At 39.1% G+C, this 144,179-nt stretch overlaps 1 protein-coding gene across 1 annotated transcript; it reads right to left on the reverse strand.

The window, feature by feature from the left end:
* Positions 1-26,857: 26,857 nt before the first annotated feature.
* Positions 26,858-96,318, reverse strand: DCUN1D1 (defective in cullin neddylation 1 domain containing 1). The gene is made up of 7 exons (XM_053710176.1): positions 96,045-96,318; positions 93,609-93,825; positions 82,857-83,025; positions 59,239-59,369; positions 34,228-34,310; positions 33,940-34,036; positions 26,858-31,293 (listed from the first exon to the last, which is right to left on the reverse strand). The coding sequence occupies exons 1-7, from the start codon at positions 96,045-96,047 to the stop codon at positions 31,214-31,216; spliced, it is 780 nt and encodes a 259-aa protein (XP_053566151.1). The 5' UTR covers positions 96,048-96,318; the 3' UTR covers positions 26,858-31,213.
* Positions 96,319-144,179: the final 47,861 nt, after the last annotated feature.

Genomic DNA, 144,179 nt, shown 5'->3' on the forward strand with positions numbered 1-144,179 from the left:
AGAATTGCCTGGTATTTCGGGGCTGGACTGACCATGTCGGCGGGATCAGACTGATATACTACAGGAAAGTTTTCCTCTGTGAAAAGCACAATTGGGCAGAAAGAAGCTACTACCAGGTGGCAACCGGGCCATAGAACAAACTATTGATGCTGCTGTTCGTTCCTGGCAGACTGCTTCTCATTCTGTTTTGCATATGTAAATATGACCCTGGGGATAGTCTCCCTATGAGTGATGGGGGAAACCAGACGTGGACTCCTTGCCCAATGTGCTTAGAGGTATATGGCTGCACCTCACTGACGAGGCCCAAAGGAGGCCGAAACGATCGTCTGGGGTTGTCATGTTCCTTGTTCAGAGGAGAATTGCCTGGTATTTCGGGGCTGGACTGACCATGTCGGCGGGATCAGACTGATATACTACAGGAAAGTTTTCCTCTGTGAAAAGCACAATTGGGCAGAAAGAAGCTACTACCAGGTGGCAACCGGGCCATAGAACAAGCTATTGATGCTGCTGTTCGTTCCTGGCAGACTGCTTCTCATTCTGTTTTGCATATGTAAATATGACCCTGGGGATAGTCTCCCTATGGGTGATGGGGGAAACCAGACGTGGACTCCTTGCCCAATGTGCTTAGAGGGATGTGACTGCACCTCACTGACGAGGCCCAAAGGAGGCCGAAACGATCGTCTGGGGTTGTCATGTTCCTTGTTCAGAGGAGAATTGCCTGGTATTTCGGGGCTGGACTGACCATGTCGGCGGGATCAGACTGATATACTACAGGAAAGTTTTCCTCTGTGAAAAGCACAATTGGGCAGAAAGAAGCTACTACCAGGTGGCAACCGGGCCATAGAACAAGCTATTGATGCTGCTGTTCGTTCCTGGCAGACTGCTTCTCATTCTGTTTTGCATATGTAAATATGACCCTGGGGATAGTCTCCCTATGGGTGATGGGGGAAACAAGACGTGGACTCCTTGCCCAATGTGCTTAGAGGGATATGGCTGCACCTCACTGACGAGGCCCAAAGGAGGCCGAAACGATCGTCTGGGGTTGTCATGTTCCTTGTTCAGAGGAGAATTGCCTGGTATTTCGTGGCTGGACTGACCATGTCGGCGGGATCAGACTGATATACTACAGGAAAGTTTTCCTCTGTGAAAAGCACAATTGGGCAGAAAGAAGCTACTACCAGGTGGCAACCGGGCCATAGAACAAGCTATTGATGCTGCTGTTCGTTCCTGGCAGACTGCTTCTCATTCTGTTTTGCATATGTAAATATGACCCTGGGGATAGTCTCCCTATGGGTGATGGGGGAAACCAGACGTGGACTCCTTGCCCAATGTGCTTAGAGGGATATGGCTGCACCTCACTGACGAGGCCCAAAGGAGGCCGAAACGATCGTCTGGGGTTGTCATGTTCCTTGTTCAGAGGAGAATTGCCTGGTATTTCGGGGCTGGACTGACCATGTCGGCGGGATCAGACTGATATACTACAGGAAAGTTTTCCTCTGTGAAAAGCACAATTGGGCAGAAAGAAGCTACTACCAGGTGGCAACCGGGCCATAGAAAAAGCTATTGATGCTGCTGTTCGTTCCTGGCAGACTGCTTCTCATTCTGTTTTGCATATGTAAATATGACCCTGGGGATAGTCTCCCTATGGGTGATGGGGGAAACCAGACGTGGACTCCTTGCCCAATGTGCTTAGAGGGATATGGCTGCACCTCACTGACGAGGCTCAAAGGAGGCCGAAACGATCGTCTGGGGTTGTCATGTTCCTTGTTCAGAGGAGAATTGCCTGGTATTTCGGGGCTGGACTGACCATGTCGGCGGGATCAGACTGATATACTACAGGAAAGTTTTCCTTTGTGAAAAGCACAATTGGGCAGAAAGAAGCTACTACCAGGTGGCAACCGGGCCATAGAACAAGCTATTGATGCTGCTGTTCGTTCCTGGCAGACTGCTTCTCATTCTGTTTTGCATATGTAAATATGACCCTGGGGATAGTCTCCCTATGGGTGATGGGGGAAACCAGACGTGGACTCCTTGCCCAATGTGCTTAGAGGGATATGGCTGCACCTCACTGACGAGGCCCAAAGGAGGCCGAAACGATCGTCTGGGGTTGTCATGTTCCTTGTTCAGAGGAGAATTGCCTGGTATTTCGGGGCTGGACTGACCATGTCGGCGGGATCAGACTGATATACTACAGGAAAGTTTTCCTCTGTGAAAAGCACAATTGGGCAGAAAGAAGCTACTACCAGGTGGCAACCGGGCCATAGAACAAGCTATTGATGCTGCTGTTCGTTCCTGGCAGACTGCTTCTCATTCTGTTTTGCATATGTAAATATGACCCTGGGGATAGTCTCCCTATGGGTGATGGGGGAAACCAGACGTGGACTCCTTGCCCAATGTGCTTAGAGGGATATAGCTGCACCTCAGTGACGAGGCCCAAAGGAGGCCGAAACGATCGTCTGGGGTTGTCATGTTCCTTGTTCAGAGGAGAATTGCCTGGTATTTCGGGGCTGGACTGACCATGTCGGCGGGATCAGACTGATATACTACAGGAAAGTTTTCCTCTGTGAAAAGCACAATTGGGCAGAAAGAAGCTACTACCAGGTGGCAACCGGGCCATAGAACAAGCTATTGATGCTGCTGTTCGTTCCTGGCAGACTGCTTCTCATTCTGTTTTGCATTACTCAAATTATATACAGATAGTAGACAACCATGTCTTTTTTTTGTTAGATGGACAAACAGAACGTCAATGTTTTCAATTCCCATCAATTTAATACTATAATTATGGTAGGTAGATTATTGATCCTCAAATATTGGAAGTCAAATAAGGTACCAAATTTTACAGAATTTCTAATGAAACTTAAAAACCAGATCATTATGGAACAAATGGACACCTCAATAAACTTAGAAACCCAAATTAAACGCTTCTTTTATAAATGGAAGAATGCAATATCAAGTTATTCTAAAGAGATTCAATTACAGCTTATTGCACCTTTCAGAGGTACTATGTACCTAGAGCTTGCTATAGTAAATAACGAATATTAGGGTTCCTGGAGTGGAGGAGGAAGGGGAGAGGGGTGGCCCCCCTCCTTTTTTTCCCTCTTCTTTTTCTTTTTTGTTTTGATTTGATTGTTTTATTTTACTTTAAAAAAAAAAAACAGCAGTGTAATAAGGGATCATATGATTCACATATTTGTATTGTGGTCCAAGGAGGACCAGGACCAGGCAGATACACATTGCATCTATATTTCGCTATGATTATGTTTCTTTCATGTAATTAGCAAGAGTCCATGAGCTAGTGACGTATGGGATATACATTCCTACCAGGAGGGGCAAAGTTTCCCAAACCTTAAAATGCCTATAAATACACCCCTCACCACACCCACAATTCAGTTTTACAAACTTTGCCTCCGATGGAGGTGGTGAAGTAAGTTTGTGCTAGATTCTACGTTGATATGCGCTCCGCAGCAAGTTGGAGCCCGGTTTTCCTCTCAGCGTGCAGTGAATGTCAGAGGGATGTGAGGAGAGTATTGCCTATTTGAATGCAGTGATCTCCTTCTACGGGGTCTATTTCATAGGTTCTCTGTTATCGGTCGTAGAGATTCATCTCTTACCTCCCTTTTCAGATCGACGATATACTCTTATATATACCATTACCTCTGCTGATTCTCGTTTCAGTACTGGTTTGGCTTTCTACAAACATGTAGATGAGTGTCCTGGGGTAAGTAAATCTTATTTTCTGTGACACTCTAAGCTATGGTTGGGCACTTTATTTATAAAGTTCTAAATATATGTATTCAAACATTTATTTGCCTTGACTCAGAATGTTCAACATTCCTTATTTTTCAGACAGTCAGTTTCATATTTGGGATAAATGCATTTGTTTCAATCATTTTTTCTTACCTTAAAAAATTTGACTTTTTCCCTGTGGGCTGTTAGGCTCGCGGGGGCAGAAAATGCTTCATTTTATTGCGTCATTCTTGGCGCAGACTTTTTTGGCGCAAAAATTTTTTTCTGTTTCCGGCGTCATACGTGTCGCCGGAAGTTGCGTCATTTTTTGACGTTTTTTTGCGTCAAAAATGTCGGCGTTCCGGATGTGGCGCCAAAAGCATTTAGGCGCCAAATAATGTGGGCGTCTTTTTTGGCGCTAAAAAATATGGGCGTCATTTTTGTCTCCACATTATTTAAGTCTCATTATTTATTGCTTCTGGTTGCATAGAAGCTTGTTCACTGGCATTTTTTTCCCATTCCTGAAACTGTCATTTAAGGAATTTGATCAATTTTGCTTTATATGTTGTTTTTTTCTTTTACATATTGCAAGATGTTCCACGTTGCAACTGAGTCAGAAGATACTTCAGGAAAATCACTGCACAGTGCTGGAGCTACCAAGCTAAGTGTATCTGCTATAAACTTTTGGTATCTGTTTCTCCAGCTGTTATTTGTATTGCATGTCATGTCAAACTTATTAATGCAGATAAAATTTCCTTTAGTACTGTTACATTATCTGTTGCTGTTCCGTCAACATCTAATTTTCAGAGTGTTCCTGATAACATAAGAGATTTTATTTTTTAAATCCATTAAGAAGGCTATGTCTGTTATTTCTCCTTCTAGTATACATAAAGGTCTTTTAAAACTTCTCTTTTTTCAGATGAATTTTTAAATGAACATCATCATTCTGATACTGATAATGGTTCTTCTGGTTCAGAGGTTTCTGTCTCAGAGGTTGATGCTGATAAATCTTTGTATATGTTCAAGATGGAATTTATTCGTTCTTTACTTAAAGGAGTGTTATTTGCATTAGAAATAGAGGATTCTGGTCCTCTTGATACTAAATGTAAACATTTAAATAAGGTTTTTAAATCTCCTGTAGTTATTCCAGAAGTGTTTTATCTCCCTGATGCTATTTCTGAAGTAATTTCCAGGGAATGGAATAATTTGGGTAATTTATTTACTCCTTCTAGACGTTTAAGCAAATTATATCCTGTGCCATCTGACAGATTAGAGTTTTTTGGGACAAAAATCCCTAAGGTTATGGGGCTGTCTCTACTCCTGCTAATGTACTACTATTCCTACGGCAGATAGTACTTCATTTAAGGATCCTTTAGATAGGAAAATTGAATCCTTTCTAAGAAAAGCTTACTTATGTTCAGGTAATCTTCTTAGACCTGCTATATTTTTAGCGGATGTTGCTGCAGCTTCAACTTTTTGGTTAGAAGCTTTAGCGCAACAAGTAACAGATCATAATTTTATAGCATTATTATTATTCTATAACATGCTAATAATTTTATTGGTGATACCATCTTTTGATATCATTAGAGTTGATGTCAGGTATATGTCTCTAGCTATTTTAGCTAGAAAAGCTTTATGGATTAAACTTGGAATGCTGACATGTCTTCTAAGTCAACTTTGCTTTCCCTTTCTTTCCAGGGTAAATAATCATTTTCGTTCCTTTCCTCACAACAAGGAACAAAAGCCTGATCCTTCATCCTCAGGAGCGGTATCAGTTTGGAAACTATTTCCAGTTTGGAATATATCCAAGCCTTATAGAAACCTATAGCCAGCTCCTAAGTACCTATGAAGGTGCAGCCCTTATTCCAGCTCAGCTGGTATGGGGCAGATTACGTTTTCTTCAAAGAAATTTGGATCAATTCCGTTCTTAATCTCTGGTTTCAGAAACATTGTTTCAGAAAGGTACAGAATTGGCTTCAAGTTAAGGCCTCCTGCTAAGAGATTCTTTTCTTTCCCGTGTCCCAGTTAACACAGCAAGGCTCAGCATTTCTGAAATGTGTTTCAGATCTAGAGTTGGCTGGAGTATTTATGCCAGTTCCAGTTCTGGAACAGGGGCTGGGGTTTTATTTTATCTCTTCATTGTACCAAAGAAGGTCAATTCCTTCAGACCAGTTCCGGATCTATCATTATTGAATCGTTATGTTAGGATACCAACATTCAAGATGGTTACTGTAGGACTATCCTGCCTTTTGTTTAGCAAGGGCATTATATGTCTACAATAGATTTACAGGATGTGTATCTGCATATTCCGATTCATCCAGATCACTTTTAGTGTCTGAGATTCTCTTTTTAGACAAGCATTACCAGTTTTGTGGCTCTACCGTTTGGCCTAGCCTCAGTTCCAAGAATTTTTTTCAAAGGTTCTCGGTGCCCTTCTTTCTGTAATCAGAGAATAGGGTTTTGGTATTTCCTTATTTGGACGATATCTTGGTACTTGCTCAGTCTTCTCATTTTCGAAGAATCTCATACGAATCGACTTGTGTTGTTTCTTCAAGTTCATGGTTGGAGGATCAATTTACCAATCAGTTCATTGATTCCTCAGACAAGGGTAACCTTTTTAGGTTTCTAGATAAATTCAGTGTCTATGACTCTGTCCTTGTCAGACAAGAGAAGTTTAACATTGTGACTGAAGGTTTTGACAAGCTGATATCAATCATTCCCTTTGGTAGCCTTATGCATGGAAATGTTGGGTCTTAGGACTGCCGCATCAGATGCGATCTCCTTTGCTCGTTTTCACATGCGACCTCTTCAGCTCTGTATGCTGAACCAATGGTGCAGGGATTACTCAAAGATATCTCAATTAATATCTTTAAACCGATTTTACGACACTCTCTGACATGGTGGACAGATCACCATCGTTTAGTTCAGGGGGCTTCTTTGTTCTTCCGACCTGGACTATAATCTCAACAGATGCAAGTCTTACAGGTTGGGGAGCTGTGTGGGGGTATCTGACGGCACAAGGGGTTTGGGAATCTCAGGAGGTGAGATTTCCGATCAATATTTTGGAACTCCGTGCAATTTTCAGAGCTCTTCAGTCTTGGCCTCTTCTGAAGAGAGAGTTGTTCATTTGTTTTCAGATAGACAATGTCACAACTGTGGCATACATCAATCATCAAGGAGGGACTCACAGTCCTCTGGCTATGAAAGAAGTATCTCGAATTTTGGTTTGGGCGGAATCCAGCTCCTGTCTAATCTCTGCGGTTCATATCCCAGGTATGGACAATTGGAAAGCGGATTATCTCAGTCGCCAAACGTTGCATCCGGGCGAATGGTCTCTTCACCCAGAGGTATTTCTTCAGATTGTTCAAATGTGGGAACTTCCAGAAATAGATCTGATGGCTTCTCATCTAAACAAGAAACTTCCCAGGTATCTGTCCAGATCCCGGGATCCTCAGGCGGAGGCAGTGGATGCATTATCACTTCCTTGGAAGTATCATCCTGCCTATATCTTTCCGCCTCTAGTTCTTCTTCCAAGAGTAATCTCCAAGATTCTGAAGGAATGCTCGTTTGTTCTGCTGGTAGCTCCGGCATGGCCTCACAGGTTTTGGTATGCGGATCTTGTCCGGATGGCCTCTTGCCAACCGTGGACTCTTCCGTTAAGACCAGACCTTTTGTCTCAAGGTCCTTTTTTCCATCAGGATTTGAAATCCTTAAATTTAAAGGTATGGAGATTGAACGCTTGATTCTTGGTCAAAGAGGTTTCTCTGAATCTGTGATTAATACTATGTTACAGGCTCGTAAATCTGTATCCAGAGAGATATATTATAGAGTCTGGAAGACTTATATTTCTTGGTGTCTTTCTCATCATTTTTCTTGGCATTCTTTTAGAATACCGAGAATATTACAGTTTCTTCAGGATGGTTTAGATAAGGGTTTGTCCGCAAGTTCCTTGAAAGGTCAAATCTCTGCTCTTTCTGTTCTTTTTCACAGAAAGATTGCTATTCTTCCTGATATTCATTGTTTTGTACAAGCTTTGGTTCGTATAAAGCCTGTCATTAAGTCAATCTCTCCTCCTTGGAGTTTGAATTTGGTTCTGGGGGCTCTTCAAGCTCCTCCATTTGAACCTATGCATTTCATTGGATATTAAATTACTTTCTTGGAAAGTTTTGTTCCTTTTGGCCATCTCTTCTGCCAGAAGAGTTTCTGAATTATCTGCTCTTTCTTGTGAGTCTCCTTTTCTGATTTTTCATCAGGATAAGGCGGTGTTGCGAACTTCTTTTGAATTTTTACCTAAGTTGTGAATTCCAACAACATTAGTAGAGACATTGTGGTTCCTTCATTATGTCTTAATCCTAAGAATTCTAAGGAGAAATCGTTGCATTCTTTGGATGTTATTAGAGCTTTGAAATATTATGTTGCAGCTACTAAGTCTTTCCGAAAGACTTCTAGTTTATTTGTTATCTTTTCCGGTTTTAGAAAGGCCAGAAAACTTCTGCCATTTCTTTGGCATCTTGGTTGAAATCTTTAATTCATCTTGCCTATGTTGAGTCGGGTAAGACTCCGCCTCATAGGATCACAGCTCATTCTACTAGGTCAGTTTCTACTTCCTGGGCGTTTAGGAATGAAGCTTCGGTTGATCCGATTTGCAAAGCGGCAACTTGGTCCTCTTTGCATACTTTTACCAAATTCTACCATTTTGTTGTATTTTCTTCTTCTGAAGCAGTTTTTGGTAGAAAAGTACTTCAGGCAGCGATTTCAGTTTGAATCTTCTGCTTATGTTTTTCATTAAACTTTATTTTGGGTGTGGATTATTTTCAGCAGGAATTGGCTGTCTTTATTTTATCCCTCCCTCTCTAGTGACTCTTGTGTGGAAAGATCCACATCTTGGGTAGTCATTATCCCATACGTCACTAGCTCATGGACTCTTGCTAATTACATGAAAGAAAACATAATTTATGTAAGAACTTACCTGATAAATTCATTTCTTTCATATTAGCAAGAGTCCATGAGGCCCGCCCTTTTTTGTGGTGGTTATGATTTTTTTGTATAAAGCACAATTATTCCAATTCCTTATTTTATATGCTTTCGCACTTTTTTCTTATCACCCCACTTCTTGGCTATTCGTTAAACTGAATTGTGGGTGTGGTGAGGGGTGTATTTATAGGCATTTTAAGGTTTGGGAAACTTTGCCCCTCCTGGTAGGAATGTATATCCCATACGTCACTAGCTCATGGACTCTTGCTAATATGAAAGAAATGAATTTATCAGGTAAGTTCTTACATAAATTATTTTTTTTTTTATGTGTCCTGATTTATTTGAAAGACACCCTGCGTGGTGCAATGGAAATGTAAATATGAGCTGTTTATCTTATTTACGCTGATGGATCAAAAATAAAGAAATATATAACATTGCACAAGAAAATCCTTGTGCTCTTATTTGTCAATCACTCTGAACGAATTGGGGTATTTAAACTCTGCCACCTCAGAAGTTAAGAACTGGTGGTCTGGTGACGGGTTTCTTAATTTGTGGCAAGCACGCTCACATAAGAGAACTGCTGCTTAGAGAACTAGAGCTCAACACGATCACTAGTGACTTTTGTTTGCACAAGGCTTTGAAAATAATAGAATTTTTATTCTGACCAACAGAAGCATCATTTTGCAAAAAGGATATACATAGTCTTGTGAAGATTGGCCCTGACAGAAACGTATGTTAAAGGGATATTAAACACATTTAGATACATAGTATTGAGGTTATTCCCTGCCTCCCTCTAGTCATGGGTGCCGTCTTGATGAATTTTTCACTACATTCCGGTATTGATGTGTTTGCACATAGCAGTAACTCTCCTTCAGTAACCTGTAGTGTAACCTAGGTTCCATAATGGCACCCATGATTAGAGGGAGAGCATGAAATGTATTTAGTGTGTAGCATCCCTTTAAAGTAATCTCAATGGAAAAGGGACAAAAACCTTTTATCCCCAAGGAAGTTTAACAATTTCTCTATAAAAGATTTGCTCAAATATACAGTGCATTCAGAAAGTATCCAGGCCCCTTAATTTTGTTATGTTGCAGCCTTATACTCACATGGTTCCAATTATTTTATTTAAAAAAAAATTTAATTTTCAGACCCTTAATACTCAAAGCACCTTTTTCAGCGATTACATCCTCAAGTCTTTTTGGGTATGATGCAAGAAGCTTTGCACAACTGGATTTTCTGTTTTACACAAATGTAATGGTTAGAGGCGCTAAGAACTTTTCCCTATTGCCTATTTCTAGAAATACTACTCCTCCTCAGTAGTATCTAATAGACAGAAATATCAAATGTGGTGATGAACAGGCGCTAAGATAAGCTAGGGTTTATTTAAAAAAAATTATACCAATGTTATCTATATATATTTCAACAATATCACAACATACACAATGTGGTAAAATAATTAAATATTCCTATTCAAATAATACTGATCAACCTATAAAACACATGTACAGCCCATATGTTGTTATACTAAAAGTCTGATGGAGAACGTCTCCCTTATTGGCATTAAAAACAAAATTTATGCTTAACTGATACATTTCTTTCCTGGCATGGAGAGTCCATGATTCAGTGGGATATTCAACTCCTGGCCAGCAAGAAAAGGCAAAGAACACCCCAGCAGAGCTGTTAAGTGTCACTCCCATTATGCGTAATCCCCAGTCATTTGGTGAAGTAAAATGGAAAAAGAAGAGGACACAAAGGTATAGAGATGCCTGAGGTTTATACAAAGAAAGCCATCCTAACTCAAATTAAGGGCGGGTCGTTGACTCTCTATGCCAGGAAAGAATGAAATTTATCAGGTTAGCATACATTTTGTTTTCTTTCCAATGGCATGAAGAGTCTACAAGTCCATTCCAATTACTAGTGGGAACCAATACCCAAGCTAGAGGACACAGAATGGAAGGGAGGGAAAACAAGATAGGCTGACCTAAACAGAAGGCACCACCACTTGAAAAACACTTCCCCCAAAGGAAGCCTCAGTGGAGGCAAAAGAATCGAATTTGTAGAATTTGGAAAAGGTATGCAATGAGGACTATGTGGCTGCCTTGTAAATTTGCTCCACAGAAGCTTAATTTTTTGAAAGCCCAGGAAGAAGAGACAGTCCAAGTAGAATGAGCCGTAATTCTCTCAGGAGGCTGTAGCCCAGCTGTCCCATAAGCTAACTGGATAATACTTCTCAACCAGAGAGAAGGAGTAGAAAAAGTGGCATTCTGACCCTTACGCTTACCAGAGAAAACAAGGCACAAGCAGATGAATGCCGAAAATCTTTAGTTGCTTGAAGGAAAAGTTTTAGAGCATGAACAATATCCAGGTTAGGCAACAGGCGATAAGGATGAGAAGGATTAGGAACAACAATTTCCTGACTGATATTGCAATCCGATACTACCTTGTGAAGAAATCCCAACTTAGTACGAGAACATCCTCATCCACGTGAAAAATAAGGAAAGGGGAATCACACTGCAGAGTCGAAAGCTTGAAAACTAAGCTTGCAGAAGAATAGCAAGGAGAAACAAAACTTTCCAAGATAACCTTAATATCAACTGCATGCATTGGCTCAAACAGAGCTTGCTGCAGAACTTTAAGAACAAGATTAAGGCTCCAAGAGGGAGCAACAGGATTAAACACAGGCCTGATTCTGACCAAGGTCTGATCAAAAGATTTAACATCTGGTAAATCTGCCACACATTAGAGCAAAAGAAAGGATAGTGCAGAAATCTGACCCTTCAGACAGCTGACTGAAAAACCTTTCCACGGGCCATCCTAAAGAAAAGACAAAATTTGTGGTACCCTCACAATACTCCAAGAGAAAACCTTTCGATTCACACCAAAAAAGGAATTTACGCCATACCTTATGTTAAATTAGCAAGTAACAGGTTTATGAGCCTACTCAGAAAAACCACACCCAGCTAGAACTAGGTGTTCAATCTCTAAGCAGTCAGCTTCAGAGAACCTAGATATGGGTGGAGGAAGGAACCTGAAGTAGAAAGTCCTTCTTCAAAGGCAACCTCCAAGGGAAAGAGAAGACATCCTCACCAGATACGCGAACCAGATCCTGCGAGGTCAAGCAGGAGCTATTAGAATCACAGACAACCTCTCCTGATTGATACTAGCAATAATTTGAGGAAGGAGAGTAAACGGAGGAAAAGGGAACCCAAAACCAAAGTCAGAGTGTCGATCAGAGCGGCTTATAGATCTCTTGATCTAGAAACGTACTTTTGAAGCTTGGCGATTAGGCACAACGGCCTCATAACCAATTCCGGAACCCCCCACCTGAGGGTTATCCTTGAGAACACATTCGGGCTGAGAGCCCACTCCCCAGAATGAAAGGTCTGCTTGTTCAGAAAATCCACTTCCCAGAGGACCACTCCTGGGATGAGGATGGCAGAGAGGAGACAATTGTGAGACTGCCCACAGAGAATACGAGTCACCTCCTTCATAGCCAAGTTCCTCCCTAGAGGTTGACATACGACACTGATGATAAAGTCTGACTGGAACCTGATAAACTGATATGTTAGAGCATTTAAGATTGCTCTCAAAACTAGGAAATTTATGGGGAGAGAAAACTCCTCTCGAGTCCAAAGACCCTGAGCCTTTAAAGAACCCCAGACTGCTCCCCAGCTCGACATGCTGGCATTTGTGGTCACAATTTCCCAAGAAGGTCTCAGAAAGTATGTGCCCTGAGACAGATGGTCCTGGGAAATCTACCAGGATAGAGAGTCTCTCGTTAAAAGAGTCCATAACTATCCTATGAGAGAGGTCCAAGAGGACTCTGTACCATTGTCTGAGTAAGCAAAACTGTAGAGGTCTCAAATGGAAATTAACAAAAGGAAAAATGTCCATGGAAGCAACCATTAGACCAAATACCTCCATACACTAAACCACTGATGAAAGAATAGAGGACTGAAGTGAGAAACAAGAAGCCAGAAGTTTGGCCTTTCTGAGGTCCATCAGAAAAATCATGGATAGGAAGTCAATGACCATTCCCCAAAAAGCATAACCTGGTGATTTGGTACCAGGGAACTCTATTCCAGATTTACCTTCCACCCGTGGAAACATAAAAAGAAAAAGAGTTCAGATTGGGATTTGCTAAATGAAAAGATGGCACCTGAACCAAGGTGTCGCCGCGGAATGGCGCCACCACAATTCCCTGAGATCTGACCACCGCCAAAATAGCCCCTAGAATCCTTGTAAAGATCTGAAGAGCCGTGGCAAGGCTTAAAGTGTCAGTAAACCTAAAAAATAATGTTATATAATTCTGCACATAGTGCAGAATTATATAACATTATATTAGTGTTATCGTTATAAAACCTTATATTCCCTTTGAATTTTTTTAAAATATGACAGTTTTTCAGACCCGCTCTCTGTGCTCTTCTGAGCAGGTCTGTTTTTATTACACAGCGCATCGGGCCATCCGCGCCATAACACTAAGTGCAGCTCGCTCCTGTGACTATACAGCTGGCCCGATGCGCTGTGTAATAAAAACAGACCCGCTCAGAAGAGCACAGAGAGCGGGTCTGAAAAACTGTCATATTTTAAAAAAATTCAAAGGGAATATAAGGTTTTATAACGATAACACTAATATAATGTTATATAATTCTGCACTATGTGCAGAATTATATAACATTATTTTTTAGGTTTACTGTCCCTTTAAAGAAAAGGGCAACAAAAAGGAAATGTTTTTTCTGAAAGGCAAACCATAGAAATTGGAGATGATGCCTGAGAATAGGAACATAAAAAAGGCGTCCTTCAGGTCTATGGTAGTCAAAAAATTACCCTCCTGAACCAAGGGTATAATGGAACTTATAGTTTCTAGCTTAAAGGAAAAACTTGAGAAATTTATTGAGACACTTGAGGTCCAAAAAGGAATGAAAGTTCCCTCTGTCTTGGGGACCACAAAAAAAGTTTGAAAGATTCCTTGACCCTGTTCCGCTAGAGAAACTGGGACAAACACATCCAGAGGAGATAGTACCTTTACATAGTTTAAGAAGGCCTCACTCTTCACTTTGCAAATAACATTGAAAGGAGAAATCTGTTCTAAAGGGGACCAGACTTGAACCCTATCCTAAATCCCAGAGATACTACTTCCACAGCCTAAGCGATCCAAGCCTGTAGAAAGAAGGACAGCCTGCCCCCTACGTGATCCAAAACTGGATCGGGGGCAGCCCATTCTTACTGACTTAGAATCAAAGGAATTTCCCATTATTCTAAGGTTAACTAGGCCTCCATTAAGTCTAGGTTTGCTCCGTCTTGGAAAAGGAGGGAAGACTTTGTTCCCTGAAGTTGTGAGAGGAACGAAAATTAGAATTCTGGAGACCCTTAGATCTACCTTTTTGTCCTGAGGTAGGAAAGCTCCCTTTCCACCAGCAACTGCTGAGATGATCTCGGCCAGACCAGGACAAAAAAAGTTTTGCCCATATAAAAATAGAGTTTGGACTTGGATGATACATCCGCAGACAAAGAAATAGCCACAGAGCTCAGCGAGCTAGAATGGCAAAGATAGATACTTTGGCTCCCAGCCTAACAACGTACAGGTAGACTGGCATCACAGATAAAAATAATAGCCAGTTTAAGAGCCTATCTCCTATCTTGAATCTCCTCTATAGTAGTCTCCTCTGAGTTGTACCAATAAGAGGCTGCACTAGCAACGGAAAAACAGCTTGCGAGCAAACACTCAAGGTGCAAGTAGCTGCAGCAGTTTCAAACTGCAAACCTTCCGCTAGCTAGGCAGCTAAGCTAACCATCAGGCTACTACAGCTGGATTCGCACTAATGGCCCCTGGTAACCATTGTAAATCCTGATGTGGAAACATTTTTCTTTAGCATCCATTTCCTATCCGAAGGATCATTGAAAAAGAAACTATCCTCTAAGGAGATAGTGGATCTCTTGGCTAGGGTGGATATAGCGCCCTTTTTACCTTAGGCAAGTTGCGCCACCAGCCACGCAGAAACAAGAAACATCTGAATCCCTAAACAAAAAGGACTATTAACATGTCCCAGACATGAGGAAAACTCAGCTCATAACAGAGAGAGTAATGTAATAAAAGCTCCTAAAACATAGGGAAACATACATGTCGAGACAGATCAAAAGTATTCACTTCAAAATGAGTGAAGGAAAATACAGAGTTCCTACTAGAAAATTAGGAAAACATATTAATAAATATTGCATAATGCAAAATATTTACATGGAAGCTCCTCTACAATTATAAATACACCAGTATTAATAAGAATGAAAATGGAATTTATTATATATTGACAGCTGTTGTGCTGCTGCTAGGATTATATTCCTAATAGTCATTTTGAATATACTATAAACTGCCACCAGATGGCGGCAAATACCAAGGTAACACACTGATTTGCATAAAAAAAATCTCTAGAAAATTAACAGTGTAAGCACAACAGAGATTGTCACAGCAGTCTCTAAAACACATAACTCAATATGTAGCTGTCATGTTGTCATGAGTAAAATAGAGCCAAATCTGATATAAAAGCCCCGATAGGTGCGGTACACATATCAGGCTGTCTTGAACCGTACTTTGACAAGCTGATGTGAAAAATTGTTTGGTAGAGCCTGACTCGCCTATCAGCACTATAATATCCGCCCACAATGGCGTTTCTTATTTGCCGACAGTGAATTACACAACCCAATTCTTAAAGTGAAGGTCAAGTCCGGGGTCTCGCTCATGCCGTTGTATAGGGAATTAAAAATGAGCTTAAGTTTCATTTATCATTTTTTCTACCTAACGCTAAATATTGCTGTTGTTTTTTTTTTTGTTTTTTTTTAAAAAAACTTTATTTATAATCCAGACTCATCACAACATGGAAAACACAAGTACAAGAATAAGGTTTACACATTTGTAAAGGCATAGAAAATGCGACATCGTTCCCACCCTATGGGCGGGCAAATGCCGCCATATGTAAATATTGCTGTTTTTTACCTTACAAACAGCCTCTGGTACACTTCTTTCGTGCGACCGATATTTTCTCTAAGTGATTGAAAGGCTAGTCCTATTCAATACACCAATGGCCGTTTCCCCCCTGGGGAGTTCAGCCCCTTTCTCGCAACGTCATAAGATTGTTTAGCGCATGCGTTAAAGCTTGAATTGCGCTGTTTCTTCCTCATGCTCATTCGTGAGACGAGCATGCGTACTCTGCATCCTGTCAATCAATTGGAAACAAAACAAATAAAAGACCGAAAACTGTCAATAAGCAAGATATGCACACAAATTACTTAAACTATTTTCACAGACAACTCAATAGAAAGATTTTAGGTTTATTATGTGAGTTACCTATTCCGAATCCAAATATAGAATGTTGTGATTGCATAGTTTGACGCATGCGCGGTTTGAGTGAACATACGCATGAACAGTTTCTTTGGACTGGGGGGCTATACAGCCTGGGCAATCACATACAGCCTGGGCTATCAGTAGAATTGCCCAGCAAGAAAGCGGCAAAATCCCTGACCCTGGCAGAAATCCAGATAACTGCTCGGCCACAATATATCCCTAAACAGCTGTTATATAAAGAAAATACAAACCCATTCTGAGGGTAGCAGGTCCCACTAGGTCTCTGAATAATATTTCAGTCCTTTCTCAGATAAATACTCCTGTCTTTATGAAGTAAAAAAAAAAAAAAAAAAAAAGACAACCTCACAGCAGCTCCAGGTCTGTGAGCCTCATCCAACCGCTAACAGAGACCTAAAGATACAAGAAAAGTAGCCAACCCTGGTTTTCTATATAAGGAGTAGCATACATTGTTGGAGTTAAAGGACTACCTCACCGACCTCCAACTGCTAATAGCCACCATTACTCTTACTAAAGAGATTTACATGGACAAAGCATAGCCCCCAATCCTTGCTTGCAGGAAAAGTACCCATTAAAGGATTAAATTCTTCAGACACCATCTTCGCACATCCTCCCAATGTATGAGGCAAAGAATGACTGGGGATTATGGGTAATTGGAGTGACAATTAACAGCTCTGCTGGGGTGTTCTTTGCCTCTTCCTGCTAGCCAGGAGTTTAATTCTCAATAGTAATTGGAATGGAATCGTGGACTCTCCATGCCATTGGAAAGAAAAAATGCAGTAATTTAACAACAAGAATAGTAAGGTACCTTACTTCTTTACTCGTTTCCAACCTAGTTTTAAGCGTCCCTGTTGAGGATATGTTAAAACATACACATAAGCCAACACAGCTCTTGCCTGATTGGTTGGCATGTTTCCCCTGTCACTGGTTACCTCCTGAGTGATGTAGGTGGTAGCTGTTGCAGTATGATATACAGGGGTGATGCAAATTGTATCCAAATGTAGCAGGTTTATTGGAGGATTCTTCCTCGCTTGGTTAACTGTTCACACAGCCTAACATCAGCAGTCTCAGTGTGTGAGAGTTATCCTCCGTATCCTGCTCTTAATGGGAATAATAATCCTTGTGCATCTCAGGTCCCCATCCTAGCTCTGCTGCAGTGTCCCTTGCGGTGTTATTACCGGGTCTCTTATCCCAAGAGAACTCTGGAGTCCAATCACAGCAGGTGATCCGCTTATCCGTTAGAAGGTATTACCCTTCTAGTCTCGTGGAGTATTTTCTATGCGTTTCTCCCTTTATTATATATATATATATATATATATATATATATATATAATGTATAGGTCGGTCTATTAGATATTTAGAAACTTATTACATCCTTCAAAATATTTACAAATAGAAAGCTAAGAGCATACCTTATTTTGCAAAATAAAACTAAGTGGACTCCCTAATTCAAATGCTTATATGTGCTGGATTTTCTGCCATTCTTCTCTGCAGATTCTCTTAAGCCCTGTCAGGTTAGATGGGGACCATTGGTGGACAGACATTTCAAGTCTCTCCAGACATGTTCGATTTGGTTTAAGTCTGGCTGAGCCACTCAAGGACATTCAAAGAGTTGTCCCTAATACTCTCTTGCATTGTCTTGGCTGTGTGCATAGGGTTATTGTCCTGTTGGAAGGTTAACCTTCGGCCCAGTCTGAGGTCCTGATCACGCTAGACCAGGTTTTCATTAAGGATATCTCTATTTTGCTGCCTTCAGTTTTCCCTCAACCCTGACCAGTCCCTGCCACCGAAAAACACCCCCACAGCATGATGCTACCACCACCAATGCTTCACCTTTGGGATGTTATTGCATACGTGTTTCTTCCAGACATAATGCTTGAAACTGAGGCCAAACAGTTCAATCTTTGTTTCATAAGACCAGAGAATATTGTGTTTTTTACAGCCTGAGAGTCCTTTAGGAGCTTTTTTGCAAAGTCCAAGTAGGATTACATGTCTTGCACTGAGGAGAGGCTTCTGTCTGGCCACTCTACCATGAAGCACAGATTGGTGGAGTGGTGTGGGTGATGGATGTCCTTCTGCACGTTTCTCCCATCTCCACACATGATCTCTGGAACTCAACCAGAGTGACCAACAAGTTTCCTGGTTACCTCTCTTACAAAGGCCCTTCTTTGCGATTGCTCAGTTTGGCCAGGCAGCCAGTTCTAGGAAGAGTCCTGGTTATTCCACACTTCTTCCACTTAAAGGGACAGTATACACTCATTTTCATATAACTGCATGTAATAAACACTACTATAAAGAATAAGATGCACAGATACGGATATAAAAATCCAGTACAAAACTGTTTAAAAACTTACTTAGAAGCTCTCAGTTGAAAAGGTAGCTGGAAAGTCCACTGCAAGTGGGAAATAAGTCCCTCCCCCTTCTTTTGCATATGAACAGACCCTTTACACAAGCTGGAGAATGTAGCTGACGATATTCTCATAAAACTTTGGGGCTTGGTTAGGATTCTGAAAATCAGAGCAATGTTATTTAAAAATAAGCAAAACTATACATTTAAAAAAAACAAAACTTTATGGGCTATATATATATAGATCATCTACAAAACATTTATGCAAAGAATAAAATGAGTGTATAATGTCCTTTTATGAAATATGGAGGGCGCTGTGCTCTTGGGAACCTTCAATGCAGCCAAAACATATGTGTAGCCTTCCCCAGATCTGTGCCTTGACACAATCCTGTCTCTGAGCTCTGCAGGCAGTGTGCCTTTTCAAATAATGTCCAATCAATTGAATTATCCACAGATGGACTCCAATCCAAATGTAGAAACATCTCAAAGATTATCCAGAGAAATGGGATACAGCTGAGCTAAACTTCAAGTGTCATAGCAAAGGGTCTCAATGCTTATGTCAATGTGATATTTTAATTTTTGTCTGTTTAATAAATTTGCAAGGTTATCAAAAAATCTAATTTTTGCTGTCATTATAGGGTATTCAGTGTAAAAAAAGTGTTGACGTGAAAACAAATAATTTAATGAGCTGTTGTTCATTCATTGTAGACTGCTTCTCTTTCTGTAAGTATTTGTGTATTATGACCCTGGGTGTAGCCACCAATCTGCAAGCGCTGCCTAGGGTCTGTACCAAATATGGGTTGGCTCCTAAGCTTACATTCCTGAAAGAGAACAAAGATAAATAAATAGGAGTAAATTAGAAAGTTGATTAAAATAGCATGCACTATCTGAATCATGAAAGAAAAAAATGTGGGTTTCATATCACTTTAAGGGTAATGGGGAAACCAGACGTGGACTCTTTGTCCAATGTGTTAAGAGGGATATGGCTACACCTCACTGATGAGGCCCAAAGGAGGCTGAAACAGACAATTGCATGGTATTTTGGGGCTGGACTAGGGTTGCTACCTCAGCCATGTGTTCCTGGACACTTATGAGTTACACATGCTGCAGGGTGTGCAGGGATGAACATGAATAATGCTGTCCAGGGTCACTATTTTTTTGCTGTCCAGCAGCACAATGCATGTTTCCCTCTGCACACCCCGCAGCATGTGTAACTCATAAGTGTCCAGGAAAACATGGCCGAGGTGGCAACCCTAGGCTGGACTGATCTTGTTAGGAGGATAAGACTAATATACTTCAGGAAAGTTCTTCTCTGTGCAGAATTGGACTAAAAGAAGCAGACTGCTTCTCTTTCTGTATAAAAAAATAATGTAATTCATTCAAAAATGAAGGGGTCCTTTATGAATGCACTGTATATGTGGTTCAATCCAAGGCAGAAACTGCAGAGCAGAAAAACATTGAAATGAAGGAACCTCTTATCTCAATGTAGAAAATAAAAAAGTATTTCACATTGTAAAAAAAACCATGCACTTTAGTGTCCCCCAAAATGTGATGTGTGTTTGTGTTAGACTTCATCAGAGAGGACTAGTTTGTAGGGAGCATTAATCACTGCTAACAGCAGCAATAATCTTATTACACCACACATGGGAGAAAACAGATGGTGTAGCACAGATAATGATTCCTTAAAGGGACATGAAACACAACATTTTTATTTCAGGATTCAGATAGAGCATGCGATTTCAGACAACTTTATCATTTACTTTAGTTCTCAAATTTTCTTTGTTTCTTTTGTATCGTTTGTTGAAAAAAAGGTTTAGGAGTCTGCATGTGTCTGGAGTACTATATGGCAGCGGTTTTGCAAGAATGTGACATCCATTTGCAATAGCACTAGAGGGCAGCACTATTTACTGCCATGTAGTGCTCCTGATACCTACCTAGGTATCTCTTCAACAAAGAATACCATGAGAACAAAGCAAATTTGATAAGCAATAAATAATAAGATAATATTATTATAAGAAGTAAACTGGATTTTTTTTACTTTGTGGGCTCTATCTGATTCATAAAAGAACATGTTTGTGTTTTATTTCCCTTTAATAGTGATGGCCAGGTGCAGGTTAACAGAGTTCTAGTTGCTGCACAAATACTGGGCACTTATGACAGCAATATAGAGCAACCAATCAAAACCCTGCTAGCTCAGAACTGAAATGGGCATAATGACTGCTTATGAGAAGTGTGTACAGGATACCAAATACTGAGCCTGAAGACAGGGGCATCAGTGACACGGGTCAAGTTCAGTAAAGGTAAGAAAGTACACACGACATTGGCATAAAGCTCCATAGAAAGGGGCATCCAGTAGCGCCAACTGCAAACAATTTAGTGCTCACACCCACTCCACAGACCGAGACTGTAGCAACGAAGACCTTCACTCTAGGAGAAAAAGGTATCACAGCCCCTCATGCGATTTCACATGCACATGGTAGTCCATAACCATGTCTGTCCTACCCTGCAAGAACTACAAACCAGTGCAAGTGTTGCTAATAAAAATGAGTTTCAAATTCTATTACCATTTATTTCAGACAGATCATTTACTTTTTTTGTCCCTTTTTATATTCATTCTCACAGCTAGCTTGCCAACAAAATATGAATGAATTAAAGAAAATGGCTTATCACCAAGACTTAGATCAGAATCTAGGCAAGTCAACACTAACACACAAGGTAAGACATAAATAACACATTACAACAAAGGAATGCACTAGATTGAAGACTGACAAAAGAAGATTGACTTCCTTCCAGGCCATCTACACCTCTCTCACCACCAAGTACTGTTCCAAGTCTACTCATAAGCTGTTACCGTCTCACTCTTCATTCTCTAACCTTGTGCGTCCTCTGCCACAGACAGGCTCCCTCCCACTAGCCAAGCCTTAAAGAGACAGTCTAGTCAAAATTAAACTTTCATGACTCAGATAAGGCATGCAATTTTAAATCTATCAAATTTGCTTTGTTCTCTTGTTATTCTTAGTTGAAAGCTAAATCTAGGTAGGCTCATATGCTAATTTCTAAGCCCTTAAAGGGACATTTGTGTCAAAATATAAATGTATGTAGACGAATTACATCTTTGAATAGAAACATATTTGTAATATACATGTATTGACAAAAATGCTTCTAGTAAAATGTATCACTGTTTTAGTGTTAACATTTTTCTGTGCACGTGCATGTAAAGCACAGCTAGATATCTCAGTGCACACACATTTTAAATACTGCATCTGCTCAGAGCGCCAGTGGGGCTTTTATCATGTCAAAAATTAACAAATTAAGTCATTATCAGCTTGTGTAAGCACCTTAGGCTCTCTGAGCAAGTGTTGTGTTTAAAATGCTGGTGCACAGTGCATAAATACACATTTGAAACAACTATAGCTTTTATTAGAAGTATTTTTGCTAATACATGTATACTACAAAAATGCTTCTATTTAAAAGTGAAATGCATCCATGCAGATTCCAATTTTGACCAGAATGTCCCTTTAAAGGATGCCTCTTATTTGAATGCATTTGAAAGTTGTTCACAGCTAGAGGGCATTAGTTCATCTGTACCATATAGATAACATTGTGCTCACGCCTGTGGAATTACCTAAGAGTCAGCACTGATTGGCTAAAATGCAGAGATACAAGGTAATCACAGAGATAAAAAGTATCTATCATTTTCAACAATAAAAATTCTGGAGAAGTCTGTCCCTTTAATATGAAGTTTAACCACTATCACTTTTCTGCTTGGACTAAGTGATAATATTGTCAATATGTTAAAGGGACACTAAAATAAAACAAAAAATAAACTTTTATAATTCAGACACAGCATACAAAAAAAACCTAATGTACTTCCATTATAAAATGTGCACACTTTTTATATTCACACATTCTGAGGTACCAGCATCTATTGAGCGTGTGCAAGAATTCACAGTGTATACGTATATACATTTTGTAATTGGCTGAGGGCTGCCACATGGTACAGGGGGAGGAGAAAATGAAAGCAACTTTAAAAATTTGTCTGTGCTATTGCGTTGTCTTTCTATTATGCATTTATTGATTATGCAATTCTACTGTATTTTATGCTTCTTTAAAGTTATATACTTGTTTTGCAAAGGCTTTTGCTACAGTGCCACATGGTAGATTAGTGTATAATGTCAGGTGATTTACCTTGTTCCTGCACACCTCTTATGTAAAATAATTAGATTAAAGGGACAGTATACACTCATTTTCATATAACTGCATGTAATAGACACTACTATAAAGAAGAATATGCACAGATACGGATATAAAAATCCAGTATAAAACCATTTAAAAACTTACTTAGAAGCTTCCAAGTTTAGCTCTATTTAAAAGGTTACTGGAACACCCACTGCAAGTGGGAAATATCAGACACTCCCCCCTCCCCCGCATATGAAAAGAAGCAAGCTGGAGTAGGTATATGTCGGTATTCTCCTAAAACTTTGGGGCCTGGTTAGGAGTCTGAAAATCAGAGCAATGTTATTTAAAAATAAGCAAAACTATACATTTAAAAAAAAAAAACTTTATGGGCTATATAAATAGGATTATCTACAAAACATTTATGCAAAGAAAAAATGAGTGTTTCTTTCTTAAAGGGACAATTCACCCAAAAACTTTCTCCCCTTTAAATTATTCCCAATGATCCTTTTTATCTGCTAGAGTGTATTAAATTGGTTGCAAGTAGCTCCTTTACTCATATTTCAGCATTTGAAATAGCTGATTTAGCTTGTGGTCTCCCAACCTATACTGAAAGTTTTGATACTGGCGTATACGCTATTGAATAGCCTAAGTAAACACAGCCAGCAGAATAGATTACACCCTCAGTGGGGGGGCATGATAGTTGAGTAATAAAATGATAATTTTCCATTGTTCTCTCTATGTATTGAGCTTTGGTGTTCCAGACAAATATAAGATAAGGAAGCAAGTTTGTGTACATAAAAGTGATAACATAATAGGCTGTGGTTTCAAAGCACAAAACCAGCTACTTCAGATACACAAATAAACCCGAAAATGCAATTTCTCAGATATTTTATACTCTGCAGTTGGTATAACAAGTCATTTAAAATACATTTATGGAAAAACAATGTTACAGTGTACTGTCCCTTTAAGACACAGTGAGTCCACGGAATCAGCAATTACGGTTGGGGGATATCACTCCTGACCAGCAGGAGGAGGCAAAGAGCACCACAGCAAAGCTGTTAAGTATCACTTCCCTTCCCACATCCCCCAGTCATTATCTTTGCTTTCAGTGCAAGGAGGAGGTGAAGTTTAGAGGAGGATACTTCCGTAGCCTCTGAGGCACATAGACCTGAAGGATGTGTACCTGCACGTTCCCATTCACAGGGATCATCACAAAATTTCTGAGATTTGCTTATCTGGAAAAACACTTTCAATTTGTAGCGCTTCCATTTGGCCTCACCACAGCTCCCAGAATTTTCTCTAAGGTCCTGGGAGCTCTATTGGCAGTAATTCCTATCTGGACGACATTCTGGTTCAGGCACTATCTTTGCAACTAGCAGAATCTCATACAAAGATCTTGTTGTCTTTTTTTCGTTCCCACGGTTGGAAGGTCAATTTGGAGAAACGTTCTCTTGCTCTGGCTACAAGAGTGATCTTCTTAGGAACCATTATAGATTTCCTATCAATGAAAATATTTCTGATGGAGCACAGAAGAGCCAAGATTCTTTCCGCTTACCTGTCCCTACAGTCTGCGGTACGGCCATCAGTGGCCCAATGTATGGAAGTAATTGGTTTGATGGTGGCTTCCATGAACATAGTTCCCTTTGCTCTGTTCCATTTGAGAACTCTACAGCTATGCATGCTCGCTCAGTGGAATGGGGATTATGCAGATCCATCTCAGAGGATAGTTCTGGATCTACCGTGGTGGCTGTCTCAAGAACATCTGTCCCAGGGGACATGCTTTCAGAGACCCTCTTGGGTAATTGTGACCACGGACGCCAGCCTGATGGGTTGTGGAGCAGTCTAGGACTTGCTGAAGGGACTTTGGTCTCAGGAGGAAAATGCTCTCCCCATAAACATATTGGAGTTGAAAGCGATCTTCAATGCCTTGATGGCTTGGCCTCAACTGGCTCTAGCTCGGTTTATCAGGTTCCAGTCGGACAATATTACCTCAGTGGCTTACATCAACCACCAGGGGGGAACTCAGAGTTACTTAGCCATGAAGGAGGTTGCAAGAATCATTCAGTGGCCAGAGGCTCACAATTGCTGTCTATCTGCCATCCACATCCTAGGAGTGGACAATTGGGAAGCAGATTTCCTGAGCAGACAGACTTTCCATCCCAGGGAGTGGGAACTCCACCCGGAAGTGTTCTCCAGGTTAACAATCAAATGGGGGTTTCCAGAATTGGATCTGATGGTGTCTCGTCAGAACACCAAGCTCCGAAAGTACAGTTTGAGGTCGAGAGATCCTCAGGCCTTTCCGATAGATGCTCTGGCAGTTCCTTGGAACTTCAGGCTGGCATATCTCTTTCCTCCGTTTGCTCTCCTTCCACAATTCATCGCTCGGATCAAGCAGGATAAAGTGTCAGTGATTCTAATAGCTCCTGCGTGGCCTTGCAGGATCTGGTATGCAGCTCTAGTAGAAATGTTGTCTCTACCTCCGTGGAGACTCCCTCTGAGGAAAGACCTTTTACTTCAGGGGCCCTTCATCCAAATTTCGTTTCTCTGAAGCTGACTGCTTGGAGATTGAACGCTTGATTTTAGCTAAGCGTGGATTTTACAAATCGGTCATTGAGACCATGATTCAGGCTTGTAAGCCTGTCACTAGAAAGATTTACCACAAGATTGGTGGATGTGCTGGATGTACAATCCTTTTGTCAGGCCCTGCTCAGAATCAGGCCTGTGTTTAAATCTGTTGCTTCACCTTGGAGTCTTAACCTTGTTCTTAAAGTTTTGCAACAGGCTTCGTTTGAGCCTATGCTCTCCATAGATATTAAGTTATGATCTTGGAAGGTTTTGTTTCTTACTGCTATTTCTTCTGCTTGGAGGGTTTGTGAACTCTCAGCTTTGCAGTGTGACACTCCTTAGCTCATATTTCATGCATATAAGGCAGTTCTTCATACCAAGTTTTGTCTTCTTCTTAAAGTTGTTTCGGACAGAAATATTAATCAGGAAATTGTTGTTCCTTCTCTCTGTCCTAATCCTCCTCCTCTTAAGGAAGGTTTGTTGCACAACTTAGATGTTGTGCGGGCTTTTAAATTTTATTTGCAGGCTACTAAGGATTTCTGTCAGTCTTCTGCATTGTTTGCTTGCTTTTCTGGAAAACGTAAAGGTCAGAAAGCTACTGCCACTTCTCTTTCTCTCTGGTTGAGAAGTATTATTCGTTTAGCATATGAGACTAGACAGCAGCCTCCTGAGAGAATTACAGCTCATTCCACTAGGGCTGTTTCTCCTTCTTGGGCTTTCAAGAATGAGGCTTCTGTAGAACAGATTTGTAAGGCTGCGACTTGGTCTTCGTTGGACACTTTTTCTAAATTCTATAAATTTGATACTTTTGCCTCGGCTGAGGCTTCTTTTGGGAGAAAGGTTCTTTAAGCGGTGGTGCCTTCTGTTTAGGGTACCTGTCTTGTCCCTCCCTAATCATCTGTGTCCTCTAGCTTGGGTATTGATTCCCAACAGTAATTGCTGATTCCATGGACTCACCGTGTCTTAAGAAAACAAAATTTATGCTTACCTGATAAATTTATTTATTTCTTGACACGGCCCTCCCTTGTTTCAGACAGGTTTTTTTTTATATAAACCTCAGGCACCTCTACACCTCATGTTATTTCCTTTCTCTCCTTTTCCTTCGGTTGAATGACTGGGGGTTGTGGGAAGGGAAGTGATACTTAACAGCTTTGCTGTGGTGCTCTTTGCCTCCTCCTGCTGGTCAGGAGTGATATTCCCAACAGTAATTGCTGATTCCATGGACTCACTGTGTCAAGAAATAAATAAATTTATCAGGTAAGCATAAATTTTGTTATGTCCCTTTAAGATTGCATGCTCCATTTAAACTATGAAAGTTTCATTTTGATTTCATGTATTTTTTTCACTATAGTAGCATAAAATCATTACAGGTAACTATAAGGACATTCCAGAGTTTAATGTCTTTAAAAGACCAAATTATTTGATCTGGTATATGAGGGCAATAACCTTGTGCAATGGAAAAAGGTTAAATAGGTATTGTCTCTTCAATCAGAACAGAGAATAAATATGTAAGATCTCACTCATAGATTAAACATTTCTTTCTTTAAATTACCAATATTTATTGATGTTTGGAAAAAAAAAATTAAAATAAAAAAGATGTACCTTTATGTGGGAAAATGAAGATTTTTTTGAGTGGAAGAATGATGTACTGAAACTGAACACAATTAGTTGAGGATTAAGACAAGCAATTGAAAAAAACACACACAACTGAGCACTTTCAATATAAAACATTTTCTTGAAATACAATATACCATCTGTAAAATACACTGCACAGTGTTGGGTTCTGAGCGTTTGCTTTTCATCTTTTTTTTTCTGTCACTCACTGAAGAAGTAATACTATGTAAAGACCATCGCATTCTATATATTCCACATAATATATTGTAATTACACAGTAATTGTAATGTATATCAATAGATGGCAACACGCAAGTTCTCATCTTCAAAGATGTATTTAGAATATTAAATATATAATAGACATGTCTCACACCAAAGGGCAAAAATAACCTCTGACTTTAAATAAAATTCTCTTTTTGATAGGCACCAAGCACATGGAATTTGTTTTCTATATTAATATGTAGTTCATAGTAAAGACATATATGAACTAAATAACAAATATGTAATTCAAATGAGTATTTACTTCCTATGTGGTTTTAAAATAGTTTTTAAGCTCCAGGGAGTATATTTTATCCTTCACAGGGAATCAGTTGATTTAATAAAGCACACACTAGCCTTTGGCAAACAAATGCAGTGCAAGTAAAAAGTATTTATATATATATATATATATATATATATATATATACACATACATACATACACACACAAATACACACACACACAGGGATGGGAAAATGATCTCTGCAATTTCTTACTAGTTTGGGACTAGAGCAAATGTTAGACCATATATATATATATATATATATATATATATTAGACACTGTATAATGTACAAAACAAAAATAGAACAGAAATATGAGCGTATTGCATCAGAATTCCATTATTTAATAAACAAAATGCACTCACAATGTCAAACCTTCCATATTAAAGATCAGTCTAGTCCTGTAATGGTGCTCAAGAACACGCTCCCAAACAAGCCAGTCTCTTCACCAGAGCTGCAAAGGTCTTTGGTCCAGAAATAATATCAAGATACAACTACAGCATGGGTTCTCTAAGGCTTAGGATGATTACATTTATAAGACAGCCCCCCCCCCATAATAAATGTTACTTTATTTCTTCTGTTTTAAGGAAATTTTAATATTTATTTTTAGTTTTAAGTTTAATTTGAGGAATTCATATTTGATCCAGGGTTCACACACAGTTCTCAAGAACGGATTCTGCTCAACCAAAAGAGAGCTTCACTCATGTTTCAATTAGCAATTTGTTATTCCTCCTGTGCAACACAGTCGCTGAGCGATTTTGACCTCCGTGCCTTTCTTCCACCTACATTTTGCCCTTTGCCTTATTCCACCACAACATAGCAAGTGTCACTGTCGGTTTTTTGCCAGTCAACTGTTGCTTGTGATTTCCAATAGGATAGAGCGGTGTCACTGTTCCGCGCCTCCCCTTATATGCTCTGGTGCCCCCCTGGGGAGGCCTGCACTACAGCATGCAAGCTCTTTCTGGTTATAGACCCAGCAGTCTCAGTTAGAGATGTAAGTAAAACTGCTACAAATGCTTTTTAAAAACCAAACAGCTCTGACTAGTTCTGCAAAAAGTACACTGGGTGCATTAACATTACCTTAGCAGTATCTCAGTACAAAGTCTGGTGAAGAAACTGGCATGCTGGAGATCCACTAGCTCCTGAACTCCATTACAGGACTAGACTGCTGAATGATCATACATGTGAGCTTTACTGAGGTTTGTGAGTGCATTTCAAATTATTGTTAGGAAGTGATTTCTAATATACTACAGAGTTCCTCTTTGCGCTCTTGTTCTTTGCTTAATATATATAGGAGAGGGGGAGAGAGAGAGAGGGGGGGGGGAGAGAGAGAGAGTTATAGTGTGTGTGTGTGTGTGTGTATGTACTGTATATTTGTATGTATATATATATATAATAATTTTTAAAAAAAATGTAATCCAATCATCTCAACAATCTGACAAATGCCATCATTAAACATCTCTTGCTATTGTGTAAAAACCTGGTGCATGTCCCACGCTCCATAGAGAGGCCAAAGAGCAAATTCTGTAAGCTGCATAAACCATCTATTTGAAAACCTGCAATACATAATTTGCTTTCTGGCCTCTCTAAGGAGCATGAGAAAAGCATTTTCTATATTTTAGAGGTTTCTGGAACCTCTGAATAAGGAAGGTGGTGGGGCCCTTAGTGCCACTCGGATACTTTCGTTGTTGAATAAATTCTTGTGCAACAGGAAGATGCTAGAATCTGTGCAAATACAGACTTTAGCGTGTTGCTGTCGCAAAAGAATGAATTCGGGCAACAAATAAATATATATATGTTTTTATTATTAATGAGATTATGATAACCAAACTAAAATGTTTTATTAACAGAAGGGCCTTTGGAATCAGAATTATTCAGTTTACTTTCCCAGAATATCAATTTAACATATTTTTGCACTTTAGATAAGTCTTGCAATTTACTGGAAATAAATATTCAATATATCATTTGGTAATGTATATTATTTGTATGGCAGTAATAATACAAATATGATATTAATTAAATAGATGTAATAAATAATTTGCTTACCCAAAACACTGTTTGGTGAGTGGTTGCAACAAACCATCACGCAATCACACAATGGCAATATGCCAAAAATGAAAATATTGAAACTGTTACATTAACAGGGCACGATCACTGGAAAATTTCCACATTCCCAAAAAATCCTTTCAATCTAGATTCTGTTTAAAATTTATATTTCATGATAGCCGCACAAAACCCTCCAAAAACCCTACTGTTCACACTTCCAGAGAAATCAAACACACATTTCCTTAAAAATGCTGCTTTAGATGTTGTAACGTGTTGTTCATGGGTTCCTGTTCAAATTCACTTTTAAAGACAAATCACTAACAAAAAGTAAATACATTCAACTAACTAACTGTTTTGTAGACATTAAAATAATAATAAAAAAGAAAACAGATCACTACTACAGTGTTCGTTTTTGTTGTTTTCTTTTTTTAAAAGAACTAAACCTTAATTGGGAATATTCTGGTTTACAATGATTTATTGTAATTTGGATTGTTTAGCATAATCAACTTTGAGTGATTTTGTAAAGTGGGTGAGATTGACCTAAGTGGAATAATCCAGCTTCTGCATCAAACAAATAAAAAATACAGGACTTCTTCTAATGGAAGAGGATAAAGAAAAGGGCACATATACAAACAGTGAAGACTCATTAATAAAATAAAGAGTTGATATTCTGCATGTCTCAGTAAAACAACCACACCTATGTAAAGCTCTGTTGGTTAGAGATGTTGCACGGGGTTCAGCAGCTACAAGTGAGAGGCAAACATTAACCAATTCCATTATTTCAAAAATATCAAAGATCCTACACCATTGTCCTTCCTGATTCAGAAAACACTTGATGGCATTTATAAAGCAAATGTTAGTAAATCCATTAGCATATTCTATACCACTGTCCTTCATATTCCTATGCTTTTAAGCAATGACGTGATATTAAGTATGTTCGCTAACTAGTGCTTTCCATGTAATCCAGTTTTATGCTCTATTCAGTCTGTGAAAAAGGGAATAACAAATGGGGCATAAGGTAAATTATGTATTTGTTCATTCATCAACATAAACGTGTACATTTGGTTTTCTTGAATAATGATCTTTTTAAAACTTGGATGACCTGCAAAAGAAATTAAACGAGCAAGGTCCTTCTGCAAAACTAAAAATTGCAACATATATTGCCCTCATGATGGTGTAGTAAAAAAAAAAAGTTTTCTAAACCAGTATGCTCCTAGTTTTGTTATTTCTATACAGCAGGATATTTTCAGGGGGGTAGTACAATTACATTACACTCTGCTTGTAATTGGAATGCAATCATCATTAGTTTTGTGAACTTTGGACAAGGTCCAACACACACCACCCATTCACCAAAAATACTTCCTTTGGTAGCTACAAGAATTTATCTTTTTTTTTTCTGTTCAGTTTTAATATGGTATTCAAAAGAATTATGTACACTCTTCTTACTCTCCCTCCTAAATGATAGGAGAACCAGAAAATATTCTTTTATGGTGTACGTTGTCTCTTCAGTTTCTTTTAAAAAAAAAAGTTTTCACGTGCCCATGATGCAATTAGTGGACGAAGGCAGCATTGTGCTTTGTGAATATGAAAACAGCAAGGAATGTATCTACTGTTTATGGCAAAATTAATATGCTCCAGCGATTATGTGATGAAATCCACAATTTGGAATTGCTAGTTTTGCTTACACTTGCAAAGAGGCCCAAACCACCAAAGAATGAAATAGGATATGGTCTTAAATGTCTGTTTTACCCCCAGGAATTGCTGCGAGGGCTGACCTTCAGTTCAGTCCAGCAGGAGGAAATTGACTGTGCAATTTTCTGTTGTGTTACTTTGTACAGTCTATGTACATTATACAAGGTTCTTAAGGGCTACACTGTTGTACTTCTTGTCCCTGCAACTTGAGGACGTGCAAATTCAACAAAATCATCGATAAGAACTGGCCATGCCCCTAGGAAAGAAAAAAAGTAAAGTAAAGCATTTTTTACATTAAAAAATAAAGGTTTAATTATTCCTAATTTTATAATGGTACAAAGCAGACTTGTGCATTCGGCATAAGTAGGCAGTGACGTTTGTATCTTTTCAGAGCCAAATTTCTTCTTGTGAAAGTGAAGCACACTAAAACCTGGATTTGCACACATTTTAGTATACTTCACTTTCACAAGAAGAAATTTGGCTCCAAAAAAATCAGAGAAAAGTCTGCCTACTTCCGTATTTGGCATTGAACGCTTATGAAGTCTCTTACAGGGGTAAAAATAGGAAAATATGTCACTATAATGTTTTGCAATGCTGAGACAACAAGGACATCTACAAAGAATGGATTCTGTTGCATTAGGCACTACACACACAAACCTCTACCTGCACTCACATATGTATCCCTGTACACTCAGAAAGAAACAAAGGGTTGCTATGCCCTTCTACTTAAATGATTCTCTAAGCTATATCACCAGCATCTACCTATCCGTACTATACAAACCTCAGACCCAAATTAGCAATGCACTTAATAAATAAAATATTTGGAGAGCAAAGGAGAGAGAAGGCATCATTCCATTTAAGTAACCAACAAAATGTGATACGCTGCTAAAGCACCATACCGGTCACATATCCATAGAGGAGTAGACAGAGGGGGGAGAACCTTTTCTAAAAAGTGAGTACACTGTGCTGACATGAATGCAAGGCACAAATAAAATACTAGAGCTAGAAAGTTAAAAGAAAATCTGCAGCAGGATTATTATTAATGTACATTTTAAGACTATTCCTGATTAGCAAAATCCCAGCCTATTTTATATTATATGTTTCTTTATAGGAATAGTAAAAGAGGTTAAGTAACATAAAGTCCCAACTCTGCATTATGTATTTTCAAACCTACTAGCACATCTGCTTAAATTAAAGGGAAAGTAAAGTCAAAATTAAACAAACTGATTGGATAGAGCATTACATTTGAAACAACTTTCCAATTTACTTCTATAATTATTATTTTTTAGTTCTCTTGGCATCCTTTGTTAAAGAGTTTTCCTAGGTGAGTTCAGGAGCATGCATGTGTGTCTAACCATCTGGCAGAAGTGTTTGCACAGTTGTTTATAGCAATGTGATAAATAGTTACAAACACTAGACTGCTATAGACAAGTGCACCTATCAGCCTACCTAGCAAAGGATACCAAAACAAAGGATACCAAAAGAACAAAGCAAATTTTATAATACAATTAACCCCTTCACACAATCCGACGTATATATACGTTGTGCGGTACTTTGGCTATCGTACCGCACCACGGGTATATGTTGTTGCTTCAGGAGGCTCCAGCAATCTCGGCTGTTAAGTTACAGCTGAGAGCTGGAGCTCCTGAAGCTTCAGACATCTGCCTCATATGGAGCAGGAGCGCAATCGGTGCTCCGGTTCCATATGAGGCCAGATGCCTGATTGTTACAGATGGTGACACTGTGTGTGTCACCGTCTGTAACGATCTTCTGCTGGAGCTGGTGGGAGGTGTGGACGGAAGTCGGGTGGCCAGCCCAACAGGGGAGGCGGGAGGGGCCCTACGCTATAGAACAGAAAAAAAACAAAGGGTCAGGGAGGGATGGGGCAGCTACGCTACAGAAAAGGGAATCTGGGGCCCCCCCTAACTAAAGATTGTGGGTGGGGAAAGTGGGGGCATACACTGCCTTATATTTATAAAAAAAAAAATTGATAAAAAAAACAAAGAAAATAAAAAAAACGGACAGCTGCCAGTACCTAAGATGCCGCCTAACAGTCAGAGGGGGCAGGTCAGGGAAGTTGGGGGATCATACACTGGAGAAATATAAAAAAAAAAAAAAGACTGCCAGTACCTTAGATGGGGGTTACCAGTGGGGTGGGGGAGGATAGAGAGCTGCTATGGAGGGATCAGGGGGTGGGGAGCGTCAGATAGGAGGCTAATATCTACACTAAAGCTAACATTAACCTTTTAACCTACCTAATTAATCCCTTCACTGCCGGGAATAATATAAGTGGTGCGCAGCTGCAATTAGCGGCCTTCTAATTACCAAAAAGCAATGGCAAAGACATATATCTGCTATAGCTATCTGCTATAACAAAGGGGATCCCAGAGAAACTTTTACAAACATTTATGCCATGATTGGGACAAGCAGTAAGTAAATAATTTCTGTGAGAAACCAAAAGTTTGTGAAAAAAGTACCACATTTTTTTTTATTTGATAGCATTTGGCAGTGAAATGGTGCCAGGAAATATATCAAAATTGGCTTAGATCTACTTAAAAATATATATAGATTTGAGAGGTAAATAAAAAAACAAGGCTCTATTTCTGTTTAAATGGAGTGATAGCAAAAATGCTAAAAATGCTCTGGTATTTTGGGCAAGTTTTTGTCTGGAAGTCCCGGTAGTGAAAGGGTTAAATTGGAAAGTTGTTTAAAATTGCATGCTCTATCTGAACCATGGCAGTTTAATTTTGGTCCCTTTTATAACCTAACAATCTAATAATGTCATAAGATGATATCATATACAAATGATATCATGAACATGATTACAATGCAACTGTAGCATCAATTTAGCCTTTAGCAGTAAAAGGTTTTATTTTTGTTTTTAAAAAGAGAATGGAGATACCTTCTTCATCATAGTTTGACAGGTCATCAGCTATCATTGTACTGAAATCTAGGAGGAGGTTCCATGTATCCTTAGGGATTGATCGTTTATGATGTTCCTAGTTTAAAAAAAAACATTTTAAGAACAAATATGATGCAATCTGATAATTAGTATGGATGCAGTTTTTTCACAAGCATGTTTATCATCATTTCTAGAATGTCAGAAAACACACTGTTGACATTCGTAATGAGAAAATAAACTTAAGATAAAACATAAAACTACATTTCTAAATACAATATATTCACTTACCAACAAAAACTTGTTCCACAAATCTAGGAATTTAAATCTTCCACTAAGTACTAAATTCCAGTAGGCGATGGCCATTTCTAAATCTGAAAAGTGACACATTTAAAAAAGTTATTTAAAGCTCTTTCACAAAACATATATGACCAGATAAGTTAAAAAAAAAGAAAAACAGAATTTATGCTTACCTGATAAATTACTTTCTCCAACGGTGTGTCCGGTCCACGGCGTCATCCTTACTTGTGGGAATATCTCTTCCCCAACAGGAAATGGCAAAGAGTCCCAGCAAAGCTGGCCATATAGTCCCTCCTACGCTCCGCCCACCCCAGTCATTCGACCGACGGACAGGAGGAAAATATAGGAGAAACCATATGGTACCGTGGTGACTGTAGTTAGAGAAAATAATTCATCAGACCTGATTAAAAAACCAGGGCGGGCCGTGGACCGGACACACCGTTGGAGAAAGTAATTTATCAGGTAAGCATAAATTCTGTTTTCTCCAACATTGGTGTGTCCGGTCCACGGCGTCATCCTTACTTGTGGGAACCAATACCAAAGCTTTAGGACACGGATGAAGGGAGGGAGCAAAGCAGGTTAACTAAACGGAAGGCACCACGGCTTGCAAAACCTTTCTCCCAAAAATAGCCTCCGAAGAAGCAAAAGTATCAAATTTGTAAAATTTGGCAATAGTGTGCAGTGAAGACCAAGTCGCTGCCTTACATATCTGATCAACAGAAGCCTCGTTCTTGAAGGCCCATGTGGAAGCCACAGCCCTAGTGGAGTGAGCTGTGATTCTTTCAGGAGGCTGCCATCCGGCAGTCTTGTAAGCCAATCGGATGATGCTTTTAAACCAAAAGGAAAGAGAGGTAGAAGTCGCTTTTTGACCTCTCCTTTTACCAGAATAGACGACAAACAGAGAAGATGTTTGTCTGAAATCTTTTGTAGCTTCTAAATAGAATTTTAGAGCACGGACTACGTCCAAATTGTGTAACAAACGTTCCTTCTTTGAAACTGGATTCGGACACAAAGAAGGTACAACTATCTCCTGGTTAATATTTTTGTTAGAAACAACCTTTGGAAGAAAACCAGGCTTAGTACGCAAAACCACCTTATCTGCATGGAACACCAGATAGGGCGGAGAACACTGCAGAGCAGATAACTCTGAAACTCTTCTAGCAGAAGAAATAGCAACCAAAAACAAAACTTTCCAAGATAACAACTTAATATCTATGGAATGTAGAGGTTCAAACGGAACCCCTTGAAGAACTGAAAGAACTAGATTTAAACTCCAGGGAGGAGTCAAAGGTCTGTAAACAGGCTTGATCCTAAACAGAGCCTTAACAAATGCTTGAACATCTGGCATAGCTGCCAGTCGTTTGTGTAGTAAGACAGATAAAGCAGAAATCTGTCCTTTTAGAGAACTCGCAGATAATCCTTTATCCAAACCTTCTTGCAGAAAGGAAAGAATCTTAGGAATTTTTACCTTATTCCAAGGGAATCCCTTGGATTCACACCAGCAGATATATCTTTTCCATATTTTATGGTAAATCTTTCTAGTTACCGGTTTTCTGGCCTGAACCAGAGTATCAATCACCGAATCTGAAAACCCACGCTTTGATAGAATCAAGCGTTCAATCTCCAAGCCGTCAGCTGGAGGGAGACCAGATTTGGATGTTCGAATGGACCCTGAACAAGAAGGTCCTGTCTCAAAGGTAGCTTCCATGGTGGAGCCGATGACATATTCACCAGGTCTGCATACCAAGTCCTGCGTGGCCACGCAGGAGCTATCAAGATCACCGAGACCCTCTCCTGTTTGATTCTGGCTACCAGCCTGGGAATGAGAGGAAACGGTGGGAACACATAAGCTAGGTTGAAGGTCCAAGGCGCTACTAGTGCATCCACTAGAGTCGCCTTGGGATCCCTGGATCTGGACCCGTAGCAAGGAACCTTGAAGTTCTGACGAGACGCCATCAGATCCATGTCTGGAATGCCCCATAATTGAGTCAACTGGGCAAAAATCTCCGGGTGGAGTTCCCCCTCCCCCGGATGGAGTGTCTGACGACTCAGATAATCCGCTTCCCAGTTTTCCACACCTGGGATGTGGATCGCAGATAGATGGCAGGAGTGATTCTCCGCCCATTGTATTATTTTGGTTACTTCTTTCATCGCCAGGGAACTCCTTGTTCCCCCCTGATGATTGATATACGCAACAGTCGTCATGTTGTCTGATTGGAATCTTATGAATCTGGCCTTTGCAAGCTGAGGCCAAGCCCTGAGAGCTCTTAGTTCCAGAATGTTTATCGGGAGAATAGACTCTTCCCGAGACCATAGTCCCTGAGCTTTCAGGGATTCCCAGACCGCACCCCAGCCCACTAGACTGGCGTCGGTCGTGACAATGACCCACTCTGGTCTGCGGAAGCTCATTCCCTGGGATAGGTGGTCCAGGGATATCCACCAACGGAGTGAATCTCTGGTCTTCTGATCTACTTGAATCACTGGAGACAAGTCTGTATAGTCCCCATTCCACTGTTTCAGCATGCACAGTTGTAATGGTCTTAGATGAATTCGCGCAAAAGGAACTATTTCCATTGCTGCAACCATCAACCCTACTACTTCCATGCACTGAGCTATGGAAGGACGTGGAACAGAATGAAGAACTTGACAAGGGCTTAGAAGTTTTGACTTTCTGACATCTGTCAGAAAGATCCTCATTTCTAAGGAATCTATTATTGTTCCCAGGAAGGGAACTCTTGTTGACGGAGACAGAGAACTTTTTTCTATGTTCACCTTCCATCCGTGAGATCTGAGAAAGGCCAGAACGATGTCTGTATGAGCCTTTGCTTTTGAAAGGGACGACGCTTGTATTAGAATGTCATCCAAGTATGGTACTACTGCAATGCCCCTCGGTCTTAGAACCGCTAGAAGGGACCCGAGTACCTTTGTGAAAATCCTTGGAGCAGTGGCTAATCCGAATGGGAGGGCCACAAACTGGTAATGTTTGTCCAGAAAGGCGAACCTTAGGAACTGATGATGTTCTTTGTGGATAGGAATATGTAGGTACGCATCCTTTAGATCCACGGTAGGCATAAATTGACCTTCCTGGATATTGGGTAGAATCGTTCGACTGGTTTCCATTTTGAACGATGGTACCCTGAGAAAATTGTTTAGGATCTTTAAATCCAGAATTGGTCTGAAGGTTCCCTCTTTTTTGGGAACTACGAACAGATTTGAGTAAAATCCCATTCCTTGTTCCGTCATTGGAACTGGGTGTATCACTCCCATCTTTAGCAGGTCTTCTACACAATGTAAGAACGCCTGTCTCTTTATTTGGTTTGAGGATAAGTGAGACATGTGGAACCTTTCCCTTGAGGGTAGTTCCTTGAATTCCAGAAGATAACCCTGAGAAACTATTTATAGCGTCCAGGGATCCTGAACATCTCTTGCCCAAGCCTGAGCAAAGAGAGAGAGTCTGCCCCCCACTAGATCCGGTCCCGGATCGGGGGCTACTCCTTCATGCTGTTTTGTTAGCGGTAGCAGGCTTCTTGGTCTGCTTACCCTTGTTCCAGCCTTGCATCGGTTTCCAGGCTGGTTTGGACTGTGAGGCATTACCCTCTTGCTTAGAGGATGCAGAATTAGAGGCCGGTCCGTTCCTGAAATTACGAAAGGAACGAAAATTAGACTTATTCTTGGCCTTGAAAGGCCTATCTTGTGGGAGGGCGTGGCCCTTTCCCCCAGTGATGTCTGAGATAATCTCTTTCAATTCTGGTCCAAAGAGAGTTTTACCCTTGAAGGGGATGTTAAGCAATTTTGTCTTGGATGATACATCCGCTGACCAAGACTTTAGCCAAAGCGCTCTGCGCGCCACAATTGCAAACCCTGAATTTTTCGCCGCTAATCTAGCTAATTGCAAAGCGGCATCTAAAACAAAAGAGTTAGCCAACTTAAGTGCGTGAACTCTGTCCATAACCTCCTCATATGGAGTCTCTCTACTGAGCGACTTTTCTAGTTTCTTGAACCAGAACCACGCTGCTGTAGTGACAGGAACAATGCACGAAATGGGTTGTAGAAGGTAACCTTGCTGTACAAAAATCTTTTTAAGCAAACCTTTTTATCCATAGGATCTTTGAAAGCACAACTATCTTCGATAGGAATAGTAGTGCGCTTGTTTAGAGTAGAAACTGCCCCCTCGACCTTAGGAACTGTCTGCCATAAGTCCTTTCTGGGGTCGACCATAGGAAATAATTTCTTAAATATAGGAGGGGGTACAAAAGGTATGCCGGGCTTCTCCCACTCCTTATTCACTATGTCCGCCACCCGCTTGGGTATAGGAAAAGAGTCGGGGTGCACCGGAACCTCTAGGAACTTGTCCATCTTGCATAATTTTTCTGGAATGACCAAGTTGTCACAATCATCCAGAGTAGATAACACCTCCTTAAGCAGTGCGCGGAGATGTTCTAGAAGTACTAGGGGCCTCCTGCGTGGGCAAAACTGGCGTAGACACAAAAGGAGATGATGTAGAACCATGTCTACTCCCTTCATCTGAGGAATCATCTTGGGCAATTTCATTATTTGTGGCAGTACTGTCCTTACTTTGTTTGGACGCTATGGCACAATTATCACACAATTTTGAAGGGGGAGACACATTGGCTTTCATACATATAGAACATAGCTTATCTGAAGGCACAGACATGTTAAACAGGCTTAAACTTGTCAATAAAGCACAAAAACCGTTTTAAAACAAAACCGTTACTGTCTCTTTAAATTTTAAACAGAGCACACTTTATTACTGAATATGTGAAAATATATGAAGGAATTGTTCAAAATTTACCAAAATTTCACCAGTGTCTTAAAGCATTAAAAGTATTAAACACCAATTTTCAGAGCTTTAACCCTTAAAATAACGAAACCGGAGCCGGTTACAGATTTAACCCCTATACAGTCCCAGACCAAATGATGCCTTCTAGGAACTTTTCCAACTACTTTCAGGTCCTCACACATGCATCTGCATGTCTTGCACTCAAAAACAACTGCACAGTAATGGCGCGAAAATGAGGCTCAGCCTACAACTGGGAAGGCCCTTCCTGACTGGAAAAGGTTTCTAACATAGTGCCTGACGTTAAAAAACGTTCCCCTAGTTTATAAGTGTGAATTATCAGCATAAACATGTATAAAATGTCCAAATAAAGCAATCGATTTAGCCCATGAAAGTGTCTACCAGTTTTATAGCCCATATTAAGCCCTTTATTCTGTTTGAGACTAAGAAAATGGCTTACCGGTCCCCATGAGGGGAAATGACAGCCTTCCAGCATTACACAGTCTTGTTAGAAATATGGCTAGTCATACCTTAAGCAGAAAAGTCTGCTAACTGTTTCCCCCAACTGAAGTTACTTCATCTCAACAGTCCTATGTGGAAACAGCAATCGATTTTAGTTACTGTCTGCTAAAATCATCTTCCTCTCACAAACAGAAATCTTCATCTTTTTCTGTTTCAGAGTAAATAGTACATACCAGCACTATTTTAAAATAACAAACTCTTGATAGTAGAATAAAAAAACTACAACTAAACACCACATACTCTTAACCATCTCCGTGGAGATGTTGCCTGTGCAACGGCAAAGAGAATGACTGGGGTGGGCGGAGCCTAGGAGGGACTATATGGCCAGCTTTGCTGGGACTCTTTGCCATTTCCTGTTGGGGAAGAGATATTCCCACAAGTAAGGATGACGCCGTGGACCGGACACACCAATGTTGGAGAAAACAAACACAAACACACAAATTCAAGACGTCATAAGAACTTGCATATAGGGAAACTGAATTATCAGAGAAACGTGGAAGTGTTAACAAACCTTAAAGGGACAGTTCACCCAAAAAAATGTCTCCCTTTTAAATTGTTCCAATTATTCATGTTACCTGCTGAAGTGTTTTTTAAATTATTGACAAGTAGCTCCTTTACCCCTATTTTGGCATTTGAAATAGCCGATTTAGCCTGTGGTATCCCAACCTATACTGAAAGTTTCTATACTGGAGTATATTCTATTGAATAGCCTAAGTAAACACAGCCAGCAGAAGAGATTACACTCTCAGTGGGGGGCATGATAGTTAAGTAATAAAATTATAATTTTCCATTGTTCTCTCTAAGTATTGAGCTTTGGTTTTCTAGACAAATATAAGATAAGAAAGTAAGTCTGTGTACATAAAAGTGATAAAACAATTTTACAGTGTACTGTCCCTTTAACTTAACCTTTGTGGAAAAACTCCCACTTCCCTGGAAGTACCTAAAAAGGCTGTCAGATCATCTCAGCAGTCACCTCTGATGAATTCAAGGATCAGGTGTATTGATAAGCCCACAAAACTGATCAAATTAGCCAAACAATGTAGCAACAGGAATCCAGACAATAGCAATGATGATAAAGATTAACCACTGTTAAAACTGTAAGATCTCCAGCACCTACATTTACACAAATGTTGCACACACCATCAGATGAATACGGTTATAGAATACGGTATACAAAATACCAGATGCCACATTCATTGTGCCATCCCAGTGCATGATAACATTTGTTACCGAGGCTGGCAAGGACCTGACGGTGTGGGACACTTTATAAGTGTGTATATATATTTTTTGTATCAGAGTCCACTTATGAGAACATTGTAATCACTAAGTTGGCCATGACTGAGAAAAATATCATTTTAACCCCCATTTTTAAAATAATTTTATTTAAGGCTTGTTTTATTTCTCTCCTCTGTCAGAGTGTATTATACAATAGCTAAGTCAGGGAATTGTAGAAATATACTTAAAAAAATATCAGCACTTTATTCACAAGAAACAATGGTTTATAAACTTTACAATAGTTCTGTAATTTAAAAAAAATCAAATAAAGCATTAAATATACTATTTAATGTATGTATAGAAATATGTAATAAATGGTTTACTATACACGAAATCTATTCCATCAGGTTTTTTTATATACATATATTTAAAAAGGCGCTCTCTACTCCAGTATTAATTAAAAATCACGTTCACAAATTAAAGTTATGCTTAATTAAAGGGACAGTCTACACTAAAATTATTATTGTTTAAAAAGATAGATAACGCCTTTACTACCCATTCCCCAGCTTTGCACAACCAACATTGTTAGATTAATATACTTTATAACATTTAAACCTCTACATTTCTGCCTGTTTCTAAGCCACTACAGACAGCCTCTTAATCACATGCTTTTTTTTTTTTATTAGCTTTTCACAATAGGAGACCAGTGTTCCCTCTAAGGCCAATTTTGTGAGCGGCACAGCAGTGAAACAGTTAATAAGGGAACTATTGGGAAGGAGAAATGCTGGTGCAATGATAAATGCCGACAGCGTATGTTGTCTGCATTTATCGATGTGCAGCGGACATGATACGCTACATCGCACTATGATAAATCTAGCCCATAGAGTATATGGTCAGTTGTGAGACAGCAAGGTAACAGGGAACTATCTTTTACATAGGCTACTGAAAGTGGAACTATGGAGTGTTAGCAGTGAGTGCAACTGTGGAAGCCAAGCAGTCTTTGAAGATGAAAGTGGAGTTCGTGGCAGCAGATTCTGTGAGGACCTTAGGTTAGCGGCACAGAGAGAGAAACCCCTGAGCAGTCCTAAAAATCAGAGACTCATTGCCACAAAATCTTGGAGGGCTGGCCCATCAATGAGCCCCACAAGATATTGGTTTAGTATTAATATTTACTGTACTGTATTAGTATTTTCTTACAGAAGTATAGCATTTAAAGCATCATATTAGCTGGTTTGTTTATGTAATAAAAGTTGTACATATTGTTTTGTACTTTTATTAGGTTTTTCTTTCTACCAGTGTTTTATTTTTGTTCACAAAAACAGAATTTATGTTTACCTGATAAATTACTTTCTCCAACGGTGTGTCCGGTCCACGGCGTCATCCTTACTTGTGGGATATTCTCTTCCCCAACAGGAAATGGCAAAGAGCCCAGCAAAGCTGGTCACATGATCCCTCCTAGGCTCCGCCTTCCCCAGTCATTCGACCGACGTAAAGGAGGAATATTTGCATAGGAGAAATCATATGATACCGTGGTGACTGTAGTTAAAGAAAAGAAATCATCAGACCTGATTAAAAAACCAGGGCGGGCCGTGGACCGGACACACCGTTGGAGAAAGTAATTTATCAGGTAAACATAAATTCTGTTTTCTCCAACATAGGTGTGTCCGGTCCACGGCGTCATCCTTACTTGTGGGAACCAATACCAAAGCTTTAGGACACGGATGATGGGAGGGAGCAAATCAGGTCACCTAGATGGAAGGCACCACGGTTTGCAAAACCTTTCTCCCAAAAATAGCCTCAGAAGAAGCAAAAGTATCAAATTTGTAAAATTTGGTAAAAGTGTGCAGTGAAGACCAAGTCGCTGCCTTACATATCTGATCAACAGAAGCCTCGTTCTTAAAGGCCCATGTGGAAGCCACGGCCCTAGTGGAATGAGCTGTGATTCTTTCAGGAGGCTGCCGTCCGGCAGTCTCATAAGCCAATCTTATGATGCTTTTAAGCCAAAAAGAGCACGGACAACGTCCAAATTGTGTAACAAACGTTCCTTCTATGAAACTGAATTCGGACACAAAGAAGGTACAACTATCTCCTGGTTAATATTTTTGTTGAAAACAACCTTCGGAAGAAAACCAGGCTCAGTACGTAAAAACCACCTTATCTGCATGGACCAGATAGGGCGGAGAACACTGCAGAGCAGATAACTCAGAAACTCTTCTAGCGGAAGAAATTGCAACCTAAAACAAAACTTTCCAAGATAATAACTTAATATCTATGGAATGTAAGGGTTCAAACGGAACCCCTTGAAGAACTGAAAGAACTAGATTAAGACTCCAGGGAAGAGTCAAAGGTCTGTAAACAGGCTTGATTCTAACCAGAGCCTGAACAAACACTTAAACGTCTGGCACAGCTGCCAGCCTTTTGTGAAGTAAAACAGATAAAGCAGAGATCTGTCCCTTCAGAGAACTCGCAGAAAATCCTTTCTCCAAACCTTCTTGTAGAAAGGAAAGAATCTTAGGAATTTTTATCTTGTTCCATGGGAATCCTTTAGATTCACACCAACAGATATATTTGTTCCATATATTATGGTAAATTTTTCTAGTTACAGGCTTTCTAGCCTGAATAAGAGTATCTATTACAGAATCTGAAAACCCACGCTTTGATAAAATCAAGCGTTCAAACTCCAAGCAGTCAGTTGGAGGAAAACCAGATTCGGATGTTCGAATGGACCCTGAATAAGAAGGTCCTGTCTCAAAGGTAGCTTCCATGGTGGAGCCGATGACACATTCACCAGGTCTGCATACCAAGTCCTGCGTGGCCACACAGGAACTATCAAGGTCACCGAAGCCCTCTCCAGATTGATCCTGGCTACCAGCCTGGGAATGAGAGGAAACGGTGGGAATACATAAGCTAGGTTGAAGATCCAAGGTGCTACTATTGTATCCAATAGAGTCGCCTTGGGATCCCTGGATTTGGACCCGTAACAAGGGACCATGAAGTTCTGACGAGAGGCCATCAGAACTAAGTCTGGAATGCCCCATAATTGAGTTATTTGGGCAAAGATTTCCAGATGGAGTTCCCACTCCCCCGGATGCTCCTCCATCGCCAGGGAACTCCTTGTTACCCCCTGATGATTGATATATGTAACAGTCGTCATGATGACTGATTGAAACCTTATGAATTTGGCCTTTGCTAGTCGAGGCCAAGCCTTGAGAGCATTGACTATCGCTCTCAGTTCCATTATGTTTATCGGGAGAAGAGAGTCTTCCCGAAACCATAGACCCTGAGTTTTCAGGGGTTCCCAGACCGCGCCCCAGCCCACCAGACTGGCGTCGGTCGTGACAATGACCTATTCTGGTCTGCGGAAGCTCATTCCCTGTGACAGGTTGTCCAGGGTCAGCCACCAACGGAGTGAATCTCTGGTTATTTGATCTACTTGTATCGTCGGAGACAAGTCTGTATAATCCCCATTCCACTGTCTGAGCATGCCCAGGTGCAATGGTCTTAGATGAATTCGTGCAAAAGGAACTATGTCCATTGCCGCAACCATCAACCCTATTACTTCCATGGACTGCGCTATGGAAGGAAGAAGAACAGAATGAAGTACCTGACAAGAGCCTAGAAGTTTTGATTTTCTGGCCTCTGTCAGAAAAAACCTTCATTTCTAAGGAAACTATTATTGTTCCCAAGAAGGGAACTCTTGTTGACGGGGGACAGAGAACTTTTTTCTATGTTCACTTTCCACCTGTGAGATCTGAGAAAGGCTAGGACAATGTCCGTATGAGCCCTTGCTTTTGACAGAGACGACACTTGAATCAGGATGTCGTCCAAGTAAGGTACTACTGTAATGCCCCTTGGTCTTAGCACCGCTAGAAGGGACCCTAGTACCCTTGTGAAAATCCTTGGAGCAGTGGCTAATCCGAATGGAAGTGCCACAGGTAATGCTTGTCCAGAAAGGCGAACCTTAGGAACCGAAAATGTTCCTTGTGGATAGGAATACGTAGGTACGCATCCTTTAAGTCCACCGTGGTCATGAATTGACCTTCCTGGATGGTAGGAAGGATCGTTCGAATGGTTTCCATTTTGAATGATGAAACCCTTAGAAACTTGTTTAGAATCTTGAGATCTAAAATAGGTCTGAATGTTCCCTCTTTTTTGGGAATTATGAACAGGTTGGAGTAAAAACCCATCCCCTGTTCTCCTAATGGAACAGGATGAATCACTCCCATGCTTAACAGGTCTTCTACACAGTGTAAGAATGCCTGTTCGAAGATAATTGAGACCCGTGGAACCTTCCCCTTGGGGGTAGTTCCCTGAATTCCAGGAGATAACCTTGAGAAACTATTTCTAGCGCCCAAGGGTCCTGAACATCTCTTGCCCCTGAGCAAAGAGAGAAAGTCTGCCCCCCACCAGATCCTTCCCAGATCAGGGGCCAACACTTCATGCTGTTTTGGTAGCAGTGGCAGGTGACTTGGCCTGCTTACCCTTGTTCCAGCCTTGCATCGGCCTCCAGGCTGGCTTGGTTTGAGAAGTATTACCCTCTTGCTTAGAGGGTGTAGAGGCTAGTCCGTTTCTGCGAAAGGGACGAAAATTTGGCTTCTTTTTAGCCTTAAAAGACCTATCCAGAGGAAGGGCGTGGCCCTTTCCCCCAGTGATGTCTGAAATAATCTCTTTCAAGTCAGGGCCAAACAGTGTTTTACCCTTGAAAGGGATGTTAAGCAAAAGCGCTCTGCGCGCCACGATAGCAAACCCTGAATTATTCGCCGCTAATCTAGCTAATTGCAAAGCGGCATCTAAAATAAAAAAGAGTTAGCCAATTTAAGAGCTTGAACTCTGTCCAAAACCTCCTCGTACGAGGATTCTTTATTGAGCGACTTTTCTAGTTCTTCGAACCAGAAACACGCAGCTGTAGTGACAGGAACAATGCATGAAATTGGTTGTAGAAGGTAACCTTGCTGAACAAACCTCTTTTTAAGCAAACCCTCTAACCTTTAATCCATAGGATCTTGAAAGCACAACTATCTTCTATAGGAATAGAAGTGCGTTTGTTTAGAGTAGAAACCGCCCCCTCGACCTTGGGGACTGTATGCTATAAGTCCTTTCTGGGGTCGACTATAGGAACTAATTTCTTAAATATAGGGGGAGGACAAAAGGTATGCCGGGCCTTTCCCACTCCTTATTTACTATGTCCGCCACCCGCTTGGGTATAGGAAAAACATCGGGGGGCACCGGAACCTCTAGGAACTTGTCCATCTTACCTAATTTCTCTGGAATGACCAAATTGTCACAATCATCCAGAGTAGATAATACCTCCTTAAGTAGTGCGTGGAGATGTTGAAATTTAAATTTAAAAGTTACAATATCAGGTTCTGCTTGTTGAGAAATTTTCCCTGAATCTGAAATTTCTCCCTCAGACAAAACCTCCCTCCTGGCCCCTTCAGATAGGTGTGAGGGTATGTCAGAACAGATATCATCAGCGTCCTCTTGCTCTTCAGTGTTTAAAACAGAGCAATCACGCTTTCTCTGATAAGTAGGCATTTTGGAAAAAAACATAATTTATGCTTACCTGATAAATTCCTTTCTTCTGTAGTGTGATCAGTCCACGGGTCATCATTACTTCTGGGATATTACTCCTCCCCAACAGGAAGTGCAAGAGGATTCACCCAGCAGAGCTGCATATAGCTCCTCCCCTCTACGTCACTCCCAGTCATTCGACCAAGGACCAACGAGAAAGGAAAAGCCAAGGGTGAAGTGGTGACTGGAGTATAAATTAAAAAATATTTACCTGCCTTAAAAACAGGGCGGGCCGTGGACTGATCACACTACAGAAGAAAGGAATTTATCAGGTAAGCATAAATTATGTTTTCTTCTGTTAAGTGTGATCAGTCCACGGGTCATCATTACTTCTGGGATACCAATACCAAAGCAAAAGTACACGGATGACGGGAGGGATAGGCAGGCTCTTTATACAGAAGGAACCACTGCCTGAAGAACCTTTCTCCCAAAAATAGCCTCCGATGAAGCAAAAGTGTCAAATTTGGAAAATTTGGAAAAAGTATGAAGCGAAGACCAAGTTGCAGCCTTGCAAATCTGTTCAACAGAGGCCTCATTCTTGAAGGCCCAAGTGGAAGCCACAGCTCTAGTAGAATGAGCTGTAATTCTTTCAGGAGGCTGCTGTCCAGCAGTCTCATAAGCTAAACGAATTATGCTACGAAGCCAAAAAGAAAGAGAGGTAGCGGAAGCTTTTTGACCTCTCCTCTGCCCAGAGTAAATGACAAACAGAGAAGACGTTTGTCGAAATTCCTTAGTTGCCTGTAAGTAAAATTTTAGAGCACGGACTACATCCAGGTTGTGCAGTAGACGTTCCTTCTTTGAAGAAGGATTTGGGCATAAAGAAGGAACAACAATCTCTTGATTGATATTCCTGTTAGTAACTACCTTAGGTAAGAACCCAGGTTTAGTACGCAGGACTACCTTATCCGAATGAAAAATCAAATAAGGAGAATCACAATGTAAGGCTGATAATTCAGAGACTCTTCGAGCCGAGGAAATAGCCATTAAAAATAGAACTTTCCAAGATAACAACTTTATATCAATGGAATGAAGGGGTTCAAACGGAACGCCCTGTAAAACATTAAGAACAAGGTTTAAACTCCATGGTGGAGCAACAGTTTTAAACACAGGCTTAATCCTGGTCAAAGCCTGACAAAAAGCCTGGACGTCAGGAACTTCTGACAGACGTTTGTGTAACAGAATGCCTTTAATGAACTAGCAGATAAACCCTTTTCTAAACCTTCTTGTAGAAAAGACAATATCCTAGGAATCCTAACCTTACTCCAAGAGTAACCTTTGGATTCACACCAATATAGGTATTTACGCCATATCTTATGGTAAATCTTTCTGGTAACAGGTTTCCTAGCCTGTATTAAGGTATCAATAACTGACTCAGAAAACCCACGTCTTGATAAAATCAAGCGTTCAATTTCCAAGCAGTCAGCTTCAGAGAAGTTAGATTTTGATGTTTGAAGGGACCCTGTATCAGAAGGTCCTGTTTCAGAGGTAGAGACCAAGGTGGACAGGATGACATGTCCACCAGGTCTGCATACCAAGTCCTGCGTGGCCACGCAGGTGCTATTAGAATCACTGATGCTCTCTCTTGTTTGATTCTGGCAATCAATCGAGGAAGCAACGGGAAGGGTGGAAACACGTAAGCCATCCTGAAGTCCCAAGGTGCTGTCAGAGCATCTATCAGGACTGCTCCTGGATCCCTGGATCTGGACCCGTAACGAGGAAGCTTGGCGTTCTGTCGAGACGCCATGAGATCTATCTCTGGTTTGCCCCAACGTCGCAGTATTTGGGCAAAGACCTCCGGATGAAGTTCCCACTCCCCCGGATGAAAAGTCTGACGACTTAAGAAATCCGCCTCCCAGTTCTCCACTCCCGGGATGTGGATTGCTGACAGGTGGCAAGAGTGAGACTCTGCCCAGAGAATTATCTTTGATACTTCCATCATAGCTAGGGAGCTTCTTGTCCCTCCCTGATGGTTGATGTAAGCTACAGTCGTGATGTTGTCCGACTGAAACCTGATGAACCCCCGAGTTGTCAACTGGGGCCAAGCCAGGAGGGCATTGAGAACTGCTCTCAATTCCAGAATGTTTATTGGCAGGAGACTCTCCTCCTGACTCCATTGTCCCTGAGCCTTCAGAGAATTCCAGACGGCACCCCAACCTAGAAGGCTGGCGTCTGTTGTTACAATTGTCCAGTCTGGTCTGCTGAATGGCATCCCCCTGGACAGATGTGGCCAAGAAAGCCACCATAGAAGAGAATTTCTGGTCTCTTGATCCAGATTCAGAGAAGGGGATAAGTCTGAGTAATCCCCATTCCACTGACTTAGCATGCACAGTTGCAGTGGTCTGAGGTGTAAGCGTGCAAAGGGTACTATGTCCATTGCCGCTACCATTAAGCCGATTACCTCCATGCATTGAGCCACTGACGGGTGTTGAATGGAATGTAGGGTGCGGCAAGCACTTTGAAGTCTTGTTAGCCTGTCCTCTGTCAGGTAAATCTTCATTTCTACAGAATCTATAAGAGTCCCCAGGAAAGGAACTCTTGTGAGTGGAACGAGTGAACTTTTCTTTTCGTTCACCTTCCATCCATGTGACCTTAGAAATGCCAGCACTAACTCTGTATGAGACTTGGCAGTTTGAAAGCTTGAAGCTTGTATCAGAATGTCGTCTAGGTATGGAGCTACCGAGATTCCCCGCGGTCTTAGTACCGCCAGAAGAGCACCCAGAACCTTTGTGAAGATTCTTGGAGCTGTAGCCAATCCGAATGGAAGAGCCACAAACTGGTAATGCCTGTCTAGGAAGGCAAACCTTAGGTACCGATAATGATCTTTGTGAATCGGTATGTGAAGGTAAGCATCTTTTAAATCTACAGTGGTCATGTACTGACCCTCTTGGATCATAGGTAAAATTGTCCGAATAGTCTCCATCTTGAACGATGGAACTCTTAGGAATTTGTTTAGGATCTTTAAGTCCAGGATTGGTCTGAAAGTTCCCTCTTTTTTGGGAACCACAAACAGATTTGAGTAAAACCCCTGTCCCTGTTCCGATCGTGGAACTGGATGGATTACTCCCATTAACAAGAGCTCTTGTCCGCAGCGTAGAAACGCCTCTTTCTTTGTCTGGATTGTTGACAATCTTGACAGATGAAATCTCTCTCTTGGAGGAGAGTATTTGAAGTCCAGAAGGTATCCCTGAGATATTATCTCTAGCGCCCAGGGATCCTGGACATCTCTTGCCCAAGCCTGGGCGAAGAGAGAAAGTCTGCCCCCCACTAGATCCGATCCCGGATCGGGGGCCCTCAATTCATGCTGTTTTAGGGGCAGCAGCAGGTTTCCTGGCCTGCTTGCCCTTGTTCCAGGACTGGTTAGGTTTCCAGCCTTGTCTGTAGCGAGCAACAGCTCCTTCCTGTTTTGGTGCAGAGGAAGTTGATGCTGCTCCTGCTTTGAAATTACGAAAGGAACGAAAATTAGACTGTCTAGCCTTAACTTTGGCTTTGTCCTGAGGCAGGGCATGGCCTTTACCTCCTGTAATGTCAGCGATAATCTCTTTCAACCCGGGCCCGAATAAGGTCTGCCCTTTGAAAGGTATATTAAGCAATTTAGACTTAGAAGTAACATCAGCTGACCAGGATTTTAGCCACAGCGCCCTGCGTGCCTGAATGGCGAATCCTGAATTCTTCGCCGTAAGTTTAGTAAGATGTACTACGGCCTCCGAAACGAATGAATTAGCTAGTTTAAGGACTCTAAGCCTGTCCGTAATGTCGTCCAGAGTAGCTGAACCAATGTTCTCTTCCAGAGACTCAATCCAGAATGCCGCTGCAGCCGTGATCGGCGCAATGCATGCAAGGGGTTGCAATATAAAACCTTGTTGAACAAACATTTTCTTAAGGTAACCCTCTAACTTTTTATCCATTGGATCTGAAAAAGCACAGCTATCCTCCACCGGGATAGTGGTACGCTTAGCTAAGGTAGAAACTGCTCCCTCCACCTTAGGGACCGTTTGCCATAAGTCCCTTGTGGTGGCGTCTATTGGAAACATTTTTCTAAATATCGGAGGGGGTGAGAACGGCACACCGGGTCTATCCCACTCCTTAGTAACAATTTCAGTAAGTCTCTTAGGTATAGGAAAAACCTCAGTACTCGTCGGTACCGCAAAATATTTATCCAACCTACACATTTTCTCTGGTATTGCAACTGTGTTACAATCATTCAGAGCCGCTAACACCTCCCCTAGTAATACACGGAGGTTTTCCAGTTTAAATTTAAAATTTGAAATATCTGAATCCAGTCTGTTTGGATCAGAACCGTCACCCACAGAATGAAGTTCTCCGTCCTCATGTTCTGCCACCTGTGACGCAGTGTCTGACATGGCCCTAATATTATCAGCGCACTCTGTTCTCACCCCAGAGTGATCACGCTTACCTCTTAGTTCTGGTAATTTAGCCAAAACCTCAGTCATAACAGTAGCCATATCCTGTAATGTGATTTGTAATGGCCGCCCAGATGTACTCGGCGCTACAATATCACGCACCTCCCTCTGAGCGGGAGATGTAGGTACTGACACGTGAGGCGAGTTAGTCGGCATAACTCTCCCCTCGTTGTTTGGTGAAATTTGTTCAATTTGTACAGATTGACTTTTATTTAAAGTAGCATCAATACAGTTAGTACATAAATTTCTATTGGGCTCCACTTTGGCATTGCAACAAATGACACAGGTATCATCCTCTGAATCAGACATGTTTAACACACTAGCAAATAAACTTGCAACTTGGAAATACAATTCAATTAGAATAATATTAAAACGTACTGTGCCTTTAAGAAGCACAGAAGATCTATGACAGTTGAAAATTAATAAATTGAAACAGTTATAGCCTCAATCCTTGTAAACAACACAACTTTAGCAAAGGTTTAATCCCATTAGCAAAGATAACAAATTCTGAAAGCAGGAAACAAATTACAGAATAAACGTTTTTTATCTCAGTCAAACTACAATTCTCACAGCTCTGCTGAGAGAAATTACCTCCCTCAAAATAAGTTTTGAAGACCCCTGAGCTCTGTAGAGATGAACCGGATCATGCAGGGAATACAATGAGTTGCTGACTGAAATATTTGATGCGTAGTAAAAGCGCCAAAAAACGGCCCCTCCCCCTCACACACAGCAGTGAGGGAGAACAGAAACTGTCAGAAAACAGATTAAGCAACTGCCAAGTGGAAAAATAGTGCCCAAACATTTATTCACTCAGTACCTCAGTAAATGAAAACGATTTTACATTCCAGCAAAAACGTTAAACATAATCTCTAGTTATTAAACAGCTTTATGTATTTCTTACAGTGTAATTCTAGTGAAGTACCATTCCCCAGAATACTGAAGTGTAAAGTATACATACATGACATTATATCGGTATGGCAGGATTTTCTCATCAATTCCATTATCAGAAAATAAAAACTGCTACATACCTCTATGCAGATTCATCTGCCCGCTGTCCCCTGATCTGAAGTTTACCTCTCCTCAGATGGCCGAGAAACAGCAATATGATCTTAACTACTCCGGCTAAAATCATAACAAAAACTCTGGTAGATTCTTCTTCAAACTCTGCCAGAGAGATAATAACACACTCCGGTGCTATTTTAAAATAACAAACTCTTGATTGAAGATAAAAACTAAGTATAATCACCATAGTCCTCTCACACATCCTATCTAGTCGTTGGGTGCAAGAGAATGACTGGGAGTGACGTAGAGGGGAGGAGCTATATGCAGCTCTGCTGGGTGAATCCTCTTGCACTTCCTGTTGGGGAGGAGTAATATCCCAGAAGTAATGATGACCCGTGGACTGATCACACTTAACAGAAGAAAATGCATGCAATAGAATTATCCATTACAGCCATTAATTGTTGTATGGTAATAAGTATTGGCGCACTAGATGTACTAGGGGCCTCTTGTGTGGGCAAAAACTGGTGTAGACACAGAAGGGGATGATGCAGTACCATGCTTACTCCCCTCATTAGAGGAATCATCTTGGGCAATATCATATCTATGGCATTATTATCCCTACTTTGTTTGGACATTATGACACAAATATATCACATATATTTAAATGGGGAGACACATTGGCTTTCATACATATAGAACATCGTTATCTGATGGTTCAGACATGTTAAACAGGCTTAAACTTGTCAACAAAACACAAAAAACGTTTTACAATAAAACCGTTACTGTCCCTTTAAATTTCAAACTGAACACACTTTATTACTGAATATGTGAAAAAGTATGAAGGAATTGTTCAAATTTCACCAAAATTTCACCACAGTAACTTAAAGCCTTAAAAGTATTGCACACCAAATTTGAAAGCTTTAACCCTTAAAATAACGGAACCGGAGCCGTTTTTACATTTAACCCCTATACAGTCCCAGGTATCTGCTTTGCTGAGACCCAACCAAGCCCAGAGGGGAATACGATACCAAATTATGCCTTCTATAAGCTTTTTCAGTGGTTCTTAGCTCCTCACACATGCATCTGCATGCCATGCTTTCCAAAAACAACTGCGCATTAGAGGCGCGAAAATGAGGCTCTGTCTATGACTAGAAAAGGCCCCCAGTGAAAAAGGTGTCCAATACAGTGCCTGCCGTTTTTATTAAAACAATCCCCAAGATTTAACAACTATTAAAAGTAAAAATCTGCCAAATATACTTAGTAAAGTAATCGTTTTAGCCCAGAAAAATGTCTACCAGTTTTTTAAGCCCTAATGAAGCCCTTTATTCTTTTACTTAAACTAAGAAAATGGCTTACCGGTTCCCATAGGGAAAATGACAGCTTCCAGCATTACCGAGTCTTGTTAGAAATGTGTCATACCTCAAGCAGCAAAAGTCTGCTCACTGTTTCCCCCAACTGAAGTTAATTCCTCTCAACAGTCCTGTGTGGAAACAGCCATCGATTTTAGTAACGGTTGCTAAAATCATTTTCCTCTTACAAACAGAAATCTTCATCTCTTTCCTGTTTCAGAGTAAATAGTACATACCAGCACTATTTTAAAATAACAAACTCTTGATTGAAGAATAAAAACTACATTTAAACACCAAAAAACTCTAAGCCATCTCCGTGGAGATGTTACCTGTACAACGGCAAAGAGAATGACTGGGGAAGGCGGAGCCTAGGAGGGATCATGTGACCAGCTTTGCTGGGCTCTTTGCCATTTCCTGTTGGGGAAGAGAATATCCCACAAGTAAGGATGACGCCGTGGACCGGACACACCTATGTTGGAGAAATAATACCTTTAAATAATTACTTATGTGTGTGTGTGTCTTGATTTTGTCACCTATTCCTAAAAGAGTGTTGCATATATTATATTTTTTTCCCCTTGAGATTTTATATGTTCTGTTCATTAATCTTCTAAATATCACTTTTTTTACACATACAGTTGATATGTTGCCTAATATAGGGCTCAAATCCTTACAGCAGAGCTTTCCAAACTTTTCATGTTGGGGACACACTTTTTAGACCTACATAATTTTGCGACACAGTAATTCAGTTGTACTGGCCAACAGGAGGTTAAACTAACTTGTTTTAAGAGATACGGACACATATATAAATTATATAATAACAAAATGTATTTACAAGTAACAGTATGTATGTGCAAGAATAAAAAAAACGTTTAACACCACCAATAGCTACTTACTATTTTAATGGGATGTATTAGGTTGATGGGATGAACACAATATCTGAATATTTGGTGGAATATTAGATAAAAACACTCGCATTTAATCATCAAGCATTTTTAAGCTTCCCCTTTCTATCCATATATCAAGAGCAGGAGCAGAAATTCACTACTGGGAGCTAGTTGCAAAAAAACCCCCACTGACTTCAGCTCAGCGTTTAAGCTGCCGCCCTCAGAGCTCTGCGAGTCCGATTGACTACTGCCTGTGCTGCAAACACACTGCTGTCCCACTCACAGACTACACATGCAGTCAAGAGCCAATTAAGGAGACTATACGTGCAGTCAGGAGCCAATGTGCCGCCAAAGCCGTCAATGGGAATAGTTTCAGTTCCCACTGAGCTGCGCCAATAGGTTAAGATGATCTGTGACCCCCTAGGTATCAATCACGTGTCAACCATGTGATATGCGTAGCAGCCAGGCGGAAAGTCAGAAACCAAAAAAATAATGTTTAAAAAAATGTAATTTAAAAAATTAGTGCTGAAGCAGGGACACACCTACACACTGCTGCCGACACACTAGTGTGTCCCGACACACAGTTTGGAAAGCACTGCCTTACAGGATAACAAATTTACATCAAACCATGAAGCCAGCAAATTGTGCTTATTTAGAAGATACATGTAAAATAATCCAAAAAGAGACATCTGATTTAAAATATGGGATCAAATGTAAACAACCACCACAAAAGCCAATTATTTATTTTATTAGTGTGTTGTACCTTTAAAAATAAAAAATCAAAAACAGGTTAATATAATAACATTTGCATTTATCTGTTATTAATTGTGTACATCTTCAGGATAAAGTGGGATTCCTAATACCTCTCCTAGCCACCCATAGTTTCCTATTGGCCCTTGCAGTTTGACTTTGCAAACAACCTAGGGTTGTTACTCAACTTAAATTGACAGTTAAAGGGACATAATACTCATATGCTAAATCACTTGAAACTGATGCAGTATAACTGTAAAAAGCAGACAGGAAAATATCACCGGAGAATCTCTATGTAAAAAAGGAAAATATTTTACCACACAACTTCCTCAGCTCACCAGAGTAAGTTCTGTGTAAAAAGTTATACTTCAGCTGCTGTCCAGTTGCAGGTAAAAAGAATAGAACAATGAAGAAATGAACTGAAGCCAATCAGCATCATCAGTGCTGAGGTCATTAACTATTTTACTGTGATCTCATGAGATTTGACTTAACTCTCATGAGATTTCATAGTAAACTTCCTTAAACTGAATAGGGAAATAAGATGAGTGTGCATGATGCACGCTCCCTTGCAGGTCCCGGGATAAGCATACTGATTTGATGCTTAAATTCCTTTGATTCCTTTGCAATGGGGTGTGAATTCTTAGGACATTTTGAGGTAAAATATTTTTTATGTTCAGGTGATATTTTCTAGTCAGCTTTTTACAGCTATGCTGCATCACTTTCAAGTGTTTCAACACTTGGGTATCATGGCCCTTTAAGTCATAATAATTAGACATTCATGATTCAGATAGGGGATACAAGCTGTCTGCCAGTACCTATAAACCATTTTTTCGATCATTAGTTAGGGCACCCCAAACCCCACAAAACCCTTTTCTGTAGTGTAGCTGCCCCATTCCTCCCTGTCCCTTCATTTTTTTTTCTGTAGCGTAGGGCCCTCCCACTTCCTCCTGCTCCCTCCCCCCTCTACTGCTGGGCCGCCCACCCGCCCACACCTCCCGCCGGCATCAACAGAAGATCGTTACAGACGGTGACACACAGTGTCACCTTCTTTAACGATCACGCATCTGCCCACATATGGAACCAGAGCACTGATCGCGCTCCAGTTCCATATGCGGCAGATACCTGGAGCCTCAGGAACTCCAGCTCTCATCTGTAATTTAACAGCTGAGACTGCTGGAGCTTCCTGAAGCGAAGCCAATTGGCTTTTTTTGTTATGTTTTTTAACTTACAGCAGCTAACGTATAGCTGTTTTTAAGAGCACTAACTCTAGTGAGCTGACGAAACAAACATTTGCAGACAATGTAGACAAAGTGGAGGCTCCTCCATAGGGGCAGCTTCCATCCAGTTTTTTTGGGCAAAAAATAAAATAAGATAAACAAATAAAAAATAATATTGAAATAAAATGACAATGTGAGGTGGGAATTTAAGGTTATTAGTTGCTTTTAGTTATTTTTTTCAGGAGGGGAGAGGGGCAGGGGTTTAGTTTAAAATAATAATAAAAAAACAAAAACATGGGAGGGCAGGGATACACATTCAGAAAAGATGTAATGTGAAAACCCACATGGTCTGCCCTGCACACATCCCCTTCTCTTATCCCCTTGCTTGAATTATGCCTTTTTCCCCTCATGGTTAGCTTTTCGGCTCACTTGCTTTCAATTGCATAACCCAGCCCTCTTCCTGGTGCAAGTAATCAGAAAGAAATATGTAGCAGTGTCACAGAAGAACAAGCAGACAGAGGTGCAGAACAAATAATCTCATGCATACAGGCAAATACAGGAGGCTGATGTGCATTGCCTTCTATGTAGAGCGCACATTACCTACTATGTAGAGAGTGGATGAGACCGCTCTCTACGTCACTACACTACAGAAAATTAAATGGAAGGGTGAAGAGAATATCACACAACGGTAATAGAATAAAAGTAATATATATATATATATATATATATATATATATAATATTTACAAAGTCAGCCATTTAAAATTTATTATAGCAGTTTACATGGGAATGCCACATGGGTTCTATGGTTATAAACAAAATAATTTACCATCACTTTAACCAACCTTGTTTACCTATTAAGATGAAAGGTCTAATAGCCAATTGCCTTATCATGGCTAACAATTGCACTTGAACAGTTCGAACATCAAACATCCTTGGGCTTTGATTAAGAACCATACTGGGGAGAGTTTGAGTCTTTGGATAATTCCTACTAAAGAATTAAAGTCCTCAAAGAAAATGCCCCCATATACTTTGTATCCTAAGGAAGAAAAGCATTTTCCCACCAATATACTTAATTATTGAATCACTGATATCTTTCAACTCAGAAAGACCAACCAAATGAAGCTAGTTTTGTTAGATGAACTGACCACAAACCTAAGTACATTAGAGATTGGCTACAAGCAACATTATTAAAACCCTATTAATGGTTCCCGACTAATAATGCTTACCCAAGCAGCACTAGCTCATCTATAGAAAGAACCCGACTTCAAATGTTTTATTCAAAATAGTCCCAGCCCACCTATCCACAGAAGGCATTTTTTAGCTAGAATAAAAATGCACTAGGAAAGTCTGTAAATAAACAATTCAACCAGTGCAAAAGAGAAAAGGGCAAAGAGGAATAACAACTCCTAAACAAGATATGGATTTTCCACTGACCATTCCATAATAAAATCACTTAAAGGTTCAATCCCCGGCGAGGTCCACTCAGCCTTTCATCCTTCCGAGGTCGATAAAATGAGCAGCGCCTTGAGACCCTTACGGGTGATTAGTCGCGCTTTACAAGTACCCAATACATACATACATAAAGAATAAAATATACCCAAATCCATTTAAAAACTTAACCCAAAAACACATCAATATAGCTAAGGTTAATAACCACTTCCCCAAGGTAAAGAACCTGAAGGACATCATAAGCAAACTCTTTAACTAAACGGAGATACAATATAAAACATAACTCAAACTTCCACATAATATAAACCAAATGCTTCCAAAATAGTAAAACACAAAGGTTTGTGTATATACTCTAACAAAATAAAGGCATGAAAAAAAGCATGGACATAAATGCACATTGGGATTACAAAGAAAATAAATTACATATACCAGGAAAATGTATTAGTGACGTTTAGAAAATACAAATATTAAAGTAATTAACCCATTTAGAAAATGTTCCTAGGCAACTTAGGAACAGAGAATCCTTGAGAAACGTATCCTCAACCAGGTGAAAGATGAGAGTAAACTACAACTCAAGCAACAGAATCACAAAATGAACCATGCATCTCTGTCAACAATGTTTTCCTAAAGAAAACTCCAGTACTTTCCCTAGGAATATTGCAGATCTTTTCCTCCTCCCCAATGCAATTCATAATTTTAGGACCTATGCTCTTCGTACACACCAAGTAAAACAACTACTACAAAATAAAAAACACTAGAAATGCAATCACCTTACTTCCAATGAAGGGAAGTAAATGTAGCAGGGGAAGTGGCAAAGCCAAATTCAGCATAATAATGCCATGTTCTAATATAGGAAAGTAGCAGGAAATAGTTATGGCACAAAAGTCACATGCAATAAATTGTGGTGTGAAAATGTCACACATTTAAAACATCACTAGTGATATGACATAAAAATGTGTCCAAAACAGCACAGCCAATTGTCCAAAATCAGTGGTTAAGCACATGGGTATATAGAGGTAACCAAAAACTCACAAGCCAAAAATGGTAAGAATACAGGGGGTAGCTAAACCACTGCAACAGGGAGCTTACTGAATGGAGAGGGATAAAAGTTCTTATTACATCTCTGCAAAATAAACCCTTTAACTGAGCGAAGATGCATACTGCAAATTATTACTCCAAAGAGGTATGCAGAGAAGTGAAACCAGTAGAAACAACTAATATGTAGGAGAGGGATGGCATGGATATTTTTGAGAGGGTTTACAGGTTAGATACAAAATATACTAATGTTGTATAACACCTAAGATGATGTTTAATCCTACATCAAATTGTTAATTATGAAAAATACAACATATCAATATATTTTCAATTACTTACTTTGCCTAATTTTTCCGTCAAATCTGAAAATTGGCCCTTAATTTTTTTGTAGAGAAGCTTGAGTGCATACAACACACAGATATACTACAGTTTGCCTGATCCTGCCATATGCTACACATTAAAAGGGACATTCAAGACCTCTTTGTTTTGTATCAAATATAGTTAAAAGGAGTTGAAGCTAAAACATTATTTAAAAAAAGCTTATTTTATTATCCAAATAACACCAACATAACGTTTCAGGCCTCAGCCTTTAATCATGTCATACAAACAATTACATCAAGACAAAAATTTTAGAGAGGACAGAACCAATTCCTACCACTATATTTAGGCAAATTCACACCTAAGGAGTGCAGCTGGTAATATAATTAACCCTTTCATTTTTTAAGCTATGCAAATTTAGTAATCAAAACAGAGTCTGTTATATTAAAAAATAATATAAATATCATACCTAGACCTTTCTGCCCTGGATTCTTTGCAAAGTTGAATGTAAATTGATAAAAATCCTTAAATCGCCCTGTCTCTTTTAGTTCTTGTTCCATTTTCGGAAGCTGTGCCTTTAATTTTTCTATGCTGTCACACCTGCATTGAAACAAAAATAAAAGGAGTTTCAATTTACATAGACACATAAAAAATAGGAGGCACTTTGTCTAAGAGCAATATTTTTTCAACATTCAACGGCCTTAATTCAACCTTTTCAACTGTAGCAAGTGTTCAGGAATAATTAGACATTTGCTACAGAGGTCACCTGTGCTGAGTCCCAGAGTAGGTCATTTTTTCAGTAGGAAATCCACACACAGTTTTGTTTCAGCAGAACCAACAGATTCAAACTTTAACATTTTATGTATATATCATGACATGAAGTTTATTAATAAAGTTAAAGGACCAGTCAAGACAGTAGATTTGCATAATCAACAAATGCAAGATAACAAGACAATGCAATAGCACTTAGTCTGAACTTCAAATGAGTAGTAGATTTTTTTTCTGACATTTTTAAAAGTTATGTCTTTTTCCACTCCCCCTGTACCATGTGACAGCCATCAGCCAATCACAAATGCATACACACTTATCTTGCACATGCTCAGTAGGAGCTGGTGACTCAAAAAGTTTAAATATAAAAAGACTGTGCACATTTAGTTAATGGGAGTAAATTGGAAAGTTGTTTAAAATGGCATGCTCTATCTGAATAATGAAAGTTTAATTTTGATTGAGTGTTCCTTTAACCCCTTAATGACAGCTGACGTACCAGGTACGTCATGCATTAACAAGCAGTTAATGACAATGGACGTACCTGGTACGTCAGTTGTCTAACAGAGTGCTGGAAGTGATCACAATCACTTCCAGCAGCTCTGAGGGTATTGCATTGATGCCTCGATATGGAGGCATCCTGCAATACCACTTTACAAGACTCCGATGCAGAGAGAGCCACTCTGTGGCCCTCTCTGCACCGGTAGTGATGGTGCCGATGGTGCCTTTGTCCGGTGGGAGGAGGGAGCGTGTGCGTGCGCGTGCACGATGCGCGGGCGCGTGAACGGGGCGCGCGTGCACGTGCACGGGGGTGTGTGCACATGTGCACGTGCACATGCGCACATTAGCCACACTGACACCAATGAAAAAGGAAGGGGAAAATTTTTTGGTTTTTTACATTTAAAAGGATCTGGGAGGGGGAGGGGGTGGGGGTATTGTGGGGGGGGCTGCTACACTACAGAAATAATTAAACATACAAATAAAAGTTAAATATAAAATTAAAATAGTTTGGTTTGTGGGGCCAAACTGGGTACTGGCAGACAGCTGCCAGTACCCAAGATGGCGGTAATTTGGTAGGGGAGAGGGTTAGAGAGCTGGAGGGGGGATCAGGGAGGTTGGTGCTAAGGCAGGGGTCCATCACAACTAAAATATTTTAGAATTTTTATTTAAAAAAAAAAAAAAAACTTTTATTTAGTACTGGCAGACTTTCTGCCAGTACTTAAGATGGCGGTAACAATTGTGGGGTGGGGGAGGGAAGAGAGCTGTTTGGGAGGGATCAGGGGGTGGGATGTGTCAGGTGGGAGGCTGATCTCTAAAATTAACCCTGCAAGCTCCCTACAAGCTACCTAATTTAACCCCTTCACTGCTGGGCATAATTCACGTGTGGTGCGCAGCAGCATTTAGCGGCCTTCTAATTACCAAAAAGCAACGTCAAAGCCATATAAATCTGCTATTTCTGAACAAAGGGGATCCCAGAGAAGCTTTTACAACAATTTCTGCCATAATAGCACAAGCTGTTTGTAAATAATTTCAGTGAGAAACCTAAAATTGTGAACAATGTTAAGTTTTTTTTTTTATTTGCTCGCATTTGGCGGTGAAATGGTGGCATAAAATATACCAAAATGGGCCTAGATCAATACTTGGGGTTGTCTACTACACTACACTAAAGCTAAAATTAACCCTACAAGCTCCCTAATTAACCCCTTCACTCCTGGGCATAAAACATGTGTGGTGCGCAGCGGCATTTAGCGGCCTTCTAATTACCAAAAAGCAACCACAAAGCCATATAAGTCTGTTATTTCTGAAAAAGGGGATCCCAGAGAAGCATTTACAACCATTTGTGCCATAATTGCAGAAGCTGTTTGTAAATAATTTCAGTGGGAAACCTAAAGTTTGTGACAAAATTTGTGAAAAAGTGAACTTTTTTTTTTTTTTATCGCATTTGGCGGTGAAATGGTGGCATGAAATATACCAAAATGGGCCTAGATCAATACTTTGGGATGTCTTCTAAAACAAAATATATACATGTCAAGGGATATTCAGGTATTCCTGACAGATATCAGGGTTCCAAAGTAACTAGCGCTAATTTTGAAAAAAAGTGGTTTGGAAATAGCAAAGTGCTACTTGTATTTATTGCCCCATAAATTGCAAAAAAAGCAAAGAACATGTAAACATTGGGCATTTCTAAACTCAGAACAAAATTTATAAGCTATTTAGCATGGGTGTTTTTTGGTGATTGTAGATGTGTAACAGATTTTGGGGGTCAAAGTTAGAAAAAGTGTATTTTTTTCCATTTTTTCCTCATATTTTATCTTTTTTTTTTTTAGTAAATTATAAGATATGATGAAAATAATGATATCTTTAGAAAGTCCATTTAATGACGAGAAAAACGGTATATAATATGTGTGGGTACAGTAAACGAGTAAGAGGAAAATTACAGCTAAACGCAAACACTGCAGAAATTTAAAAATAGCCATTGTCATTAAGGGTAATAAAATTGAAAAATGGTCCGGTCATTAAGGGGTTAAAGATGTGGACATAAAAAAAAACAACTTTACATTAGGGCTTGACGAATCCAGGCCACGGAGCCACTGTCAACTAAAAAGGAAATTTATGTTTACCTGATAAATTTATTTCTTTTACGATATGATGAGTCCACGGATTTCATCCTTACTTGTGGGATTAAACCTCCTGCCAGCAGGAAGTGGCAAAGAGCACCACAGCAGAGCTGTATATATAGCTCCTCCCTTCCCCTCCTCCCCCAGTCATTCGATCGAAGTTAGGAAGAGAAAGGAAAAGCCAAAGGTGCAGAGGTGACTGAAGTTTAAAAAATAAGTACATACCTGTCTAGAAATGACAGGGTGGGCTGTGGACTCGTCATATCGTAAAATAAATAAATTTATCAGGTAAGCATAAATTTCCTTTTCTTTTACAAGATATGACGAGTCCACGGATTTCATCCTTACTTGTGGGATACAATACCAAAGCTACAGGATACGGATGAAAGGGAGGGACAAGACAGGAACCTAAACAGAAGGCACCACTGCTTGAAGAACATTTCTCCCAAAAATAGCCTCAGAAGAAGCAAAAGTATCAAATTTGGAAAAAGTGTGAAGAGACTCAGTTACAGCCTTGCAAATCTGTTCAACAGAAGCATCATTTTTAAATGCCCATGAGGAAGCCACAGCCCTAGTAGAATGATCCGTAATTCTTTCAGGAGGCTGCTGACCAGCAGTCTCATATGCCAGACGGATGATACTCTTCAGCCAAAAAGAAAGGGAGGTAGACGTAGCTTTCTGACCCCTATGCTTTCCAGAAAACACAACAAATAATGAAGATGATTGACAAAATTCTTTAGTCGCCTGCAAGTAAAACTTCAAGGCACGGACCACGTCCAAGTTATGTAACAGACGCTACTTCTTAGAAGGAGGATTAGGACATAAGGAACAACAATTTCCTGATTAATATTCTTATTTGACACAACCTTAGGAAGGAACCCAAGTTTGGTACGTAAAACCACTTTATCAGAATGGAAGATAAGGTAAGGCGAGTCACATTGTAACGCTGAAAGCTCAGAAACTCTACGAGCAGAAGAAATAGCAACCAAAAATAAAACTTTCCAAGATAACAACTTAATATCTATGGAATGCATGGGTTCAAATGGAACCCCATGTAGAACATTAAGAACTAAATTCAAACTACAGGGTGGAGCAATTGGTCTAAACACAGGATTGATTCTGGTCAGAGCCTGACAAAAAGACTGAACGTCTGGAACATCTGCCAAACGTTTGTGTAGTAAAAACAGAATTTATGTTTACCTGATAAATTACTTTCTCCAACGGTGTGTCCGGTCCACGGCGTCATCCTTACTTGTGGGATATTCTCTTCCCCAACAGGAAATGGCAAAGAGCCCAGCAAAGCTGGTCACATGATCCCTCCTAGGCTCCGCCTTCCCCAGTCATTCGACCGACGTAAAGGAGGAATATTTGCATAGGAGAAATCATATGATACCGTGGTGACTGTAGTTAAAGAAAATAAATTATCAGACCTGATTAAAAAACCAGGGCGGGCCGTGGACCGGACACACCGTTGGAGAAAGTAATTTATCAGGTAAACATAAATTCTGTTTTCTCCAACATAGGTGTGTCCGGTCCACGGCGTCATCCTTACTTGTGGGAACCAATACCAAAGCTTTAGGATACGGATGAAGGGAGGGAGCAAATCAGGTCACCTAGATGGAAGGCACCACGGCTTGCAAAACCTTTCTCCCAAAAATAGCCTCAGAAGAAGCAAAAGTATCAAATTTGTAAAATTTAGTAAAAGTGTGCAGTGAAGACCAAGTCGCTGCCTTACATATCTGATCAACAGAAGCCTCGTCCTTGAAGGCCCATGTGGAAGCCACAGCCCTAGTGGAATGAGCTGTGATTCTTTCAGGAGGCTGCCGTCCGGCAGTCTCGTAAGCCAATCTGATGATGCTTTTAAGCCAAAAAGAGAGAGAGGTAGAAGTTGCTTTTTGACCTCTCCTTTTACCAGAATAAACAACAAACAAGGAAGATGTTTGTCTAAAATCCTTTGTAGCATCTAAATAGAATTTTAGAGCACGAACTACATCCAAATTGTGCAACAAACGTTCCTTCTTTGAAACTGGATTCGGACACAAAGAAGGCACGACTATCTCCTGGTTAATGTTTTTGTTAGAAACAACTTTCGGAAGAAAACCAGGTTTAGTGCGCAAAACCACCTTATCTGCATGGAACATCAGATAAGGAGGAGAACACTGCAGAGCAGATAATTCTGAAACTCTTCTAGCAGAAGAAATTGCAACCAAAAACAAAACTTTCCAAGATAATAAGGAGGAGTCAAAGGTTTGTAAACAGGCTTGATTCTAACCAGAGCCTGAACAAAGGCTTGAACATCTGGCACAGCTGCCAGCTTTTTGTGAAGTAACACAGACAAGGCAGAAATCTGTCCCTTCAAAGAACTTGCAGATAATCCTTTCTCCAAACCTTCTTGAAGAAAGGATAGAATCTTAGGAATTTTTATCTTGTCCCAATGGAATCCTTTAGATTCACACCAACAGATATATTTTTTCCATATTTTATGGTAGATTTTTCTAGTTACAGGCTTTCTGGCCTGAACAAGAGTATCAATGACAGAATCTGAGAACCCTCGCTTTGATAAGATCAAGCGTTCAATCTCCAAGCAGTCAGTTGGAGTGAGACCAGATTCGGATGTTCAAACGGACCTTGAACAAGAAGGTCCCGTCTCAAAGGTAGCCTCCATGGTGGAGCCGATGACATATTCACCAGGTCTGCATACCAAGTCCTGCGTGGCCACGCAGGAGCTATCAAGATCACCGATGCCCTGTCCTGATTGATCCTGGCTACCAGCCTGGGGATGAGAGGAAACGGCGGGAATACATAAGCTAGTTTGAAGGTCCAAGGTGCTACTAGTGCATCTACTAGAGTCGCCTTGGGATCCCTGGATCTGGACCCGTAGCAAGGAACCTTGAAGTTCTGACGAGAGGCCATCAGATCCATGTCTGGAATGCCCCACAACTGAGTAATTTGGGCAAAGATTTCCGGATGGAGTTCCCACTCCCCCGGATGAAATGTCTGACGACTCAGAAAATCCGCTTCCCAATTTTCCACTCCTGGGATGTGGATTGCAGACAAGTGGCAGGAGTGAGTCTCCGCCCATTGAATGATTTTGGTCACTTCTTCCATCGCCAGGGAACTCCTTGTTCCCCCCTGATGGTTGATGTACGCAACAGTCGTCATGTTGTCTGATTGAAACCGTATGAATTTGGCCTTTGCTAGCTGAGGCCAAGCCTTGAGAGCATTGAATATCGCTCTCAGTTCCAGAATATTTATGGGGAGAAGAGATTCTTCCCGAGACCAAAGACCCTGAGCTTTCAGGGGTCCCCAGACCGCGCCCCAGCCCACCAGACTGGCGTCGGTCGTGACAATGACCCACTCTGGTCTGCGGAAGCTCATCCCCTGTGACAGGTTGTCCAGGGACAGCCACCAACGGAGTGAATCTCTGGTCCTCTGATCTACTTGTATCGTCGGAGACAAGTCTGTATAATCCCCATTCCACTGACTGAGCATGCACAGTTGTAATGGTCTTAGATGAATTCGCGCAAAAGGAACTATGTCCATTGCCGCTACCATCAAACCTATTACTTCCATGCACTGCACTATGGAAGGAAGAGGAACAGAATGAAGTATTTGACAAGAGTTTAGAAGTTTTGATTTTCTGGCCTCTGTCAGAAAAATCCTCATTTCTAAGGAGTCTATTATTGTTCCCAAGAAGGGAACCCTTGTTGACGGAGATAGAGAACTTTTTTCTACGTTCACTTTCCACCCGTGAGATCTGAGAAAGGCCAGGACAATGTCCGTGTGAGCCTTTGCTTGTGGAAGGGACGACGCTTGAATCAGAATGTCGTCCAAGTAAGGTACTACTGCAATGCCCCTTGGTCTTAGCACCGCTAGAAGGGACCCTAGTACCTTTGTGAAAATTCTTGGAGCAGTGGCTAATCCGAACGGAAGTGCCACAAACTGGTAATGCTTGTCCAGAAATGCGAACCTTAGGAACCGATGATGTTCCTTGTGGATAGGAATATGTAGATACGCATCCTTTAAATCCACCGTGGTCATGAATTGACCTTCCTGGATGGAAGGAAGAATTGTTCGAATGGTTTCCATTTTGAACGATGGAACCTTGAGAAACTTGTTTAGGATCTTGAGATCTAAGATTGGTCTGAATGTTCCCTCTTTTTTGGGAACTACGAACAGATTGGAGTAGAACCCCATCCCTTGTTCTCCTAATGGAACAGGATGAATCACTCCCATTTTCAACAGGTCTTCTACACAATGTAAGAATGCCTGTTTTTTTATGTGGTCTGAAGACAATTGAGACCTGTGGAACCTCCCCCTTGGGGGAAGCCCCTTGAATTCCAGAAGATAACCTTGGGAGACTATTTCCAGCGCCCAAGGATCCAGAACATCTCTTGCCCAAGCCTGAGCGAAGAGAGAAAGTCTGCCCCCCACCAGATCCGGTCCCGGATCGGGGGCCAACATCTCATGCTGTCTTGGTAGCAGTGGCAGGTTTCTTGGCCTGCTTACCTTTGTTCCAGCCTTGCATTGGCCTCCAGGCTGGCTTGGCTTGAGAAGTATTACCCTCTTGCTTAGAGGACGTAGCACTTGGGGCTGGTCCGTTTCTGCGAAAGGGACGAAAATTAGGTTTATTTTTGGCCTTGAAAGACCTATCCTGAGGAAGGGCGTGGCCCTTGCCCCCAGTGATATCAGAAATAATCTCTTTCAAGTCAGGGCCAAACAGCGTTTTCCCCTTGAAAGGAATGTTAAGCAATTTGTTCTTGGAAGACGCATCCGCTGACCAAGATTTTAGCCAAAGCGCTCTGCGCGCCACAATAGCAAACCCAGAATTTTTCGCCGCTAATCTAGCCAATTGCAAAGTGGCGTCTAGGGTGAAAGAGTTAGCCAATTTGAGAGCATGAATTCTGTCCAAAATCTCCTCATAAGAAGAATCTTTATTGAGCGCCTTTTCTAGTTCATCGAACCAGAAACACGCTGCTGTAGTGACAGGAACAATGCATGAAATTGGTTGTAGAAGGTAACCTTGCTGAACAAACATCTTTTTAAGCAAACCCTCTAATTTTTTATCCATAGGATCTTTGAAAGCACAACTATCTTCTATGGGTATAGTGGTGCGTTTGTTTAGAGTAGAAACCGCCCCCTCGACCTTGGGGACTGTCTGCCATAAGTCCTTTCTGGGGTCGACCATAGGAAACAATTTCTTAAATATAGGGGGAGGGACGAAAGGTATGCCGGGCCTTTCCCATTCTTTGTTTACAATGTCCGCCACCCGCTTGGGTATAGGAAAAGCTTCGGGGGGCCCCGGGACCTCTAGGAACTTGTCCATTTTACATAATTTCTCTGGAATGACCAAATTCTCACAATCATCCAGAGTAGATAACACCTCCTTAAGCAGGGCGCGGAGATGTTCCAATTTAAATTTGAATGTAATCACATCAGGTTCAGCTTGTTGAGAAATTTTCCCTGAATCTGAAATTTCTCCCTCAGACAAAACCTCCCTGGCCCCCTCAGACTGGTGTAGGGGCACTTCAGAACCAATATCATCAGCGTCCTCATGCTCTTCAGTATTGTCTAAAACAGAGCAGTCGCGCTTTCGCTGATAAGTGGGCATTTTGGCTAAAATGTTTTTGATAGAATTATCCATTACAGCCGTTAATTGTTGCATAGTAAGGAGTATTGGCGCACTAGATGTACTAGGGGCCTCCTGTGTGGGCAAGACTGGTGTAGACGAAGGAGGGGATGATGCAGTACCATGCTTACTCCCCTCACTTGAGGAATCATCTTGGGCATCATTTTCTCTAAATTTTGTGTCACATAAATCACATCTATTTAAATGAGAAGGAACCTTGGCTTCCCCACATACAGAACACAGTCTATCTGGTAGTTCAGACATGTTAAACAGGCATAAACTTGATAACAAAGTACAAAAAACGTTTTAAAATAAAACCGTTACTGTCACTTTAAATTTTAAACTGAACACACTTTATTACTGCAAATGTGAAAAAGTATGAAGGAATTGTTCAAAATTCACCAAAATTTCACCACAGTGTCTTAAAGCCTTAAAAGTATTGCACACCAAATTTGAAAGCTTTAACTCTTAAAATAACGGAACCGGAGCCGTTTTTATATTTAACCCCTTTACAGTCCCTGGTATCTGCTTTGCTGCGACCCAACCAAGCCCAAAGGGGAATACGATACCAAATGACGCCTTCAGAAAGTCTTTTCTATGTATCAGAGCTCCTCACACATGCATCTGCATGTCATGCTTCCCAAAAACAAGTGCGCAATAGAGGCGCGAAAATGAGGCTCTGCCTATGATTAGGGAAAGCCCCTAGAGAATAAGGTGTCCAATACAGTGCCTGCCGGTTATTTTACATAATTCCCAAGAATAAAATAATTCCTCAAAGCTATGAAGTATTAAAATATGCTTATATATCAATCGTTTTAGCCCAGAAAATGTCTACAGTCTTAAAAGCCCTTGTGAAGCCCTTTTTTTCTTATGTAATAAAAATGGCTTACCGGATCCCATAGGGAAAATGACAGCTTCCAGCATTACATCGTCTTGTTAGAAATGTGTCATACCTCAAGCAGCAAAAGTCTGCTCACTGTTTCCCCCAACTGAAGTTAATTCCTCTCAACAGTCCTGTGTGGAAACAGCCATCGATTTTAGTAACGGTTGCTAAAATCATTTTCCTCTTACAAACAGAAATCTTCATCTCTTTTCTGTTTCAGAGTAAATAGTACATACCAGCACTATTTTAAAATAACAAACTCTTGATTGAATAATAAAAACTACAGTTAAACACCAAAAAACTCTAAGCCATCTCCGTGGAGATGTTGCCTGTACAACGGCAAAGAGAATGACTGGGGAAGGCGGAGCCTAGGAGGGATCATGTGACCAGCTTTGCTGGGCTCTTTGCCATTTCCTGTTGGGGAAGAGAATATCCCACAAGTAAGGATGACGCCGTGGACCGGACACACCTATGTTGGAGAAATTGACAAAGCAGAGATTTGTCCCTTTAAGGAAGTTGCGTATAACCCTTTCTCCAATCCTTCTTGGAGAAAAGACAGAATCCTGGGAAACCTAACTCTACTCCACGAGTAACTTTTGGATTCGCACCAATGAAGATATTTACGCCATATCTTATGGTAGATCTTTCTAGTAACAGGCTTACGTGCCTGAATCAAAATATCAATGACCAAATCAGAGAACCCCCGCTTAGATAAAATCAAGCGTTCAATCTCCAAGCAGTCAGCTGCTGAGAAACTAGATTCGGATGATGGAAGGGTCCCTGAATGAGAAGGTCCTGCCTCAATGGAAGCTTCCACGGCGGCAGAGAGGACATGTCCACTAGATCGGCATACCAAGTCCTGCGAGGCCACGCAGGCATGATTAGAATTACTGAAGCCCTCTCCTGTTTGATCCGAGCAATCAGCTGGGGAAGGAGAGCAAACGGTGGAAACACATAAGCTAGGTTGAACGACCAAGGCACTGCCAAGGCATCTATCAGTTCGGCCTGAGGATCCCTCGACCTGGATCCGTATCTTGGAAGCTTGGCATTCTGACGAGACGCCATCAGATCCAATTCCGGCCTGCCCCACCTGAGGATCAGGTTGGCAAGGACCTCCGGATGGAGTTCCCATTCCCCCGGATGAAACGTCTGTCTGCTCAAAAAATCCGCCTCCCAGTTGTCCACTCCTGGGATGTAGATTGCTGACAGATAACAAGAGTGAGCTTCCGCCCACTGAATTATCTTGGATACTTCTGTCATCGCTAAGGAACTCCTTGTTCCTCTCTGATGATTGATGTAAGCCACAGTCGTGATGTTGTCCGACTGGAATCTTATTAATTTGACCGAAGCCAACTGGGGCCACGTCTGAAGTGCATTGAATATTGCTTTCAATTCCAGAATATTCATTGGAAGTAGAGACTCCACCTGAGTCCACACACCCTGAGCCTTCAGGGAATTCCAAACTGCACCCCAGCCTAGTAGACTGACGTCCGTGGTCACTATCACCCACGAGGGTCTGCGGAAACACGTCCCTTGGGACAGATGATCCGGCGACAACCACCAAAGAAGAGAGTCTCTGGTCTCCTGGTCCAGATTTATCTGAGGAGATAAATTTGTATAATCCCCATTCCACTGTCTGAGCATGCACAGTTGCAGTGGTCTGAGATAAAATCGAGCAAACGGAATGATGTCCATTGCCGCCATCATGAATCCTATGACCTCCATGCATTGAGCCACTGATGGCCGAGGATTGGACTGAAGGGCTTGGTATGTATTTAGAATCTTTGACTTTCTGACCTCCGACAGAAAAATCTTCATGGAGATAGAATCTATCAGAGTTCCCAAGAAGGGAACCTTTGTCTGTAGAATTAGTGAACTTTGCTCTAGATTCACCTTCCATCCGTGAGTTCTCAGAAAGGAAAACACCATGTCTGTATGAGATTTTGACAGATGATAAGTCGATGCCTGGATCAGAATATCGTCCAGATAAGGCACCACTGCAATGTCTCGCGGCCTGAGAACCGCCAGAAGGGACCCTAGAACCTTCATGAAGATTCTGGGTGCTGTTGCCAACCCAAAGGGAAGAGCCACAAACTGAAAATGTTTGTCCAGGAAGGCAAACCTTAGGTACTGATGATGATCCTTGTGAATAGGAATATGAAGGTATGCATCCTTCAAGTCCACTGTAGTCATATATTGACCCTCCTGGATCATTGGTAAAATTGTTAGAATAGTCTCCATCTTGAAAGATGGGACTCTGAGAAACTTGTTTAGACTTTTGAGATCTAAAATGGGTCTGAACGTTCCCTCTTTTTTGGGAACCACAAAAAGATTTGAGTAAAACCCCTGTCACTGTTTCAGTCTTGGAACGGGACGAATTACTCCCATAGTAGAGAGGTCTTTTACACAACATAAGAACGCCTCTCTTTTTATCTGGTCTACAGATAATCGTGAAAGAAGAAATCTCCCCCTTGGGAGAAATTTTTTTAATTCCAGTTGATACCCGTGGGTCACGATTTCCAGTGCCCAGGGGTCCTGAACATCTCTTACCCAAGCCTGGGCAAAGAGAGAAAGTCTGCCCCCTACTAGATACAGTCCCGGATCGGGGTCCGCCCCTTCATGCTGTCTTGGTAGCAGCAGCAGGCTTCTTATGTTGATTACCCTTGTTCCAGGCCTGGTTGGGTCTCCAGACGGACTTGGACTGAGCAAAATCCCCTTCCTGTTTCGCGGAAGAAGAGGAAGAAGAGGGGACTCCTTTAAAGTTTCAAAAGGAACGAAAATTATTTTGTTTACACCTCAATTTAGCAGTCTTATCCTGAGGTAGGAGATGACCCTTACCTCCAGTAATGTCAGAAATGATTTCCTTCAAGTCAGGCCCGAATAGTGTTTTTGCCCTTGAAAGGAATAGCCAAAAGCTTTGACTTAGATGACACATCAGCAGACCAAGATTTTAACCATAACGCTCTACGCGCTAAAACGGCAAATCCGGCATTCTTAGCCGCCAACTTAGCAATTTGAAAGGCGGCATCTGTGATAAAAGAATTAGCCAGCTTGAGAGCCTTAATTCTATCTAAAATATCCTCTAAAGGAGTCTCAGTCTTACGAGACTCTTCTAAGGCATAAAACCAAAAAGCAGCCGCAGTGGTAACTGGTACAATGCAGGCTGTCGGTTGTAAAAGGAAACCCTGATGAATAAATAACTTTTTTAGAAAGCCCTCCAATTTCTTATCCATAGGATCTTTGAAAGCACAGCTGTCCTCAATAGGAATAGAGCTCACGCTTAGCCAGGGTAGATATAGCTCCCTCCACCTTAGGGACCGTCTGCCAAGAGTCCTGAATAGTGTCAGATATAGGGTACATTTTCTTAAAATTAGGAGAAGGTGAGAACGGTATACCCGGTCTGTCCCATTCCCTCTTGATAATCTCTGAAATTCTCTTAGGAACCGGAAAAACATCAGTGTAAGCAAGTACCTCTAAGTATTTGTCCATTTTACACAATTTCTCTGGTGGTACCACAATAGAGTCACAGTCATCCAGAGTCGCTAAAACCTCCCGAAGTAACAGGCGGAGGTGTTCAAACTTAAATCTAAAGGACATGACGTCCGAGTCCTTCTGAAGTAACACACTTCCCGAATCGGAAAGTTCCCCCTCAGACAGAAGTTCCCTGACCCCCAAATCAGATCCCTGTGAGGGTACATCGGAAATAGCCAATAAAGCATTAGAGAACTCAGTATTCACATTGACTTCTGTCCTACTGCGTTTGCCCTGTAACACTGGCAACATGGATAAAACCTCTGTAAGGGTAGTTGACATAACTGCAGCCATATCCTGCAGGGTAAATTAATAAGACGCGGTTGAAGGACCCGGCGTCGCTTGGGTGGGTGTTAAAGGTTGTGACGTTTGGGGAGAATTTGGCGGCATACCCTGATTCTCCTCAGACTGAGAATCATCCTTGGACACACTTTCCTTAAATAAAATCTGCTCTTTACATTTTAAGGCCCTTTCAGTACATGAGGGACAAAAAGTAAGAGGGGGTTCCACAGAGGCATATAAACACATAGAACAAGTAGTTTCCTCAATGTCAGACATGTTAAACAGACTAGCAATAGCAATAATAGTCGTTCTTTACTTGATATATTGAACTTTTGGAGTCAAAAAATACAATAAAACAATGAAACAAAAAACATGTACTGCGCCATTAAATAATAAAAGCGCAAAAATTTTTCGGTTGTTAGCCAAAACATGATTTCAGCAATAAAAAGTGCCCCTATGTGTCCCAATTAGCTTAAATATATTGCACCACTTGTTAGGATATGTAAAATATCAAAGTAAATCAGGTTTATCAAATATATCTATGTATTATAAAAATTTTCAACCTGAAAAATTGTATAAATTAAATCATGATGCAGCTATAATAGCTTTAGATGCTAAAAAGCTTTTGATGCCGTGCAATGGGATCATCTTTTTATGTCTCTGTCTAAATTTGGTTTCTCGGGGCCATTCACAAATTTTATTAAAGCAATTTATAATAACCCGGTATCTTCAATCTCTGTGAATGGTGTGGAATCTGCAGAAATAACATTGGAAAGAGGTACCAGACAAGGCTGTCCATTATCGCCCTTTCTATTCAACTTATCTATTGAGCCTCTAGAGATTAAAATTCGTCAGGTTCTGCAAGGGGTCCTATGTAAAAATATAGAAGAAAAAGTTTTACTATATGCGGATGATGTATTGATCTTCTTAAGAAATAGTAAGCAAAATATCCCAAAACTAATGGAAATAATAGAAACATATAGTTCATTTTCGGGATATAAAGTTAATGTTAATAAATCAGAGCTGTTATGGTTAAAAAAGGACTTGAACATAAGTGCGTTCAAAGTTGTAGATCAAATTACTTATTTAGGCATTAATCTAAGTAAAAATCCAAATTTATGGTATGAATTTAATTTAAAGCCAATTCTACAAAAAATATATGATCAGCTCAATGCCTGGAAACATTTACCATTAGCGTTATCAGGAAAGATTGGATTAATTAAAATGATTATTTTCCCAAAGATACTCTATAAATTACAGAATTTACCTCTTTTATTAAAGAAAGTAGATATTAAATCATTTAATAAAAATATAACGGAATTTCTCTGGGGAAAGAAAAGGAGGAAAATCTCATTTAAAATATTATCATATTCAAAAGAATATGGGGGTCTTGCACTACCGGATATTGGGAAATATAACTTAGCATGCCTGGTTAAAATAGCGGCTGAATGGTTGATAGATAAAGAATACTATACAGATAAATCACTAGAAGAAGAGATAGTAAAACCCTATATATTAAAAGCGTTACTACATACGCAAATTAAAGATATCCCAAAGAAGATTAAAAGCTTCAGCTCAATTATGTGTATTATAAAAGCATGACAACAATATTGTAAGAAACTTAAAGTTAATTACACAGTGTCTAATTTTTTAACAATAATTGGTTATCCCCCGTTTCCCCAAGCACTAAAACCTGCAGTTTTCCATAGATGGAAAAGAAAGGGTCTGACATGTGTTAGTCAAATGATCAATTTCACTCCAGACATAGCCCAGGTCAAAACATTTGAAGATTTAATACGTGAATTCGACCTGCCTAGTAAAGACTTCTTTGCATATCTACAATTAAGAAATCTGGTTAATAAACTATTACAAATTCAAAATAAAGACTGGGGCTGGTCCCCACTTATGCACAATTTAGAACTATGCAAGATGGAAGATTTCTCTATAAAAAAAATGGTATAAGGAGTCATTACGGCAGGAGGGTCATTTAAATCTACAATTGATCGTTAAAAAATGGCATATGAAGGGAGTAACGGAATGCAATGAAGAATATATCCAGAACAGTATTAACAGAATAAATAAGATCTATATTTCCACTAACTACAGGGAAGCGCACATTAATATATTAAATCAAACATATCTTACCCCTTCTGCTATGGCAAGATGGAATAGTAAAACTCAAGATAAATGTGTCAAATTTGGTAGCAGAGGGGCTGACATTGTGCATTACTTTTGGGGCTGCACATTAGTCAGACAATATTGGAATAAAATAAGCTTCTGGTTATCTAGGATATTAAAAGCAGAGATAAAAATTTATCGGGATCTAGTATTTTTTTTTTATTCCCCTCAACAACAAAAAAAGGTTAAAAACAAGGAATTTACTGAATTGGGTATTGGTGTGGCTAGGTTTTTACTTTTGAAAACTTGGACCTCAAGAAAATTGCCCGCTATAGCTGAAGTTAATAACCAGATTTTTAAACAAATGACGGTAGAACAATGCATGATAGAGCAAGATAAAACTAATGAAGTTGAAAGATTCTTTAAAAAATGGGAAATATTTATATATTCGCAACCAGTGGATCTGCAAAAGAAAATTATCTATCCACTCAGATCCACAGATTATATTATGAATGCCATATTAAAGGGACAGTCAACACTTTCGTTAACATTATTTGAGATAGAAATATAAGAACCGAAGATCCGCCTGCACTATACCCCTTCTGCCATGCCGCCTTGCTTCTGTAGTAATCACTTTCGCTAACTTGTCTAATACCGGGTAAATATGGCAGCTGGACTCCCCCCACCGTTACATAGCTGCCTTCTTCTTCAAATGATCATCAAATCAGAATCCAGTCCTCGGACAGAAATTGCACGCGCTTGAAATGAATTACCTCAGGTATATTAGGCTAATGAATTACCTCAGGTATATTAGGCTAAGAATAAGAGAAGGCTGAAGTTTATTTATTAATTTGTTCCTTTTTTTTATTTATTTTTTCTCTCTTTTTCTTTCTTTTTTTTTTGATCTGTCTTGTAAAAAAAAAAATAGTATCCATCTAGGGAGAAATTAATTGTTATATGACATGCAGAGGAAGGGCTGGTTTAAAAAATGGGTTATGGTATGTTAATAATTTTGGGTTGTGATTTTGTTTTAAACCGGATGGTTTATAATGCAGAAGGAAGTCTGTTTTTCAGTTGTACTTATCATATTGACAGTCTAAAACGTGTATATTTAATCCCCAAGTATGTAAATGTGTGTTTTACCATCCCTTCCCTCTCTCCTTTTTTTTTTCTGTACCCTATTTGGATATTTAATAAAAAAATAAATGTTTTGACCCCTGCACATCGCCACAGCTCTGCTGTGGCGCCTACCTGCCCCCAAGGCACACTGACACAACGTTCTGAGCCTCTCTGTCAACTACAATCACCAAGCAGAACTAGGCCCCACCAGAGCCTCAGGATCTTGCCACCGATCCGGAACACACAGTGCGCGTCTGAGCGTGCGAAAATAGGCCCTGCCCACCGTGGGCGAAACTCCTATCCTACCGAGACCCGCATGGGTAGTTGAAAACCCAAACATGTCGGTCATTATTAAGCCATGTGTACAACAAATACATCCTGCGCAATAAGCGCTTCATATTGTAAGGTGTCAACAGAAATAAAAAACAGCCGCATCTCCCAACGTCAGCCCACAAATTATTTTTAAAGTGATATCTACACTTAGAAATATAATAAAATTTAACAGGGAATCAAGGTACACCATTTTCTAAAGTGCATACTGCTTACCCCTCCCCAGTTAGGGATATCGTCAGTCTGTTCACTTCTGATGTATCAAGTCTCCCCAGAAAACAAAAGACTGAACATACCTCAATGCTGCTTGTAGCATGACATCGTTCTCCACACTGAAGATTTCTCTTTACACTACCTTCAGCTGCTCTGTGGGAACCAGAATGGATCTTAGATAACGTTTGCTAAGATCATCAACACCAGGACAGAAATAAAGAAATGTCTCCACTCCTCTTGGGAAGGTATACCAAGACGATTTCTCCCTGAGAAAAATAGTACTCACTGGCACCATTTTAAAATAAAAAACTTCTTGATTGAAGAATCTAAACTAACACCTCACTTTACCTCTTCCTACATTAACATAGGCAAAGAGAATGACTGGGGGAGGAGGGGAAGGGAGGAGCTATATATACAGCTCTGCTGTGGTGCTCTTTGCCACTTACTGCTGGCAGGTGGTTTAATCCCACAAGTAAGGATGAAATCCGTGGACTCGTCATATCTTGTAAAAGAAAATTAGGCCCTTTCGCACTGGTTTAGAGTCTACACCAAGGGGTACAGAGCACCTGCTACCATTTTTCTGCACCCCAGTTCCTGTGTTTTCATGTTGAGACACTTGGCCTTGTGTCCACACCAGAGGTATGACTTTTTGGTCGCAAGACCACTTTTGACTTCTCAGTAGATGGGTCCCACTGGTTTCTGCCAATTTTGAGCTGATGGTTTTGCTGGACATCTTCTGATTGCTAAGGGAAGTAAGTATGATGTGTCTTTCTTCTGCTGCACTAAGTTTTCTTGGCCAACCACTATGGTCCTCAATGCTGCCTGTTTCTTTGTGCTTCTTCAGAAGAGCTTGGACAGCACATCTGAAAATCTGCGTCTTTCTTGAAATTTCTGCCTGCGAGAAACATCGCTGAAGTAGTATAACTACCTTGTGTCTTGTGCTCAGTCTTGCCATGGAGTATCACTTTTAATATTAAACTGTCTTTTGCAACCTCACTTTGTTAGGAGAGTTTGGCTGCTCCTCACAAAGTTTTATTCCACCTACACAGCTGTTTCTGTTTCAGTTAATGGTTGTATTAAATTGATGATCATTAGTACCAATTTGGTATAATTGTTTAAACATGCACCTGACTATATGCCAACAAAAAGTGTACATAGAATTGTTGCTGTTCTGAAGGCAAAGGGTGGTTAACAACAGGAGACGGCTAGTTCATATGGGCCATATAGATAACATTGTGCTCACGCCCATGAAGTTGTGCATAACACAGCACTAATTGGCTAAAATGCAAGTCAATAGATAAATAAAAAGTCATGATCAGGGGGCTGTCTGCAGAGGCTTAGATACAAGGTAATCACAGAGGTAAAAAGTATATTAATATAACCATGTTGGCTGTGCAAAACTGGGGAATGGTTAATAAAGGGATTATCTAGCTTTTTAAACAATAAACATTTTGGAGTTGACTGTACCTTTAAGTTTTGCATTTGTCTAATATTTGTACCATGTTACTGAAAGAGACTGCTAAATTGTATTCTGGGATTTTAATTTGCTAATCTGGGTTTTCCTTAAGTTTTCCCATATAAATATATCTTAAAGTGAATGTAAATTTTTTATGTAATGAAAGTATAATTAGATAGGTAATCATTATATTAACCAAACCGCCACTATCATTTTCTCATAAAATGTCTAATAAATATTTTATATACATTTCTAAATAACGCTTGTTGTATATACCTGCTCCTCCCACTCTCAACCATCCTTATTCTTTTCAATCGTACGTATACAGCGGTCCCACCCGCTGTTTACGTAGTGTCAATGCGCGCTCCCGTCTATGATAAACACTGCGCATGCGTCAAACCCCGATGCAGCTGTCTGTCAACATAGTATTCAGTGAATGAATACATTCACTGAATACTATCATTGGGTACAGAAGCAAAGCATCCGATCGTCATTCCCCTAATTAATAGGAATGTAGGTATTGTTTAAAATCCGTTTTTTACAAACGATTCTTTAAAATGATGAATAGATAGATTATTCCTTTAGTATTTATTGAGATGTTATTGTAGAATACGGAGCCACTATAGCATTGTACTTTCCTAGTGCTGAAATATTGAAAGAATGAATGAAGTCCGAGAAGTTTGCTATTGCGCAAATGCAAAATGTGAACGAGCTTCAGATAACAATGTAGGAAGAGCTGTCTAACGCAAGCGCAATACGGACGCGTGACGACAGCAAAAGGGGTTTGGTCCCCCCGTGGTTAATCAAATTATTGGTTATAAGGATCGTGCCTACAATGATAATGCAATGCCGGGCGGAGGATTATAATGACGGATGCAAGGTTATAAACAAAAATAAAACAGTAATTTTAATCTTTAAAAAAATTTCATGAATTAAAGTCATATTATTTAAACGTATTTGTTAAGGGGAATTTTAGAGAGCACGCTGAGTTTACATTCACTTTAATTGGTGGCAGCTTAAAGATAGTGTTTAGTGTGGGTAGCATTAAAAGGGAGTTTTGGGCATTTTGTTTAGCTCTAGAAAAGACTAGAGTGTTTGTTAACCCTTGCACCCACTAAACTAATCACAGTCTTGCCTGGAGTGGCTATACTGTGACACATTGGTTAAGGTGGAAAGGGTATGTTAACCCTTTCTGTGTCAAACAAGTGGCTGGTGCAGGGTTGGATAACTCTGGTCATCACAAACTGGTGTCAAGCAGTGTGGATATTTTTGTGATTAGATTTTAGTGCTTTGTGGATTTGCTAGTGTGAAAATCCCAGTACAAAAAGAAATTGTGACTCTCACAATTTCCAAAGGCTAAAACTCAGTGCATTATATTGTAAGTTTGACTTACAATATTTGTAAGTTTTGTGGCGGGACAGCTAGCGTTCAGAGGAAAAAGCAAGGATAGCCTGGTACAAGCCCTAATGGATTTTGACAAACATGAAGCAGAGCAGAGTGGATCCACAAACAGCACAAGCAGTGTCAAGGTACATATCTGCTGCTATGAGGAGTTATTCACTTAGCTCTGGAGATCCCCTGGACTGTTATTTGCAAACTTTTCTAAAGCATGTGGGCTCAGCGGACCCAAATTTAAGGATATAACTGATATTAAAATACCAGGAACAGCATGCTGTTGCAGCTGAACGCCAGGCTCTAGCAGTAGAGAAGCAGGCTGAAAGAGAATATCAGCTAGAGCTTGCACAACTGGAAAGAGCAACCGCCTTACCTGTTGTTGGTGAATCTAGAGATTCCTCTGTACTCAGACCATGTGCTGAGAATTTCCCTATTTTAGATAAAGATGGGGACCTACCTGGATGTATTCTTGCACAGCTTTGAAAGGACTTGCAGACAGTACCAGCTGCCAAGGGACCAGTGGACAAAGTATCTCACCTCTGGTCTGAAAGGTCCTGCACTGGAGGCTTTTGCAGAACTGCCTCCAGAGTTTTATCAGGACTAGGGCTGCAACAACTAATCAGTAAGTTTTATCATAAAAATAGTTGTCAACAAATCTCATTATCATTTAGGTGGTCAGTGATTAGTTGGTCAGTTGCACAGCACCAGCTGCTTTAATCTGATGATCTACTGCAACTAAGATTGTGCAAAAAAAATTGAATTTATTTTTTTAATCTTTTTTTCTATCCGATTAATCGGATAGTAAAAAAAAATAAAAAAAAATAAATGTTTGCACAATACCATGTGCAGGAGTTCATTGGATTGAAGCAGCTGGTGCTGTGCAATTAACCAACTAATCGCTGACCACCTAATTGATAATGAGATTCTTTGACAACTATTTTTATGATCAATCTTACCAATTAGTTGTTGCAGCCCTAATCAGGACTATGATGCAATTGAGGCTGCAATGTAGAGGAGGTATAATCTCACTCCTGAGGTGGTACAGATAGAAATTCTGGACTCTGCAGGGGGGGTACATCAGAGAGCTACACAATAGTTATGGGAAGTATGGATACAGCATTCAAGCAGTGGATCAGAGGGCTAAAGATTACCACCATGGAGGACCTGGAGGATCTGATGGTTAAGGAACAATTCATGCAGCTGTGCCTAGCACAAGTGCAGAAATGGGTGCTGGATTGCAAGCCCAAAACAGCATTGGAGGTCGGGCGAGCTGGCATATTAATACATAGCTAAAAGGTCACCAGTAAATGGGAGAAAAGCCTTTGTTAAGGGGGCATACAGCTGGAAGGGAGTTGCTGCACGACCCCGATTAAACCAAGCCTGCTGTTCCCTTATTTAATGTGTTCACTCTGGGAAGAAAAAGGTGAGTGCTGCACCTGGTCAGGGGATACCGCAGGTGTTTTGATTTGCAACAAAGAGGGGCACATCAGGTCTATTTGCCCAGAGATTAAATCGACACAATCATCTGGTGGGAGTCATCCCTCAGGTATCAGCGTCTGTGTTGTTTGTCACCTGGTCAAATGCAAACAACGAGAATCTAAAAACTGTCACTGTGTGACACAAGGTAACACTGGGACTCAGGAACACTGGGGCAGATGTGACAACTTGCAGTGCCTATGTCACATGTATACCTTGATTGGGGAGTAGGAAGAGGTCTAAGAAATGTGGGGGTATCTGACAATATTCCTAATGATGTATTACTGGGTACTGATCTGGGCAGGTTGTTATCACTGTATGTGTCTGACAATGATACATGTGACCTAGTGACATTAGATATTGGCCCTGATGTGCAAAGGGCTGTGTATAAACAAGCGCAGGGACATGCTGACCATGAGGGAGGACAGACTGCATGCAAGCAAGGTGCTGTGCCTAAAGTGGGTGTGTCTGTGCTGAGATGTGGAAGAGGACTGTCTGACGGGGAGGTAAGGCAGGTAGATGGTGTGTGTCTGTCTGTGCTTGAACCCATTGGGTCTGCAGAACAGAGTGAAAATGTAAGAGGAGAGACTGACTAGGGAGAAAAGCAAATGGATGGTGTGTGCCCGTCTGTGCTCGAACCAGTAGGATCTTTAGAACTGAGTGGAAATGTACAGAGAAAGGCTGACTGGGAGGAGAGGCAGATAGTGTGTTTGTGCTTGAAAATAAGGGGAGAGAGTGACTGGACAAATGGACACCTGAACAAGTGGAGTCCTCTTTAGAAGGTGTAAAGAGACAGGATAAATGGGAGAAAGGGCAGAAGGAAGATATGTGCTTGTCAGTACTAGAGCCAGATGGTTCCCAAATCCTGAGTGAAGATGTGAAGTGCAAGACTAACTATAAGAGAGGGCAGAGTGTAGACCCATCTGTGCCAGAAGAAGCAGTGCCCCAGAATCCAGAGTGTGTGGGAGAGGAGGGTACAGGATACTCCATGAGAGATGCAGAGTGAGTGTGAAACTTGTGGGTGACAGAGTCCCCAGTAACCTCAGCTGTGACCTATAAGCAGACTGCACAGACTAGGGGACAGAGACTGACTCAGACTGAAGATCCAAAAGGGATGAAATACAAGGAAGTGTATTTACACAGCACCACAGTTCCCAGCAGATAGGCTCCACAGTCGAGAAAATGGGGGAAGCAGATGGGCAAACCCCTACTGACTATAATACAGAACAGGTGTACAGAGGTTCTACTCAGGTGGAGGGGCAAGATCCCTGGTGAGCTAATCCCCAGCTGACAACACACAAAATGTTCAGAGTGTGTGAAAGGAAACTGGGTACTACAGACACACCTGCAAAAGGGTAGGATGTACGTTTCAGAGACCAAGCAAATTGTATATCACTTTTAAATGGAGGGTATCATGATGGCAAAACCACTATGTGCAATTTGTCTGGGAATTGGGTTATAACATCAAGGGAGAGCTCCCTTTGATACGCACCTGGAGTGGCTTGTGTGCCACCTTCCTTTGCGTCTCTTATTTGGGGGAGGTGTCATGAAAGCCTCATGATTTTAGACACAAGGGGTTAACTTTTTATCTCTGTGTTAAATGTTTCTGTTTTTCCAAAGGATGCGTGTCCGTGTGTTCTTTTTTTTAGAAAAAACAGAGCCCATCATAAGTAGCTGCAAGCTTCACTGTGCCAATCAAGTGACTGGTGCAGGTTTAGATAACACTGGTCGTCACAGGTAGGTAATTGCCATGTTAATGGAGGGGATAGGGGCTCTAACTTAACCCCTACCTCCTTAAAAACCTCATATACCACATACACACAACTCTCTGCACATAAGGGTTTCCTTTTTTTTAAATGAGAGATCTCATGCCTCTGTAGGCAGCCGGCAATAGCTATAGGAATGACAATTATCTGTTCTTATTAGTGAATTAAGTAAAAACTGAAGATAGAATAGCAATGCTATTCAGTTCCAGTCCAGAAGATACAGTAACAAGCTAAATTTGAAGACAGCAATGTTTAACAAAATGCAGAATGACACGCATTGATGGCTTCAGTATGAAGATTCTAAATACCTGGACTGTTTTGACCCCTAAAACAGGAGAAAAAAAGTTATGTGAACAGAAACAAAGCTCAGAAAAGAGTTCACAAGGGAATAGCCATTTTAATTAGAACCTATATACACCACAATCATTAATGTAGAATAAAGTATAAGAAAGCACCAGGAAAATAAAACATCTTTCAGGTCAAACCAAAAGCCCACACCCACCTACCCTAGTTCTGTCATTCCATCCATGAATTCCTGCTTTGAGAACTCACATTGCGTTGCTGCTCGGAATTTCCATGCAATAATTAGAACACTGACACTGGCTGGATCAAGAGCTAAATCGTCACAAAACTGTTGGATGCCGTCTATCCCAATTTTATTTTCATCTTGAGGGTCTGCAAAGAGGAAAACAAGAGATATAAGTACAGACCTACAGAGACTGATTTGATTTTCTGACACTTTCATAACATACTAATAAACATTTCTATATTTTTCAGAACTGGATGTCCAGCTATGCCTACATTTTTATCGTTTTCTAAACAAACTCAGTAAAGGTTACATCTATATGCTTTGCACAGCCTTACTCAGTTATGCATATCTTTATATTGTATCAGTGACATATTATTTGTACTTTCATTAATTATTTTGCTGGATTTATTTTAAAGGGACAGTCAAGTCCAAAAAAAAAAAAACTTTCATGTTTCAAATAGGGCATGTAATTTTAAACAACTTTCCAGTTTACTTTTATCACCAATTTTGCTTTGTTCTCATGGTATACTTAGTTGAAAGCTAAACCTAGGAAGGCTCATATGAAGGCTGCCTCTTATCACATGCTTTTTTATTTGCTTTTTACAACAGGGGAGTGCTAGTTTATGTGAGCCATATACATAACATTTTGATCACGCCTGTGGCTTGTGGCAGACACTGCACTAATTGGCTAAAATGCAAGTCAATAGATAACAAATAAAATGTCATGTGATCTGGGGGCTGTCAGAAGATGCTTAGATACAAGTTAATCGCAGAGGTAAAAAGTATATTATTATAACAGTGTTGGTTTTGCAAAACTGGGGAATGGGTAATAAAGGGATTATCTATCTTTTTAAACAACAAAAATTCTGGTGTTGACTGTCCCTTTAATTTACATTTGAAAATTTTAGCTTTTCTCTTTACTCCATGAAAAAATAAAGCACATTCTGTGGAATTAGGAAACGTGACTATTCCTACATGCTGCACAATGATCATTTGACATATGCAGGTGTTTATTTATATCTGTCCCTGTATGGCCACTGTGACGGATACCCCGGCTACCCCGACAGGGTAGCTCCGCCAAACGGGTCCTGCTTCCTCCCTGCCGACTGCAGCTATGTAGCTGACAAGTGAACACAGCCTGTAGCCACCCCTGATGCCCAACAGCATCAGTACCCAGGGTCCCACCCTGTGGCAGACTCCAGCTACCCAGACTGGGTAGCTCTGCCTGATGATCCTTTCTCTGCCTGGAACCGACTGGGTAGCTCCGCCAAACGGGTCCTGCTTCCTCCCTGCCGACTGCAGCTATGTAGCTGACAAGTGAACACAGCCTGTAGCCACCCCTGATGCCCAACAGCATCAGTACCCAGGGTCCCACCCTGTGGCAGACTCCAGCTACCCAGACTGGGTAGCTCTGCCTGATGATCCTTTCTCTGCCTGGAACAGGCTGGCTATGTAGCCCAGTAAAGTGATTTCTATGTAGCCCAGGAAAGTGATTTTAGCTGGAGCTCACCCAAATAACTAGACAGACTAGCCTTCAGGTGAAAACAAGAACTGATTTTATTGAGAACACACACTCCTTTTATACACACATCTCATCTTGATAACACAAAGGACAATCCCACAATTTTCCCGCCATTCCCGCCCCTCCAGACAGCCCGGCACCTCCATAGGAGCCACAGTCTCACATAATCCCAATACTTAGGGGTGGCGGTTTCAGGTGATCCCGGTGGAGCGGCGGCACTTCCAGGGTGTCATTTTAAAGCTCTCGGTCCCCAGATTTGATTTCACAGTCCAAAAATCAGCATGATTCGTTACTGGGGACTGGAGTTACAGTCCGTTGAAGTTATGAGGTTAGGGGTGTCCAAAACCCCCGGTTCCCAAAGGAGCTCCCCTCCGGTAATTTGTCCACCTCTTGTCCTCCCTAGGGGCTACTAATCCCCAAAAGAGCGGAGCTCTGGGGCACATATTTGCTGGAGCGACGAGGGGTAAAGTTAGCGGGTGTCCTGCTGTCCTGTTGTCGACAGGGAGTTCCAGGAGCCTGGACAGCCTGAGAGGAGTTAGGCAGGTGTCCGTTGTGAGGCGGCCGACCGGGAGTTCCAGGAGCCCGGCCAGCCTAGGAGGGTTTTCCTGGTCATACACAAGCTCTTTTCTAAACAAGTTTGGAACACAAAACCATGCAACCAAAAGCTTCCAGAGATGGTGGTTGCTCTGAGGAGCCCAAAACCACAAATAAACAACAGGGGTGAGGTTGTAGTGGGGGTTGGGGGTATCCTTAGCTGTCTGGTATCCGTGACAGCCACTACAAAGTAGATATGATAAACAACAAAAATAGCAACAATGAGTTTTTCTTGTTTTTTTAAAAAAGATAAAACTCAAAAGATGTGTCCCTGGAGTGCAAAACTGTAAAATTTCTGCTAACAAAACAACTTTAAATACTTTTCTTTGTACTCAGGTCTTTTGGAATTCAAAATTTCATACGCATATATTAAAGGGACACTAAATACATTTCATGTCATCCCTCTAATAATAGATTCTGTCATTTCGGAAACTAGGTTACACTGCAGGTATCTGAAGCAGAGTTGCTGCACACGTGCAAACAGGTCAGTACTGGAATGTAGTGAAAGAGATTTCAACATGGAAGCGGGGAATAACCCCCAATACTATGCTTACAAAATGTATTTAGTGTTTAATATCCCTTTAAAATTAAAAATTACTTTTTAGTGCTCATTTAAGCAAAATTCAGTAAAAACAAACGACGATTGTTTACTGTGCTTACTTTTCCGGTAATTTACCTAGCAGGGTGCTTTTTTTAAAACATTTAAATTACTGTTTTATTTGCTCTAGTATGTGTCATCACAGTTTATAGACCACCAACCCTAAAAAAAGTTTTAGTTTTTTTTATTTTTAAACAAGACAAGCGGCAGCACCAAGATGATGCTGTAAACTCCAACCAGAGCACGTTCTTATTGTGTTCAAGGGTATTAATCATGGAAAATAGATTGTGGCTGGAGCACTGTCTGGTGAAAGTCCATAGGGATAGTGATATGACTGATTGCCTGAGCCGCCCAAAGGCATGCAATCTTTAAGAATAAATGTAAAAGGGACATGAAACCTAATTTATTTTCTTTCAAGATTCAGATAGAACATGTGATTTTAAACAACTTTCCAATTTACTTCTATTTTCTAATTTCTTTTGTTCTCTTGGTTTTCTTTGTTGAAAAGGATACCTAGGTAGGGTCAGGAGCTGCTGATTGGTGGCTGTGTATATATGTATATATATATATATATATAGGGATCTCATGTCCATGGCTCATTCAATGTGTTAACTTGCTTCTTTAACAAATACCAAGAAAATTAAGCAAATTAGATAATAAAAGTTGTTTAAATTTGTGTTCTCTTTTTTGAATCATGAAAGAAAAATGTGGGGTTTCATGTCCCTTTAATCAATGACAAATGCATTCATGACAACTGTTGTGTTTTTGTCCGACTATTCTATCTGATACACAATAAGGTGTTGTAGTGGTCTCTGAAACAATAAAACCCTGCATGTGTTCTTAACAAAATGACAGTAGTAAAGCAATGTCTATAGATGTTGTATGTTATCCTGGGAATCTGACTTCTTATTGACTTATTATATAATATTGTTATAAGCACAAACTTGTTTTCAATACTTTTGCTGTCTCCCTAAACTGAAATAGAAGTGTCAATCACTGTACTATGCATAAAAAGATTTAAATGTCCCTTTAACGGGATATAATAGTCAAAATTGAAATGTGCACAAGTGCATTTCAGTTTAGAAGTGTGATTTTTGTAATATGCTTGCATTAGCAATAATGTTTCTAATAAAAAGCTATAACTGTACATATACTGACTGTGCCTCTTGCACCTGCATTCAAAGACTGCGCCCTCTCAGAGAACTCCTATGCAAAATTGAAATGCTCCCAAGCACATTTAAAATTTGACTATTATGTCTATTTAAATAAACATTTGATTATGTCTGCAAAGCCATTGTGTGATATTCTAGTCAACTTATTACATGGGAAATAGTACACTACACTATAAGCTTTTTAAATTTAAATTTTATTGGGTTTTAAACAAAATACAGAAAGTGTCTGGTTTGGACAAAAGCAAATAAAGATAAATGGGGTCTAATATTCTTTACATGGTTTGTGGTCTTTATCCATTGTACATAACAATTAAACTGTGACACACATCCAACTAAGTCAGAATTAAACAACCCAAGAATACAACCTAATTTCCCCTTTTTACAAGGAGTGATAATAACCTCTTGTGTTATCCTCTCTAAAACAAGTGGGTTGCCAGATATAATCATTCTAATCAAGGACCAAGGTTCTCTCCCCCCCACCCCCAAAAAAAAAAAAATTTCTTCCCCTCTCTTACCAGATACCCAACAACACTATTTCTGAATTCCTAAAAGGGTAGATCAGGTAATCTATTTCTCTAGTAGGGAATATCTTGATGAATGTCGACCATTTTTGAAAGAAAATAATTATATCTTGTTCAGAGTTCATGCCCGTATCTATCTTCTCAATAATGCATTGCTTTTTAAGATAATTTTTCATTTCTGTAATACTAGGAACATATCTATCCTTCCAATTCTTGAAAATTAAGTTTCTGGAAGCCAGTATTATTAAATTGATAATTGTGTTGTCTTCCGGTGTTCTTTTCTCGTCTAGAAGAAAAATTACTTTCCCTATTGAAAAAGTAATAGGATTAATCTTGAGGGTATTTAGTGTCCAGATTTGGGAAATCTTGGGGCAAGACCAGACCATGTGGGTTAAATTTGCAGTCAACAAGTTACATTTTGGACATTTATTAAAATTAGAATTATGCCAATTTCCCCGGAGTATAATATGTCCAATATAATAGTTTTAGATGGGACTCTCTCCAATTTGCGGAAAATGTATAATGAGAGATCAGAGTTAAAGTGATGGTAAACTCTCCCCTTTTTAAAATCAGATCTGGAATGTAAGCGCTACTTTAGATGGAGTTTTATTCATTAGCTGTAATGAAGATGCGCTATAACTTAGTTATTAATATAGATATGAAATTCAAATACTGCATGCTCCTCCGCCCACTTCAAAAGTAAAATTTTCTGTGAGCTAACAGATTGAATTGTTGTCCAATCAGCGCTCTCCCCATATGGCACTTTTGTTGTAGCTAGAGCATTGATTGGAGAGTAATTCAATCATTTAGCTGACAGGAAAATTGACTTTTGAAGTGGGTGGTGTAACGTGCGGTATTTGAATTTCATATCTATATTAATAACTAAGTTATAGCGCATCTTCATTGCACATGATGAATAAAACCCCATCTAAAATAGCGCTTACATTCCAGATCTGATTTTTAAAAGGGGCGAGTTTACCATCACTTTAAAGATCTTTTTATATAATCGAGGTTGAGTAACGATTTCAGGAATTGAACCCTCCCACTTTTGAGCAATATTAAATTAAAATCCCCTGCCTGAGAGGTCATATCAGGTTGAAATTGATGAGATGCCATTTTTAGTAGGGATGCACCGAAATTTCGGAAGCCGAAATTTTCGGCCGAAAATGGGCCTATCCCATGCGGGCCGAAAGTTGCATGCGCAATCTGCCCCACACCTACACTTGCTGGCCGCCGCTTACTGCATCCACCCGCGCCTAAAATTAAGGCCAGTGCAGCTAGAGGCCTTCTAGGCCATTTGGTTAGCAACTTCATTTCCTATAATACCACTCACTGCAGCACAGGCTCCTCCCTCCTTTCCTACCTAGAGCGGTTCCTCTTTCTGCAGAATCTGCACTTCCTTTTCTACAAGGCTCCGGTGTACTGTTGTTTTAGTGCTGTGGAAGAAGAGTTGCTCCGGTTCAGCAGTTCAGCTCAGTGAGAGACAACGGAGATTTGGTTTACAGCTGTGTAGTGTGGGGAGGTAGAGGGGGGTTGCTCTGTGTTAGGCTGCTGTAAATCAAACCTCCGTTGTCTCTAACGGAGCTGAACTGCTGAACCGGAGCAACTCTTCCTCCACAAAATGCTGAATGATAATTGCAGTAATAGACAAAGCTTCTACGTTTTAAATTCCTAGAAAACAGTTATGCAAACAGGGCTGGACTTAGTGTATTGAACAGATTTTGTTATGGAGAAATGCAGCAGAATATAAAACTCTTTCCAACTTCATAACACCCATTAATATTTTATTATTTATAACCAGCCTACATACTGTTTAATGGAGTGTAACAAAGAATAAATATACAGTAATTTATTTTTCTTTGAACAAACACTGGTTAAAAACAAGGGGCATAGGGTAAGACTGAACTTAAAGGGACAGTCAACACCAGAATTTTTGTTGTTTTAAAAGATAGATAATCCCTTAATTACCAATTCCCCAGTTTTGCATAACCAACACAGTTATAATGATACACGTTTTACCTCTGTAATTACCTTGTATCTAAGCCTCTGCAGACTGCCCCCTTATTTCAGTTCTTTTGACAGACTTGCATTTTAACCAATCAGAGCTGTCTCTATGGTAAATTCACGTGCATGAGCTCAATGTTATCTATATGAAACGTGAACTAATGCCCTCTAGTGGTGAAAAAGTATCAAAATGCATTTAGATTAGAGGCGGCCTTCAAGGTCTAAGAAATTAGCATATGAACCTCCTAGGTTTAGCTTTCATCTAAAAATACCAAAAGAACAAAGCAAAATTGGTGATAAAAGTAAATTGGAAAGTTGTTTAAAATTACATGCCCTGTTTGAAACATGAAAGTTTTTTTTTTGGACTTTGGACTGTCCCTTTAAATATTAAAACAAAAAAAAACACCCTAAGGTAAACTGAACAAAGTGGTAAACAAATTCCTGGAACATTTTACAGAGAGACATGAAAGGTATATTTTAATTGTAAAATGGCACAAGCACTCCAAAAGGAGCTGGTGATTACTCAGTCATGTTTATTGCAAGGAGAGGTTTGGCTCCCAATAAACATGACACACAAAATATTTTTTTATGAATGTAATTAAAGATTAAAATGTATTACATTTTAATAAATAATAAGAATATGAATTTAAAATAATAAGCATATTAATTTATAAAAATGTTTTGTTCATATAAAAAAGGAACTTTTTAAAAGGGATATTCATTTCTGCATTGAACAAGCCTACTTCATGCCACCTTTGTTGTCTAACACACATGCAATAGTCCTGATCTGCCAATAAATATTAATACTGCAGTGTAAACCATTTCCTGCAAGTTTTAATTTTAACAGCTTTCATTAATCAGACAGAGCATTGGTAAAGCTTACCAATCAAATGTAATTATCTAGCCCTTACTGTTTTGAATCGATATAAAAGTTTTCTAGGACTATACTTAATTTGGATAACTGGTAAACCAAAAAAAAAACCTCTTAAATCTGATTCTGTTACATAGAACTGAATGAAGAATGTATATTGATATTAAATAATCAACAATATATTATTCTTCACTCAGTCATATAACACAGAAACAGATCTAACAGATTTTTATTTATATTGCTTTTTTAAGTTATTTTTCCGTCCAATTTCGGTGTATTACTTTTAATAAAAGTGTGGTTAATGGTTATTTATTTTATTGGCTTGTAGTTTTTTATTTCAGATCCATTAAAAACTCTAATATAATAAAATTATAGAAAAAAACTACAGTATTTTAAAATCATTTTTGAAAAAAAAGTCATTTTCGGTTTCAGTTTTCGGCCAAGGGCATCCTCAATTTTCGGTTTCGGTCCAGAATTTTCATTTCGGTGCATCCCTCATTTTTAGCCAGTATTGGCCAACCGTCCAGCTTACCTCAAGACCAGTTCCAGGTAAAGTTATTAACTAGAGTAAATACATAATGCCTAGCTTGAAGATAGGGAAAATAGAATCTCAATACCTAAAACAGGTATAGAGAAAACGCACTTGCGCTACTGAAAGCTGAATATATGTGTAGCAACTGGCTTAAATGGAAGTACCCTATATAGGCAGAAAAAAATAAAAATACCCTATATAGGAATTATCTAGGAATATTGGTATGAATTTTTAATGAGGATATATTCCTTAATAAAAAGTGTCAAAATCACAAATGGTAGAATTGGTCAATATACAACACAACACAACACACAAGAAAATATTAAACATAAAATTCATAAATCAAAAATCAAAACATATATGCATAAAACACATAAGTAAAAAAAACACATAAATACAGGAATATAAGCAGTCCGTTAATGGAGATGCAATAAGCGAGAAATAGTTTTTTCAGTAGCTTGCTGTTGTCAGAATGACCGGCTGCTTTACTTTTCGTCACAATGATCCAGAGACCTCCAAAAGTAGACCACCACTATATGGCTGCTTTGTTTTTGAAGAAACCAGCCACTTCGCTATGTTCCTTGGACCCCCCAAAGGTGCAGTATAGCTGTGTTCTTGTTTGGCTGCCTTAATAGACTTACAGCCGTCCAGGGTCCTCCAAAGATTTAACCACAACTATGTTGGCTGGTAAGCACAAGAAAATCACTGTGGTGATTTTAGTTCTGGGGGGGGGGGGGTAATGTTCAATACCTGGGGGAGGGTGTGTCATGAATTTCATCAGGTCCTCCTGCTGGTTACTTTCCGGGAGACCAATAACCCTGATATTATTTGTCCTTGATCTGTTTTCGAGATCTTCTAATCTATTCTTTAATTTAACCAGATCAGTATAATTGCTCTCTATCTTGGAGTCGTGTGACTCTGTCACATCCTCCAGATCAGAGATCCTCTGTTCAGCTTCCTGTAATCTTTTGGAAAACTGTCTGACTTCCTTTGTGAGTGAAGAAAGATTTTGCTTAATTTCTGCTCTAAGTGAGTCAAACTTGGGTGCTTCGATTATATTGGCGACCAGGGTTTGAGAATACTGAGAAACCATATGCTTTGAAGTGTTAGTTGCTTCAGTTTGGATTTCTACCAGGGTCTCTATGTGAGTTTTTATTCCTTTGCTCTCTGTGCTTAGATGCCATGCCTGGATAGGACTTACTAGTGTGTGTGTGGGGGGGGGGGGTAGAGTGAGGAATTTATCCATATGCAGTGAGTGTTACACAAAAGAAGACACAATCCAATGTGTAGGTGAAAAAAAAAAGAAGGGAAGTGAAGAAAGTGAGGAAGGATTGGAGGGTGAAAACAGATATTGTGATTTAATGGTTGAAGATTCAGTAAAGTGATGGTGTGAAAAAGACCAGTGAATGACAAGAAAGCACTCAGCTAACCAAATTGAATTAAGAAGGTGGTTGCTACATCGAGTAAGAGGCACTTAGTGGGGTAATTCCCTATACCAAAGTCTGCCCCTAATAGCGTCCTCTAATGCCACTTCCCAATTCCCCTGAACCACCTTCAGTTCCACACCTTGAGGCTAGACGAGCTCGACTTAAGATATAGATAAATGAAAACTCGAAATAACAAGCTATAACAATATATACCTTGTTTCTTACCTATAAGAGGGATAGTTATATAGCAGAGAGAAAGGGGTAGTGCAAGGGGATGGCAGGGACTGGTCTGATTCAGTTAATGAAAATAATGTAGCCGAATTTAGTGGAGTCCCACTTTAACTGTCTATAATCAGGCACATATAATAGAACAAGGAAGTCCTACAGGGAAAAATGGGCAGAAGAGGGGCATGAGAGATGGACTAAAGCCCCCTGCCTTCTGTGTTCCCCCTCTCTTCTTTCCTCCTTCCCCTCACGATCACATCTGGGGGGGTGGATGATAGCCATCTCTGGAAACATCATTGCAAGGAGGATCTAACAACTAAAAAGATAACAGATTCAGGCCACCGCAACACTCCTCCGGACTGTGGCCAAGTAGTTTGCTTCCCCCAGAACCAGCGGGTTACTTTAAACCCCTCTCGCAGCAACGGTGGGAGGGGGTAGAGAGGTTGGACATACCAAACTGAACAGCTGACAATGACCAGGAGATGCCGACACTTCTCACCCAGCTGCAAAGGCACAGGAATGCCCACAGGGAGACCAGACGACTCTGCTGCCAATGATCTCCTCCATCTAGGTGATTCCTCTTAGGTCTGGGAGCAAAACAGGCCCAAGGGTCCATAATGTAGATCCAGATTATATTTCCTGGAGGGACTTGGCAATGGGAGGGATGGTAATGGTCGCCCTCATGCAACACCAGTGGGAGGGGGATAAGTCCTCTAAGGGAAAGCGCTCCTTAAGGCTATTACCAGGCGCCTCTCTTCCTCCAGTAACAACGGTTTTGCTTGGACCCCCTCTTGCAGCTTCGGTGGAAGAGGGTAAGGTGCCTAATGTACTGTGCTCAGTAAGGGTAGTCTCCAGAAAGTGCAGGCAGTTCTTATCCCACCTCAGTAGCGCAGATCTAGGAGCGCTTTGTAGAGGGACCGGGTGGCTCTGTTGCTCACGCCCTTGACTAGCCTGAACCTTGCAGGCTTCCTGGTGCGAGAGTTTGGCTTCTCCGCCACAGGATCAGGGCTGGGACAATCTGTCGGAAAGGCAGCGTGGCTTGCTGACTGACTCCTCCCCCGGAGCCTCTAAACTATATAAGCTGTTGTGAAGCCGTTGGTTGCCTTAGAAAATGCAATAAATCCACAATAAAAATAAATCAAAGTAACCAGTCAAGAGCACACAACATTACTTAAATTAAACTGAAATAAATTGGCATCAGACACCACAATGCACAATTGCAAAATCTAATTCTCATGCACAGTTATGGAGTGTTGTACTCACCCTTGTATCGGTTATAAAGCTGCTCTAATTTTTTTCTGTCCAATGCTCCTTTTACACATTCCCTTATGTAAAGTTCAGGGTTCTGAAAAAAGTTATCTGTAGCAACATCAAGTTTCCATTCATTTTGTGACAGGCAACTCACTGCAGTCTTCTCACTGGATTGTGTGAAGATCATAAACTGGCGAACTTTATCTTTTTGTGATGATTTCAACTTGTTCTATATTTCCAAGTAGATATAAAAAAAATGTATTATGACAAAGCACAGAAGAAACATAATACAAAAGCAAGAAATGTGATTGGAATTTTTTCTCTAATAGTCAAAAACATTCTGATTTAGAGAGCTGACTTGGAACTGTATGCAGAGACTTTACCAGCTAGGAATCTCATGAGTACAGCTAATATGTTAACAGATTTATCAATGGTTACAACTGATAAGATACAAAACAACAAAACATACAAATTAGCACTTTTTTTTAACTTTCCAAAAAGTAGCATCTAGAGCAGTGCTTTCCAAACTGTGTGTCGGGACACACTCGTGTGTCGGCAGCAGTGTGTAGGTGTGTCCCTGCTTCAGCACAAATTTTTTTAAATTTACATTTTTTTTTTTTAATTGTTTTTTGGTTTCTGACTTTCTGCCTGCCTGCCTGCTACGCATATCACATGGTTGACACGTGATTGATAGCTAGTGGGTCACAGATCATCTTAACCAATTGGCACAGCTCAGTGGGAACTGAAACTATTCCCATTGGCGGATTTGGCGGCACATTGGCTCCTGACTGCACGTGTAGTCTCCTTAATTGGCTCGTGACTGCAAGTCAGTGGGATTTTTTTGCAACTAGCTCCCAGTAGTGCATTGCTGCTCCTGCTCTTTATATATAGATAGGAAGTGGAAGCTTAAAAATGCTTAATGATGAAATGTGCTTGTCTTTATCTAATATTCCACCAAATATTCAGAAACTGTGTTCATCCCATCAACCTCATACATCCCATTAAAATAGCAAGTAGCTATTGGTGTTATTAAACTTTTTTTAATTCTTGCACATACATACTGTTACTTGTAAATACATTTTGTTATTATATAATTTATGTATGTGTCCGTATCTTTTAAAACAAGTTAGTTTAACCTCCTTTTTGCTAGTACAACTGAATTACTGTGTCGCAAAATGATGTAGGTCTACAAAGTGTGTCACCAACATGAAAAGTTTGGAAAGCTCTGATCTAGAGTGTGGGCACTGATTTTCATACAGGTCAGGCTAAGACTCACAGGAATCATTACGCTTAGCTCTCCGATTATTGTCCACATACAAAAACCCTTGTCTAGTAATTAAAAATGTTTCCTCGCTTGTGTTGCTAGTAATTATTTGTCAAACCCTGTATTAAAGGGACAGTATACACCATTTTTTATATAACTGCATGTAATAGACACTAATATAAATAATAGGATGCACTGATACTGATATAAAAATCCAATATAAAACTGTTTAAAAACTTACTTAGAAGATCTCAGTTTAGCTCTGTTGAAAAGCCCACTGCAAGTGGGAAATAAGACACTCCCCCCTCCCCTGCATATGAAAAGACCCTTTACACAAACAGGAGCAAGCTGGAGTAGGTATCTGATGGTATTATCCTAAAACTTTGGTGCTTGGTTAGGAGTCTGAAATCAGAGCAATGTTTTTTAAAAACAAGCAAAACTATACATTTAAAAAACAACAACAACTGTATGGGCTATATAAATGAATCATCTACAAACCATTTATGCAAAGAAAAATCTAGTAGTGTATAATGTCCCTTTGAACCTTTTCACAAAAAAACAACTCAAATCATCATACTACATATTATTCCAATTATACAATAAGTATTTATCCCACTTACATTTCTTATATTAACAGAATGCAGTGGCATAAAATGAAACTAATGTTTCACTGTGTCTGCTGTTACACATACACGTCTGATTCCTTATATGTCTGTTTCACCATACTAAGCTTGCTAACACTCCTCTACCACCGCCTGTTTAACGTTTTACTTAAGAACTGCAAATAAAAAACCTGAGTTTGTAACTCGTTTGAAAGTTCACCACTGTGACATCTAACCCTGTTTTGTCAAAGAAGCTAGAAGAACCTTGCACTGGGGGGCTCAGCTATTGGGTGTACAGTTTATTATAAACCATGACTACTGTGGGGTTAAAATCTGCTACTCTATGTCTGTTTTCTTGAACCCCGTTTTATCACCAGACGACACTGTATGATATATATGATGATGTATACGGGACTAGGCCCACAAACCCCGAGCTGAAGTGGAAGTGTCTACCGACTCAGAGCTACAGGGCCCAGATTCGGTAGTGCCCCACACGCCGGTGTTTAGCAGAACCTGGGTACGGTTTGACCTCCAGTGATCAACAAGCTCCCTGGTATTTGTGAAGCCCCGGGGACCACTCACCATGTTGGAACTCGGCCTCCCGGTGAGTGTGAGTGGCGCCCTCCGCTCTCACAGGCTCTCCACGATCTCGCTCATGCGCAATGAGGCCGCGGCCTGCGGGACAAGGAGAGAGAGGAGGACGGGCACAGGAAGGTACTGCAACCGAGGACGCTGTTGCAAAGACCGCTGCACGGAGGCTGTAATCATGGAATGACCAGCGGCCTTCTGACAACTGCCCAGTTAGGTGTAGAATGAGGCGCAGTGAGACCACAGTAAAGCAAAAGCAGACGGCTGCGTAAAGAGTATAGAGGGAACTGGAGGTCGTGTAAAAAGTCAAACACAGGACATCAGACGTTCCACAACAATTCTGCAATGCAGGACAACGTAACACGAAATGCATGCGATTTGTTCATTTATTTTTGTACAGAGAAGTAAAAACATTGCTGCATGGAAAAAACGATAAGACTAGAGATTTGGAAGGACTACTTCATATGGTTGGAGCTGGAATCTTAGTGAGTGCCAGTTCGTGAATGAATCGTTCTTTTCAATGAATTGTGTGAAGTGGTCTTATAATATAAAACTCCAAGTCTATTAAAGAAATACACCGTGTGTTAATGCTAACATTTATATGTACTACATACTCATTTATCCAAGGGGACTCAAGTGAACTGGTGATTCAGTTCATGAACTGGTCTATTTAAACCCTAGTTTCTCAACCTTTGGTACGTTTACCCCTGGGGTTACTTGGGGCAGTGGCAAGGGGTACTCCAGGGATTGGCCTTCATTTTTTCCTCCTGATGTAGCTATTGCAAACATGACATATCAAATAAAGTCGTTTCTCATTTCTACCATTGAGCAATCCTAACAGGGCAGTGTATTTCCCTGCCTAGGTTGAACCACTGCTCAATCACTGTAAAACTTTAGATTCTGGCTTGTTAGTGAGATATGAGGACTGGAGCCGAGCTTCATTGATATGAACTGAGAGAGTGTAGTATTACTGTGACCAAGTGTCACAAAGCCAAGTGCCAGATAAATGTGCCACTGTGAAATAGGTAAAGTGCATCATACTGAAGTGTGCCACAGTCAGGGATAGGCACAGACAAAGGCTGTGGTGGACATTTTCCAAAGTATAGACCTTAGTGAAGGACACCAAGGTACATTTGAAATTAAAAACATTATTTTATAGTGCTGAGTGTTATTATACTGATGGAGATACCACTGATCCTATAACCAGCCCTCCTCTGGCTATACCCATGTGCCAGTGTCACTACTGTGTCATTATATAGTGCTGGGTGTTATTATACTGATGCAGATACCACTGATTCTATAACCAGCCCTTCTCTGGCTATACCCATGTGCCAGTGTCACTACTGTGTCATTATATAGTGCTGTGTGTTATTATACTGATGCAGATACCAGTGATCCTATAACCAGCCCTCCTCTGGCTATACCCATGTGCCAGTGTCACTACTGTATCATTATATAGTGCTGGGAGTTATTATACTGATGCAGATACCAGTGATCCTATAACCAGCCCTCCTCTGGCTATACACATGTGCCAGTGTCACTACTGTGTCATTATATAGTGCTGGGTGTTATTATACTGATGCAGATACCACTGATTCTATAACCAGACCTCCTCTGGCTATACCCATGTGCGAGTGTCACTACTGTGTCATTATATAGTGCTGGGTGTTATTATACTGATGCAGATACCACTGATTCTATAACCAGCCCTCCTCTGGCTATACCCATGTGCCAGTGTCACTACTGTGTCATTATATAGTGCTGGGTGTTATTAAACTGATGCAGATACCACTGATTCTATAACCAGACCTCCTCTGGCTATACCCATGTGCCAGTGTCACTACTGTGTCATTATATAGCGCTAGGTGTTATTATACTTATGCAGATACCATTGACCCTATAACCAGCCCTTATCTGGCTATTCACATGTGCCAGTGTCACTACTGTGTCTTTGTATAGAGCTGGGTGTTATTATACAGATGCAGATGCACATCCAGTATTTCACTTAGGCTTTATTTATTCCATAACTTGTCACCCAATATCGCTAGCAATCTCTTGACAAGCCTCTAACTTTACTCACACTACATATTTTTTTTTTATTCCTATTATTTAATCAGAAAGAAAATATATACTAAGGTTGTGGTGGACACTGCAAGGGCTAGTCCCGGACACCAGTGTGCGTGCACGGAGACCTTGCCTATCCTTGGCCACAGTAAAACGAGACAGATAAACTGTATATGAAATGGTTATTAAAAATAAAAATATGGTAAATATTACTTTCCTCATCATGCAGAAAAGTGTTTCTTTTCCTTGTTTTACTGTAAGAAGCACATTAATTACATATACTTTTTACTATCAGTGGAATATATCTGTGTTTTTAAAATTGTTATATTAACAAATATTTAATTTCAGAAAACTTAAAATAAATTAGATTCCTATATATTTACTTCATAAGATATCTGATACAAGCTTGTGAAACCAAGTAATGCACAAGTTCCATTTTTTGCTCATGTAAAGTATCAATAATATTTCTGCTACAGTTTTGGTACATAGAAAACAAGTGTATGCCCATTGCCTACAGGGGTACTTGCTACAAACCGGTTGAGAAGTACTGATTAAGTGAACGGTCATAAATGAACTGATTTATCTAAATTAATCTAACTTCCCATCACTAAGATGGATTGTCCCTTTATTAAAATAAACAAATGTATGGTAATTTAGTAGTGAAATCTTATTTTATATTGTTATCTTCTCTGCTTTACCCACTTAACACAGTACAGTTTCTAAAATGTTCAACAAAAAAAGAAGTCGGCAAGCAAATGTCAAATTTGAGTGCTAAATAAGTGTTGTTTAAATTTAAACACTTACTAAATACACTATGTAATATATTCTATACTGTTTGTAACAGGATGTGCAATGCTACTGCACAACAGTAAATCAAATTTACTCTTGTGCACTTAAAGTGAATGTAAATTTTGATGATAAATTGCCCGTTTTTTAAAAATGTGATTAAAAACAGGGGCACTTTAATTTATAAAAATGTACATTTCACTTGTGTTGTGAAAATACCTTTTAATCTTGACAGCCGCTGCATCGCTTCCTCCGCCCATGGCAAAGCCTCTTCCTGGGTCTAAAATAAGGAATCCGGCTTCCTCCAATCACGGCATTGAATCAGACACTGATTCCCCCGGGGTGGGGGGGGGAACCCGTGATTGGAGGATGACCGATCCGTCATTTCTGACGTAGGAAGAGGCTTGAGACGACCGGGGGAAGCTGGAGCCTCTGTCAAGATTAAAAAGGTAAGTATTTTCACAACACGAGTGAAATGTAAATTGTGATGAATTAAAGTGCCCCTGTTTTTAATCAGTTTTTAAAAAAACGGGCACTTTATCATCAAAATTTACATTCACTTTTAAAGGAACATACAAGTGCAAAACAAAAATAAAAATGTTCTTTTGTTATTGCGCTATTATTTGCATATGATATAACTATGCTTAACCCCTGCAAATTGATTAAACACACAGTTAAAGTCAGGTCCAGAGCAGCATTGTACTACTGGGAGCTAGCAGAACACATCTGGTGAGCCAATAAATATAGGCATATGTGTTTAGCCACCAATCACCATCTAGCTCCCAGTAGTATACATTGTTGCTCCTCTGCCTACTTAGCCATGCTTTTTTAACAAAGGATACCAAGAGAACAAAAGGAAATTTGAAAATAATATGACTAAAACATATGTTTTATAAAGGTAAATACTGTATATAAATGAAATCCACATGCAAATATACTTTTAAAGTTCTACCAAATCAGCAGAGCTATGACATTAGGTACAGAAAGTGAAGTGTGATCACTCCAGAGAACACGTTTCCTCTACTCTAGTCCAGTGGCAGTGTGCTTTACCCCACTCCAGCCGATACTTGGCATTGTGCATGTTGATGTGATGCTTGTGTACAGCTGTCCTTCCATAGAAAACCATTTCACAAAGCTCCCCACATACAGTTTGTCAGCTGATGTTGTTTCCAGAGGAGTTTCCAGATAAATATACATACATATATACACATACATACATAAACACACATATACACACACACCTACACACACATATATACATACACACATACCTACATATACATACATACATACACACACACACATTTACATACACACACGCATACATACATACACATTTACACATACATATACATACACACACACACACATATATATATATATATATATATATATATATACACACGCACATATATATATATATACACACACACACATGTTCACACAGACACAAACACATACATAGATACATACATACATACACACACATGTACTTGTTTCCATCTTTACAGCAGTCAGGAGATCTTTCATTTTACCTGTGTTATCCGCCAGTACTGTACTATGTTGTGGTACAGGCCGAGGCCGGCAGCAAATACCAGCGCACCAACAACCATTGTATGAGGGAAGAGTTGCTGTGTGTTCATTGAGTCTTGAGAAACAATTATGCTTTAGTCATGTCTGTCTAAAAAAGTTGTGGTAATCTTCCACCAATCAGTTCCCCTAAGGACTTTAGAGATATGGAAGACCTACATTAAAGAAACAGATCTAGCCACACTTACAAAGGAAGACTCTAATCTACTAGAGGAACCTATATCTTATTTAGAAATTATGCAGGCTATTGACTCCTTGCCTTCACAAAAGAGCCCAGGACCCGACAGTTTTTCTAATACTTATTATAAAACTTTTAAGCACATATTAACACCGCACCTTAATAAGCTTTTCAACTCAATAGATTTTTTTTTTAATTGTAATAGTAACAAATATTTAATTTCAGAAAACTTAAAATAAATTAGATTCCTATATATTTACTTCATAAGATATCTGATACAAGCTTGTGAAACCAAGTAATACACAAGTTCCATTTTTGCTCTTATACATAAAGCAGGAAAATCCCCACTTGAGTCAGATGCAAAGATCTACGCCAAAATCTTAGCGAATAGACTCAGCAAGCATCTGCCTCATCTTATACATATAGATCAGGCAGGCTTTATTCCGCGTCTGGAGACCAGGGACAACACGATCAGAACCCTTTATCTGATCGATTACGCAATAACTTCAAATCTGGAGGCGGTCCTGGTCTCAACCGACGTGGAGAAAACTTTTGATAGGATGAACTGGGCGTACCTGCAAACTACTTTGAGGGGGGTTGGATTTGGTTTAAAAATGATAAACATAATTTTTTAGTCTATACAACCACCCTACTGCTAAGGTTAAGGCAAATGGTATATTTTCAGAGTTCCTCCCTATATGTAACAGAACCCAACAGGGATGCCATCTCTCCCCGTTACTCTTTGCTATAGCGATGAGCCACTTGCAGCTCATATTAGATTAAATCACAATATCACAGGAGTCCACAGCTCCTTACAAAATAAGCCTATATGCAGATGACATTTTGCTGACTATTACCAAACCTACCACATCCCTTCCAGCTGTACTAGCTGAGTTTTAACAGTTTGGAGACCTTTCCCATTTTCTGATTAATGATCAAAAATCTAATATCTTAAATATTAATATGAACCCACAAGGGTTTGCTGAACTTGCCCAAGTTTGCCCATATCAATTGAACAGCAACCAAATTAGGTACCTAGGTGTGAATATTACCCCTAAAATTTCATCCCTTTTCAAAACTAACTACACTCCGCTTCTTCAGGATATCCTGAGAGACTGTCAGTCTTGGCAGCTCAAACACTTTTCTTGGTGGGGTAGAAATCAATTTGTAAAAATGTCTATTTTACTTTGTATACTCTATTTATTTCAGACTGTCCCTATTCATCTCTCTCCAGCCTTTTTTCAACAACTGCAATCTATTCTTAACAAGTTTATTTGGGGAGAGCGAAGACCAAGAGTAGCTAGAAAAACTATGTATATATCTAGGAATAGAGGGGGATTGGGAACACCTCACATCTTCCGATACTATCAGGCTAATGTGTTACAGCGAATCTTAAATTGGCATACAAGCTTACAAGATAAAGCATGGATCCCATTGGATACGCATATCTTAAAAACACCTCAGGTTGGTCCAATTTGCTGGTTAACAGATTAACTTTGACCTCTTAAAACCAAGTCTTCCCCCTTCTACAGACACATATTTTCTTCTTGGGACAATATCAATAAACAGGTGATAGGAATCTCCTCAGCATATTCCCCTATGTTTCTGTTTTTTCAGAATACGGAGTTGTTGTTTGGTGTTAATCTTGCCTCAGGTAATACTCATTATAGAGAATTAGGCTTTTCATCACCACTGACTGATTTCCTTTCTCAAGGGAAACTGCAACCCAGACAGGACTTGACACATTTTCTAACTGGCTAAAATATTCACAACTGCAACATCTTTTACACTTGTCCCCACATAAATCTCAGCTTTTACGTCTCCTTACCCAATTTGAGAAGCTTTGTAAAACTAGTATCTCCTTGAGAGGAACCCTAGCCTTATCAAGACGTATTGTAGATGACTGTATACATAAAACGCTGCCGTAATATACCCAGTCCTGGCAAGAAGAGCTAAATATAGACATTACACCAGAACAATGGTATAAACTATTTGACTTTACATATAGGTCTTCTACGTCTACTCAAATCCTTGAAATTAATTATAAGATCCTCTCGAGGTGGTACTTAACGCCTGCCAGTCTAAAGCTGATATACCCCAGGGCGTCTCCTCAGTGCTGGATGGACTGTGGGGGTATTGGGACCTTGTCACATGTGTTGTTGGTATATAAAAGGTCACAAAATTATTATTTAGCAGTAACCTCCAGTAAAATGTTGGAGAACTTACCTTAGCAGTTGCCAACCAATAAAATGTATATACGTAACATTATATTGATTCAAATCAATATTTATTCCTTAGTTCTTGATTAGTTAGCTTTATAGACACCTTGAATTATATTTATGTAGAAACTATATTATGAATCAATTATACACGCTTATTACAATACAACAAATGGTTCTATATAATTCCAATTAAACCACCAGAAATAGGCTATTTGTGCCTCCGTTTCTTTTTTTTCTTTTTAAGATTTTTTTTTCTCAGATGTTGTCTCCAAATATTGTAGATTATATATAAATGAAAGACACGCTTTATTTTCTCTCTTGGAATGTGGGGGGATTTTCCTCCCGAGCCCAGATAAAAAAAATAGTTTACCACCTTAAAAAATATAAACCAGATATTGTCTTTTTACAAGAGACACACTTGAGTTGTCAGAAAGCTGAGAAGCTGAGGATAGACTGGATTGGAAAGGTGATTGCTGTAGCCGCAAAAAGAGGGAAAGGGGGGTGGCGTATATCTTCAATAAAAATTTAGACCTTCAGGTATTATCAAGATAAAGACTGAGAGGGAAGATATTTGATTTTAGAATGAAAGATTAATGACTCTTTGTTTACACTGTGTAATTTATGTACGCTAAATGAATGTCGACCAGATTTCTGGGATAAACTCTTTGCTAAATTAGTTAATTTGTTAAATACACAGTTGATTATTGGAGGTGATTTTAATAGTGTTTTTATTCCCCACTTGGACAGGTTAAAAAATAAGAGCTCCTATAGATCTAGAAAAGAAGCAGAGAAATTATTTCAGATATTCAAAATATAATTATAACAGACCACGCGATTATTTCAATGTCTGTTCAGGTGGGGAATAGATGGAAAAATCAACGTGGAAAGTTCTTTTTTCCCTCTTTTTATCCTCCAATGTTAATTTTAGAAATTGGTTGATACAGAAATGGAGGGAGTATGTTTCCTTTAATAAAGAATATCGCTCCAAGGGAGAAATATTCTGGGAGGTCGCAAAGGCATATCTCAGAGGGGAGATAAAAGCGCACATGGTAACCAGGAAAATTAAGTTTAGAAATAGGGATACCCAATTGGCTAACCAACAAAAAAATAAATATGTTATAGAATATAGAAAACCCAATTAGTAGCAACCGGAATAATTATCAAAGGCTAAAATAGAGAGACCTTCCTTGATCAACGTCGGACTCAAGAGGAGATAAAAAACAAAGCAATGTTTGACAGGTTTTCTCCAAAATACTTGCTAATCTATCTAGGAGTAGGAAAAAGAATAATTATATTGTGACAATTGTCTCTGGGGGAATTAAGTATAATAACCCAAAGGATAGATATTTTAGCACAATTCCATAAATATTTTCAAAAAATATTTTCCTCCGTAGAATTTAATAAAGAAGCTAAAAAGTGTTTCTGGGATGAACTTAACCTACCAAAAATTCGTCCCGACCAATTATTAATATTAAACAAAGAAATCCCTTTAGAAGAAACAATCAAAACAATTAATGAGTTAGCTATGGGTAAAGTGCCTGGCCCTGACCAATTACCAACTGAATGCTACAAGATTCTCTCAGAGACAATTGCCCCCACATTAACAAATTTATTTAATTTATACTTTATACACCATAAGGAACCATCCAAAGGCTTTACTGCATCCAATATTGCACTTATACTTAAGAAGGATGAGGAGACCAATTTCATTGCTTAAAGTGACAGTCTACACCAACATTTTTCTTATTTAAAAAGATAGATAATCACTTTATTACCCATTCCCTGTTTTTGCATAACCAACACAGTTATATTAATATACTTTTTACCTCTGTGATTAACTTGTATCTAAGCCTTTGCAGACAACCTCCTTATCTAAGTGCCTTTGACAGACATGCAGTGTAGTCAATCAGTGAAGACTCCCAAATAACTTCACGGGAGTGAGCACAATGTTATCTATATGACACATGTGAACTAGCACAGTCTAACTGTGAAAAACTTTCAAAATGCTCTGAGCTAGGAGGCAGTTTTCAACTGTTTAGAAATCAGTTTAAGCCTAGCTAGGTTTAGCTTTTCAAAAACACCACCAAGGGAACAAAGCAAATTTGATGATAAAATTAAATTGGAAAGTTGTTTAAAATTGCATGCCCTATCTGAATCATGAAAGTTTAGTTTTGACTAGATTGTCCCTTTAACAATGACTATAAGATTTTAGCCAGTACATTAGCTGGATGTCTTAAAAGTGTAATAGGAGAAACAATAAAGATCAGACCGGTTTTATCCGGGGCAGAACAGCCCAAAAAAAATATAAGGAAAGCAATGACACTCATTGAATACTCTTTAGCATCACATAGAGCGGAGCCAAAGCCACAACAAAAATTTGCCTTAATAACTGGATGCGGAAAAGTCTTTTGACTACGTTCTATGGGATAATCTGTTCACCACCCTAAATAAGTTTGGCTTTATAGGCTCTCTCTCAATAGGCCTAATATATAAAAATCCTGTCTCCTTTCTGAATATTATAGTTTCTTATCTTCTGCTATAACTTTAAATAAAGGAACAAGACAGGGCTGTCCGCTATCACCGCTACTTTTGACATGGCCTTGGAACCTCTAGCAGTAATATCCCGAAATAGATTAGAGGGTATTACCATAGGTCAACAAAACTCTACCCTATCATTGTATGCGGATGACATCCTATTCTATATTAGGAACTCTAAAAAGAATATACCAATACTTCTGCATATTATTGCGGAATTCAGCAAATTCTCTGGATATAGGATTAATCTGTCCAAATCAGAGATTTTGTGGGTGATCAAAAAAATATATATATTTTAGTGGATAATCCCTTTAAACTGGCAGAAGGAAGTATTAAATGTTTAGGAATAATTATTTAAAAAAATCCGGAAGAATGCTACGACTCTAATTATATTCCAGTGTGGAAAAAATGTTTCTCTGATTTAAACCGATAGAGTAAGCTTCCTCTGTCTCTATTGGCAAAAATAGCCCTAATAAAAATGTGTCTATTCCCAAAGATTCTATTTCTGCTGCAAAATATTCCTTTATTTTTACGTAAAACAGATATTCAAAAATGTAACTCTAATTGCTCTCGCTTCCTTTGGGTGTCAGCAAAACCACGTATTTAATTAATAAGACTGATGCATTCCAAAGATATGTGTGGCTTTGCCTACCCTAACATCAAAACTACAATCTTGCATGTTTGTCTAAAATTGCCGTGGATTGGTTTACAGAAGCTGATTATATTACAAACTATAAGATAGAAGAAGCTATAATTGCTCCATATTCTCTTAAAGCGTGTTTACATTCTAATCAACTTAATGTTCTCAAAAATTACACTTTAAAATTTACAATTTATAATGTAGTTTTAGCATGCAGTAAAGTCTGTTCCAATCTCGGGAAAAATTATATACGTTCTAAATATTTACCTACACAGATTTTGAAAGCGGCTGCACCTTCTCAGTCTACAAGACATGGGCTTCTACACTTACAAAGTGTATCAGAACATTTGATTCATTATCGAGAAAATTTAACTTAGATAAAAGATCCTTTTTTGTTTACTTGCAAGATAGGCACTTTATTCACAATCAGAATTCTGTGGAAGGAAATTCCTGGACGATGGGTCTGTTGGATCCTATCATTAATAGATATCATATGAGTAAATACTCTTTGACACCCATTTACAGGATTCTAGCCCTTAAGAGGACATAAGTTAAAATTGATAGACTCTTCCTTTCATGGAGCTCTGATATTCCAGGTATCAATATGGATTTCTTTCATAAAAGCTTTGCTAGAGTTACAAAATTTTCATTTGATATAGCAGTGAGAGAGTCACATTATAAACTCCTAAATAGAGCATATCTTATGCCTAAAATAATGGCAAAATTGAACAGACAAGGGATTAATGCATGCTATAGATGCAATTTTCCAGACGCTGATTTAATACATGTTTTTTATACCTGCCAAAAATCCAAAAACTATGGAAACAAATAGAGTATTGGCTGAATAAAATTTTGCCAAGCAGAATTACTTTTGAGGTTACACACATCTTTCTTTTATTTTCAGAGAAGAATGTACAGAATAAGTTACTGAGCAATACTGCAATTCTGCAAGCTAGACAAATGATACTTAAACCCTTAATAACAGAGGACGTGCCAGGTACGTCATCCAAAAAAACTCCCCTTAACGTCAATTGATTGCACGTTTAATTTGTTCCTGCCATAAGTAAAAAGACCTTATTATAGGGTTGAGGTTTATGAACTGAATATACATCAACTAAGTGGTCCTTTTATCTTTTTCGATGTAATAAGTAAACCCCTACATGCACATGTACAGGGATATTCTGTTATATTTGTGTTTACATTTTTGTTTGTTTTTTTCTTCCTGTTTTCTATATTGTTTGTACAAATTACAACAGCAGATTTTTGCTTTTGTTTGAAAATCAATAAAATTAATATTTAAAAAAAAACACCAGAAATTGTGTATTGTTAAGTCAAAAACAGCCAATTTATATGCCAATTAATCTGAACTGAAATAACCTTATTTAGCCACAGTAAAAAAAAAAAATTAAAATATATCACAATAGATTTAGAGAGATTTAACTACAATAACCAATTTATATGAAATTTCACAATCGTAAAACTGACTTATAAATATGGGATGTAAAATCCTTTCTAGCAAATAAAATTACTTAGCATCAATATGATTATTTCTAAATTACACAGGACTATGAATATACATTTAAAATACCAAATATCCCTTTAAATCACCAGCTTCAATTAAACTGTAGCAACAATGAATGTATTTTAAAATATTACATTATAATCACTGCCATACATTACCACATAACCAATTTGAAAAAGTCTCAGCTTTTTCAGATAAATCCGTTCACCTCATAAATAAGAAAGGTATTTGCAATTATGGAAAAAGAAAGTTAGGCCCTGTTTTTGCTTTATAGAGACTGTGTTCCAAATGCAGCAGTTGTGAGTCAATCAAAATTCCAGCAAAGACCTTTTTATTTCCTCTTGCATGAGCTTTTATCAAGTGATAAGCCCACCTCCTATATTGTAATCATTATTGAATATTCGGATACGCCCCATCGGTACTGTCTCTCCATTGGCCCTCGGAGCTGAACATTTCATTGGCTTACTGGGAACGTATAGGTTTTAACAGTCAATCCGCTTGACTGTAATTCTTGCATAAACCACCATAGGGCAGCAGACAACCAGAAATGCAGTCTCACCATCAATACTGCTAACAGTTTAATATCTATATTCTGATATATTTTTAATTGTATATTTAATATACTCACTATTTCTTGCCTCAGCAAACAATTATGTCCAATTTTTATGGGATCATTTAATACTATTTAATCTGAGTTTTTCCATACTAAACATGATATACTTTAAAAGTCACATTTTCTATGAAAGGATTTAGAAGGATTATTTTATTCTTTCAGCATAGATTCAATTCATATTTTACAATTGTCATCTTTTCTAAATATTTAGTGTATAACTATATGATAGGACTCAGGGTAGGCACTCCTGTAACAGCATTTATTAACCCCATCTGGAGCCCAATCTGTCCCTCAGATGTCTGGAAGATAGAAAAACAAAAATATGTTATTTATGGTATATATATTTTAAAATAGGACAATACAGTTGTTCATTTAATTTATTACAAACCTGAAATGCATTCTCAGATCCATGGATATATATATATATATATATATATATATATATATATATATATATATATATATATATATAAAAGCTCATTTATACAGTCTGAGTATCAATTCAATCTTTGAGAATTATACAGTTCATATAGATGAATTTCTAACTTCTCTTTTTAAAACCAAAATTTAAATTCTTTTATGCTTTCAGCACTCACAGGGTTAAATATTTTCTTTGTTTTCTCCTGCTATTTCCATTGAGACGTACATCTGAGCTTCGTGTATTTGAACTCAGTATGGGACAATGTAACTCTTGCATATACTTGGGCTTCAAAAGATTAGCTCTAGACCGAGCGACTGTTGTTCCTGCAGATAGGAAAACTCCTTAAACAGGCTTCCTTTGAAGTGGATAATTTAGACATCCTGGCTTGTAATGTGTATCTAGTCACAGCAGGGGCTTTGTGTTACCTAACCCAGACCATCTGACAAAGAACTGCAATTTACAGTAGAGAAATTATACATCCATAGATTAATTAATCTATGCACATAGCTAATAATAACTCATCTTTTACATGACATAATTCCCCCTTTCAATTTTCAATATATGTAGGACACATGTATTGGAAATTTACTGAAAACCCATGTAAATGGTGAGGGTATTTACATTATATGCATTATAGACTGTCTAATTATGAAGAGAGTCCGTTATTTTTTTAATCCTCACATTTATGCTCATTATCTAGGCATCTTTAAACTACAATATTTCTTTAGTGCATTTGGGGATATGACACTTCATTCTCCCTCTATGACTTTTAGTTGGGATCTAGGATGCACGCTCGCAAATGATTAATATGGACCCATTTATCCATAAAAGTACAATTTTTAGGTATCCTAATTTTATAGGCAACTGGAGATATTTTGTCAGTAATGACAAAAGGACCCTTCTATGATGGAATAAATTTCTTCTCCTTAACCTGATCTCTTCCAAAGTTATAAAGATAAACTTTATCATTTATTTCATATTCATTTTTGGACGTTTTGAGATCATAATAGGTTTTAGTGGCAGTTGCAGACTTCTCTATGTTCCTTTGAGCAAATGCAAAGACATATTACAGGTGCTTCCTTAAGTTCTCCACATATTGATGCGTATTGGCAGCATTTATTAAGTTCTGGTCTTATGTACAGTACAGTAGATGCTGAGGTAGAACCATTCTTCTGCTAGTCATCAATTCAATGGGTGACATCTTAGTAGTACTACTTGGAGTTGCTCTTAATGCCATTAGGACTAGAGGTAATTTTACATCCCAGTCTTTACCTGTTTCACTCACAAACGTTTTGAAGATTTTCACAATGGACTGGTTGTAACGCTTTACACCACCACTAGAGGCAGCTCTATATGCAATATGGAGCTTTCTTTTGACCCCTAGTATTTTCCAAATTTTGGTCATCACTTTGATAGTGAAGTGGGACCCCAATCAGATTCGATTCTGTGGGGTAAACCAAATCTGGAAAACACGTGGTTGATGAGCAATGCTGCACATGTTTTAGCACTATTATTAGGTGCCCTGATGCACTATACCCATTTGGTGAATAGGCATGTCACTGTTAACATGTATTTGCTACCTCTTGATGACCTAGTTACTGGACCAATAAAATCAATTTGTATATCGGACCATGGCATTACCATCCCACTTTTCGGCAAAGACGTTCCATGCGTTGGCGCAGTGGGTTGGAACTGTGGACAGATTAAACAACCTTGTCAGAAGGTTCGAACATCCTTCAACATATGCGGCCAAAAGGCATAGTCACGCAATATTTCATATGTTAATTTGGCACCCGATGGGAGCATCATGGGCATGTTGAAGCATGGGACCTCTGAACTTTTGTAGGTACCACCCATTGTTGGATGCCAGTTTTGGAGATTCTAATTAACAAACCATCCTGTAACTTGAATTGTGATCTGGACTTCATTAAGATTCTAAGATCTTCCTTACCAATACCGTCCTCTTTTGAGATGGGGTTGTTTTCAAGATCTTCTATGTGTTTATAAATGATATCTATAATGGGGTCTTTTTTTTACTAGTGATCAGGTCCTCACTAGGAGAATACTGACTCCATTGTACCAGGTTAGGCTCATTTTGTTGTTTAGCCTGGTTTCTGGTAATGGCTTCTACCTGAATTGCACCCATTAAGTGGTCGATATTAAGGAGTTCTCCAGTTATGGCTCCTTGTTTGGCTAATGAATCTGCAAGATCATTGCTTTCCTTATCAGAACCTAGAATCTTGGAATGACCCTTGGTCTTTTTCCAGTGTATGGTTAAACCATTGTACACCACTAGATTATCAATCTCGCAGAGCAACTTGCCATGTTTTGACTGGTTTGTTGTTAGTTTTCTGCATGCCATTTCTCTTCCAAGTTGTCAGGTATTCAACAAAACTGTCACCACATAATTTGAGTCAGTAATGATCACAAATTCATGAATACCTTGTTCAATAGCCATCTCAATAGTTTTTATAACAGCAGTTAGTTCTGCAACTTGACTGGATCTTGGCCCAATGTTGGAACCTACAGAAATATTTGGGAATCCATTTGCCCAAGTTATACCAATGCCAGCGACTAATCTGCATTCATTATCAATGACAATGGCATGGTAACAACCATCAACATATACAAGGTAAGGTTTGACAATGGTCCTCATTGTATATTTTATATGGGGAAAGCAATTGTTCATCCAGGAAATTGTCTTCTAATAACTCTTCCCCATGATCCATTGCAGTACAGTCATGCAGCTCAGCAAGCCCCTGTGCGACTGGATTCTTTTTATTTTGGTTGTAGCAAATTTCTAACAGCCAGCCTTGTAAGGAAAGAGTCCAAGCTGTTATGAGGCTATTAGACAGGTTCCCATCTCTTATTCTTTCACTTTGCAGATATAGCAAAGGCTGGTGGGCCATTTTTACAATAATTTTCTTGCCCTGTATATAGCTGCGGAAATGTTGTAGAGCCCATACAGTAGATAAGAGGGCTTTTTAGCAATCACTAAATTTTATTTCTACTGGGGATAAAGTTTTGCTCGCATAAGCAATGACTTTGCTTAAATTATCATGTTTTTGGTATAAAACAGCACTCATGCTTATATCTGTGTAACCTGTCTCTAAGTAGAAAGGTTTACCACCTTCAGGGTACGCTAAGCAAGATGCTTGAGTGAGTTTTCTCTTCAGCTCTCTTATGGGTGTCTCTTGAGCCTCACTCCAGTGCCATTTCACATCCTTCTTTCGAAGAAGTAGCAGTGCTTTAGTTAATTCTGCATAATTATCAATACATTTGAAAGAATAATTTGTCATACCCAGGAATTATCTTAATTCCTTTAAGTTAGTTGGGTTCTTAGAATTTATTATAGCTTCCACCTTTTAATTCTGAGGATTTAACCCTTCAGAAGTAACTTCATGACACAAGAAGTTTACACGAGTGCGACACCATTGAGCTTTTTGTATGGATAATTTGATACATGTCCTTTTAAGTTGGCTGAGGACGTGTTTAAGTTCTGTGATGTGTTTTTCAAAGTCTGTGCTTTTGATCAAAACATCATCAACATAGGATGACATCCTCCTTTCCAGGCATCAAGCATAGCCTTATGCATGAATACAGCAAATTCATGTCCTGAATTTATGTATCCAAACGGGAGCCTTTGGAATGCATACTGGACCTTTTGGAATGAGAATGCAAGATTATACTGGTCCTCCTCATGTACCTTTATGGTCCAATATCCCTGTGCACAATCAATGGCAGTGAATATTTTGGATCCCTGCATCTGCGCTAGGCACTGGTCAATATATGGCACAGGCCAGCCAGACATGTACACTCGTTTGTTTAGCTGTCTTAAGTCAGCACACAAACGCCATTTTCCATTGGGCTTAAGAACACCTAGAATAGGATTGTTATAAGAGCTATGCCACCTGTCTGATGATACCCCTTTCTTCCAGGTTCCTTATGATTTCTGCAAGAGAATCATATGAGGCTAAAGGGAGTCTGTATTGTTTAACAAAGACAGGTGGTGCATTGGGACCTGTTTGGATTCTTGCAATGTGCAGGTCTGTAGTCCCACAGTCATAAGGATCCCTAGCAAAAATATCCTTGTACTTTATCAGGAGTTCTTGTAGCTGTTGGCGTTCATCATCACTGGAACAGCCATTAGCTAAGGAGATTTGCTTCGACTATTTGCGGAAATCCTGGAAAGATTTCAGGCTGTCCTATCTCATAGGCTTCTTCCAACCTAGAGGTGAGATTGCCTTGATTATAATTTACATTGCCCCCATGATTCTGGGTATTTTTTATATTCTTGCTCTTTAATTGGCTGATCAAATACTAGGGAGGCTTCTTCAATTTTACAGATGCCTTCCTCTGAGCTGAAGGGATAAATAGACTGAATTGTAAACAATCCCTCTGGCATAGATGCAAAGGATTGTTCTATTAACTGTTCTTCAGTTAAGTATCCTTCAGGTATTGCAATTACATTACTCGATTCCAGAGCATATCCTATGGTAGTTCCCTTGGATAAGGTGATATCCTGTGGGGTCATGTTATGCACAATAACATGTATTGGAATAGTTCCAATATTTACCATAGGAGTATGGGAGTATTATTATACCCAGATGTTTCATTCTATGGAAGATGCATATTAATGTTTCAGAAGTTTTTAATTTCTGACCTCTTTTTACCTGTAAGGATAAGAGGAATTTATCAGCCCCAGCAGGGATTACAACATCGTTAGACACCTGCATATTCACAGCATATGGCATTTGCTGGTTTGATTTCAGGGCTGCATTTTCATCCTGAAATACTTCAGGGCCCCCCTTTAACCTGCTCCAGAGGCAAAGGTTAATCAAATCTATTTGTATGGCATATCTATGTAAGAGATCATTACCAACGTATATTTGATTATTGGGGTTATTTAAAACTAAAAATAGGTGCTTTGCTGATTAATTTCCTATAGAGATAGATAATAAACATTTAGCTGTGACATTATAGTTTTCTGATTTGTCTTTCCGGTCATAGACACAGAGATCTTGGGGAGAAAGATATTTAATCACTTTGGGTTCAGCGTTTTGCACCAATAAGCCTTCACTTATATGGCTTATATAGCTAGCTTCCTGTTTTAAGTTCAATTTGGCATACTTGGTTATTCCAAGGTCATGTTGCATAGGGATAAATAGATCATCTTTAACTTTTTCAATATCTGCGAGGAATTGAGCGTGACCTCCCCCTCACCCTTTAGGGGACTTAGCGTCCCCCTTGTGGAGAGATATGGTTAATACATAGCCATCTAAGGAAATATTGGCTATCTTTCCAGGGGAAATTTTAAAGGTTTTACCATCAGAGTCACTTAGGGCAATCTGATTATCCGTTTGTAGGATAGTTATTTCAGGTACAGAGCTATTCCTGTAATTAATCTCCACAGCATCTGGCTTCTCTGCCACCACGTGACAGTTATGTCTGGTGTGAGTTATGCTGGACCACTCATAATTAATAGGCCTTTTCACTTGTGACCAAAATTACATTATTTATGCAATCAATTATGGTGCTTAATTGCTTCAGGAGATCAATACCAATGATTAAGCAATCAGTTGGCAGATCCACTATAATGACAGGGTGCCTTATTACCCTGCTCCCCAGCTTTAGCTTTAACCTTGCAGTACCATAGACTCTGAGAGAGTCACCCCCAAAAAACCTATTAGTGAACCATCAAATTCCCTTAGTTTAGGTTTGTGTTTTGTTAGCTCATTTAGCTGTGTGTAGTACCTGTGGAATAAAATAGTTGCCTGAGATCCAGTATCAAATAATCTCATTATAGGGTTAGTAACTGAATCCTAGAGCTCGGCTAATACATATCTCCCTGCAGTTTCTAACATTTGACACATAAAATTTACATGTTTACACATTTGTGGGCTTTGCCACGTTTTATTTGTATCAACCACTTTACCTGATGCAGAAGAATTTTCGTTCTTACCAGTCACTCCCTCTATAATAGGGCTGACAGGGTTCCTGTGTACTGCATCTGTGGGAATAAGCTTAGGGGACAACTGCAAAAGAAAAGGTTTGTTAGAGCTTCCAGGCTGAGGCTGCCTGTCCTCACCGCTAAACTGTCCGTTTCTGGTCTGTAGTGAGAGAACATGATTAGTACCATTATTGACGATATATATATAAATGTATATACTGTAGGTGTAGATAGATATATATATATATATATATATATATATATATATATATATATACAGGGAGTGCAGAATTATTAGGCAAGTTGTATTTTTGAGGATTAATTTTATTATTGAACAACAACCATGTTCTCAATGAACCCAAAAAACTCATTAATATCAAAGCTGAATAGTTTTGGAAGTAGTTTTTAGTTTGTTTTTAGTTATAGCTATTTTAGGGGGATATCTGTGTGTGCAGGTGACTATTACTGTGCATAATTATTAGGCAACTTAACAAAAAACAAATATATACCCATTTCAATTATTTATTTTTACCAATGAAACCAATATAACATCTCAACATTCACAAATATACATTTCTGACATTCAAAAACAAAATAAAAACAAATCAGTGACCAATATAGCCACCTTTCTTTGCAAGGACACTCAAAAGCCTGCCATCCATGGATTCTGTCAGTGTTTTGATCTGTTCACCATCAACATTGCGTGCAGCAGCAACCACAGCCTCCCAGACACTGTTCAGAGAGGTGTACTGTTTTCCCTCCTTGTAAATCTCACATTTGATGATGGACCACAGGTTCTCAATGGGGTTCAGATCAGGTGAACAAGGAGGCCATGTCATAAGATTTTCTTCTTTTATACCCTTTCTTGCCAGCCACGCTGTGGAGTACTTGGACGCGTGTGATGGAGCATTGTCCTGCATGAAAATCATGTTTATCTTGAAGGATGCAGACTTCTTCCTGTACCACTGCTTGAAGAAGGTGTCTTCCAGAAACTGGCAGTAGGACTGGGAGTTGAGCTTGACTCCATCCTCAACCCGAAAAGGTCCCACAAGCTCATCTTTGATGACACCAGCCCAAACCAGTACTGCACCTCCACCTTGCTGGCGTCTGAGTCGGACTGGAGCTCTCTGCCCTATACCAATCCAGCCAAGGGCCCATCCATCTGGCCCAGCAAGACTCACTCTCATTTCATCAGTCCATAAAACCTTAGAAAAATCAGTCTTGAGATATTTCTTGGCCCAGTCTTGACGTTTCAGCTTGTGTGTCTTGTTCAGTGGTGGTCGTCTTTCAGCCTTTCTTACCTTGGCCATGTCTCTGAGTATTGCACACCTTGTGCTTTTGGGCACTCCAGTGATGTTGCAGCTCTGAAATATGGCCAAACTGGTGGCAAGTGGCATCTTGGCAGCTGCACGCTTGACTTTTCTCAGTTCATGGGCAGTTATTTTGCGCCTTGGTTTTTCCACATGCTTCTTGCGACCCTGTTGACTATTTTGAATGAAACGCTTGATTGTTCGATGATCACGCTTCAGAAGCTTTGCAATTTTAAGAGTGCTGCATCCCTCTGCAAGATATCTCACTATTTTTTACTTTTCTGAGCCTGTCAAGTCCTTCTTTTGACCCATTTTGCCAAAGGAAAGGAAGTTGCCTAATAATTATGCACACCTGATATAGGGTGTTGATGTCATTAGACCACACCCCTTCTCATTACAGAGATGCACATCACCTAATATGCTTAATTGGTAGTAGGCTTTCGAGCCTATACAGCTTGGAGTAAGACAACATGCATAAAGAGGATGATGTGGTCAAAATACTCATTTGCCTAATAATTCTGCACTCCCTGTATAAATAAATATCTATTTATAAATACATAGAAAATGTTCACCTATGTGAAGAACATTGGAATGTGAAATATTTATATTAAATACAGGAACACTTTATTAAATATTAATATTGCATAAATATTTATTTACTTGACTGCACTTATATTAATGTCTATATATGTATACATATGTATTTATGTATTTATATGTGTATATATATATATATATATATCTGTAAATACATATATACACATATAAATACATATGTACACAGTCACACATATAAACATATGTATACATACATATTTAGACATGTACTGTATGTATGTATGTATGTATGTATCTCTATGTTAAAGCCCTCTGCCTTTTATGATACCTGAGACCTCATACCTTTGAGCCCTTATAACTTTTTATTGCATTATTTTTTTTAAATATTTTTTATTATATATTGTTATAATGAGGGTAACTGTACTTTTAAATGTATTTTTGAAGTGTTTTTTTCCACTTTTTAGTTGAGGATAACCGTTAACCATAACTCTGAAGTCTCACTATCCGGAAGCATGTTAAATTCAATTGCGCTTAAAGGGATAGTCTAGTCAAGATTAAACTTTCATGATTCAGACAGAGCATGCTATTTTAAGCAACTTTCTCGTTGACTCCTATTATCAATTTTTCTACGTTCTCTTGGTATATTTATTTGAAAAAGCAAGAATGTAAGCTTAGGAGCCGGCGTTAAAAAAAATAAAAATACAGAATTGCAAAGCTGAAGTTAAGAACATTTATATAAGCTTACAAATACACACTAAAAATTAATAAAATAAGTAAAGAGTGGATCTACTTTCTATAGGAACTATATGTATATAAATGTTATAGTATCCTACTTAAAGGGACAGTCAACCCCAGAATGTTTGTTGTTTAAAAAGAAAGATAATTCCTTTATTACACATTCCCCAGTTTTGCATAACAAACACTGTTATAGAAATACACTTTTTACCTCTGTGTTTACCTTGTCTCTATGCTTCTGCAAACTGCCCCCTTATTTCAGTTCTTTTGACAGACTTGCATTTTAACCAATCAGTGCTCACTCCAGGGTAACTTCACGTGCATGAGCTCAATGTTATCTATATGAAACACATGAACTAATGCCCTCTAGTGGTCAAAATGCATTCAGATTAGAGGCAGTCTTCAAGGTCTAAGAAATTAGCATATGAACCTCCTAGGTTTAGCTTTCAACTAAGAATACCAAGAGAACAAAGCAAAATTGGTGATAATGTAAATTGGAAAGTTGTTTAAAATTACATTCCCTATTTAAATCATGAAAGTGTTTTTAGGACTTGGCTGTCCCTTTAATATACATAGAAAAACACAGACAAATGAATACAAGACCACCCAAGCAACTTTACTGTGCAACAGAATATACACAACAGTAGAAAAATAATGTTGCAATGTGTAACAGAGACTTTATGATAAAAAAGAAATATTGTAATGGAGAAATATGAGAATAAAAACCATCTTTGTGATTTAAAAAGAATAATTGTAAATATATATAAAACAAGACGTACAATATAATTTACAATATAATCTACCTCTTAAAAGTTTTAACTTACCCCCTACTGCAGGTAGACTACAGGAATAAAATAAAAACAAACTTTGCCTTAGCTCACTGGAGATCGCTCAAATGGCAGGAAAACTATCTGTTGTTGATCCTTCAAGTGCTAACCAGGGTTCTGAACCAAAAATGGGCCGGCTCGTAAGCTTACATTCCTGCTTTTTCAAATAAAGATAGCAAGAAAATGAAGAAAAATTGATAATAGGAGTAAATTAGAAAGTTGCTTAAAATTGCATGCTCTATCTGAATCATGAAAGAAAAAAATTGGGTTCAGTATCCCTTTAAGTGGAGGAATCCTTATTCAAAGATCCTGCTATCTTAAACCATCGAATGGTTAGTGATCCAGAGCCAAGATAAGTACTCTCTCTTTTTTCTTTATATCACCGGGTATAGTCTTTGGAGAGCATCTGCTATACAGTGATTCATCACACTATTTCAACTGGCTCCTCTACCACATTGAATCGAGAAGGCAGTCTAAATTTCCAGGACTAAGGGCTAAGGCCTAATTTTGGTGCAAGGGTAGCTGGTAATGATCTAAAGACCCTCCTTTCAGTACTCCCCCTTATAAGCTCTTATACATAAGGGGTTTGTGGACGCTAAGCTGTATATAAGTAATCTGCCTAACTGTAACTACTGAGACCCCTTATTGTCCATCTTCTCAATCAGAAGTTGATGTATATTGCCCTACTAAACTTATTTGGATGGACTTCTTATATATATAATTAATTTTGGGACGCATTTCTATAGAAGAAGATAATCTGTCTTTAATTTAATATATGCTGTCTAATACAGATGATAATCTGTTTCCCTTTGTATGGTTTTTAGTTGAAGTTACCCATTAAAATGTAAAATCTGTCTATGTGGGATAAAAAGCAGAATACTTCATTATACTTATATGTTAAGTTTAGCCTAGGATAGGTTCATTGTGGTCAGGTTGACTCAGTTTGCTTTTTTATGCAAGATAAATACTGACATTAAAGTGTTTCTAATCTGTAAAGTATTATCTAAGGAAAATGTAAACATATCAGGTATATATTCTAAAGTATAGCACCTTTTATTAGAATTGCATACTAAAACTAGAATCATTGGTTGGTATATCCTAGGTGAGGTTTTTCTATCCGTCAGACATTTTTGCACAGTTCTTGTTTGCACAAATTCTATTAGCTAAAGCTGCTCTTTTTCCTTGTTTTTTTGTTGAAATTACTAATAAGGGCTTGATACCAAAATGGCTGATTAGACAACTGAACCATAGCATAAAGTATTCAAGCTGCAGGTATTACCAAAATAAATATTTTTGACTACTTTAAATAAGATATGCTAGCTCCCTTTTTTCATTTTTTTATAACCTATTGCATTATTAGGTATGTAACCTTTTGTATACAAAATACTTTCTATCGTTGAAGTCGCTATCACGTGTTATTGTCGACCTTTTCTTATGGGGATACCTTATTAACATATAGCTATCACCTTTAGTTTAATTTTTTATACCCACTATCTACACCCAGAATAGACACACGCTCACTGTCACAACTTCTTAAAAACATAGACAACTAGCACTCGCTATCACCTCCAGTTTAAACCTCTATGCTCACTATCTACACTTAGAACAGAGACACATCTACATGTCTCAATCTTTTAAAAACATAGACAACTATCACACCTACCTCCCCTTATCTACACTCCTCATCTACACCCCTTATGTCCCTTGGTGGACACTTCAGATAATTGCATTTCTTTAACAAAAGTTTTATTTCACTTCACTTTTTTGGGATCTCCTCACTTGCATCACCACCTCCCCCAGCCCACATGACTTTACTCTCCACATTTTTTTATTTTTATTATTCACATCATTTTATGGATAAATAAAGTAGATCCCTTTATGATGCCTAGTATAGGTAACTCAGAGTCAGGCCCCGTGCAAAACACACTCAGCTCCAATATGTACATTGATACAAACAACCTCATTACACAAATTTCTGATATTTTTCTGCCTCAATTTGAGGGAGTAATGAGAGAACTTACAATACAATGTTTACAAGCAAGCTCAAGCACTTTTCAAACAGATTAGTGGAGATAGAAAACAGAATATCTGATATAGATGACTTGCAACGTTCACAACAAATATTAATCAACACACAAACGAATAATATACAGACACTCCAAGCACGCAGAGAAACAATCTTAAAAAGTAGGACTACCAGAAACTTCTGAATACTCAGACCTTATGAAATTTGTTACCTGTACATTACCATTGGCTCTTGACATACCAATAGAAGCCTCCCCAATATTAGTAGAGAGGGTACATAGGTTAGGAGTAAATAATAAGAAGACCAATACAACAATACAAAAAAAATTAAAATCGTTAGAAAATTGACATTAAAAAGGTTTTTTAATTTGCAGAAGGAACAGTCTACAATTGATATATGTGAAAATGCTAAATCAAACATAGTGGTCAATTTTGATAATGTTGGTAATAGTTTTATTGACGGTGAGATGAACTCAGTACCCCTCAAATTTGGTGACTACATAACTCTCAATGAATTGAAAACTTTTGAAGGGAGTTATGGTCCAGAAGACTCGGATATACAATCACCCAGTAGGGGGTGTTCTGAGTTCTACCCTACAAATTTTAGAGGCCCTTATATTAATCTGTATTAGAAGAGAGTTCAGAAGGACCTCTTAGATTTAGAAATGCAGATAAAAACAAAGGGCACACATGGGAAATCTAACCTTACAAAAGCAGAGCTTAATGCATTACACAAACTACAACAAAATGACAACATTGTCATAAGGACATCAGACAAAGGTGGCAATGTAGTGGTCCTAGATAAGGACTACTACATGAATGAGGCGTATCGCCAATTATCTGATACAAATACGTACAGAAAATTAGATAGAAATCCATCTCAGATATTCAGGTCTAAATGACAGATTATTGTGGAACAAGGAGTAGCTCTTAATGTCTTCACTGAGGAACAGGTCAGACATATGATACCGGGCTATCCATTGGTGCCTATATTTCATCATGTGCCTAAAACGCACAAAAGCATGACCTCTCCCCCATTGTCTGAATGGGTGGACTCCATACTCCAGCCTTTAGTTTAAAATCTTAACAGCTACTTGCGTGACTCAACACACTTGCTGATTTGCTTAGAGGATGTAGAGTGGAACAAAGAATATAGATGGGTGGTTATTGATGCCACCTCTCTTTATTCAAGTATACCCCATTCATTGGGTTTAGGCTATTAGGTACTTCTTGGATACAGCTACAAGTTATTCTCTTGAGTTTAAAATATTCTTTTGTGAAATCATTGAATTCTTATTGAAACATAATTTTTTTATGTTCAATAATGAATACTATTTGCAGGTCTGTGGAACAGCGATGGGGGCTAAATTTGCCCCCTCGTTTGCAAATTTATACGTAGGGTGGTGGGAGGATTTATATCTTTACACAACGTCAAATCCTTTTGCAAAGCACATTATAAAATATATGCGATTCATAGATGATCTTATATTTAGGATAGATTTGAAATAAGTACCTTTTTAAACTATATTAATACCAACAATCTGAATTTGAGATACACGGGTGAACTACAACAATATAAAATATGCTTTTTAGATTTAGAACTCATAGGCAACCCAGAAAAAGGTATTATATTGACAGATACTTATCGGAAACCAACGGCCGGCAATACTATACTCCATGCCAAATCATGCCATCCCCCACACCTTATTCGATCAATCCCTAAAGCTCAATACATCAGAATGAGGAGGAATACCAACTCCAATGAAACATTTAATTTGCAGAGTACAGAGCTCACTAACAGACTTAAACAGAGAGGATATTCAACAAAAATCCTAGATGAATCTTTTGAGCAGATTAAATATAAAACTCAAAATGAAATGATTACTAAAAAGAGAGTTAAACAAGATTTTAACAGGGACAAAATTATGTTTACCACTGAATATTCAAAACAATTCAATGATATTAGTGCTATTCTTAAAAAACACTTACATATATTGAAAGAGGATGAATCTCTGGGTGATATATATGAGGTCTGTAAATTTGTGTCCAAAAAACCTCCTACTTTGGGTACTAGATTGGTACCTAGTATGGTAAATACATCCAAAAAAAACAGGGGAGTGATTGGATAAAGAAAAAGGGCACTTATAAATGTGGTACTAGACCCTGTTTAACATGTTAACAGAAGTGACACATTTACTAGTTCAGCAACCGATGAGACATTTAATATGGAGTTCTATGCCAATTGTAGGACTGAATTTGTCGTTTATCTATTGGAGTGTTCCCTTTGTTCCCTTCAGTACATTGGTCAGACGACCAGAGAGCTCAGATCATGCATTAGGGAACATATTAGGGATACTAAAAACTACAATAAGGATTCAGCAGTAGCAGTACATTTCAACCAAATACATATGACCCATATAGCACATATTACTGTTAAAGTCATTGATAGAACCCAGTCTCCAGCCAGAGGGGGTAACAAGCAAAAATTGTTGCTAAAACGTGAATTATTTTGGATTTATAAATTAAAAACAATTGCACCCTTAGGTTTGAATAGAGAATGGGACATGTCTTATTTTGTAGAATAATCATCTAGATATTCCTTTATTTATTTATTTATTTTTCACTATTTACTTACGACACATTTAGATGTGGTTAATGTAAGAATATGACTATTGTGCCTTTACATCGCTAGCTATATATTACAAATATATTACAAGTATATCAATTGTTACTGACTGTTAGTATATATCAAGATTTATTTTCTATCTAGGTATCAAATTCTCTTTTAATATTCTATCTAGGTATTAAATTCCTTACACTATTTTATTGTTCATGCTAACCAAGAATAAGACTTATTCATAGAGATATATGTACATGTATCTATATTATTATAAGTTTAGAACTATTACTACAAATCTGGAATTTAAATGTTTTTTCACAATGTTGACATTATTGATGGGTTTATATTTGTTATATGTTATATTATATGCACCCATTTTTCATTCTTTCTATTTGGTTCCATGTTTTTTGGAAAGTGCCAGGTGACGGCAAGCAGTTCTAACCCAACTTTGACAGGTGTTTTTAAAGCTTGACCATCATTGGGTACTTCCCCTTTAAATAGTAGGGGTTGTACCAATAAACCTCACTCCTATGATTAAGTGCCTAGTACAGGCACGAAACATGTAAGGAGGTTTCATCCTGCTACCCTCTTGTATTTTTGCCTATGGGCTTTTTAAAATGGATCAATAAAGTATTTTATTTTTAAATACTGTTTTTTTCTCTGCTTGTTGCTGCCGCAACTTCTTGTTTTAATACAAAAAAAGACCTATCATAGTGAAATTCTTAATCTTTCAGGATAAACAAAATGTGTTATTATATAATAGGAAGAAAGGCTCCTTTGAAATTAATAAGGATCAAATAATTCTGTTTCAGGACTTCTCTGCGGAGACCTTAAACAAAAGGAGAGAGTTTGCTCTTGGTGTTCACAATTGATCAATGTGGGATTCCAACCTACCATGATCTAGCCTGCTAAAATTACAATTTTTCATTACTCTAAGATAATATTACTTCACAAAATTGAAGGTGTTAAGCAGTTTTTGGAAAATACCAAGCTATAGTAGAACCATGTACAGGATAAGGCTCCTGGTATTCATTCTTCTTTTCTCCCCCCTTTATATATATATATATATATATTGATTGATTGATTGATTGATTGATTGATTGATTGTCTTATCTAGCTACAGAAAATATCAATAAATAAAAAATTGAGTTTCTCTCTTAGAAGGTGAGGAGGATTCTCCTCACCAGTGAAGAGGAAAAGGATAATATACCATCTTAAAAAATCCAAACCCGGTATTGTCTTTTTACAAGAGACACATCTAAGCTCCCAGAGGTAGTTTCTGTGGCTGCAGTTGACCGGAAGAGGGGGGTGGCATGTATTTTTAATACAAATTTAGATTTGCATATAATGTGACAAGATAAAGATCCAGACGGGAGCTTTCGGATTTTAGAAATAGAGGTCAATGGCTCCTTTTCCAGGTTATGCAATTTATATGCGCCAAATGAATGTCAGCCGGCTTTTTGGGATACATTATTCTCTAAATTAATCAATATGGTAAATACTCAAATGATTATTGGGGGGGATTTTAACAATGTTTTTCTTTCATACCTGGACAGGTTAAAAATTAATAGGTCGTATAAATCTAAGAGAGAGGCAAGGATACTAGCTACTTTTTCTAAAAACTTTAAATTGAAAGATATATGGAGAGTGCAACACCCTGATAAAAGGCACTTCACATGTGAATCTAAAACACATCAAACCCTTTCAAGAATTGATATGTTTCTAGTTAGTGACTCTCTACTAAATACAGAAATATCTACAGATATTCTTTATCTGTCCAAGTTCGGAACATCTGGAAGGATCAATGTGGAAAGTTTTTCTTCCCCACCTATCAATCTTACAATGTTAAATTTCGGAACTGGTTGGCAAACAAATGGAAAAATTATGCATATTTTAATAGGGAATATTCTTCTAAAACAGAAATCTTCTGGGAGGCAGCAAAAGCCTATCTTAGAGGGGAAATAAAAGCATATATGGTTAAACTGGTTAAAAGGAAAAGAATGATTAGAAATCTGGACATCCAGCTGGCCAATCAACTTATAAGCTAGGTACATTGAAACATCAGATAGAAATAACTGGAACATTACAAATTAGTCTGAATAGTACACATCAGAACTTATGTCAATGGAGAAATATTCCTTCTATAGAAATGGCAATATGGCCTTCTTCCATCAAGTCCAGTTCTATTGGGAGTCCCTGTCCCGCAACCCGAGGGACATAGCGCACAACACCCTCGACCAGACCGACCCCCCCCCCTCCACATTGAAGCATCAAATTGTATAGGCTAAGTGAAAAGTATGGTATTTGTTGTGTATATTAGATTATTGCATACTGTTATAAAGTTATGTATATGGAAATTGGAAAAGTTTAATCCTAGAAATTATCACATACGCAAATGGCGATGCCAGGTGGGAACTTTTTAACCAGAAGAGAGAGGGTCCCTTGGCTACTTCTCTTGTTAAGCTTTAACCCACGTATCCTGAGGCCAACGCCTTTGTGTCTGGTTAATTCCAGCGTAAATGTAACAGACTGTAACTATGGACCTTCTCAATGGACATTCTCATCCGGAAGGGTTATGGGTAACTACACAGTGTTATTTCCGGGCAGCTTGCCATTTTGTATCGCTTCCAATTTTCAAATAAAAGTTTAAAAAAAAAAAAAAAAAGAAAGAAATAACTGGAACAACTATCCAAATGCAAAAAAAGATAGAGAGATCTTTCTTGACCAACAACGGACCAAATCCAACATCAATAGCAAAGCAATACTTAGCAGGTTTTCCCCTAAATCTGCTAAAATGTTAGCTAACCTCTCTAGAAGCAAGAACAGAAGCAACTAATTTGGGACAATTACAGTAGAGGGAACCAAATTTAACGCTCCAAAATATATTTTAACCCAGTTCCATAAGTTCTTTCAAAGAATTTATTCACCTGTAGACATTAACAAAGATGCTAAAGAAAGCTACTGGAATAATATTAACCTCCCAAACATTTTCCCCGATCAATTGCTATTATTAGGAGAAAGAAAAACTGGAGAAAGAAAAACAGAGGCACCACAATGACCTAGTGCCACCAAAAAAGATGATTTATTTAATATAGTAAGAAATATACTCACAAGAGTATTGCACCCAATGGTGGAATTCAGGCAGGCTGGAACTTTTGCAGTAGTCCAGCTCACTGATTACACCCAGCAGTCGTGTCAGGTCTGGAACATATAAGATAGTAGTCTCCTTGTAGAATTTAAAGCACCTCCAGGTGCAGTAAGAGCAGGCTGGGATTTCACAGCCTCCCAGCTGACTGTACTCCACAGCTTACTGCACAACCAGGAAAACAGTGATGTGATATCCAAAAAAAAGCAGAGTGATATTTGGATAGAATCCACCAAACACAGCAAGTGTATTATAAAAACAATTTTATTAAAAGCGACGCATTTCTTAGCCTCTGCAAGGGCTGTTTCCTCAGGCTATACCAATTGCTATTATTAAACAGAGAAATCACAGTAGAAGAAACCATTAAAGCTATTAACGACCTAGCTATGGGCAAAACCCTTAGTCCTGATCAACTGCCATCTGATTTTTTTTAAATTCTTATAGAATCAATTGCCCCTTTACTTACTAATCTATTCAACACCTATTTTATCCACCACATAAAGCCATCTAAATATTTCACTGTCTCTAACATTACACTTATTTTTAAAGAAGACAAGGATCCTGGCTCTATGGACTCTTACGGGTCTATTTCTTTATTAAATAATGATTACAAGATATTAGCCAGTATTATTGCTAATCGATTAAAAACTGTTATAGGAGACATAATTCATCCAGAGGAAACTGGCTTTATCCCTGGTAGAACAGCTCAGAAGAACATAAGGAAAGCCATGTCAGTGATTGATTTTCTATCATCTTCAAACAGATTAGAATCCAACTACAAACAAAATTTTGCGTTACTCACAGTGGATGTTGAAAAGGCATTTGATTCTATTCTGTAGGATCAATCGTTTACCGCCTTAAATAAATTTGGTTTCTCAGGAAATTTTTTAAGTTATATAAGATTGATATACCAGGACCGGGTTTCCTTTTTGAGCATACACAGTTTTCTCTCCCCGGCTATAACCCTACATAAAGGTACAAGACAGGGATGCCCCCTATCCCCATTGCTTTTTAACATAGCTCTAGAGTCTAGAACTACTAGCAATAATGTGCCGAAACAAACTAGAGGCCATTAAGATCGGACAGCAGAAGTGCACTCTCTTCCTGTATGCAGATATTCTTTTCTATATAGGGAACTCTAGAAAGAACATACCGATACTCCTAGATACCATTGCTGAATTTAGTAATTTCTCTGGTTACAAAATTAACCTTACAAAATCAGAGATCCTATGGGTTATAAAGAAAAAAAAAAAAAGATTTTTAAAAAACCCTTTCAGGCTTGTAGACAAAAGTATTAAATATTTGGAAATAACTGTTTCTAAAAACCCTGAAGAATGGTACAATATCAAATTATATCCCTATATGGCAAAAATGCTCTCTGGAGCTGAGAATCTGGAGTAAATTACCCCTTATTCTGTCTGCAAAAACAGCTTTGATATAAAATGCGGCTATTTCCAAAAATTATTTTCCTACTTCAAAATATTCCCATCTTTCTTTGTTTATGTTTGGAATATGCATTAGCTATATGCCCTTACGTGCTGTAGATTAGTAGCAAACACTATAGCCTGAACAGCGTTTTTTTTTTTTTACAGACAATGACACAACCAGCTGTATGGAATACACCCTCCTGTTATAGGCTATATTATACGGAAGGCACAAGTGGAGGTATACTATTTTGTACAACTTCTTCTGTTGTAAGGTAGTTATGGGGCATGGGCTAATAGTTTACAAATACTACATAACTGATTATTTAAGTCCCACTGCATAGACTAGCGACTTTACAGAGGAAAGGAAGACATACACTGGACTGGTCTCTGCGTAGGTTTCAATATTTTGGTGTTCAGGTAGTTACTTTATTGATAAAATAGATAATATTTTGATTCATTATAGCCCACGTTCATTTGAATGTAATCTGTTTCCCTTTTTCCCCTCTGCTGCTCATATCCTCCCTGGCCCACTAGATGGCAGTATAGACTCATAAGATTTCCCAGCCATGTCTAAGATACTAGTAAGAACGATATTTATTCCCTCCAGCCCTTTGAACCATGTAGGGATGCTTGGTCATTGTTATGTGTAGTTTAGTCTATACATATTCTAGGGGAATATCTGTTAATTATATATTGATGATCTTTAGCCTTGTTTTAAAAATATATTTGCACAAAGCCTATAGAGTATGATCCAATGTTTTGTACTTAATTATCTTTCACACCCTTTAAGGTTGCATTTCTGAGGGTTATGTTTATTCCCATTGCAGGGAATCTCCTCTGAGTGAAACAGTTACCTGTTGCTGGGCATAGGGCCTTCAGTTTTTTAATGGGATCACACAGGCTTTATGCAGGCCAGTGCATGGCATTTGCCGCAATAACATTGCCCAGATATAGTTCTAGTATTACTTGACACACTCCTATTCCGCTATGGATCCCTGTACACATTATAATTGTATATACTGTATTAGGGTTAATAATACTTCTGAATTCCCTAATATAATATTGGGGATATTAATATAGAAGGGGTAGAATAGGAAGCATGTCTATCAACATGAGCTGATATAATTACAAAGGACATCATACAGTATGTGTTAATAGAAACATCAAAACATAGGTTATATACTGGCTAGGTACTCCTAGCTCCTCATTGACACTGGACACATGGAGACCCATATTAGTTAATTGCCTGCGGCCGAGGCAGCTATATCTGTTAAATTATATAGTTGAAGTGGGGTTTCATAGTCTCATATTATCAGAGGATTATTGAGATCCTTGGATTCTACTTTAGTTAAGCCATCTCTGTAGGCTAGGAGCGCCCTATGATGTATCCCTGCTATAGACTAAATACTGGTATGTGCTTTGTGTCTCTTTTTATTCAGTGTCCCCATAATATATAATGTACTCACCCTCAAGAACTCTTATATATGTATGTAAACTCCTCTACTGCATGAAAGTAGTTGGGGATTTCTGTAGGCAATAGATAATAACCTCTCGTTGGGATTCATATTGTATATACCCTTATATACCAATACATGGTTTGTGTCAAAGTACTGCCTACCTAATTTAATCTACTAGTTTACAATGCCTTTAGTAAAGCTTCGTGTGAGCTCAGAGGGTCCCAAATGTATGCAACACCCTAGTTATAAGCTATATACTATGAGTAATGCCCCCCCCCATATGGCTCTGCTCCCCATACCCCGTCCCCTTTCCCCTTCCTCCTGTCATGAACCAAGCCTCCAGACTAAAAAGAAAAGGTCTGGGAGGCATTATGCTAAGAAGGGCTGTGTGGGTATTTGAACCTGTGGCTCTGTGCTTGCCAGTCAGTTTGCTTGTGTGTTGAGCTACAGCCAGTTCTATCAATAGCATGGAACTTAAAAGATCTGATAAATAACTATTTGTCTTACTTGTAATTACACCTGTGCAATACACAGGTGTTCTCAATTCTATAACCAATCCTGTGCAATACCTCCTTATTTAAGGATGGCTCTTAGACTGCATATTGTCTTCACATTGGATCTGTTTTTACTTTACCTGTAAACCTGTTACCTGTTTATAAGTTTGTTTCCTGCCTTGTGCAAGCCTGCACTCAGCTATTACCAGGAGAAATACTTTAACTTTAAACCTGTTTACAAGTTTGTTTCCTGCCTTGTGCAATTCCTGCACTTCAGTTATTACCAGCAGGAAGACTTTACCTTTAAACCCGTTACCTGTTTACAAGTTGTTTCCTGCCTTGTGCAAATCCTGCATTTCAGTTATTACCAGGAGAAAGACTTTCCTTTTTGAATCTCCATCTCTGCTTACTTTGTTTATTTCCACTCCTGCCGTATGTGGACTTAACATACCTGAGTAGCACATTTAAATATACCCTGCAAGTATTTGCTTAAGCAAAGTATTTTGTTATTTTAATAAATCTGATATATTTTCAATCTGTATGGCTTCTACTAATCTTCCTTTAAAGCAACTGTTCCAGACAATGAGACTCTCACAAGATATCCTGAGACAGAACATGACACCTCCTGACTTAAGAGGTAATCTTCCTCTCAAAAGAATCTGTACTGAGCCATATTATTAAATAATACCTGAAATCCCATCCCTTGTCCCCCCACCCTTTTTTCCTGAACGGGGAAGGAATCTTCCTCCCAAACAGCATCCCTACTGAGCTATATTATTAAACACTCCTAGGAACCCCTAACCCACTTCCTTACACCCCTGAGCTTACCATGTAAGCGAAGGAAAATGAATCATGTAGAATTTTATCTTGGTTTTCATGTATGTCTAAATGTTTACTATCCAACGCTAAGAATAATACCACTTGAGATGTAATATGGACTTTTGCTTAACATCACCAAAGCCCGCGACTAAAGAAGCTCCAATTGGATATATTATCTAATCCCATTGATAATGTGACATACCTATAATACTCATTTAAAGTTTGGATATAGTACAAAATAATACTGATCTTATGTTCACGATTTGATATTGTATATGCATCAATTTTTGTGTATATTAACTGATCTTATGTTCATATTCATGTTTCATGATTTTTTGACTACTTATGTGAAAACAAAACTTTTCAATAAAAATATTCCCATCTTTGTTCGTAATGCAGACATTCAGAAGTTCAACTCTAATTGCTCTAGTTTGCTTTGGGCTAGTGGGAAACCACATATTTTATTAGCAAAACTCACTCATCCTAAATATAAGGGAGGCTTTGCCTTCCCCAATATTTAAAACTATAACTGGGCTTGCTTGTCAAAAATAGCCTTAGACGTCACAAACTATAAAATAGAAGAAGTCATGATTGCTCCATATTCCCTCAAAGCCCTCCTACATTTAAGTGAGCTGTAGTGCATTAAGGGCAGTATTCAAAAATACACGGTATATAATGTACTTTTTTTTCAAATATCTGGAGACAAATTTTAAAATATCTAAATACCTCCCTAATTGGGGAAACCCAGATTTTTAAAGTGGTTTTACCTCAAGAGTTTTCAAATGATGGTCTTTAAAAAACCTGAACTACTGTATATTGCACAACTGGTTGATCAACTCACTAAACAAATAAGAACATTTGACTCTATATCAAAGGAATTTAATTTGGATAAAAAAAAAAACCTTTTTTGCATATTTGCAAGTCAGACATTATATCTACAGTCATAAATTCACTGAGGAAAACTCATGGTCGCTGGGTCAGCTGGACTCAATTATTGAAAGGTTTCGCCTAGGCAATCATTCAATCACTACTATTTATAGATGTCTGTCTTCTAAGGATGCAGAAGATAAAATCAACAAGCTCTATTAAATCTGGAGCATGGATGTGCTAGGTATTATTCTGAATTCTTTCAAAAAGAGTAATGAAATACACACCTGCTATAGCTCAGAGAGAATCACACACCGATTACTGAATAGGTCTTATCTTACGCCTAAGAAAATGGCTAAATGGAATATTCGGGGAGACAATGTTTGTTATAAATGTAATATGTCTGCTGCTGACCTATTACATGTTTTCTATATCTGTCCTAAAATCTAAAAGCAAATAGAGTACTGGCTAAATAGATTCTTACCCATCAGAATAAACTTAGAGCCTATTCATATTTTTTCCTATTTTCTCAAAGGAGTGTGCAGAATAAACCTTTGATTAGTGCAATATTAATAGCGAGACAAATGATTTTAAAATCTTGGAAGGATAGAAAAGCTCAGAGTATAGCTGCATTCATACACAATATGAGTTCATATCAGTTTTGGATCAATGTGATCCTTTGATTTTCCAGGATAACAAATTAAGGCCTAGATTTAGAGTTCGGCGGTAAAAGGGCTGTTAACGCTCCGCGGGTTTTTTTCTGGCCGCACCATAAATTTAACTCTGGTATCGAGAGTTCAAACAAATGCTGCGTTAGGCTCCAAAAAAGGAGCGTAGAGCATTTTTACCGCAAATGCAACTCTCGATACCAGAGTTGCTTACGGACGCGGCCGGCATCAAAAACGTGCTCGTGCACGATTCTCCCATAGGAAACAATGGGGCTGTTTGAGCTGAAAAAAAACCTAACACCTGCAAAAAAGCAGCGTTCAGCTCCTAACGCAGCCCCATTGTTTCCTATGGGGAAACACCTCCTAAGTCTGCACCTAACACCCTAACATGTACCCCGAGTCTAAACACCCCTAACCTTACACTTATTAACCCCTAATCTGCCGCCCCCGCTATCGCTGACCCCTGCATTACACTTTTAACCCCTAATCTGCCGCTCCGTAAACCGCCGCCACCTACGTTATCCCTATGTACCCCTAATCTGCTGCCCTAACATCGCCGACCCCTATGTTATATTTATTAACCCCTAATCTGCCCCCCACAACGTCGCCGACACCTACCTACACTTATTAACCCCTAATCTGCCGAGCGGACCTGAGCGCTACTATAATAAAGTTATTAACCCCTAATCCGCCTCACTAACCCTATCATAAATAGTATTAACCCCTAATCTGCCCTCCCTAACATCGCCGACACCTACCTTCAATTATTAACCCCTAATCTGCCGACCGGAGCTCACCGCTATTCTAATAAATGTATTAACCCCTAAAGCTAAGTCTAACCCTAACACTAACACCCCCCTAAGTTAAATATAATTTTTATCTAACGAAATAAATTAACTCTTATTAAATAAATAATTCCTATTTAAAGCTAAATACTTACCTGTAAAATACATCCTAATATAGCTACAATATAAATTATAATTATATTATAGCTATTTTAGGATTAATATTTATTTTACAGGCAACTTTGTAATTATTTTAACCAGGTACAATAGCTATTAAATAGTTAAGAACTATTTAATAGTTACCTAGTTAAAATAATTACAAATTTACCTGTAAAATAAATCCTAACCTAAGATATAATTAAACCTAACACTACCCTATCAATAAAATAATTAAATAAACTACCTACAATTACCTACAATTAACCTAACACTACACTATCAATAAATTAATTAAACACAATTGCTACAAATAAATAAAATTAAATAAACTATCTAAAGTACAAAAAATAAAAAAGAACTAAGTTACAGAAAATAATAAAATATTTACAAACATAAGAAAAATATTACAACAATTTTAAACTAATTACACCTACTCTAAGCCCCCTAATAAAATAACAAAGCCCCCCAAAATAAAAAATTCCCTACCCTATTCTAAAATACAAATATTACAAGCTCTTTTACCTTACCAGCCCTGAACAGGGCCCTTTGCGGGGCATGCCCCAAGAATTTCAGCTCTTTTGCCTGTAAAAAAAAACATACAATACCCCCCCCCCAACATTACAACCCACCACCCACATACCCCTAATCTAACCCAAACCCCCCTTAAATAAACCTAACACTACCCCCCTGATGATCTTCCTACCTTGTCTTCACCTCACCAGGTATCACCGATCTGTCCTGGCATCCGGTGCTGAAGAGGTCCAGAAGAGGCTCCAAAGTCTTCCTCCTATCCGGCAAGAAGAGGACATCCGGACCGGCAAACATCTTCTCCAAGCGGCATCTTCTATCTTCTTCCATCCGATGACGACCGGCTCCATCTTGAAGACCTCCAGCGCGGATCCATCCTCTTCTTCCGACGACTAGACGACGAATGACGGTTCCTTTAAGGGACGTCATCCAAGATGGCGTCCCTCGAATTCCGATTGGCTGATAGGATTCTATCAGCCAATCGGAATTAAGGTAGGAATTTTCTGATTGGCTGATGGAATCAGCCAATCAGAATATAGTTCAATCCGATTGGCTGATCCAATCAGCCAATCAGATTGAGCTCGCATTCTATTGGCTGTTCCGATCAGCCAATAGAATGCGAGCTCAATCTGATTGGCTGATTGGATCAGCCAATCGGATTGAACTATATTCTGATTGGCTGATTCCATCAGCCAATCAGAAAATTCCTACCTTAATTCCGATTGGCTGATAGAATCCTATCAGCCAATCGGAATTCGAGGGACGCCATCTTGGATGACGTCCCTTAAAGGAACCGTCATTCGTCGTCTAGTCGTCGGAAGAAGAGGATGGATCCGCGCTGGAGGTCTTCAAGATGGAGCCGGTCGTCATCGGATGGAAGAAGATAGAAGATGCCGCTTGGAGAAGATGTTTGCCGGTCCGGATGTCCTCTTCTTGCCGGATAGGAGGAAGACTTTGGAGCCTCTTCTGGACCTCTTCAGCACCGGATGCCAGGACAGATCGGTGATACCTGGTGAGGTGAAGACAAGGTAGGAAGATCATCAGGGGGGTAGTGTTAGGTTTATTTAAGGGGGGTTTGGGTTAGATTAGGGGTATGTGGGTGGTGGGTTGTAATGTTGGGGGGGGGGTATTGTATGTTTTTTTTTACAGGCAAAAGAGCTGAAATTCTTGGGGCATGCCCCGCAAAGGGCCCTGTTCAGGGCTGGTAAGGTAAAAGAGCTTGTAATATTTGTATTTTAGAATAGGGTAGGGAATTTTTTATTTTGGGGGGCTTTGTTATTTTATTAGGGGGCTTAGAGTAGGTGTAATTAGTTTAAAATTGTTGTAATATTTTTCTTATGTTTGTAAATATTTTATTATTTTCTGTAACTTAGTTCTTTTTTATTTTTTGTACTTTAGATAGTTTATTTAATTTTATTTATTTGTAGCAATTGTGTTTAATTAATTTATTGATAGTGTAGTGTTAGGTTAATTGTAGGTAATTGTAGGTAGTTTATTTAATTATTTTATTGATAGGGTAGTGTTAGGTTTAATTATATCTTAGGTTAGGATTTATTTTACAGGTAAATTTGTAATTATTTTAACTAGGTAACTATTAAATAGTTCTTAACTATTTAATAGCTATTGTACCTGGTTAAAATAATTACAAAGTTGCCTGTAAAATAAATATTAATCCTAAAATAGCTACAATATAATTATAATTTATATTGTAGCTATATTAGGATGTATTTTACAGGTAAGTATTTAGCTTTAAATAGGAATTATTTATTTAATAAGAGTTAATTTATTTCGTTAGATAAAAATTATATTTAACTTAGGGGGGTGTTAGTGTTAGGGTTAGACTTAGCTTTAGGGGTTAATACATTTATTAGAATAGCGGTGAGCTCCGGTCGGCAGATTAGGGGTTAATAATTGAAGGTAGGTGTCGGCGATGTTAGGGAGGGCAGATTAGGGGTTAATACTATTTATGATAGGGTTAGTGAGGCGGATTAGGGGTTAATAACTTTATTATAGTAGCGCTCAGGTCCGCTCGGCAGATTAGGGGTTAATAAGTGTAGGTAGGTGTCGGCGACGTTGTGGGGGGCAGATTAGGGGTTAATAAATATAACATAGGGGTCGGCGATGTTAGGGGTAGCAGATTAGGGGTACATAGGGATAACGTAGGTGGCGGCGATTTGCGGTCGGAAGATTAGGGGTTAATTATTTTAAGTAGCTTGCGGCGACGTTGTGGGGGGCAAGTTAGGGGTTAATAGATATAATACAGGGGTCAGCGGTGTTAGGGGCAGCAGATTAGGGGTACATAAGTATAACGTAGGTGGCGGTCGGCAGATTAGGGGTTAAAAATTTTAATCGAGTGGCGGCGATGTGGGGGGACCTCGGTTTAGGGGTACATAGGTAGTTTATGGGTGTTAGTGTACTTTAGGGTACAGTAGTTAAGAGCTTTATAAACCGGCGTTAGCCAGAAAGCTCTTAACTCCTGCTATTTTCAGGCGGCTGGAATCTTGTCGTTAGAGCTCTAACGCTCACTGCAGAAACGACTCTAAATACCAGCGTTAGAAAGATCCCATTGAAAAGATAGGCTACGCAAATGGCGTAGGGGGATCTGCGGTATGGAAAAGTCGCGGCTGAAAAGTGAGCGTTAGACCCTTTAATCACTGACTCCAAATACCAGCGGGCGCCCAAAACCAGCGTTAGGAGCCTCTAACGCTGGTTTTGACGGCTACCGCCGAACTCTAAATCTAGGCCTAAAAGTCTTCATGGCCAAATGGGACAGAGTAATTTTATCTCATCCCAGAAAGACCCAATTACAGATCATAGACTACTTTCATGCCTCCCCCTCTTCCATCAATTGATACAACTAGACGACTACCCTGTGTATTGGAGACAATTGGCTAGATTACGAGTTTTGCGTTAGGCTTAAAAAGCAGTGTTAGCCGGTCCTAACGCTGCTTTTTAACGCCCGCTGGTATTACGAGTCTTGCAGGTACAGGTGTACCGCTCACTTTTTTAGCCAGACTTGGCAATACCACAAATACACTTATGTAAATTGCGTATCCTCTTTTTTCAATGTGACTTGCATAGTGCCAGTATTACGAGTCTGCCAAAAAGTGAGCGGTAGACCCTCTCCTGTCAAGACTGGTACCACATTTTAAAGTCAGTAGTTAAGAGTTTTACACTACAAAGCTGTAGCATAAAACTCTTAACTAAAGTGCTAAAAAGTACACTAACACCCATAAACTACATATTAACCCCTAAACCGAGGCCCTCCCACATCGCAAACCCCTAATCTGTCGAACCGGACATTGCCGCCACTATAATAAATATATTAACCCCTAAACCGCCACACTCCCGCCTCGCAAACACTAGTTAAATATTATTAACCCCTAATCTGCCATCCCTAACATCACCACCACCTACCTACATTTATTAACCCCTAATCTGCCGCCCCCAACGTCGCCGCCACTATATTAAAGTTATTAACCCCTAAATCTAAGTCTAACCCTAACACCCCCTAACTTAAATATAATTAAAAGAAAGCTAACTAAAAATTCCTATCATTAACTAAATTATTCCTATTTAAAACTAAATACTTACCTGTAAAATAAACCCTAAGCTAGCTACAATATAACTAATAGTTACATTGCAGCTAGCTTAGGATTTATTTTTAGTTTACAGGCAAGTTTGTATTTCTTTTAACTAGGTAGAATAGTTATTAAATAGTTATTAACTAACTATTTAATAACTACCTAGCTAAAATAAATACAAAAGTACCTGTACAATAAAACCTAACCTAAGTTACAATTACACCTAACACTACACTATAATTAAATAAATTAACTAAATTAAATACAATTAAATAAATTACATACAGTTAGCTAAATTAAATTATCTAAAGTACAAAACAAACAAACACTAAATTACAGAAAATAATAAACAAATTACAGATATTTAACCCTTTAGTGACAGGGTGAAAGTGCCTACATCGGAACACCTGTTCCGATGTAGACAAATTGAAACTACGCGATCGTGCATACAATCGCGAGATTTCAATTATTGGATCGCATCTGGGGGGCGTCCCTACAACCCTAGGAACGCCCTCCAGACCGCGATCAAGTCCTAGAAGCACAGAAGGCTTCAGGACAGCCGTTTGTTATGACGTTCTATTCCGTCATAACGGCTTTAAAGCCCAGTGTAATTATGACGGAATAGAACGGCATAACGGCGTTAAAAGGTTAAACTAATTACACCTAATCTAATAGCCCTATTAAAATAAAAAAGCCCCCCCAAAATAAAAAAACCCTAGCCTAAACTAAACTACCAATAACCCTTAAAAGGGCCTTTTGCGGGGCATTGCCCCAAAGTAGTCAGCTCTTTTACCTGTAAAAAAAAATACAAACAACCCCCCAACAGTAAAAGCCACCACCCACACAACCAACCCCCCAAATAAAATACTAGATAAAAAAACATAAGCTCTCCATTGCCCTGAAAGGGCATTTGGATGGGCATTGCCCTTAAAAGGGCAGTTAGCTCTTTTGCCACCCAAAGTCCCTAACCTAAAAATAAAACCAACCCAATACACCCTTAAAAAAACCTAACACTAACCCCCTGAAGATCGACTTACCGGGAGACGTCTTCATCCAAGCCGGGCGAAGTGGTCCTCCAGACGGGCAGAAGTCTTCATCCAAACCGGGCAGAAGTGGTCCTCCAGACGAGCAGAATTCTATCAGCCAATCGGAATTAAGGTAGAAAAAATCCTATTGGCTGATGCAATCAGCCAATAGGATTGAAGTTCAATCCTATTGGCTGATCCAATCAGCCAATAGGATTAAGCTCGCATTCTATTGGCTGATTGTATCAGCCAATAGGATTGAACTTCAATCCTATTGGCTGATTGTATCAGCCAATATGATTTTTTCTACCTTAATTCCGATTGGCTGATAGAATTTTATCAGCCAATCGGAATCTAAGGGACGCCATCTTGGATTACGTCACTTAAAGGTACCTTCATTCTGTGTTAGTCATCGGATGAAGAGGATGCTCCGTGTCGGATGTCTTGAAGATGGACCCGCTCCACGCCAGATGGATGAAGATAGAAGATGCCGTCTGGATGAAGACCTCTGCCCTTCTGGAGGACTACTTCTGCCTAGCTTGGATGAAGACTTCTGCCCATCTGGAGGACCACTTCGCTCGGCTTGGATGAAGATGTCTCCCGGTAAGTCGATCTTCAGGGGGTTAGTGTTAGTTTTTTTTAAGGGTGTATTGGGTGGGTTTTATTTTTAGGTTAGGGATTTTGGGTGGCAAAAGAGCTAACTGCCCTTTAAGGGCAATGCCCATCCAAATGCCCTTTTCAGGGCAATGGGGAGCTTAGGTTTTTTTAGATAGTATTTTATTTGGGGGGTTGGTTGTGTGAGGGGTGTTTTTGTATTTTTTTTTTTACAAGTAAAAGAGCTGATTACTTTTGGGCAATTTTGGGGGGCTTTTTTATTTTAATAGGGCTATTAGATTAGGTGTAATTAGTTTAAATTTCTGTAATTTGTTTATTATTTTCTGTAGTTTAGTGTTTTGTTTTTTTTGTACTTTAGCTAATTTAATTTAATGTATTTAATTGTTTTTAATTTATGTAATTTATTTAATTGTAGTGTAAGGTTAGGTGTTATTGTAACTTAGGTAAGGTTTTATTTTACAGGTACGTTTGTATTTATTTTAGCTAGGTAGATATTAAATAGTTAATAACTATTTAATAACTATTTTACCTAGTTAAAATAAATACAAACTTGCCTGTAAAATAAAAATAAAACCTAAGCTAGCTACAATGTAACTATTAGTTATATTGTAGCTAACTTAGGGTTTATTTTATAAGTATTTAGTTTTAAATAGGAATAATGTAGTTAATGATAGGAATATTTATTTAGATTTATTTAAATTATATTTAAGTTAGGGGGTTTAGGGTTAGACTTAGGTTTAGGGGTTAATAACTTTAATATAGTGGCGGCGACATTGGGGGCAGCAGATTAGGGGTTAATAAATTTAGGTAGGTGGCGGCGATGTTAGGGCCGGCAGATTAGGTATTAATAAATATAATGTAGGTGGCGGTGATGTTAGGGGCAGCAGATTAGGGGTTCATAACTATAATGTAGGTGGCGGTGGTGTCCGGAACTGCAGATTAGAGGTTAATAATATAATGTAGGTGTCGGCGATGTTGGGGGCGGCAGATTAGCGATGTTTAGACTCGGGGTTCATGTTAGGGTGTTAGGTGTAGACATAACTTTTATTTCCCCATAGGGATCAATGGGGCTGCGTTAAGGAGTTTTATGCTGCTTTTTGGCAGGTGTCAGACGGCTCTCCCCGTTGATTCCTATTGGGAAATCGTGCACGAGCACGTTACACCAGCTCACCGCTGACTTAAGCAGCGCTGGTATTGGAGTGCGGTAATGAGCAAAATTTTGCTCACCGCTCACTTCTTGTCTTTTAACGACGGGTTTCTGAAAAATCATAATACCAGTGCTGCAGGTAAGTGAGTGGTGAGAGAAAACTGCTCGTTGGCACCGCACAGCCTCTAACGCTAAACTTGTAATCTAGGTGAATATTTTTACTGATACCAAATTTTTTCCCCCTCTTTCTCTTTTTATGTCTATACTTGATTTGTATGTTGTCCCTACATGTCAACCCCAATGTGGGTAAAACAAGGACATAAGTAATTTTGCAAGCCTTTGTTTGTTCAGCAAATACGATGTCGAAATGGATATTTGATGTAATATTTGTAAACTCAATGTTATGTATTTGTTTAAAAAAAAAAAAAAACTTTAAAAATAACAGGAGCGTACTAACTGGGTAGGAGCATGCAAAAAAAATGTAACAGAAAACTAAGAAAGAGCCAGGCCTGAGCTAAAATATATAGTAAAATATAAATATATTAAAAAAAAGGGTTGTTATGCGGGTTCAGAAAACCAAAGTGTGTAGACAATGCTCGGTGCACACTACCAAATTCCTAGAGCGCGCTATAAATCTAAGAACGCAGTTCCATAGCACTGATAGAAATAAAACAGCTGATGCGTGCTTAAGAAATATGTGAGTCCTTAAAGAAATAAAATCAGAGTACCTTTCAAACAAGATAAAAAATCTCCCATGTAAAACACATTTATGAGAGAGAGAGAGAGAGAGAGAGAGAGAAAGGAAGAAAGAGACTAAAATGATATGAAGTCTAGAAAGGTGGTGATGTCTGTATATAAGATGTGTGTCCCCTGGCTATGATGTACATCAAAATTGGTGTGCTTGCTAATGGGCTATGTGAGTGCATGAAATGGCTACACCCACTCTACATTGCTTACAGTCTCCACAATACCTGTGGTAGGCTAGTGATAAACTCCTGCAGAAGAATTACATTCACTGCCCAAGTACTCTAATATTCCCCTCTCTGTCCAAAGATGGACAAAGGGTCTCACATAGGTTTGAGAACCCCTGTTGGAGCACTTAATTTCTTCACCTTCCTCCTGATAGGCCAAGATAAAACTGGGATACCAGAGACAAGAGGTATTTAAAGTTGTGCAATGTTGAGTATCTAGTGGTCAGGAGTTGAACCCCAGGAGTATTGGCTTGTAGACTCTCACCACCTTACAAAAGAAAATGAGGGATTCTGGAAGAGTAGCAGGGATTTAAAGTTCTGGTTTAATCCCACATGTGATGGCTCATGGACTCTCGCCATCTTGTATACCGACTTCAAAGAATATGAAAACTGGGTTTGTGCAGATATTTGTTTATTGTTCTTTTACAACGAATGCTGAATAATGAATATTTGCACATGCCTAATAAAAACCAGGTAACATATATGTAACTGCTCAGAAAACATATGGAACTTCTAAGTATAAATTGATTTTTTTAATTAAGGCGACATAAAACCCCAAATTTTTATTTCATGATTCAGATGGAACATACAATTATGAACAACTTTCCAATTTACTTCTACTATCAGATTTTCTTCCTTTTCTTGTTATCCTTTGTTGAAAAGCAGGAAAGCATACATTAGCAAGAGCACTAGATGGCAGCACTATTTCCTATCATGTAGTACTACAGACATGTGTATGACATCTAGATATCTCTTCAATAAAGAATAACAAGAGAACAAAGACATTTTGAAAATAAAAGTAAATTGGAAGCTTTTTTTAAATTGTATTCTCAGTATGAATCACGAAAGAAAATGTTTGGGTTTAATTTCCCTTTAAACCAATTTGAATAGGATTGAGATCTCAAACAACCCCCCCCCCCAAGCTATATGTATGACCTTAATGGAATACCCCATGTAGCACCTTTCCGAGATTTACCTTCAGCCAAATTGTGGAGATGACTGTATTTCCCTCACAGCCTGAATGAACACAACGGAAATCAATATTAAAAAACCTAGATTCCAACTCTGTCTTTCAAACAATTTAACAAATATATTATAAGCTTATTTCTAGATAGTACCTAACATTAGATTGCAAAGGGTTTATCTAAATACAGAGATTAGTTGTTTTTGAGTTCTTTTAACTAATTAAATATAAACAATGTATATGTATAATAAAATCCATGGCTAAGGCTGATTAATAAGAAGCTTGTCCCAATTTCATATTCAACTTAATCTAATGATTGTACAGAATGTCTAATTATTACAACTTTTGAGAAATGTCTTACATATGATTCACAAATAACTTTCTTACATAAGAACTGTACAACTTAGGAAGTGTAATATGGGAAACTTCTATTTCACTGATAGAGTAACTCTGTTCTCTGTGATTCCCTATATTTTATTTCAAACTGAAATGTTGGTGGTAAAACATTTTGATAAAATATTTTTTCCTCTACTATCTCTATGGTAGAGTCAAGGATTTAAACAGACAGCATTCACTGAGGAAAAGTCAAGAGGTCAGAACTGGAGAAGACAAACACCATTAATTGTCAAGAACACACAGAGAGGAGCATGCTCTCAAAAGCACACAGACACACACACACGCTGCCGAATGTGGAAGAAGGTTGGCCACTTGCAGCATTTGTCTCTTTTCAGCGCTGGATTTCTTCTTCTGAAAGATCTGTGAAAACCTAGAAAAAAGACGAATGCAGCTATCGGCTACCTTCTTCCCCATTAGTCAGCTAACCAAACTGCCGAATACATATCCCTAATGTGTGTGTTTGTATATATATATATATAACAGTCAAAAGAAGAAGGATTCACACAACTGCACAACAAAGTAAAGCAAACACTCTACATGATAGTCTCTTCCCTCTGCAGTTCCCACAGAGTCCCAATGTGCTGACAGCGAACCACTGCTGAACTCACTTGTCACCGGTGACGGTCTGTTCGACTTTGGCGGTACTAAAGTGGGACCTTACAGGACAGCCCGTGCCCAACACAGCCTTTTGCTGTGACCACTCACCGCTTCCTTCGTGTCTCCTTCGACTCGATGTAACCGGGATCTCCTCCTGGCCGTACACACAGATTGCGGCGTTCCGCTGAGACGCCGGGAGGCGTGTCTCTCCACGTGGTCTCCACCAGCCAACCAACGCCAGTCTTAGTCATAACCGGGTAATTTCAATCCGGGGTTGAATGTACCGCTGCAGGGCACAGAGTGTAGAGTGTGCGAGCCTCCCTTCGCTCTTGGATGTCCTGGATGGCATGCAAACTTGAAAAGAAGATAATGTCCAGAGCGAAGTATAAAACAAAGTCCTTTATTAAATTCCACTTATGGTAAAAACAGACATGGGAGTACCATAAGCACTTTAAAGTTTAAACACACGAAAGCATCAGGCTGACATGTTTCGGCATTACGCCGTAATCGTAGCTGACATTGTGCTAGTGTGTCATATATTTAAAGGGGTATCTGTTCTCTGATAGGTTTACAATTTACCAATCACATTGAATAACTTCCAGTGCTAAAAATTAACCTCTTACATACGTATTTGCCGTTGACACAAAATTCTAATATAAACAAACATTATTTGTGTACATTCAATTAATACAGAAGAAATAATTATATATTGTCAACTGCAGTAGGACACAAATCGGCTAGCCGAGTTGAGAAAGAGCTAGCCAAATGAAAAATAACATTTATGATATGGTGCTATGTACAGATAGGAATAAACATGACAATAATCTGCCAAAATATGATGACCAACCAAACAGGTAGGAAGCATTACTAAATATAAAGGCAGCCCATAAGCATTCCATAATGATGTAAATACCACACTATAAATATAGACCATTCAATTCAATTGTAAGGTCTATAAGCTTCTTTGGGCGCAACAAAATGTAACAAAATTGTTGTTAAGTATAAATGGACTCTGTATAAGGGAATAAAAATTAATAGTATGCTATGTGATTATATTTAATGTCTAAAATGGAGTATATAAAGAAACATTGACGTTACAAATACCCTATACAGGTGGCGTAAAGAATAAACGTGGAATAGAATAAATATTCTATCACACGATGTCACTAGGAATAATGACGATTATCTGCCATAATATCATAACCAACCAAACAGGTAGCAAGCATTACTAAATATAATAGCAGCCCATAAGCTAGCTATAATGATGTGAATACAACATTATAAATATAGAACATTCAATTATAAAGTCTATAAGCCTCTTTAGGCACAATAAAAATGTAACAAAATTGTTGTTAATTACAAATGGACTCTGTTTAAGGATATAAAGATAAGTAGTATGCTATGGGATTAGATTGAATTAGATCAATCTACGTATGAATTTTTGTACATTCAACATCCAGTGGTGCCCATCTTCCACCATCTTCCAAAGGTGCATAAAACACTGACTAATGTCCAAGGTCGACCAATAGTGAGTGGAATTGGCTCTATGTTCGAACACCTCTCTCAGTGGCTTGATGCCATATTACACCCCCTTGTGATTTCTTTACAGAGTTATCTTAAAGACACTAAAGATCTTGTCAATTTGATTGAATCGTTACATTGGGACAGGAAGAATGTCTGGGTAACAGTGGACGTCACTGCACTTTATTCGTCCATTCCACATGAACAAGGTTTACAAGCCCTAACATTCTTCCTGAACAACTATTCTAATTTTACCACTGAGTTTGTGGAATATATATTAGGAGTTTCCTCCTAACTCATCATTTTTTCAGGTTCGAAGGCAGGTTCTACCTCCAGCGATGGGGGCAAAGTTTGCCCCTTCCTA

The sequence above is a fragment of the Bombina bombina genome, chromosome 4 (genome assembly GCF_027579735.1).
Source record: "Bombina bombina isolate aBomBom1 chromosome 4, aBomBom1.pri, whole genome shotgun sequence".
Lineage (NCBI taxonomy): Eukaryota > Metazoa > Chordata > Amphibia > Anura > Bombinatoridae > Bombina > Bombina bombina.

Excerpts from the sequence above, each read along its gene's own strand:
- DCUN1D1 (XM_053710176.1), bottom strand. Across the intron at positions 34,311-59,238 it reads TCCAGGGCAGAAAGGTCTAG|ATTTAGAAATGGCCATCGCC; the intron begins GTATGATATTTA and ends GTCACTTTTCAG. Across the intron at positions 31,294-33,939 it reads GTCAAACTATGATGAAGAAG|GGGCATGGCCAGTTCTTATC; the intron begins GTATCTCCATTC and ends TTTCTTTCCTAG.